Here is a 144179-nt window from a genome sequence, read left to right on the forward strand (position 1 = left end):
GGTGTGCAGTGGTACCTTTTTGTACTTTTGGTTTGCATTTCTCTAATATTAGCGATGTTGAACATCTTTTCATGTGCTTTTTGGCTGGAATCTTTGTTTTTTTGATATAGAGCTGCATGAGCTATTTGTAAATTTTGGAGATCTATCCCTGTCAGTCGCTTCATTTGCAGATATTTTCTCCCATTCTGTGTGTTATCTTCATTTTGTTTATGGTTTCCTTTGCTGTGCAAAGCTTTTAAGTTTAATTAGGTCCCATTTGTTTATTTTTGGTTTTATTTTCATTACTCTAGGGGTTGGATCCAATAAGATGCTGCAATTTAAGTCAGAGTGTTCTGCCTATATTTCCCTCTAAAAGTTTTACAGTATCCAGTCTTACATTTATGTATTTAATCCATTTTGAGTTTAGTTTTGTGTACAGTGTTAGAGAATATTCTAATTTCATTCTTTTACATTTAGCTGTCCAATTTTCCCAGGACAACTTCTTGAAGAGACTGTCTTCTCTTCATTGTATATTGCTGCCTCCTTTGTCATAGATTAATTGATCATAGTTGCCTGGGTTTATTTCTGGGCCTTCTATCATATTCCCTTGATCTCTATTTCTGTTTTTGTGCCAGTACCATACTGTTTTGATACTGTAGCTTTACAGTAAAGTCTGAAGTCAGTGAGCCTGATTGCTTCAGCTCGGATTTTCTTTCTCAACGTTGTTTTGGCTATTCAGGGTCTTTTGTGTTTCCATACACATTTTAAGATTTTTTTGTTATAGGTCTGCAAAAATACCAGTGGTAATATGATAAGGATGGCTTGAATCTGTAGACTGCCTTGGGTAGTATATTCATTTTGACCATATTGATTCTTCCAATCCAAGGACATGGTATATCTTTCCATCTGTTTGAGTCATCGTCGATTTCTTTCATCAGTAACTTATAGTTTTCAGAGTACAGGTCTTTTGCCTCCTTAGGTAGGTGTAGTCCTAGGTATTTTATTCTTTTTGATGCAATGGTAAATGGGATTGTTTCCTTAATTTTTCTTTCTGATCTTTCATTGTTAGCATATAGAAATGCAACAGATTTCTGTGTATTAATTTTGTATCCTGCAACATTACCAAATTCATTGATGAGCTGTAGTTATCATCTGGTAACATCTTTAGGATTTTCTATATATAGTATCATGTCATCTGCAAACATGGACCATTTTATTTCTTCTTTTCCAGTTTGGATTCCTTTTATTTCTTTTTCTTCTCTGATTGCCATGGCTAGGACTTCCAAAACTTCCAAAGCTAGGACTATTCAAACTATGTTGAATAAAAGTAGTGAGAGTAGACATCCTTGTCTTGTTCCTGACCTTAGAGGGAATGCTTTCAGCTTCTCACCTGAGAATGATGTTAGCTGTGGGTTTTTCATATATGGCCTTTATTATATTGAGGTATGTTCCCTCTATTCCCAGTTTCTGGAGAATTTTTATCTTAAATTGGTGTTGAATTTTGTCAAAAGCTTTTTCTGCATCTATTGAGATGATCATGTGGTTTTATTCTTCAATTTGTTAATGTGGTGTATCACACTGGTTGACTTGTGGTATTGAAAAATCCTTGCATCCCTGGAATAAATCCCACTTGATCCTGGTGTATGATCCATCTAATGTATTGTTGGATTGAGTTTGCTAATATTTTGTTGAGGATTTTTGTGTCTGTGTTCATCAGTGACATAGTCCTGTAATTTTCTTTTTTTGTGATATCTTTGTCTGATTTTGGTATCAGGGTGATGGTGGCCTCATAAAATGTGTTTGGGAGTATTCCTACCTCTACAATATTTTGGAAGAGTTTCAGAAGGATAGGTGTTAACTCTTGTCTAAATGTTTGATAGAATTTGCCTGTGAAGCCATCTGGTCCTGGACTTCTGTTTCTTGGGAATATTTTAATCATTGTTTCAATTTCAGTGCTTGTGATTGGTCTGTTCATATTTTCTATTTCTTCCTAGTTCAGTTTTGGGAGATTGCACCTTTCTAAGAATTTGTCCATTTCTTCTAGGTTGTCCATTTTATTGGCATAGAGTTGTTTGTAGTAGTCTCTTATGATCATTTGTATTTCTGTGGTGTCAGTTGTAACTTCTCCTTTTTCATTTCTAACTTTCTTGATTTGAGCCTGCTCCCTTTTGTTCTTAATTGAGTCTGGATAAGTTTTATCAATTTTGTTTATCCTTTCAAAGAACCAGCTTTTAGTTTCATTGATCTTTTCTATTGTTTTCTTCTCTATTTCATTTACTTCTGCTCTGATCTTTATGATTTCTTTCCTTCTACTAATATTGGGTTTTGTTTATTTTTCTTTCTCTAGTTGCTTTAGTTGTATGGTTAGGTTGTTTATTGAGGATTTTTCTTGTTTCTTGAGGTAAGAATGTATTGCTATAATATTCCCTAATAAAACTGCTTTTGCTGAATCGCAGAGGTTCTGGATCATCGCATTTTCACTTATCTCTAGGTATTTTTTTATTTCCTTCTTGATTGCTTCAATGATCCATTGGTTGTTTAGTAGAATATTGTTTAGCCTCCACGTGTTTCTGTGTTTTACAGGTTTTTTCTTGTAGTTGATTTCTAATGTGATAGTGTTGTGGTCAGAAAAGATACTTGATATGATTTCAGTTTTCTTAAATATACCAAGGCTTGCTTTGTGGCCCAGCTTGTGATCTATCCTGGAGAATGTTCCATGAGCACTTGAAAATAATGTATATTCTGCTGCTTTCTGATGGAATGCCCTATAAATTTCAATTAAGTCTATCTGGTCTAACATAACATTAGAGGCCTGTGTTTTCTTATTGATTTTCTATCTGCATGATCTGTCCATTGATGTAAGTGGAGTGTTAAAGTCCTCCAGTATTATTGTGCAACTGTCAATTTCTGCTTTTATGGCTATTAGCATTTGCCTTATATATCGAGATGCTCATATATTGGGTGAATATATATTTAAAATTGTTATATCTTCTTCTTGGATTGATCCTGTGATGGTTCTGCAGTGTAATTTTTTTTGTCTCTTATAACCGTCTTTATTTTAAAGTCTATTTTGTCTGATATGAGTATTGCTACCCCAAATTTCCTTTGATTTCCATGTACATGGAATAACTTTTTCCATCCCCTCACTTTCAGTCTGTTTCCCTAGATCTGAAGTGGTTCTCTTGTAGACAGCACATATATGGGTTTTCTTTTTGTATCCATTCAGGCAGTCTTCTTTTTATGGCAATTATCAGTATGTATTTATTGCCATTTTGTTGATTATTTTGGAGTTGTTTTTGTTGGTCTTTTTGCTCCCCTTCCTCTTTTGTTCTCTTCTTTAGTGATTCAGTGACTATCCTTAGTGTTGTGTTTGGATTCCTTTTTCTTTTTTGAGGGTATATCTATTGTAGATTTTTGATTTGCAATTACCATGAGGTTTTGATATAGCAGTCTATGTATATACCAGACTGTTTTAAGTTGCTAGTCTCTTAATTTCAAATGCATTTCCAATATCCTGCATTTGTACTCTCCTCTTCTCATGATTGCTCGTTTTTGTTTTTTTTTTTTTTTTTTGTGGTACGCGGCCCTCTCACTGCTGTGGCCTCTCCCGTTGCGGAGCACAGGCTCCGGACGCGCAGGCCCAGCGGCCATGGCTCACGGGCCCAGCCGCTCCGCGGCATGTGGGATCTTCCCGGACCGGGGCACGAACCCGCGTCCCCTGCATCGGCAGGCGGACTCTCAACCACTGCGCCACCAGGGAAGCCCCGATGATTGCTCGTTTTGACAGCATATTTATGTGTGAGTGATTTCCTACCTTTACTGTATGTTTACATTTACCAGTGAGCTTTCCCATTTCATGATTTTCTTGTTTCTAGTTGTGGTCTTTTCTTTTCCATCTAGAAACATTCCTTTAGTATTTGTTTCAAACCAGATGTTGTTGCATTTAATGTTTAAGAGATACCTTAAACTGTCCTCATTTCTTTTCCTTTTAAGTAATTTATTTATTTTTGGCAGTGTTGGGTCTTTTTTTTTAAGACTGCACTTTTCCCCTTTTTATTTATATAAACTTTAAAAAATTTTTTTCACATCTTTATTGGAGTATAATTGCTTTCCAATGGTGTGTTAGTTTCTGCTTTATAACAAAGTGAATCAGTTATACATATACATATGTTCCCATATCTCTTCCCTCTTGCATCTCCCTCCCTCCCACCCTCCCTATCCCACCCCACTAGGTGGTCACAAAGCACCTAGATGATCTCCCTGTACTATGCGGCTGCTTCCCACTAGCTATCTATTTTATGTTTCATAGTGTATATATGTCCATGCCACTGTCTCACTTTGTCCCAGCTTAACCATCCCCCTCCCTGTATCCTCAACTCCATTCTCCAGTAGGGCTGCATCTTTATTCCCATCTTGCCCCTAGGTTCTTCTGAGCATTTTGTTTTCTTTTTTTTTTTTTAAATTACATATATATGTGTTAGCATACGGTATTTGTTTTTCTCTTTCTGACTTACTTCACTATGTATGACAGACTCTAGGTCCATCCACCTCTCTACAAATAACTCAGTTTGGTTCCTTTTTATGGCTGAGTAATATTCCATTGTACATATGTGCCACATCTGCTTTATCCATTCATCTGTTGATGGACACTTAGGATGCTTCCATGTCCTGGCTATTGTAAATAGAGCTGCAATGAACATTTTGGTACATGACTCTTTTTGAATTATGGTTTTCCCAGGGTATATGCTCAGTAGTGGGATTGCTGGGTCATATGGTAGTTCTATTTGCAGTTTTTTAAGGAACCTCCATACTGTTCTCCATAGTGGCTGTATCTATTTACATTCCCACCAACAGTGCAAGAGGGTTCCCTTTTCTCCACACCCTCTCCAGCATTTATTGTTTGTAGGTTTTTGATGATGGCCATTCTAACTGGTGTGAGGTGATACCTCATTGTAGTTTTGATTTGCATTTCTCTAATTATTAATGATGTTGAGCATTCTTTCATGTATTTGTTGGCAATCTGTATATCTTCTTTGGAGAAATCTCTATTTAGGTCTTCTGCCAATTTTTGGATTGGGTTGTTTGTTTTTTTGATATTGAGCTTCATGAGTTGCTTGTATGTTTTGGAGATTAATCCTTTGTCAGTTGCTTCATTTGCAAATATTTTCTCCCATTCTGAGGGTTGTCTTTTGTTTGTTTGTTTTTTTGCTGTGCAAAAGCTTTTAAGTTTCATTAGATCCCATTTGTTTATTTTTGTTTTTATTTCCATTTCTCTAGGAGGTGGGTCCAAAAGGATCTTGCTGTGATTTGTGTCATAGAGTGTTCTGCCTATGTTTTCCTCTAAGAGTTTGATAGTGTCTGGCCTTAGATTTAGGTCTTTAGTCCATTTTGAGTTTGTTTTTGTGTATGATGGTAGGGAGTGTTCTAATTTCATTCTTTTACATGTAGCTGTCCACTTTTCCCAGCACCACTTATTGAAGAGGCTGTCTTTTCTCCACTGTATGTTCTTGCCTCCTTTATCAAAGGTAAGGTGACCATATGTGCATGGGTTTATCTCTGGGCTTTCTATCCTGTTCCACTGATATGTATTTCTGTTTTTGTACCATACTGTCTTGATTACTGTAGCTTTGTAATATAGTCGAAGTCAGGGAACCTGATACCTCCAGCACCGTTTTTCTTTCTCAAGGTTGCTTTGGCTATTCGGGGTCTTATGTGTTTCCATACAAATTGTGAGATTTTTTGTTCTAGTTCTGTGAAAATTGCCAGTGGTAGCTTGATAGGGATTGCATTGAATCTGTAGATTGCTTTGGGTAGTAGAGTCATTTTCCCAATGTTGATTCTTTCAATCCAAGAACATGGTATATCTCTCCATCTGTTTGTATCATCTTTAATTTCTTTCATCAGTGTCTTATAATTTTCTGCATACAGGTCTTTTGTGTCCTTAGGTAGGTTTATTCCTAGATATCTTATTCTTCTTGCAATGGTAAATGGGAGAGTTTTCTTTTTTTCCAGTACGTGGGCCTCTCACTGTTGTGGCCTCTCCTGTTGTGGAGCACAGACTCCGGACGTGCAGGCTCAGTGGCCATGGCTCACGGGCCCAGCCGCTCCATGGCATGTGGGATCTTCCCGGACCGGGGCACGAACCTGTGTCCCCTGCATCAGCAGGCGGACTGTCAACCACTGCGCCACACAGGGAAGCCCGGGAGCATTTTCTTAATTTCACTTTCAGATTTTTCATCATTAGTGTATAGGAATGAAAGTGTTTTCTGTGCATCAATTTTGTACCCTGCTACTTTACCAAATTCATTGATTAGCTCTAGTAGTTTTCTGGTAGCATCTTTAGGATTCTCTGTGTATAGTATCATGTCATCTGCAAACACTGACAGCTTTACTTCTTCTTTTCCGATTTGGATTCCTTTTATTTCTTTTTCTTCTCTGATTGCTGTGGCTAAAACTTCCAAAACTATGTTGAATAATAGTGGTGAGAGTGGGCAACCTTGTCTTGTTCCTGATCTTAGTGGAAATGGTTTCAGTTTTTCAACGTTGAGGACGATGTTGGCTGTGGGCTTGTCATATGTGGCCTTTATTATGTTGAGGAAAGTTCCCTCTATGCCTACATTCTGCAGGGTTTTTTTTATCATAAATGGGTGTTGAATTTTGTCGAAAGATTTCTCTGCATCTATTGAGATGATCATATGGTTTTTCTCCTTCAATTTGTTAATATGGTGTATCACGTTGATTGATTTGCGTATATTGAAGAATCCTTGCATTCCTGGGATAAACCCCACTTAAGCATAGCGTATGATCCTTTTAATGTGCTGTTGGATTCTGTTTGCTAGTATTTTGTTGAGGATTTTTGCATCTATGTTCATCAGTGATATTGGTCTATAAGTTTCTTTTTTTCTATATCTTTTTCTGGTTTTGGTATCAGAATGATGGTGGCCTCATATAGCGAGTTTGGGAGTGTTCCTCCCTCTGCTGTATTTTGGAAGGGTTTGAGAAGGATAGGTGTTAGCTCTTCTCTAAATGTTTGATAGAATTCACCTGTGAAGCCATCTGGTCTGGGGCTTCTGTTTGTTGGAAGATATTTAATCACACTTTCAATCTCAGTGCTTGTGATTGGTCTCATCATATTTTCTATTTTTCCTGTTTCAGTCTTGGAACGTTGTGCCTTTCTAAGAGTTTGTCCATTTCTTCCACATTGTCCATTTTATTGGCATATAGTAGCTTGTAATAATCTCTCTTGATCCTTTGTATTTCTGCAGGGTCAGTTATTACTTCTCCTTTTTCATTCCTAATTCTATTGATTTGAGCCGTATCCCTTTTTTTCTTGATGAGTCTGGTTAGTGGTTTATCAATTTTGTTTATCTTCTCAAAGAATGAGCTTTTAGTTTTACTGATCTTTGCTATTGTTTCCTTCATTTGTTTTTCATTTATTTCTAATCTGACCTTTATGATTTCTTTCCTTCCTCTAACTTTGGGTTTTCTTTGTTCTTCTTTCTCTAATTGCTTTAGGTGTAAAGTTAGGTTGTTTATTTGAGATGTTTCTTGTTTCTTAAGATAGGCTTGTATAGCTATAAACTTCCCTCTTAGAACTGCTTTTGCTGCATCTCATAGAGTTTTGGGTTGTTGTGTTTTCAGTGTCGTTTGTTTCTAGGTATTTTTTGATTTCCTCTTTGATTTCTTCAGTGATCTCTTGGTTATTAATTAATGTGTTGGTTAGCCTCCATGTGTTTGTATTTCTTACAGATTTTTTCTTGTAATTGATATCTAGCCTCAGAGCGTTGTGGTCAGAAAAGACACTTGATATGATTTCAATTTTCTTAAATTTACCAAGGTTTGATTTGTGACCCAAGATATGATCTGTCCTAGAGAATGTTCCATAAGCACTTGAGAAGAATGTGTATTCTGTTGTTTTTAGACAGAATGTCCTATAAATATCAATTAAGTCCATCTTGTTTAATGTGTCATTTAAAGCTTGTGTTTCCTTATTTATTTTCATTTTGGATGATCTGTCCGTTGGTGAAAGTGAGGTGTTAAAGTCCCCTACTATGATTGTGTTACTGTCAGTTTCCCCTTTTATGGCTGTATTTGCCTTATGTATTGAGGTGCTCCTATGTTGGGTGCATAAATGTTTACAATTGTTATATCTTCTTCTTGGATTGATCCCTTGATTATTATGTAGTGTCCTTCTTTGTCTCTTGTAATAGTCTTTGTTTTAAAGTCTATTTTGTCTGATATGAGAATTGCTACTCCAGCTTTCTTTTGATTTCCGTTTGCATGGAATAACTTTTTCCATCCCCTCACTTTCAGTCTGTATGTGTCCCTAGGTCTGAAATGGGTCTCTTGTAGACAGCATATATACAGTTCTTGTTTTTGTATCCATTCAGCCAGTCTTTTTGGCTGGAGCATTTAATCCTTTTACTTTTAAGTTAATTATCAATATGTATGTTCCTATTACCATTTTCTTAATTCTTTTGCTTTTATTATTGTAGGTCTTTTCCTTCTCTTTCCTGCCTAGAGGAGTTCCTTTAGCATTTGTTGTAAAGCTGGGTTGGTGGTGCTGAATTCTCTTAGCTTTTGCTTGTCTGTAAAGCTTGTAATTTCTCCATCAAATCTGAGTGAGATCCTTGCTGGGTAGAGTAATCTTGGTTGTAGGTTTTTCTCCTTCATCACTTTAAATATGTCCTGCCAGTCCCTTCTGGCTTGCAGAGTTTCTGCTGAATGATCAGCTGTTAACCTTATGGGGATTCCCTTGTGTGTTATTTGTTGTTTTTCCCTTGCTGCTTTTAATATTTTTTTTGTATTTAATTTTTGAAAGTTTGATTAATATGTGTCTTGGCGTGATTCTCCTTTGATTTATCCTGTATGGGACTCTCTGTGCTTCCTAGACTTGATTAACTATTTCCTTTCCCATATTAGGGAAGTTTTCAACTATAATCTTTTCAAATATTTTCTCAGTCCCTTTCTTTTTCTGTTCTTCTTCTAGGACCCCGATAATTTGAATGTTGGTACATTTCATGGTGTCCCAGAGGTCTCTGAGACTGTCCTCAATTCTTTTCATTCTTTTTTCTTTATTCTGCTCTGCAGTAGTTATTTCCACTATTTTATCTTCCAGGTCACTTATCCGTTCTTCCACCTCAGTTATTCTGCTATTGATCCCTTCTAGAGAATTTTTACTTTCATTTATTGTGTTGTTAATCTCTGTTTGTTTGCTCTTTACTTCTTCTAGGTCCTTGTTAAACATTTCTTGTGTTTTCTCCATTCTATTTCCAAGATTTTCGATCATCTTTACTATCATTATTCTTTATTCTTTTTCAGGTAGACTGCCTATTTCCTCTTCATTTGTTAACTCTGGTGGGTTTTTATCTTGCTCCTTCATCTGCTGTGTGTTTTTCTGTCTTCTCATTTTGCTTAACTTGCTGTGTTTGGGGTCTCCTTTTTGCAGGCTGTGGGTTTGTTTCCATTATTTTTGGTGTCTGTCCCCAGTGGCTAAGTTTGGTTCAGTGGGTTGTGGAGGGGACCAGTTCCTGTGTTCTGGTGGATGAGGCTGGATCTTGTCTTTCTGGTCAGCAGGTCGACGTCTGGTGGTGTGTTTTGGGCTGTCTGTGGCCTTATTATGATTTTAGGCAGCCTCTGTGCTAATGGGTGGGGCTGTATTCCTGTCTTGCTAGTTGTTTGGCATAGGGTGTCCAGCACTGTAGCTTGCTGGTTGTTGAGTGGAGCTGGGTCTTGGTGTTGAGATGGAGATCTCTGGGAGATTTTTGCTGTTTGATATTACATGGAGCTGGGAGGTCTCTTGTGGACCAGTGTCCTGCACTTGGCTCTCCCACCTCAGAGGCACAGCCCTGATGCTTGGCTGGAGCACCAAGAGCCTGTCATCCACACAGCTCAGAATAAAAGGGAGAAAAATTAAGAAAGAGAGAAAGAAAGAAAGAAAGAAAGAGAATAAAATAATGTTATTAAAATACAAAATAAATATTAAGAAAAAATGTTTTTAAGTAATAAAAAAAATAAGTAAAAGGACAGACAGAACCCTAGCACAAATGGTAAAAGCAAAGCTATACACACAAAATCACACATAGAAGCATACACACTCACAAAAAGAGAAAAAGGGAAAAAATATGTTTTGTTGCTCCCAAAGACCACATCCTCAATTTGGGTTGATTTGTTGTCTATTCAGATATTCCACAGATGCAGGGTACATCAAGTTAATTGTGGAGATTTAATCCGCTGCTCCTGAGGCTGCTGGGAGAGATTTCTCTTTCTCTTTTTTTTTGCACAGCTCCCAGAGTTCAGCTTTCTATTTGGTCCTACCTCTGCATATAGGTCACCTGAGGGCATCAGTTCTTCACTCAGAGAGGACGGGGTTAAAGGATCAGTTGGTTCAGAGGCCCTGGCTCACTCAGGCTGGGAGGAGGGAGGGGTACAGGGCGAGCCTGTGGCAGCAGAGGCTGGTGTGTCATTGCACCGGCCTGAGGCGTGCCGTGCGTTCTCCCAGAAAGTTGTCCCTGGATCCCAGGACCCTGGCAGTGGCGGGCTGCACAGGCTCCCAGGAGGGGAGGTGTGGATAGTGACCTGTGCTTGCACACAAGCTTCTTGGTGGTGGCAGCAGCCGGCTTGGCGTGTCACGTCTGTCTCTGGTGTCCGCACTGATAGCCACAGCTTGCGCCCGTCTCTGGAGCTCCTTTAAGCAGCGTTCTTAATCCCCTCTCCTTGCATACCAGGAAACAAAGAGGCAAGAAAAAGTCTCTTGCCTGTTCGGCAGCTCCAGACTTTTTCCCCGACTCCCTCCCAGCTAGCTGTGGCGCACTAGCCCCCTTCAGGCTGTGTTCATGTAGCCAACCCCAGTCCTCTCCCTGGGATCCGACCTCCTAAGCGCAAGTCTCAGCTCCCAGCCCCCTCCCGCCCCAGCGGGTGAGCAGACAAGCCTCTCAGGCTGGTGAGTGCTGGTCGCATTGATCCTCTGTGTGGGAATCTCTCCGCTTTGCCCTCTGCACCCCTGTTGCTGCGCTCTCCTCCGTGGCTCCAAAGCTCCCCCCTCTGCCACCTGCAGTCTCTGCCCACGAACGGGCTTCTAGTGTGTGGAAACCCTTCCTCCTTCACAGCTCCCTTCCACTGGTGCAGGTCCCATCCCTGCCCCAGTCTCTGTTTATTCTTTTTTCTTTTGCCCTACCCAGGTACGTGGGGAGTTTCTTGCCTTTTGGGAGGTCTCAGGTCTTCTGCCAGTGTTCAGTCTGTGTCATGTAGGAGTTGTTCCACATGTAGATGTATTTCTGTTGTATTTGTGGGGAGGAAGTTGATTTCCACGTCTTATGCTTCCGCCATCTTGAAGCTCCTCCCTGCTGTGTTGGGTCTTCGGTGCTGCAAGTGGGCTTTCTCTAGTTGCGGTGAGCAGGGACTACTCGTCGTTGCGGTGCATGGGCTGCTCATTTCAGTGTCTTCTATTGTTGTAGAGCATGGTCTCTATGTGTGCGGGCTTCAGGAGTTGTGGAACGTGGGCTCAGTAGTTGTGGCTTGCGGGCTGTAGAGTGCAGGCTCAGTAGTTGTGGCGCACGGGCTTAGTTGGTTCGCCACATGTGGGATCTTCTGGGACCAGGGCTTTAACCCGTGTCCCCTGCATTGGCAGGCAGATGCTTAACCACTGCACCACCAGGAAGTCCCTTAAACTGTCCTCATATCTTTTCATTCGTTTTTCTTTATTCTGTTCTACTGCAGTGATTTCCACTATTTTGCCTTTGAGCTCACATATCCAATCTTCTGCCTCATTCATTCTGCTATTGATTCTTTCAGGTGTATTTTTCATTTCAGTTATTGTATGTTCAACTTTGTTCTTTAGATCTTCTAGTTCTTTGTTAAGCATTTCTTGTAACTTCTCAGTCTGTTCCTCCATTTTTTTCTGAGATCTTGGATCATCTTTACTGTCATTACTCTGAAGTCTTTTTTCGGATAGATTGACTAGCTCCACTTTACTTAGTTGTTCTTCTGGGGTTTTATTTTGTTCCTTCGTCTGGAACATATTCCTCTGCCATCTTATTTTGTCTAACTTTCTGTGTTTGCAGTCCCACAAGCTGCAGGATTGTAGTTTCTCTTGCTTCTGGTGTCTGTCCCCTGGTGAGTGAGGCTGGTCTAAGAGGCTTGGGCAGGCTTCCTGGTGGGAGAGACTGGTGCCAGCCTACTGGTGGTTGGAGCTGGGTCTTGTCCCTCTGTTGGGCAGGGCCATATCAACAGGTGTGTTTAGAGGTGGCTGTGGACTGAGGAAGACTTTAAACAGCTTGTCTGCTGATGGGTGAGGCTGTGTTCCTGCCCTGTTGGTTGTTTGGCCTGAGGCGACCCAGCACTGGAACATGCAGGCTGTTGGGTGTGGCCAGTTCTTGGCATCAAAATGGAGACCTGCAGACAGCTCATACCAATAAGTGCTCCCCAGTACCTTGACACCAGTATCCTTGTCCCTGCAGTGAGACACAGTTACCCCCCTACCTCTCCAGGAGACCCTCCCAGACCAACAGGTAGGTCTGACCCAGGCTTCTATGAAGTCACTGCTTTCTCCCTGGGTCCCAGGGTGCACAAGACCTTGTGTGTGCCCTCCAAGAGTGGAGCTTATGGTTTCTCCAGTCCTATGGAGTTCCTGCGATCAAGTCCCATTGGCCTTCAAAATCAAGTGCTCTGGGGGCTGCTCCTCCTGAGGCCAAACCCCCAGACTGGGCAGCATGACATAGGCTCAGAACTCTCACTCCTGTAGGAGACCCTCTGTGATATAATTATTTTCCAGTTGTGTGTTGCCCACCTGGCAGGTATGGGATTTGATTGTATCATGAATGCACCCCTCCTACCATCTCATTGTGTCGTCTTCTTTGTCTTTGTATGTAGAATATCTCTTTTGTTAGGTTCCAGTCTTCTTTGTCGATGGTTGTTCAGGAGTTAGTTGTGATTTTGGTGTTTTCTTGAGAAGAAGTGAACTCAGGTCCTTCTACTCTGCCATCTTGTCCTCCACCCAGGCATCTATTTCACTCTTTTCTATGGCTCAGTAATATTCCATTGTATAAATACACCACATCTCCCTTATCCATAAATCTGTCAATCTGTCAGTGGATGTTTAGGTTGTTTCCATGTCTTGGTTATTGTGAATAGTGCTGCTATGAACATAGGGGTGCATGTATCTTTTTGAATTATAATTTTGCCTGGATATATGTCCAGGAGTGAGATTGCTGGGTCATATAGCAACTCTATTTTTAGTCTTTTGAGGAACCTCCATACTGTTTTCCATATTGGCTGCACCAATTGACATTCCCACCAACAGTGTAGGAGGGTTCCCTTTTCTCCACAACCCCCTCCAGCATTTGTTATTTGTAGAATTTTTAATGATGCCCATTCTGATTGGTGTGAGGTCGTACCTCGTTGTAGTTTTGATTTGATTTCTCTAATAATTAGCAATGATGAGCATCTTTTCATGTGCCTATTGACCATCTGTATGTCTTCTTTGGAGAAATGTATATTTAGGTATTTTGTCCATTTTTAAATTGTGTTGTTTGTTTGTTTTGTTGTTATTGAGTTGTATGAGCTGTTTGTATATTTTGAAAATTAAGCCCTTTATTGGTCACATCATTTGCAAATATTTTCTTGCAGTCTGTAGGTTCTCTTCATTTGGTTTATGGTTTCCTTTGCTGTCAAAAGCTGATAAGTTTGATTACGTCCCACTTGTTTATTTTTGTTTTTATTTTTATTGCCTTGGGAGACTGACCTACGAAAATGGTATGATTTATATCAGAGACTGTTTTGCCTATGTTCTTTTCTAAGAGTTTTATGATGTCATGTCTTATATTTGTCTTTAAGTCATTTTGAGTTTATTTTTGTGCATGGTGTGAAGGTATGTTCTAACTTCATTGATTTGCATGTGGCTATCCAACTCTCCCAACACCACTTACTGAAGAGACTTTCTTTTCCCCATTGTATGTTCTTTCCTTGTTTGTTGATAATTAATTGTCCATAGGTGTGTGAGTTTATTTTGGAGCTCTTCTATTCCATTGATCCATGTGTCTTTTTTCTGCCAACACCACACTGTTTTGATAACTGTAGCTTTGCAATATTGTCTGAAGTCTTGGAGGGTTATGCCTCCTACTTTGTTCTTTTTCCTGAGAATTGCTTTGGCAATTCTGGGTCTTTTTAGGTTCCATATAAATTTTAGTGTAATTTGTTCTAGTTCTGTGAAAAATGTCATGGATAATTTGATAGGGGTCACATTAAATCTATAGATTGCTTTGGATAGTGTGGCCATTTTAACACTATTAATTCTTCCAAGCCAAGAGCATGGGATATCTTTCCATTTCTTTTTATCATCTTCAGTTTCCTTTATTGATGTTTTGTAGTTCTCAGCATATAAGTATTTTCACCTTCTTGTTGAGTTTTATTCCTAAGTATTTTATTTTATTTTTTGATGCAACTTTAAAGGGTATTGTTTGTCTACACTTCCGTTCTGATATTTCATTGTTTGTATAAAGAAATGCAACGGATTTCTATATGTTAATCTTGTATCCTGCTACTTTGCTGAATTTATCAGTTCCAGTAGTTTTTGTGTGGAGTCTTTAGGGTTTTCTCTATGTAGTATTATGTCATTTGCATATAATGACAATTTTACCTCTTCCCTACCATTCTGAACACATTTTATTTCTTTTTCTTGTCTAATTGTTGTGGCTAGGACTTCCAATACTATGCTGAATAGAAGTGGTGACCATGAGCATCCTTGTCTTGTTCCAGATTTTAGCAGGAACGCTTTCAGCTTTTCACCATTGAGTATTATATTGGCTATGGGTTTGTCATAAATAGCTTTTATTATGTTGAGATATGTTCCCTCTCTATCCACTTTTGTAAGGGTTCTTATCATGAATCAATGGTGAATTTTATCAAATGCTTTTTCTGCATCTACTGAGATGATCATGTGGTGTTTGTCTTATTTTTTGATGTGGTGCATTACATTGATTGATTTACATATGTCAAACCATCATTGTGACCCTGGGATAAATCCAAGTTGGTTGTGGTGTATGATCTTTTTTATGTATTGTTCTATTTGGTTTGCTAATATTTTGTTGAGAATTTTTGCATCTATATTCATCAAAGATATTGGCTTGTAATTTTCTTTTTTGGTGGTGTCTTTATCTCGCTTTGGTATCAGGGTGATGGTGACTTCATGGATGTCTATGGGAGTGTTCCCTCCTCTTCAATCTTTTGGAAGAGTTTGAGAAGGATTGGTGTAAGTTCTTTGTATGTTTGGTAGAATTTGCCTGTGAAGCCATCTGGTCCTGGACTTTTGTTTGTAGGGAGTATTTTTATTACAACTTCTATTTCATTTCTAGTGACTGGTCTTTTCAAGTTATCTATTTCTTCTTCATTCATTTTTGGTGGACTGTATGTTTCTAGAAACTTGTCCATTTCTACTAGGTTGCCGAATTTGTTGGCATATAATTGTTCATAGTATTCTCTTATGGTTTTTTGTATCTCTGCAGTATCAGTTGTGCTTTCTCCTCTTTCCTTTCTTATTTTATTTGAGTCTTCTCTCTTTTCTTCTTGGTGAGCCTAGCCAGAGGTTTGTCAATTATGTTTACCCTTTCAAAGAACCAGCTCTTGGTTTTATTGATTTTTTTCTATTGTTCTTTTTTAAATCTCTATTTTATTTATTTCCTCGCTGATCTTTATTGCTTCCTTCTTTCTGCTGACTTTAGGTTTTGTTTATTCTTTTTTTCTTTTCTAATTCTTTTAGGTGACGGGTTAGGCTTTTTTCAACTTTTCTTGTTTTATGAGGAAGGCCTGTATCACCATGAACTTCTCTCTGAGAACTTCTTTTGATGCATCCCATAGATTTTGCATGGTTGTGTTTTCATCGTCATTTGCCTCAAGGTATTTTTGAATTTTTTCTTTGTTTTCATTGTTGGCCCATTGGCTTTTTAATAGCATGTTGTTTAGTCTTCATGTAATTGTTTTTCTTCTTTCCTCATTTCTTTTTCTGTAGTTGATTTCTAGTTTCATGCCATTGTGGTCAGAAAAGATGCTTGAAATAATTTCTATACTCTTAAATTTGTTGACTGTTTTGTGCCCTTGTATGTGGTCAATCCTAGGCAGTGTTCCATGTGCACTTGAAAAGAATGTGTATCCTACTTTTTAAAGATGTAATGTCCTGAAAATATCAATTAAGTCTAACTGTTCTATTGTATCATTTCAGAGCTCTGTTGCCTTATTGATTTTCTGTCTAAAAAATCTTTCCATTGATGTGAGTGAGGTGTTAAAAGTCTCCTACTATTCTTGTATTCCCATCAGTTTCTCTCTTTATGTCTGTTAGTATTTGTTTTATGTATTTGGGTCCTCCTATACTGGGTGCATATATGTTGACAAGTGTAATATCCTCTTATATTGATCCCTTTACCATTATACAGTGTCCTTCTTTATCTTTCTTTTTAGACTTTGTTTTAATGTCTATTTTGTCTGATATGAGTATTGTGACCCCCACTTTCTTGTCATTTCTGTTTGCGTGAAATATCTTTTTGCATTCCTTCACTTTCCACCTGTGTGTGTCCTTTGCCCGAAAGTGGGTCTCTTGTAGGCAGCATATTGTAGGCTCTTGTTTTATATCCAATCTGCTACTCTATGTCTTTTGATTGGAGCATTTTTTCCATTGACATTTGAGATAATTATTGATATTTTATTGCCATTTTAAACCTTGTTTTCCCATTGATATTGTATTTCTCTTTGTCTCTTTCTTTTTCTTTTGTTTTTCCTTTTGTGGTTTGATGATTTTCTTTTGTATTATTCTTGTGTTCTTTTTGGTTTTTGTGAATTAATTGTATGTTTTTTATTTCTAGTTACCTTGTTTTTCAAGTATATTAGCCTCTTCCTGTATCTACTGATTTTAGACTGGTAGTCATATAGTCTCAAACACATTCTGGAAAAAAAAATCTTCATTTTCATACTCTCCTCTCCCACATTTTATGATTTTGATGCCTTCTTTTACACCTTCATGTTCATCCTTTTTTCATCCTTTTGGTTATCGTTGCTTTCACAGAAATTTTTTCTTTTAATGTGTGTACTGGCTTATTTAAGTGATTTAGTTGCAAACAGATTTTCTGTTTCCTATAGATTCTTCTTTTCTATTTAGAGAAGAAGTTTTGATATCTCCTTTAGAATAGGCTTAGTATTGCTGTATTTTTTTAGTTTTTGCTTGTTTGAGAAATTCTTTATCTCTACTTCTATTCCAAATGATAAGCTTGCAGGCTAGAGTATCCTAGGTTACGTATTTTTCCCTTTCAGGACTGAATATATCTTGCCACTCCCTTCTGGTCTGCAACATTTCTGTAGAGGAAGCAGCTGATAGCCTTATGGAGGTTTGCTTGTAATTAACTCTTTGTTTTTCTCTTGCGCCTTTAGATATTTAGCAGGCCTCCTCTTTGCTCTGTGGTTGTCACTGCCCTGTCAGGGGCAGAGTCTGCTCCTGAGTTGTTGGAGTAGAATCCCTCAGAATGGTTTCTGAGCTGCAGTGTGAGGTAGACGGGAGTGGAGTGTTCCCGCTGGGAGAGGGGCCACTGAGTCTTTCTTTGCGGGAGCTATCTACCAGGGAGTGTGCTCTGTGGTGTCACCTGTGCAGGCTCGTAAAGTACACTGTGGTTGGCACTGCCCTCGGCACCACGTCCACTGTGGGAATTCAGGCAGTTCTCCCTGTTGTCCCTCAGGCACTGTGTTCACAAAGCCACCAGCACAGATCCTTAGGTGCCGATCCATTGAAGTTGGGTACCAGGACCGCAGTAGTCACACACCTGGACCTGCCATGGGAGCTATGGAAGCATCCCAGGCCCCAGCCCCGCCTCCAAGCGCATTGACCGCAAAGCCCACAGCTGCTGAGGCTGGACTTGTCTGAGCCTTGGGAGCACCCACTGTCCTGCTGCCAGAACTCGTAGAGGCAGCAGGGAGAAAGAGGCTGTTATGGCAGGCTTCACCCCTCCCTTCACACGCCCTTTAGGAATGGCACTTTGCCTCTATGGCAGGCCCAGGCTTCTTCTGTGTACACCCCAGTTGTGGCCCATACCACACTCCAGCCCCTTCAGGCTGTCTCCATGCTGCCAACCCCAGTCCTCTCCCCAGGTCTGTCCTCTGAAGCCTGAGTTTCAGCACCCAGCCCTGCACATACCAGTAGGCGTGCATCTTGGGCTGGGGATTGCCCCAAGGTAGCACCGATCCTCTGTGCCCATCTCTCTCTGTTCTGCCTGCTGCCAACCAGTTGTTGTACTCTCTTCCGAGCCTCTGAAGCTCCCTTTCTGTCCCAGCTGATCTCCCTACCAGTGAAGGTGCTTCCTAGGATGTAGGAACGTTTCCTCTTTCACAGCTCCCTCCTAGGGGCGCAGGTCCATCCCAATTTCCTTTTTTTCTTTTGCCCTATGCAGTTATGTGGAGTTCTTTCTTGCACTTCTGGGTGTCTGATATCCATTGCCCTAGTTCAGTAAGGTATTACATGAGCATTATTCTACATGTAGATGTATTTTTGATGTATTTGTGGGAGGAGGTGAGCTCCACGTCCTTCTATTCTGCCATCCTGATTCCTCCCTCCAAAGAATTTGTTTAAAAACGTTCCAAACGCTGATACCCCACTTTTGTTTTCAGTTTGACTCCGTGGCTGATGTATCTGATGTGTCAAGCAATGTTACCCTAAAAAGTTACACCATGCACTTTGAGGTACCTCTGTGTGCTGCGTGAATGCACGATCTTTGCATGGTGTGTCGGTGGCCCGGTGAAAAGCAGAACACTTCACTGATTGGTTAAATCGGCTAAATCAGAACCCTCAGATGTTTAGAGCAGCTACACTTCCTAATGGCACATTCTAGATCCTAATCATAGAGTGCCTTTGTCTTGCTGATGTCTTTGTGTGTCCCCTTTATCTTGGAGGCTGGAATCCTATAACAAGGGGAACAATGTGGAATGAGAAAAGAGGGAGGGGGAGGAGTCAGGTTCCCTACATAAATCCAGGAATTTTAAAGTGAAATACAATTGTGCTCACTGAGTGACTGACCATGAGAGAACGTTGCTAATTTTGCTCTGGGGAAGGGCTGTTCTCAAGAAGGAGGCTCTGTGCTGACACTCATGAAGAGACTACCTTGCTAACCCAACCCCTCACCCTACTGCTTTGCGATGCAGCAGCCCTAGTCCACAGGGATAATAGCCAAAGCACCAGTATGTGAACTCTTGGGGCACTAAGAATGCTGGCCATCTAACGTGGCCATCGGCTTATTATCTCACCTTTACCAAGAATCCAGGGGCCACAGGATTCCAGATGAGCTAAGTTCCATAGGAGGAGATGGGGACAGCGCTCCCTTCATTGATGACATGTGACACAAGATTTTCTATCCTACTTCAAGACTATTTTCTTTAGACCTGAGTCACCAACAGTAACCTTTTTTTCAGGGCTTAGCTGATACCAAAATCCCCCGGTCTGGGACACCTGTGAGTATTAGGAGCAACCGGAGCCTGTCTGTACTGCGCATGCCAAGTCAGAGCCAGGTCAGCCAGACCTATTCCCAAGGCTCTCTCCACCGTAGTGTCAGTCAGCTCATAGACATTCAAGACAAGAAGGTCTTGATTGACGACTCGCTGTGGGAAACCATCATGGGCCATGATAGCGGACTGGTGAGTCAATTTCCTCATCCAGAGCCTTTGCTAAACATTCCAGAAGTATATTGATAAAGAGATGGCATGGAGCTTCCTGTACCTCATTGAAGGATGGCCGCACGGCACTCGGTGCATCCCTCTGACCATTTACCCAATTATTTTGCAACAACTTGTTTACCTGCTTGATGATCAGGGTAGAAATTTTGTCTTGTTCTTCTGGCACACAATAGATGCTCAAAAAATAAACTCATGCATAAGTGAATAGACAAACAGGCTCTACTTCATTCTCTTGGGCAGAACATGACTGAAAACATTGGAACTGGCCTAAAAGAGGCACAAAGTACAAGCACCTGTTTTACTAAAGGGAAAAAAAAAAAGAAAAGGAAGTGTGTTTTCCTTCTGGTTTATGGTTAGATGAGAAAAAGAGTCTCTCAATAGGATCAATAGTTTCTTTCCAAGAAACTCAGAAAATTATGATAAATAAGGGCATTACTATTTATGAACTTTGTTTTTCATAATTTCAGTCCGGGGGTACAAAAGAGTTAACGTCGCCATTATGTAATATTTATTTTGAGCCCCTAGTGGCTGAAATGAATAAAGTCCTAGAGTTTTTAGCAACCATCACACTTCATTGTGCCAACTACCTACATGTCTGAGGGAGTACCATTCCTTTGGAATAGTTGGATAATAAATAGATGGCCAACTAAGAACTTAGCCCCTCTGCTTACTCCTCTGAGCCAGAAGTCGTCACCTCCATTTATTTCAACTGTCTGCTTCTGCATTTGGACTCTCATTCATCTCTCTCTTTCCCACTTCTCACTTTTCCTTCACTGAAAAGTTGATGACTTCCATGAAACCTTTCTTAACTAATGGCAAAGAATAAAGCAAGTTTCCTGGCTCCAGGTTCCAATCACAACAAAAACTAAAATTTACAGTCCTTCTGGTTTGCTTAGAATGATGATAAATAATAAGCATTTAAAAACCATGGGGCTGTTTGAAGTTGTTACAACTATTGAATTCCATGATTCCATTTTGGATCTAAAGTTTCTAAATATCAGGAATAATTATATTAGGTTGAAACATGAATAATTGTTAATTGATCATATTTGACATGCAAAATGGCAGTTTCATATAGTTCAACATAATACGTTGAGGGCTTAGATGAATGTGTGCCCTTACCCAAGAACACACAGCTGGTAATTTTTTTGTGGAATTGGGATCTTAGAAACATTGTCTGATTACACTGCCCCCATTCTTCACTATTATACTATATTGCCATTTTGCTTACTTTTGACCATACTGGTAATAGGCAGTATGCAAAGTGATTCAGTGAAAGCTTTTCAAGATGCCCATACTCGGCAAATTATCTGTTCATTATAACATTATAATCAATATTACTAGCCCTATTCAATAAATATAAAATACAGTAAGAGAGTGAGACACGATGGAGCATAATAGCTTGCATTCTGGCTCTTCTGTTTAATTTTGAATGAAGTCATATAAAACGTCCCCACTTTACAGATAAGGAAACTGAGGCTTGAAAGGTTAAGATATGGTACAATGTAACGCTCAAATGATATATTAATACATTTTGCGTAAGACTATTGCCAGCAACATCCTAACCAGTGATGATTGGTGTCTTTTTCAGTATGTGGATGAAGAGGACCTGATGAATGCTATCAAGGGTTTCAGCTCTATGACTAAGGAACACACCACATTCACCGACACCCACCTGTAAAGGATGGAAACCTGTAAGACATAAAGCTGGATGAGGGCTCCACACCCCATCCCTGCTGAGTTATCACACATCACAAATGCTAAAAAGCCATTGCTTGTTATCCTATAATCCTTGAAAGAAATGAGGAGTGTTTTTGAAATTGTTCCTCCCTAGTAGAGGTCTAAGAACTATTATTTCTCTGGCTGTCTGAAATGTGGGGTTTCTGAAATTTTATGTCCGTATGAAAATACTTATTTTGCTCTCCTTATTTTGTGGAAGCTAAATAAGCATATAACTTTTACTTGGCTCATCTGGCAGTGACGCCATTGCTTAAATGAATCATCAGTGGCAATTTTGAGTTGGCCCACAGTTGCTACCGGTAAATGAAGTTACGAATTTAAAAACTAAGGATTCTTCTGAGGGGATGTCATTGCTGCTTCTTTGAGCAGCACAGCACTGCTTCTGCTTTCATTCCCCTATTTCCATGAAAGTTGACATGATCCCGTGAGGACCAGTTCTAATAAGAGCTGCAAAATCAAGTCCCAATTTCAGATCAAGCTGAAACACATAAGAGAAGAACAAACTCTGCATTGAGGCTACACATTTGGCTGTAGGTTCTATTTGATTACAATGTTTAGGGATAAATATTTACCAAATCACATAAACTTGTAAATCAATGTCCGTTCTTACATTTATGAATCTTCTAAAAAACTAAGGAATATACAGCTAATTTATAGATTTCAAGGAGAAAGATGAAGGGTTTTGATAGATATTTTACATAGTTTTGAAACTCCAATCAGTACTTTATATAAAATTCTCTCAATTCACTGAATACCCAGGAATATTGATATCTTCAACTTGGCACATTTCACATGGAAACTACTGTTTTATTTGCATTTTTTAACTAGCCTACGTGAAATTAAAAAAGGAAAAATTTTGTGTTCCTTCCAGCCTTGAAATTATAAAATTAACATTTATATGTAAATGCAGGATTACATATATGAATATATATCTGTACTATATCCCTTCATTTCAGAGAACTGCTAGAATCACTAAGCACAGATGATATTTAACAGTACCAATTTCCATGGGTCAAAAGTTTTTGCTATTTACTCTATTTGGATTATAAAGCTATTGGTAAGTCCTACATCAAGAAGCATTTTTTTCCCCAAGTCAACATAAAATGAAATGTATTTAAGTTTGTGCTTTGCGGAAAACAATGGAAGAAAACCCCTTCTTCATTCCTAAAGGTCTTAATGACTCCAGGAAGTTATTTTGAATATGTATGTCTTAAACACAACTGTTGGACATATTTTGTGAATTACATTCAGAAATAGGTGGATTTCCCCAAAGCTGAGATGGCAAAAACTTGTAAAACAAGGAATAACCTTACTTACTCTGCCTGAAAATGATGAATTACCCTAAATGTCCAACAGTCAAAGATCGTGAACTTTGGGGGTACTGAGACTTTATCCAAATCTGGAGGAGAGCAGCTCCTCAGAATGACCAACTCCTGGACGAGCCTTGCCAACCTTAAGTGTCAACAGCACAGACCAGTATTAAGCAGAAGTTCTGCCCCCTTGTTAGAAATGCGACAAGCAAACGAATCTGAAATAATTGTGCACGTTTGGCAGTGGATGTTCAAATTATATTTTTTCCTCGCCAGAAGTTTTATACTTTGAAATGGAAACAGGATTGGCTAATTTCATTTACAGGTTTTAATTCCCACTTGCTGATTCAGTCTTAGCTATTTAGAGCTGGCACAGATGAGCCTTGACCAACCAAGGCCGAGTTTCTGATGCATGTGAGCTACTTAAGGTATATACAGAAAAGTGTTCCTTCCCAGTCCTGTGCTTGCATCCTTATCCTTGGTCTACTCCTCTGCAAATACAATTGGCTAGTCATGGGTGGATTCAGGGGAATGAGCACATCCTCACTGTTGAAAAATTAACTAGACGCTATTATCACATTCTAAAGCTTCAGAGGAACATAAGAAGAAAATTGCAGGGGGGGTTATCTTAAGTTTTTCTCTACTTAATCACCTGTTTAGACATCTGGTTATTACATGAATTCGTTTAGCTGAATCATTTACATTTTGATCCCATGGCTCAGAGTGGACAGAAGCCTGCACAGCTTCCACCCACAACACCACCCTTGTAACACTCTGAACTCTACTTGTATTTACTTCAGAGAAGCCCAAGATGTTGTCTTGCTGCTTTAAGTGGTAATGTGTGCCAAGCCCCTGTTCAACAGTTGGACTCACCCCTGGAGGTTCTGATTCAATTGGTCTCGGGTGGTGCTGAGGCATCAGTACCTTTAAAAGCTTCCAGATATTCCTAATGTTGAGAACCAGTTATGTAAAGAACCTGGAAAAATACATGCTGTGCACAGGGGCTCCAGTAATGGCCCACTTCTCCTTTACAGAGACTACAACAGGTGGCTCTCTCTAAATCTGACCCATGTCCCCTCACTTGAAGAGGCCACATAGCTTAAATTTTAAGAACTGCTTTGTTATGCCTGATATTAACTGTTGGATAAGAGTACACATCTATGCTTTTATAAGCTCTACCAAGAACTGTATTTATAGAGGATCTATTGCCATTTCTACTAAATGGAAAACCTAAATATGAATCTGTTATGGTACCTTACGCTGATCTAAAAACCGTGTTGGCATCAATATAATTCAATCTGAACAACCTGTAAATAAAACATAGGCCAGGTGGAATAATTCAGTGAGAAGGAATTAATTATGTCACACATGAATAGTTTATTTCCAATGCACAGATATCATGTAAATTAATCTAAAGATGGTTTGCTTAATAAATATTTAAATGTGAGCCGTTTGATTTAATGTATTTATGAAAAAATACCAACAGCTCTGAATTGTATTTACAGTTTACACATAAATGATAAAGGTGAGCCCATTTGAGAAAAAAGGATGTTCTGAATCATCTCTCAACCATTGATGAATTAGATGAACGTTAGAATCAACTGTTAACACTTTTTTTCAAAACGTGAGTCCCAACCACCAGAGATTCAAATTTAGCAGGTAATCTCAGGTGACTCTGATATAGAAGCCTGGATGAGAAAGCCAGGAAAAGACCATAGGCTACTGAAACAGATGTGGGTTCACAAGGTGGCCCAGGAGCTAAGGAGACTTATGGCGAAATTATTTATCCTCAGTGGGTCTTGGTGATCTCATTTTGAATGAGGATAACAATACTTATCCTAGTGATATGAAAATACTTGAGTGTTGTTTTGAAGTAATTTCAGAATTCCTGGAAAAACTTTTCATCATGAGAATTATAATTCTGTTGTTTTTCATCAGTCACACGAAGTATATACATATTTCATTTTTTTTCCTCAATGTATTTGTTTTTTGAAGTTTTTCCTTGTAGTTGATTTCTAATCTTATAGTGTTGTGGTCAGAAAAGATACTTATGATTTCAATTTTCTTAAATTTACCGAGACTTGCTTTGTGGCCCAGCATGTGATCTATCCTGGAGAATGTTCCATGTGCACTTGAGAAGAATGTGTACTCTGCTGTTTTTGGATGGAATGCTCTATAAATATCAATTAAGTCCATCTGGTCTAATGCATCATTTAAGGCCTGTGTCTCTTATTGCTTTTCTGTCTGGATGATTTGTCCATTTAGGTAAGTGGGGTGTTCGATTCCCCCTGTATTATTGTGTTACTGTCGATTTCTCCTTTTATGTTTGTTAACATTTGCCCCATATATTGAAGGGCTCCTGTGTTGGGTGCACATATATTTACAATTGTATCTTCTTGGAATCATCCCTTGATCATTATGTAGTGTCCTTGGTTGTCTCTTTTAACAGTCTTTATTTTAAAGTCTATTTTTCTGATATGACTATTGCTACTCCTGCTTTCTTTTGATTTCCATTTGCATGGAATACCTTTTTCCAACCCCTCACTTTCAGTCTGTGTGTTTCTAGATCTGAAGTGGGTCTCTTGTAGACAGCATATATACAAGTCTTGTGTTTGCATCCATTCAGCCAGTCTATGTCTTTTGGTTGGAGCATCTACTCCATTTATATTTAAGGTAATTTTCTATATGTATATTCTTATTGCCATTTTGTTAATTGTTTTGGACTTGTTTTTGTAGATCTTTTTTCTTCCTTTCCTCTTTCGTCTTCTTGTGATTTAATGACTGTCTTTAGTGTTGTGTTTGGATTTCTTTTTCATGTGTATATTATAGATTTTTCTTTGGTGGTTACCATGAGGTTTTGATATAGCAGTCTATATGTATGTACATGATTGTTTTAAGCTGCTTATCTCTTAATTTCAAATGCATTGCCAGTATCCTGCACTTGTACTCTCCTTCCCTCACGATTACTGGTTTTGATGTTATATCTGTGTGTGAGTGATTTCCTACCTTTACTATATTTTTGCCTTTACCGGTGAGCTTTCCCACTTCATAATTTTCTTGTTTCTAGTTGTGGCCTTTTCTTTTCCACTTACAGAAGTTCCTTTAGCATTTCTTGTAAAGCTGGTTTGGTGGTGCTGAATTCTTTTAGCTTTTGCTTGTCTGTAAAGGTGTTAATTTCTTCCTCGAATCTGAATGAGATCCTTTCTGGGTAGAGTATTCTTGGTTGTAGGTTTCCCCCTTTCATCACTTTAAATATATTGTACCTTCTGGCCTGCAGACTTTCCACTGAAAAATCAGTTGATAGTCTTATGATGATTCCCTTGTATGTTACTTGTTGCTTTTCCTTTGTTGCTTTTAATATTTTTTTTTTTTTTTTTGTCTTTCAGTTTTATCAGTTACTATGTGTCTCGGCATGTTCCTCCTTGGGTTTATCCTTTATGGCACCCTCTGTGCTGGGTGACTGTTTCCTTTCCCGTGTTAGGGAAGTTTTCAGCTATTATCTCTTCAAATATTTTCTCAGGCCCTTTCCCTCTTCTCCTTCTGGGACCCCTATAATGCAAATATTGGTGCATTTAATGTTGTCCCAGAGGTCCCTTAGACTGTCCTCTTTTCATTCTGTTATTCTGTTCCACGGCAGTGATTTCCACCATTCTGCCTTCCAGCTCACTTATCTGTTCTTCTGTCTCATTTATTCTATTGATTCCTTCTAGTCCATCTGTTTATTCTTTAGATTTTTCTAGCTCTTTGTTAAACATTTCTTGTGTCTTCTCGGTCTGTGCCTCCATTCTTTTCCTGAGTTCCTGGATCTTTACAATCATTACTCTGAACTCTTTCTCAGGTAGATTGCCTATCTCCACTCAGTTGTTCTTCAGGGGTTTTATCTTGTTCCTTCGTCTGGTACATATTCCTTTGCTGTCTCATTTTGTTTAAATTTCTATTTGTATTTTTACGTATGTACTAGCTTAGTTACGTTTCTCTATCTTGGAGAAGTGGCCCCCTGTAGGGGATGTCCTACGTGTCCCAGCAGTACACTCTCCTCTTGCCATCCAAGGGCCAGGGGCTAGCTGGTCCCAGGGTAGGTTCTCATCTGTGCTGTGGACTCAGTTCCACAGGCTGCAAGACTGTAGTTTCCTTGCTTCTGGTGTCTGCTCCCTAGTGGATGAGAATGGTAGAGAGGTTTGTGCAGGCTTCCTGGGGGGAAGGGCTGGTGCCTCCCCACTGGTGAGTGGAGCTGGGTCTTGGCCCTCTGGTGGGCTAAACCCTGTCAAGCGGTGTGTCTAGAGGTGGCTGTGAGTCCAGAAGTCTTTAGGCAACCCTGCTGATAGGTGGGGCTGTTTCCCACCCTGTTGGTTGTTTGGCCTGAGGCATCCCAGCACTGGAGCTTACAGGCTGTTGGGTGGGGCAGGGTCTTGGTGCCAAGGACTCGAAATGTCTGACTCCATCCAGAGTTTACACAGGTCCCCACATCTGCCACCAGCTTTTATGCCCCCCAAGAGCCACAGCTGCCCCTGCCTCCCCAGGAGATGCTCCAAGACTAGCAGGTAGGTCTGGCCCAGGTTCCTATGGAGTCACGGCTTTTGCCCTGGGACCTGGTGAGTGTGGGACCTTGTGTGCACCCTCCAAGAGTGGAGTGCCTATTTCCCCCCGTCCTGTGGAGCTCCTGCAATCAAGCCCCACAGGCCTTCAAAGGCAAATGCTCTAGAGGTTCCTCCTCCCAATGACTGACCCCTAGGCTGGGGAGCCTGGCGTGGGGCTCAGAGCTCTCATTCCTGCAGGAGAAGTTCTGTGATATAATTATTCTCCAGTTTGTGGGTTGTCCACCTGGGTGGTATGGGATTTGATTATACTGTGAGTGCACCCCTCCTACTGTCTCATGATTTCTTCTTTATGTCTGGATGTAGAATTTTGGGGGGGGGGGGGGTTGGGGGCAGATTCTAGTCTTTTTTACTGATGTTTTTTCAGCAATTAGTTGTGATTTTGGTGTGCCCAGGAGGTGAGGGTGAGCTAAAGGTCCTCCAACTCCACCATCTCATCTGAAATTCTCTGTTCACGGTTCTGGAGGCTGTAAGTCTGAAATCGAGGTGCTGTCAGGGTTGGTTTCTGGTGAGAGTGCGCTTGTAGGTGGCCATCTTCTGAGTCCTCACATGGCCTTTCTTCTAAAGTCTGCCTCTTCTTCCTTACAATGATGGACAGCGTTAAAGATGTTCCTGTTCTCGAAAGAAGTTCACAGCACAGATGAGGAAGAGAGGAGGTTGTGGCGTGCAGGTGGCTGTGGAGGTTTTTTTCCCCTTTCAGTCTCAAAAACTCTAATAAGGTAATTATCCCTGCTATGCCTAAGTTTTTTCATTATAATCTGCTCAAGGTTACAAGTTAAGTGCCAGAGTAGACTCAAGTTCCTGCTATAACATCAAGGTTCAAGCTCTTGTTAAGTGAATGAGAAAAGATTTGTAGTATAATGCAAATATAGTACGGAATAATGGTATAGTGAATTGCCTTTTTATAAGATTTTACTACATAATTCTTTAAAAAAAACTTCCAGTGGCCTTTTACTCTTGGAAAAGATTGGGTAAAAACACTCAATTTGTAAAATTTTCTTACTTGCCCACCTAACTTTAACACGAGTATCATAATGAGAAGGAAGGGTGTAAGAGATAATTACAATCCTTAGTAATAATAATGAAGTTATGCTTTGCCTAACTTTCCCCTCATTGGTAATACAAGTTAGTTTTCATACATATAAATTGCTCCCTCTCCCCTTCCCTTTTATTATGGGAAAAAGCAAAGACATGAACAAACTCATGGTAGGTGCACTTTAAACAGGATAACTGTTCCTTGAATAACTTGAAAACACAGTCTTAATCACTTTTATTTGACTTAATTGACAAATACAAGAGAATGGCTGTGAAACCACTGGCAATATAGGAAACTTTATTTATTTTGACTTGATCCACTTATATTTCTCAGAATGGGAATATATACATTATTCACCAATAAATGCTTAATGCTTTAAATTTACAATTACCTTATTTGCAGAAACTTGGAAATCATTCCAATTAAATGGAAAAAAATACAAAGATTTTTTTCTTATAATTCAAAATATATTTAAAATATTTCTACAGCAGCCAAAACCTTTAACCAAAAAATTCAGAACTGCAGTCTCAAGCTTAACAAAATGGCCACATTCTAATTTAATTAATTATCTTGATTATTAACACAGGAAAAAAATATCGTGGCTCCTAAAACAAGGCTGACTAGCGACTGGTACAGTTTTGGTACAGTTTTCCTTTGTGATCACTCAAAGCTGTCTTTATTATTTTTACTTCATCTGTTCAAACACAGACAACTGCTCCAACTTTAAAGAAAGTTTAAACTTTTGACCAATTTAATATTTAATATTGGTGATGCTTGCTAAGATTTAAGAACTCCAACAATGAGAATCAGAAAATGACCACAATTAAAGTAAAATTATCCTAAAGGACTTCCTACTACACAGAGTAATCTGGTATTCAATAGTGTTTTTGAGTTACATATTTTTTCACAAACATAGCACCTCATTAAATACCTGGTAAACCACTTTGCAATCACAATAAGGGTTGGGAGACTAAGCTCCAAAGAGAATTATGTAATTCACTTAATATAACATTGCAAGACAAATCTCAGGCATGATCAACATGAGGAATGCAGTCTGTTGGTTCCCACACTCTAAGGGGATGCTCATCGATATGGGCACCATCTTATTAAGACATGGTACTATGCTTCCAAAATCCACAGAGTAAACACTGAAGTAGACTCCTGCTTTACAAATGATGTTAAATGTGCCTGTAAAACTAAAAAAAATTTCCAAAAGATCTGAAGAGATGATATGGTTATTTTATCTCCTTACCCCAGGTAATTCTGTCAAAAAGATACTGAATGAAGTCCAATCTTAATTTGTAAGGTTTTGGTGTAAAAGCTAATGTGTTGAACTCCAGTAAAGTTTAACTCTCATCTGAATTAATGAAACTACTCATTTTGCTGAGTTTTCACAAGCTGTACTCTTGACCTGAAGAATCACTTTTTTTGTGCCGAGGAGATGGAGTAGTCTTCGTAGGAGATGGGGATGCAGTACCAGGTGAGTCAGTTCCTCCATCAGAGGTACTTGGTGATGATGCCAGGTGGGGGACTTTCTTTCTTCCAAGGAATCCTCCTCCATCAAATCCTCCTTTCTTCCGTAACTCCACTTTATTTTCATTTTCATCTTCTGATGACCTTTTCTTGGATTCTAGAAAACCTTCAGCTATTTTATGCACCTCCACTCCACTATCTGATTCTCTTAAACTTTTAACTTCGGTTCCAGGAGACTTTCTCTCACACACATTACATTCCCCTGTTGCCCGCTTCACTTCAGCTTGTACTGGACCCAAGTTACCATCTTCAGGGACAGCTCTTTCTACATTTCTGTTCAAGTTCACAGTCTGGAAGTCCCTGTAACTGTGAAAGCTCTCAGTCCTCCTTGCTCTTGCTAACAAGGGACTTTCTCTGTAAGGCCTCATGGAACCGTAAGTAGCTGCTTCATGGATGGTTTCATGGTGCTGGAGCTGAAGACTGAAATACAGTTAATAATTACAGCTCACATTTCTTTCTGGGATTTTTCAGGGGCACATCTCATTAATTAAACTACCAGTTAAAACATATAAATTTTATAATGAATACTATATCCTTATTTACATATATAAAAATGTATTTTAAGCATGCTATATACTGTATGTGTGTGTACAAAATTAACAAGGCAAATAATACACCATACATATATATTCGCAATGAAGCTAGATTTTTGAATAGCTGGAAAAAAGCTACGGAAAACACCTTTAAAACCAATGTGGAACCAACAGTTTCAGTATTTGGCCCTTAATTCAGATTTTGGAATTTTTAAAAAATATGGTTAACTAAAACAATATACTAAGGCATTATGCACTTCTAATACAATGACAAAGTAAGATTAGACAAGATAATGTAATCATTTTTATTAATATGTCCCTAGGCAATAGGAACACCAGTTCCACATACCATCTAAGGGGACATGTGATTTTTCTAATTTCCTTTGAATGAATTCTTGATCACATAATAATTCAAATTGGCAGCAATTCACAAAATAAGTAAAAGGGCCAAAAATGGTTTTTTTATGAAAAGAAACATGCATATAGATGAGAAATTTAGTAAAAAAAAGTATGAATTTAAAATGTACTTTGAAAAATTTGGCTTTAAAGAACTATGTGATTACAATAGCTCAGCCAATTTTCCCAAAGCAATCAATTCAGCTCTTTAACCTACCTAGAACTTGATTCACGAAGACGGCTATGCTGAACCACAGAAGTTGCTGGACTGATATTAGGAGTAGCGCAGCGAGATGTGCTCAGATCACACTGATCCAGTAATTTGAGTAGCTCCTCTTCAGTCGGACCACCTACATCTTAGGAAAACATACATCACTATAATCACTTATGTCAAAAGCCTACCCTGTGCCAAACACCTTTCCATATGGAACCTACCCTTATCCTCACTTTTGTTAACCATATCCATGGCAGTGGTCAGATCCCACATCTGAATGCTGCCATTTGTGTGGCCCGTGAACAAGTAGCGCCTTGGCCTTGAGCCCATCCTACTGGAGCCCTCACATTCTCTCACTGTAAATGAGGATATTGTAGTACAGTCAACAGCTTGGATCTCACAGATTCTGCAAAAGACATTGTACAGTTGTAAACCATGAGGAACAAATTACATTTTATAATTCAGATTTTTAAATTAATTGTCTCTTTGCAAAGTTACAGTTGACTCTTCCACACATATAAAACAGATTTAAAGGAGTCAAAGAGAGTCAACGGGAATACAATTCAAGCCTTGTATTCTCCAATATATTAATACTCAACTTTTTCAAAGCATTTTTATAGCTATCTTCATTGATTTTTTTCATAAAAGAACCTGACAAAGAGCAATTATCCACATTTGACAAATGAGGAGACCAAGCAATGATGTCAGTAAATGATGTCCCAAAGCCACAGAAGGGTTAACAGAATTGTACTTGATTGAAACATTTATCCCAGCCTACTTCAAAACAAAGTTGAGGAGGCTTATTTAAAAAAAAAAAAAAAGATTATTAACAATTAGTGCCAGGCAAATGCAAGGTCCGAAAATAAAGGAGGAAGAGGAAAAACAACTCTCATTAATGTGAAAAACATAGGAACAGAATATGAAGCTTAGCTGAGCTTCCTAGCAGGCAGGGAAAAGGATGGTGGAGGGTAAGGGGGGAGTTCATTCCTGCAATGCCCACATATAGCGAGTGACAGAGCCCATCCCAGTCTCATTCCCAATCTCAAGGCAAAAGCTAGTATTTCACCATTGAGTATGAGGTTTGCTACACTTACTTTTGCAGATGTTATTTAACAGATTAATGAATCTGCCCTTTATTAAGTGCTAGGATTCTTCTTTAAAAATCATAAATGGTTGCTGAACTGTCAAATGTTTTTTCTGTGTTTATCAAGATGATCACTTTTCTATTTTTGTTAATACAGTTAATTTTTCAATTATATCTGAATTGACAAAATATTTTTAAAAACTACAGTCAGCCCTCCATAATGTGGAACCCACAGACACAGAGGGCTGACTGTACTACACCAGTTTATATAAGGGACTTAAGTATCAGGGGATTGTGGTATCCACCTGCAGGGGGAAGTCCTGGATAAAGATGTCCCCCTGTAAATAATAATTAAGAAAACAGTTGCGACAGCCTCATGCAAATCAATGACGGTAAAACATGCCCTCACATCATACACAAAAATAAACTCAAAATGGCTTAAAGACCTTAAAAATAAGACATGATACCATCACATTCCTAGAAGAGAACACAGGCTAATAAGCATTCTCTAGCATAATTCGTACCAATGTTTTCTGAAGTCAGTCTCCCAAGGCAAATAGAAATAAAAGCAAAAATAAATGGGATCTAATCAAACTTACAAGCTTTAGTACAGTAAACCATAAACAAAATGAAAACACAACCTACAGACTGGGAGAAAACATTTGCAAATGATACGACCAACAAGGGCTTAATTTCCAAAATATACAAACAGCTCATACAACTTAATACAAAAAAAAAACCCAATCAAAAAATGGTCAGAAGACCAAAAAGGGAACCCTCCTACACTGATGGCAGGAATGTAAATTGGTACAGCCACTATGGAGAGCAGTATGGAGGTTCCTTAAACTAAAAACAGAGTTGCCATATGATCCAGCAATCCTACTCCTGGGCACATATCCAGACAAAACTCTAATTTGAAAAGATACAAAAACCTCTATTTCACAGCATCACTATTCACAATAGCCAAGACATGGAAACAACCTAAATGTCCATCGACAGTTGAATGGATAAAGAAGATACCTGTATACAATGGAATACTACTCAGCCAAAAAAAAAAAGAATGAAATAATGCCATTTGTACCAACATGGATGGACACAGAGATTATCATACTAAGTGAAGTCAAAGACAAATCCCATGTATCACTTTTATGTGGAATCTAAAATATGACACAAATGAACTTATTTATGAACTAGAAACAGGCACAGAGAACAGACTTGTGGTTGCCAAGGGAGAGGAGGGATGGATTGGGAGTTTGGGATTAGCAGATGCAAACTATTATATATAGGGTGGATAAACAAGGTCCCACTGTATAGCACAGGGAACTATATTCAGTATCCTGTGACAAACCATAGTGGAAAAGAATATGAAAAAGAATATAAGGGGATGGATTTTAAATGAGAGAAAAAAACATTTCCAACCTGGCTCCTTGGCTTATAATATCTTTACAACTATAGCTTTTCCTCTGGAATCATAAACTTAAAAACTATATAAAACTTGTTTTATCATGCATAAATTATAGTTGATTACAACACTCTGCTATTGTTGGAAGTGACAGAACAATACTTAGGGACAGAACAACACTGGACAGGACATGAGCACTGAAGAAGAATATGAAAGACTACATTGTTAGAGAACGCTGTTGTAACAGCAGCTTCAAACCATTTGGCAGCTTCTTCACCAACACTAAAGCGCAGGGACGCATTTCTCCAGATAAAAATTTGGCCTGTAACTACACTGTAGGTTCCTAATAACATTTTCTTTAAAAAAAAAAAAAGTTTAGAACGCAAAAATCATTTTCTGGAATCAATTCATTTAACAATCACTGATGACTACATGCAATGAACTTTGATGGAAAGAAAATTTATCATCTCAAAGACTTTATCATTAAAATATTAAGAAATCAGCGATCACATGCTGAAGATAAGAGAAATTATTTAAAATGTCACTAGCATTAGTAACAATATAAAAATTTGTAACCTACTTAGTAACTACTAATAGGAATTTTACTTTTTTCACTTCCTTGACATGCAAAAAATTTTGTTCTTAAAGAGGAGAAATGTTACAGCACAATATGTTTGAGGCTGTAAATAATAATTGTAAGTGAAGTAAGATTTTAGTCAAATGAAAAAGAGGAAACTAACTCCTATTGAGCATCAATTATAGCCAGGGACTATGCAAGGTATTTTGCATGTTTTTCACTCAGTGAAATCTTGGCAAGGTCGTTAAACTTTAAAAGAAACTGAGGCTCACAGAAACAAAGTAAGTTAAGTTGAATTTACATAGCTAGTAAGAGGAAGTGCCGGAATTAGAATTTCACTTGTCTACCATCCAATTCACTGCGTATCTGTTCTACTATCGTATCACTAGTCCTTCCTAAAAGTCCACAGCAGTGAAAATCATAAGTAGATTGTAGAGAATAAGCACTAAGTATACTGTATTAACTTTAAGTTAAAATGACCACAAGATAAAGAATAGACATCTCTCTCAAAGATCTGTTTCTGATACCACTATTTATCAGTGTCAAATGACTTAACGTGTTTTGCAAGACAAATGTGACTTCTGAATATAATATCTTTACAGTAAAGTGTTACCTCTTCCCAGTAGATGAGAGTCTTACAAACAGTTTGTTAGTGATGGGAACAACTTTCTGGATAAACACCTGTTGATCATCTCGCTCTCCAAATGGCCCTTGGGTCAGAAAACAAAATGGCAAAAATTAATTAAAATTTAACAGGTTTCATTTAAAAAAAAGGAACATTAATTTTGAAAAAAAAAAAGAATTCTTCATGCCTGTCATTGTGGCATTGCATTCCATGTCAAAATCAGACACAAAATACAACACTACAAGTAGTTCATCTTGCATCAGAAATTTTTAAAAAAAATAACTCAAAATGGATTAGAGACCTAAATGTAAGACCAGACACTATAAAACTCTTACAGGAAAACACAGGAAGAACACTCTTTGACATAAATCACAGCAAGATCTTTTTTGATCCACCTCCTAGAGTGATGGAAATAAAAAATAAATAAATAAACAAGTGGGATCTAATGAAACAAAAGCTTTTGCACAGCAAAGGAAACTACAAACAGACGAAAAGACAATCCTCAGAATGGGAGAAAACATTTGCAAACAAATCAACGGACAAAGGATTAATCTCCATAATATATAAACAGCTCATGCAGTTCAATATTTAAAAAAAAAACCCAATCCAAAAGTTGGCTGAACACCTAAACAGACATTTCTCCAAAGAAGACATACAGATGGCCAAAAAGCACATGAAAAGCTGCTCAACATCACTAATTATTAGAGAAATGCAAATCAAAACTACAATGAGGTATCACCTCACACCAGTAAGAATGTTATCATCAGAAAATCTACAAACAACAAATGCTGGAGAGGGTGTGCATAAAAGGGAACCCTCGGGCTTCCCTGGTGGCACAGTGGTTGAGAGTCCGCCTGCCGATGCAGAGGACATGGGATCGTGCCCCGGTCTGGGAAGATCCCACATGCCGCGGAGCGGCTGGGCCCGTGAGCCGTGGCCGCTGAGCCTGCGCATCCAGAGCCTGTGCTCCGCAACGGGAGAGGCCACAACAGTGAGAGGCCCGCGTAACGCAAAAAAAAAAAAAAAAAGGAACCCTCTTGCACTGTTGGTGGGAATGTAAACTGATACAGCCACTATGGAGAACAGTATGGAGGTTCCTTAAACTACGAATAGAATTACCACATGACCCAGCAATCCCACTACTGGGCATATACCCAGAAAAAACCATAATTCAAAAAGACACATGCACCCCATTGTTCATTGCAGCACTATTTACAATAGCCAGGTCATGGAAGAAACCTAAATGTCCATCGACAGACGAACGGATAAAGAAGATGCAGTACATATATACAATGGCATATTACTCAGCCATTAAAAGGAAGGAAATTGGGTCATTTGTAGAGATGTGAATGGACCCAGAGACTGTCATAGAGTGAAGTAAGTCAGAAAAAACAAATATCATATATTAATGCATTTATGTGGAGCCTAGAAAAATGGTACAGATGAACCTGTTTGCAGGGCAGACATTGACAGATGTGGAAAACAAACATATGGACACCAAGGGGGGAAAGAGGCAAGGGGGTGCTGGTGTGATGAATTGAGAGATTGGGATTGACATATATACACTAATAAGTATAAAATGGATAATAACCTGCTGGAGGGGTCATTCAAGGTGACAGAGGAGTAAGACGTGGAGATCACCCTCCTCCCCGCAAATACATGAGGAATACATCTACATGTGGAACAACCCCTACAGAACACCTACTGAACGCTAGCAGAAGACCTCAGACTTCCCAAAAGGCAAGAAACTCCCCACGTACCTGGGTATGGCAAAAGAAAAAAGAAAAAACGGACAAAAGAATAGGGACAGGACCTGCACCAGTGGGAGGGAGCTGTGAAGGAGGAAAGGTTTCCACACACTAGAAGCCCCTTCACGGGCGGAGACTGCACATGGCAGAGGGGGGAAGCTTCGGAGCCACAGAGGAGAGCACAGCAACAGGGGTGCGGAGGGCAAAGTGGAGAGATTCCCGCACAGAGGATCGGTGCCGACCAGCACTCACCAGCCCGAGAGGCTTGTCTGCTCACCCGCCGGGGCGGGCAGGGGCTGGAAGCTGAGGCTCGGGCTTCAGTCAGATCCCAGGGAGAGTAATGGGGTTGACGACGTGAACACAGCCTGCAGGGGGTTAGTGCACCACGGCTAGCCAGGAGGGAGTCCGGGAAAAAGTCTGGAGCTGCCAAAGAGGCAAGAGGCTTTTTCTTGCCTCTTTGTTTACTGGTGCGCAAGGAGAGGGGATTAACAGCGCTGCCTAAATGAGCTCCAGAAACGGGTGTGAGCCGTGGCTATCAGCGTGGAAACCAGAGACAGGCATGAAATGCTAAGGCTGCTGCTGCAGCCACCAAGAAGCCTGTGTGCAAGCACAGGTCACTATACAAGCCTCCCCTAACAGGAGCATGCGCAGCCCGCCACTGCCAGCGTCCCATGCTGCAGGGACAACTTCCCCGGGATAACACACGGCACACCTCAGGCTGGTGCAACGTCACGCCAGCCTCTGCTGCCGCAGGCTTGCCCCACACTCCATACCCCTCCCTCCCCACGGCCTGAGTGAGCCAGAGCCTCCGAATCAGCTGCTCCTTTAACCCCATCCTGTCTGAGCGAAGAACAGACGCCCTCAGGCGACCTACATGCAGAGGCAGGTCCAAATCCAAAGCCGAGCCCCTGGGAGCTGTGAGAACAAAGAAAAAGGGAAATCTCTCCCAGCAGCCTTGGGAGGAGCGGACTAAAGCTCCACAATCAACGTGATGTACCCTGCATCTGTGGAATACCTGAATAGACAACGAATCATCACAAAATGAGGGGGTGGACTTTGGGAGCAACGATATGTATTTTTTCCCTTTTTCTCTTTTTCTGAGTGTGTATGTGTATGCTTCTGTGTGTGATTTTGTCTGTATAGCTTTGCTTTTACCATTTGTGCTAGGGTTCTGTCTGTCCTTTTACTTATTTTTTTAGTATAGTTTTTAGCGCTTCTTATCATTGGTGGATTTCTGTTTTGGTTTGGCTGCTCTCTCCTTTCTGTTTTTTTAAATTTTTTAAATTTTTAATCATTTTTTTAAATAACTTTATTTTATTTTGTTTATTTATTTATTTTCTTTCTTTTTTTTCTCCCTTTTATTCTGAGCCATGTAGATGACAGGGTCTTGGTGCTCTGGTCAGATGTCAGGCCTGTGCCTATGAGATGGGAGAGCCGAGTTCCAGACACTGGTCCACCAGAGACCTCCCGGCTCCATGTACTATCTAATGGCGAACATCTCCCATAGATCTCTGTCTCAACACCAAGACCCAGCTCCACTCAACGACCTACAAGCTACAGTGCAGGACACGCTATGCCAAACAACCAGCAAGACAGGAACACAACCCCACCCAGTAGCAGAAAGGCTGCCTAAAATCAAAATAAGGTCACAGACACCACAAAACACACCATCGGATGCGGACCTGCCCACCAGAAAGACAAGATCCAGCCTCACCCACCAGAACACAGGCACTAGTCCCCTCCACCAGGTAGCCTACACAACCCACTGAAACAACCTTTGCCACTGGGGACAGACACCAAAAACAGGAACTACGAACCTACAGCCTGCGAAAAGGAGACCCGAAACACAGTGAGTTAAGCAAAATGAGAAGACAGAGAAACACACAGCAGATGAAGAAGGTAAAAACCCACCAGACCAAACAAATGAAGAGGAAATAGGCAGTCTACCTGAAGAAGAATTCAGAATAATGATTGTAAAGATGATCCAAAATCTTGTAAACAGAAGAACTAAAGAGCAAACAATGATGAACAACACAATAAATGAAATTAAAAATTCTCTAGAAGGAAACAATAGCAGAATAACTGAGGTAGATATTCCAGATAAGTTACCTGCAAGATAAAATTGTGGGAATAACTACTGCAGAGCAGAATAAAGAAAAAAGAATGAAAAGAATTGAGGGCAGTCTCACAGACCTCTGGGACAACATTAAATGCACCAACATTCAAATTATAGAGGTCCTAGAAGAATAAGAGAAAAAGAAAGGGACTGAGAAAATATTTGAAGAGATTATAGTTGAAAACTTCCCTAATATGGGAAAGGAAATAGTTAATCAAGTCCAGGAAGCACACAGTCCCATACAGGATAAATCCAAGGAGAAACATACAAAGACACATATTAATCAAACTATCAAAAATTAAATACAAAGAAAAAATATTAAAAGCAGCAAGGGGAAAACAACAAATAATATACAAGGCAATCCCCATAAGGTTAACAGCTGATCTTTCAGCAGAAACTCTACAAGCCAGAGGGGACTGGCAGGACATATTTAAAGTGATGAAAGGGAAAAACCTACAATGAAGATCACTCTACCCAGCAAGGATCTCATTCAGATTCAATGGAAAATTAAAACCTTTACAGACAAGCAAAAGCTAAGAGAATTCAGCACCACCAAACCAGCTTTTCAACAAATGCTAAAGGAACTTCTCTAGGCAGGAAACAGAAGAGAAGGAAAAGATCTACAATAACACACCCAAAACAATTAAGAAAATGGTGATAGGAACATACATATCGATAATTAACTTAAACGTAAATGGATTAAATGCGCCAACCAAAAGACTTAGACTGGCTGAATGGATACAAAAACAAGACCCGTATATGTGCTGTCTACAAAAGACCCACTACAGACCTAAGGACGCATACAGACTGAAAGTGAGGGTTTGGAAAAAGACATTCCACGCAAATGGAAATCAAAAGAAAGCTGGAGTAGCAATTCTCGTATCAGACAAAATAGACTTTAAAACAAAGACTATTACAAGAGACAAAGAAGGACACTACATAATGATAAAGGGATCAATCCAAGAAGAAGATATAACAATGGTGAATATTTATGCACCCAACATAGGAGCACCTCAATACATAAGGCAAATACTAACAGCCATAAGAGGGGAAATTGACAGTAACACAATCATAGTAGGGGACTTTAGCACCCCACTTTCACCAATGGACAGATCAAAATGAAAATAAATAAGGAAACACAAGCTTTAAGTGATACATGAAATAAGATGGACTTAACTGATATTTATAGGACATTCCATCCAAAAACAACAGAATACACTTTCTTCTCAAGTGGTCATGGAACATTCTCAAGGATAGATCATACCTTGGCTCACAAATCAAGTCTTGGTAAATTTAAGAAAATTGAAATTGTATCAAGTATCTTTTCCAACCACAACACTATGAGACTAGATATCAATTACAGGAAAAAATCTGAAAGAAATACAAACACATGGAGGCTAAATAACACACTACTTAATAACCAAGAGATCACTGAAGAAATCAAAGAGGATATCAGAAACTACCAGGAAACAAATGACAATGAAAACACGGTGACCCAAAACTTACTGGATGCAGCAAAAGCAGTTCTAAGAGGAAAGTTGATAGCAATACAATCCTACCTTAAGAAACAAGAAACATCTCAAATAAACAACCTAACCTTACACCTAAAACAATTATAGAAAGAACAAAAGAACCCCTAAGTTATTAGCAGAAGGAAAGAAATCATAAATATCAGATCAGAAATAAGTGAAAAAGAAATGAAGGAAACAATAGCAAATATCAAAAAAACTAAAACCTGGTTCTTTGAGAAGATGAACAAAACTGATAAACCATCAGCCAGACTCATGAAGCAAAAGAGGGAGAAGCCTCAAATCAGTACAATTAGAAAGGAAAAAGAAGTAACAACTGACACTGCAGAAATACAAAGGATCATGAGAGATTACTACAAGCAACTATATGCCAATAAAATGAACAACCTGGAAGAATTGGACAAATTCTTAGAAAAGCACAACCAGGAAGAAACAGAAAATATAAACAGACGAATCACAAGCACTGAAATTGAAACTGTGATTAAAAACTATCCAACAAACAAAAGCCCAGGACCAGATGGCTTCACAGGCAAATTCTATCAAACATTTAGAGACAAGCTAACATCTACCCTTCTCAAACTCTTCCAAAATAAAGCAGAGGGAGGAACACTTCCAAACTCATTCTACAAGGCCACCATCAACCAGATACCAAAAACAAAGATGTCACAAAGAAAACTACAGGCCAATATCACGGATGAACATAGATACAGAAATCCTCAACAAAATACTAGCAAACAGAATCCAACAGCACATTAAAAGGATCATACACCATGATCAAGTGGAGTTTATCACAGGAATGCAAGGATTCTTCAATATACACAAACCAATTAATGTGATACACCACATTAACAAACTGAAGAATAAAAACCACATGGTATCTCAATAGATGCAGAGAAAGCTTTCGACAAAATTCAACACCCATTTATGATAAAAACCCTCCAGAAAGTAGGCATAGAGGGAACTTACCTCAATATAATAAAAGCCGTATATGACAAACCCATAGCTAACATCGTCCTCAATGGTGAAAAACAGAAACCATTTCCACTAAGATCAGGAACAAGACAAGGTTGCGCACTCTCACCACTATTATTCAACATTGTTTGGGAAGTTTTAGCCACAGCAATCAGAGAATAAAAAGAAATAAAAGGGTTCCAAATCGGAAAAGAAGAAGTAAAGCTGTCACTTTTTACAGATGACATGATACTATACATAGAGAATCCTAAAGATGCTACCAGAAAACGACTAGAGCTAATCAATGAATTTGGTAAAGTAGCAGGATACAAAATGCACAGAAATCTCTTGCATTCCTGTACACTAATGATGAAAAATCTGAAAGTGAAATTAAGAAAACACTCCCATTTACCACTGCAACAAAAAGAATAAATTATCTAGGAAGAAACCTACCTAAGGAGACAAAAGACCTGTATGCAGAAAACTATAAGACTGATGAAAGAAATTAAAGATGATATAAACAGGTGGAGAGATATACCATGTTCTTGGATTGGAAGAATCAACATTGTGAAAATGACTCTACTACCCAAAGCAATCTACAAATTCAGTGTAATCCCTATCAAACTACCACTGCTATTTTTCACAGAAGTAGAACAAAAAACTTCACAATTTATATGAAAACACAGAAGACCACGAATAGCCAAAGCAATCTTGAGAAAGAAAAACGGAGCTGGAGGAATCAGGCTCCCTGACTTCAGGCTATACTACAAAGCTACAGTAATGAAGACAATATGGTACTGGCACAAAAAAAGAAATATAAATCAATGGAACAGGATAGAAAGCCCAGAGATAAACCCACGCACATATGGTCACCTTATCTTTGATAAAGGAGGCAAGGCTATACAATGGAGAAAAGACAGCCTTTTCAATAAGTGGTGCTGGGAAAACTGGACAGCTACATGTAAAAGAATGAAACTAGAACACTCCCTAACACCATACACAAAGATAAACTCAAAATGGATTAAAAACCTAAGTGTAAGGCCAGACACTATAAAAGTCGTGGAGGAAAACATAGGCAGAACACTCCATGACATAAATCACAGCAAGATCCTTTTGGACTCACCTCCTCGAGAAATGGAAATAAAAACAAAAATAAACAAATGGGACCTAATGAAACTTCAAAGCTTTTGCACAGCAAAGGAAACCATAAACAAGACAAAAAGACAACCCTCAGGGCTTCCCTGGTGGCGTGGTGGTTGAGAGTCCGCCTGCCAATGCAGGGGACATGGGTTCATGCCCTGATCTGGGAAGATCCCACATGCCGTGGAGCAGGTAGGCCCGTGAGCCATGGCCGCTGAGTCTGCGCGTCCGGAGCCTGTGCTCCGCAACGGGAGAGGCCACAACAATGAGAGGCCTGCGTACCACCAAAAAAAAAAAAAAAAAAAAAAAAGACAACCCTCAGAATGGGAGAAAATATTTGCAAATGAAGCAACTGACAAAGGATTAATCTCCAAAATTTATAAGCAGCTCATGCAGCTCAATATCAAAAAAAACAAACAACCCAATCCAAAAATGGGCAGAAGACGTAAATAGACATTTCTCCAAAGACGATATACAGATTGCCAACAAACACATGAAAGAACGGTCAACGTCATTAATCATCAGAGAAATGCAAATCAAAACCACAATGAGTTATCACCTCACACCAGTCAGAATGGCCATCATGAAAAAATCTACAAATAAATGCTGGAGAGGGTGTGGAGAAAAGGGAACCCTCTTGCACTGTTGGTGGGAATGTAAATTGGTACAGCCACTATGGAAAACAGCATGGAGGTTCCTTTAAAAACCAAAAACAGAACTACCATATGACCCAGCAATCCCACTGCTGGGCATATACCCTGAGAAAACCATAATTCAAAAAGAGTCATGTACCACAATGTTCATTGCAGCTCTATTTACAATAACCAGGACATGGAAGGAACCTAAGTGTCCATCAACAGATGAATGGATAAAGAAGATGTGGCACATATACACAACGGAATATTACTCAGCCATAAAAAGAAACTAAATTGAGTTATTTGTAGAGAGGTGGATGGACCTAGAGTGTGTCATACAGAGTGAAGTCAGAAAGAGAAAAACAAATACCGTATGCTAACACATATATATGGAAACTAAAAAACAAACAAACAAAACTGGTTATGAAGAACCTAGGGGAAGGACAGGAATAAAGACGCAGACCTACTACAGAATGTACTTAAGGATATGGGGAGGGAGAAGGGTAAGCTGGGACAAAGTGAGAGAGTGGCATGGACATATATACACTACCAAATGTAAAATGGATAGCTAGTGGGAAGCAGCAGAATAGCATAGGGAGATCAGTTTGGTGCATTTTGACCACCTAGAGGGTTGGGATAGGGAAGATGGGAGGGAGGGAGACCCAAGAGGGAAGAGATTTGGAGATATATGTATATGTATAGCTGATTCACTTTGTTATAAAGCAAAAACTAACATCCCTGTAAAGCAATTATACTCCAATAAAGATGTTAAAAAAAACCTGCTGTATAAAAAAATAGTTCAAAAATTCATAAAAATTTTTATATAACTTTTCAAAATTATATTTTATGCACTAAGACTGTAAAAACTGAAGGCAATAATTTGCTTAAGACTATACATTAAGAATACTAGAAGGAGACCTGTTAAAATAGAAGCTCTACATTTACTATCTTTCAGAATGTGCTCAGTTTCTTATCACTTCAAGAAAGGGATGTATAAATGAAGTTACTTTATGTATTGATGTTACTTTTTTTGAAACCTTAACATGCAAAATCTTAAAAAATAAAGTACAACTTCATTAAGTAGAATTTCATTTATCAGAGCCTGTTGTACCCTTCAAGGATTTCAATCTAAAAGGTAAATTCAATTATTTTTACTTTTTTGTACTTGGCAAGGTAGGAAAGTGGCTCATATGTTTTAGAAAGAATGTGAACAATATAAAGTGTTTTTATGCAAAACTTACACATAAAATGTTAATAATTCTTTCCCAATACTCATTAGCTAAATATCAACTCATCATTCACAAAAAGTATGCGATGTACAACACTGTTTTTAAAGATAGTATATCCCAAGTTATCTTATGTGAATCATACCTGATTAATAAACAGAATAACACTCTTATTAGTTAGCGAATGCTTATGCTTACTATGTACCACACTACATGCTTTACAAATCACTCATTTGAATCATCGTAACCACCACATAAAGGATGCACTATTATCATCTCCATTTCACAAAGGAGAAAAGTAAGGCACCGACAGGTTAGTTAACCAAAGATCTCTCAAGTTCTACCTGATGGAACTGGAATCCAAACCCAAGCTGTCTGGCTTTTCACTAAGCTATGCAGTTGCCCAATTCCTGCACAACTCTCTGAAGTCTAATTCTATTGAAATGAAAAGACAGTCCTCACTCAATAACCCAGAAACAAAGTCAAAATACTGACGACGGGTGAAATAACTAAGAAAGAGGGTTACGGGACTATATCTTCCCTCCCCCTCAAACTTTATTACTGATGTGAGATTCTCACATAACTTCATACCTTAAGTAATTATCCATACCTCCCCTCTTATAGTTTCCCCAACACTTTTGCCCAAATTAGCACCTTTCCTTCAGAGAACACAAAAGAATATCCTTCCATCTCTGTTATCTTCAACGGGGGAGAAAGGAAGAGGACTCAAAAATATGACCTATGAATGTACTCACCTTCTAACTAGCTCCATTTCTTTCTGGCACAGCTGTTTCCAGTATCTGTTACTCCATTCCCCTTTACCATCTACACTCCACCCCTACCACCCCCACTGACACTGGACTTTCTATTCTGTTCCACTAGTCTACATGTCTACCTCTTAGGATATTTTTTTTAAACAAAACTATGAACAGAAAAGAAAAAACATCTCCCTGGCCCTTTTAAACATTTTACATATGACTGTCTTAAGTAATTTACAGGGCTGCTTCTAAATATCTTTTATTCACATTACACCATGTGCTCCCTGATCTGACGCCTGCCTACCTACCTAGTCTCAGGTCCTAGTATTCTCAGCTACATACCAACAATTAATGACGTTCTTGACATCTGCCAAACCTGCCAGGTTCTATTGGCCTCTATCCTTTTAACATGCTGTTTTCCCTTCCAGGAATGTCCCTGTCCTAGAACTTACACCTTCACATCTCAGTTCAAACTCCTAGCATCACCCCCTGTCGCCTCTCTCAGTTCCAACATTAAGACCTCTGTGAAGTGCTCTGCCTGAACACTGCTTTCTGTCAAAGTTAAGTGGGGATAAGATCTACCTCATAAAATTGTCAAAAAGATTACATGTGGGTGTATGTTACACCTAGCACACAGACTAGCACTCTCTTCTGGGGGCTTTCCGTCCATGCACTTGAGCAGTGTGCAAAATACAATCGTTTGCTAGTAAGTTGATGTTCACTGCAATTTTTTAGATCTCTAATGCCTGGAGCAAAAGTACTCAGTATCTGTTGATGCTACACCTTTAACTTACATATGTCAATTATATCTCAATAAAGCTGGAAAAAAAACTTGTCAAAATAAAACTTTCAATGCCTATCATCACACTGGGAACTGGGATCACACAGCAACTGATAAAAGTGACAACACTGAGTAGTTCTCTTTCTAAAAATACTAAGACTGTGGTACTACAGTTCTCTTCAGAAGCTTACATTTCTCAAAGCTAACTATTTTTGAAATCTTTACTGTGGGAGCAAATATCCCGATGGACATACATTTAATAGTTTCATGCATAACAATTCTGATCCACTCCTCGTTTTCCATCAGTGCTATAATTTCTGCTTATACAAGATGATCTACAAGGTGCATTAGTTCTTTCAAACAGATCCCTGAGGAAAATGATCTACCTCCATGAAGACTGTTTGTGTGTATGTATGGTGTAGGGAGAGACTGATTTGTTGTAACTAACTTTATATACCCTTTGCTGAAATCAGTAGAGACACCCTACACTGTTTACTAATGGATGCCATCAAAACCACTCTCAGTATGTAAGAACACCAGCCCTTTTCCAGCTTCAAAGCTATTTTCAGGTTAATTATTAGCAACAAAGGAAAAAAAGTATTTCAAGTTTCAAATGTGTACAGCCATCATGGCTTTTAATTATAAACAAAAGTGGTTAGCATTTGGAGATAATATCACTTAAATTAGGAAATGCTAGTAAGATAAAAAATGTGCTCTCAACTTTTATTTATTTTGGGCTGCATTGGTCTTCATTGTTGCGTGTGGGCTTCCTCTAGTTGCGGCGAGCGGGGGCTACTCTTCGTTGCGGTGCACAGGCTTCTCACTGCGGTGGCTTCTGTTGTGGTAGAGCACAGGCTCTAGGCCTGTGGGCTTCAGTAGTTGTGGTGCACGGGCTTAGTGGCTCCGCGGCATGTGGGATCTTCCCAGACCAGGGCTCGAACCCATGTCCCCTGCATTGGCAGGCAGATTCTTAACCACTGCGCTACCACGGAAGTCCTCAACTTTTTAAACAATGGAAAATGATGCTATAATACAGATTTTCCTCAACTTATGATGGGGTTATGTCCCGATAAATTACTCCTAAATTGAAAATATCCTAAGTCAAAAATGCATTTAGGGGGGCTTCCCTGGTGGTGCAGTGGTTGAGAGTCCGCCTGCCGATGCAGGGGACACGGGTTCGTGTCCCGGTCTGGGAAGATCCCACATGCCGCGGAGTGGCTGGGCCCGTGAGCCATGGCCACTGAGCCTGCGCATCTGGAGCCTGTGCTCCACAACGGGAGAGGCCGCAACAGTGAGAGGCCCGCGTACCAAAAAAAAAAAAAAAAAAAAAAAAAAATGCATTTAGTACATCTAAGCTACCAAACATCATAGCTTACCCTAGCCTACCTTAAGTGTGCTCAGAACACTCACATTAGCCTACAGCTGGGCAAAATCATCTAATACGGAGTCCATTTTATAGTAAAGTATTGAATATCTCACGCAATGTATTGAATACTGAAAGTGAAAAAGAGAATGGCTATGTGGGTACAGACTGATTCTAAGCACATCACTTGTTTACCTTTGTGGTCACGTGGCTGCCTGGGAACTTTGGCCTGCTGCTGCCGCCTGACACCACGAGAGAATATGGTACCACATATCCCTAGCCTGGGAAAAGTTCAAAATTCAAAGTACTGTTTCTATTAAATGTGTATCACTTTTGTACCTTCATAAAGTCAAAAAAAAGTATATTTTGTGACTTTATAGAACTTAATCAGAAAAAGATTAAACTTCTGTTTTAAATGAGCTTCAAAGTGAAAATGAAAAACTTATATTTAAAACTCCTTTTTAGGTTTCTACTACAGATAATACTTCTTCAGCATTGCCTACACAGTACTTGAAAATGTCCCCCCGAAAGATCTAGCTCACCTATGTCGTTTCCAGAGGAATAGCTTCCATGGCTTTCTGTCTCCTCCAGGGACAGTATCTTGAACGATGCTAGAGGAGTAGAGCCGGGCTGAGTAGAGATCATTCCTCTGAATCGTGTTACCGTCCATGTCCGGACATGATTATTATCTGCACAGACTAGGAGAGAAAGAGAGCACACAACAGTTGTTAAATATAGATTATGAGAGCACCAACAAAATCACTTTTATAAACATATTTTAACTTTTTTCACTATAATTTACAGAAAACAGATCGTAGCACATTTTGGGTGGCAAACAGCTTACTTATCTTAAAATTACACTTAATTTGTACCTAGCCAACAAAAATGAGATAATTGAATATGGTTTACCTTGCTGCAAATATAAGGTATATAAGTAAAATCTATGGATCCTTATAAAAGTAGCCTGTAGGGTATGAATTTAGAGAAGGTTAAAAAAAAAATGTGTATGTAAGAGAGAGATGCTGAATATTTTCCTGTTCTGTGGCTAAACTCCATTGTAAACAAGTTGCCTAGTTTATTTTTTCCAACCATATAAATTGTTTCTGCTTATGTGACTCCAATATTAAACAACCAAGATCAGGAGCTACTGAGAATTTATTGGCACAAATAACATTTGTCAAAAAGCTTATAGGAACCAGTTACTTACTGCTCATTCACGGTTGCATCAAGAAAAATTAAGATTTCAATACTAAAGCTGAGAATTATTTTTGTATGAGAGTCTGTGTTTAAGAAACATATTCCAATTAGCTTTATTTTTTCACGGTAATATTAAGTGGGTATATATTGAGATATCTCCTAACAAGTAATCTATTTCTGCTGTTTTTTCTGTCTGAATAGATACTCTGCTAAAAACTATAAACCAAAAAAATGATATCATTAATGTAAGAACTGTACTTTTGTGGCGTGCCTTAATAAAAAATGTATTAATTTGCCATTTATTATGAACTCATCAGTATCTACTAGGAAAGTATCCAAAATTTCTTATATGCACCAACATTTCCTACTGGATAAAATGTCACAGTTGCATATTTTAAACAAAACTTCAGAAATTTAATTTTGGCAAACAGCAATAAGAATAAAAAGTGTACATATGTTACTCATACAACAAAATTCTCAGTTCTCAGGATGCCAGTTTTCTGGTGAAAAAGAAGACATTTACTTCTAGGCTACTGAATCAGCTTCATGGGAAATAATTTCCTAATTTCATTATTAAGCTTACTAGGATTCAGAAAAATAACAAATACTTCTAGCTGACTCAAAAATGCAACTATGGGATTGCCATATATACACTAATATGTATAAAGTAGATAATAAGAACCTGCTGTATAAAAAATAAAATTCAAAAAATAATGCAATTATGCAATTTTGTTAGTATTAATCATTATCTAACATTTCAAACCTACATGAAATACTTGTTGTTAAAATGCAAATTTAACTATGTAGCTCTTTGACATCACATCCAACAATGACATCATTACCATCAAAATAATATCAACTGCTACTGAGTATGGCATTGTCATTTAAACATCAAAACAATCTTGCAAAGAAATAGTCTATTTTCTCACAGGACCAAATTACCTCATTTTTATACAACATTTATTCGTAAGGACTATGCTAAGTGCTGAGAATAGGGTGGAGAACAAAAGCTTCTGCTGCTGTAGAAACCTACTATATTCTAGAAGAGGGAAAGAGATGATAAATAAGAAACAAAGTGATGAGTCTGTGAAGAAAACAAATCAAGATACTGATAGCAGAAAGTGCCTGTTAGAGAGAGGGCTGGCTAGTTTAGACAGGGTGGCCAAGGAGGCCTCACTGAGGAGGTATTTAAAATGGGACCTGAATGTCAAGGAGAGACAGCGGAACAAACATCTAAGAAAGAAGATGTCAAATGAAAAGAACAAGTGCAAAGTTTCTAAGGCGATTTTAAGAAACAGAAAAGCCAATGAGTTAGGTATCACAAGCAGTAAGAAAAGTGACATGCGAGGCGTGGAGAAGTGATGTGCAAGGTGAGCAGGATCCGGAACAGGAAGAGCCGTAGTAATCTGTTCATTCTGTATACAGAAAGAAGCCATCAGAAATCAGATCTGCTTTGCATTTCTTTCTTTTTCTTTTATTTAAAATAAATTTTATTTATTTATTTTTGGCTGTGTTGGGTCTTCGTTGCTCTGTGTGGACTTTCTCTAGTTGCAGTGAGCAGGGGCTACTCTTCGTTGCGGTGCACGGGCTTCTCATTGCGGTGGCGTCTCTTGTCGCAGCGCACGGGCTCTAGGTACACAGGCTCAGTAGTTGTGGCTCACGGGCTCTAGAGCACAGGCTCAGTAGCTGTGGCACACACGGGCTTAGCTGCTCCACGGCATGTGGGATTTTTCTGGACCAGGGCTCGAACCCGTGTCCCCTGCACTGGCAGGCGGATTCTTAACCACTGCGCCACCAGGGAAGTCCTGCTTTGCACTTCTAAAGATATTTCTGGCTGCTGTGCGGAACATATACCATAGAGAGCCAAGACAGAAACAGGGAAAGAATGGAGTAACCTAGGGGAGAAATGCTGATTTGAGCTAAGGGGCTGGCAGCAATGGACACAAAGTGAAGTCATCAGACTTGTGATGTATGTTGAAGCAGAGAAACGGGACCTACTGATGTGTTACATGTATGTGGAGGGCGGGGGGAGGCGGGTGCAGTGAGAAAAAGGGAAGAATCAAGTGTGATTCCTAGATTTTCAGCTTGGGTAAATGAGTAGTGACATTGTATACTAAGATGGCTTTTGAGACAGAAATCAGAAGTACTATTTTATCTAGGTTAATTTAGAGATGCCTATTAAACATACAGCCAAATACTAAGCACAAGCACTGGATATACAAGTTTGGAACTCTGTGGATGGTCACAGGTGAAGGGGAAGTCTGGGAGTCACTGGCATGTAGATAATAATATTCAAATCACCAGGGAAAGTACAGACAAAGAATGGAGAATCTAGAAAGAGATCTGAGGCAATCCAACACTTAGTAACTGGGCAGAAGAGGAGGAACCAGCCATACAGAGTGAGAAAAACTCCTCAGCGAGGCAGATATTAGATGAGTACTGCTCTATGAAAGATTAAAAAAGAGACTTTCAGAAAGGCATAATTACATCCAAAACAATGAGACATTCAATAAAAGCATATTCATCCATCCATCCATCCATTCATATATGGACAAGGTATTTCAGCTCCATTTGGTGTTTAATTAGTGAAAGATGCATCACCTTTTTATATTAGGTAGTCTTCATATAAACAAAGCTGATGCATGAAAAGGATGTTTATAAAAATTTAAGTTAGGCAGGAACTGATCTACAAAAGATTTAATGCAAGATTGTTTTAAAAAAGCAAACTACCGATACACCTGACTCAATTCAATTTTCAACGCTTTCAGAAATCATCTATCATAGACATTGAATCTCATGATGGAATTTTACTTTGTGATCATTTTATTTTGTGTCAGGCTAATTTTGCTTGAAAATCTGTAACTAATTTTTTAAGTATCAAATTGGTATCTAAATGTTAGAAACATATATGACTATGAAGAACAACAAACCCACAAATGTTATTTTCTTCACATCTCTTTACACATTTCACTGATTTTTAACAGTAGTTGATGTTAGACTACTAACATTCTACTAACTTTAGCATTAAACCTTAAGACAACACAACCAAATTTATATTATATTCATACTTGAAAAATTTCTCTAATAAAACATTCTTCAACAGGATTATGATAAATATTCTGAAGTAAAATATGCCATAAGAACCAAATATTAAAATAGAGAGTAAATAAAAGATATGATGCCTTCTAAATTTATGTATACTACAACCAGACAATATCAAAGAAACCGTAGAAGACAATCATAGTATTTCTTCAGTTATTAAACTTTTCTACCACTTTTTCTGGTGTGTTTTTCTTATATAAAACACTGCTTTTATATTCTTTTAATTTGTAGGAGTCTAAAAAATAACACCCAAGGCAAGGTTTTACATGACATGAGGTAGACCTCCTTACCAGTACTAATAAAATCACTTTACCTGATACAAGATGCTTCTCTGAGAGCATGATTTTTGTGACAGGACTTCGGTGAACTGTGAAGGTCTGAAAAAGCTGAGGGCCTGACCCAACCGTCTCTGGGTGCTGCACAATTACTCGTACTGCTCCAGAGCTCGTACCATAGGCAATCTCAATCCAGTTACCACTGACACCTAACCAAAATCAAAAATTGAAAGGTGATATAATAGAAGACAATAAAAAGAAAGCTGCCCTTGCAAAGTGTCCCCTGTGATAGAAGAGGCAGAGCTGGATTCAGCACTTGTTATCAGCCCCAAATCCAGCTCAGCAAAGAAATCTTAAGACTTCTCTGACCATCTTAAATTCATTATTTCCTTTACAAATCTTTTCCTAACACTCACTCCAATATAGAATTGTTCACTCTCTCCCTTGTACTATGTATTAGGTTCTATCAGAGCAACTGTAACACCCCAATTCTCTATTTCCATGTCTATCTACCTCTACTCTTTATTGATAAGAGACTGAATCATAATCATTTTTTAATCTATATCACCTTACAGAGTGCCTGAGACATAGTAGGTACTCATTAAATGTTTAAGGAAGAAATCTGACACGCTAAGAACACCACTGACACAACATAGTATTCCTAAAGCAATACTCCATATTATTTCTAGCCTCGAATGACCATCTGTTTTACTTCTGCCACAATATTGAATCTTCTCTTTGAATAATCAAGTAATCCATGTACTATTCAACAGTTTCAAAACTGTTATAACTATGGGAAAATATACCCATTACATTGCTTACATCACATTTACCTATGTTGTTCTCTTCTAATTATATACAACCAGCTCAAGACGTCAGGTTCATCTGTGGCTTTTTTTTCAAACAAGTGCCCAGATTCCATCATATATTTAAGACAGAATGGAGTTCAGTGACCTACGTTCCTTAAAAGCGTCACAGAGAACCTCTTAGCTTTGATAGCTGTTCTTTCTGATTCACCTGAAAATACTGGAATCGAAGGAAAAGGGCATGCTATGGAAAACACTTCTCAAAACTTAAAAGGCAACTCCATTCTTGTGTCTTAAAAGAAGACACTGCCACCACAGAAGAAGTTTTATTCTCCCTTTTTAATTAGATTGGGGGCGGGGAGGGGAGCATATCTCATTCTAGAGCAGGGGTCAGCAAACTTTCTATAAAAAGCAAATAGCTTAAACTTTGCATGCCACACTGTCTCTGTACAGCCACTCAACTCTGTCACAGTTGCAGAAAAGCAGCCAAAGACAATACATAAAACTATTAATAAAAAGAGCATGGTTTGCTGACCTCTGTTCTGGAGCAACATAGTTTAAATCCTACAATTCAATCAAAATCATCTGTGCACACCAGAATCTTTCTTTCTTTCATACCGAAGATAATGATTTATTACAATGCATTCAATGAAACGATTATACAAGTAACGTATTCAAACTATTAATATTACTAGCCACATGTAAGTATTTCCTAGAATTCCTTTCATTACAGATAAATTTTGAATTTCCCATTTACGTTTATCTTTCACTCTAGAATATAAAAATTCTTAATAATTTACAGAGCTAGTTTGTTAATTTCATTGCAATGGCCTTTGAAAAAGCAATAAGTTATGGACACTGAGGTTTTCCAAAACTTAAATTTAAAATTTCCCAGAGAAATAAGCTCATTTTTCAATAGAGATTAAAAGTCTAAAAGCTTTCGTTGTTGTTACTGTTATAAAAATAAAAATAAAGCTCTTAATTCCAAAATGAAATCAGCTGTCATAGGAAGGTAAATGTGCAGATAAGTTTAACAAATAATGTTAGTTATTATTATAATAGTAGGGCTTAACAATACAATTCAGAAGAGGAAAAGTTCTAACTTCCCACCTCAGATTATGTTTACTGGTCATGTGTGACTTCAGTATAAAACCAAACATAAACTTTAGACTCTAAGAGATGAAATCCTCAGCACTGCAGTTCACCAAAACAAAGGGCCAGATCAGTGTTACAATAAACCAACGAATAAACATACATTATCAAAAGAACTTCCACAATTTATGATAATTTTGTTATGCACTAACTTGTTTTGGGTGTGAGGTAAACACTCAGAGCAGTAATAGCATCATTTGAAGGATCATGATAAAGTTCAGTTACAAGAAGATCGTTATCCTTCATTCGCAAAGGGAACTTCTGCATATCTAAAAAATAAAAAAAATTAAATAGCATTAAAATAAATAGTGAATCTACTTAAAACTAAAAAAGGTAATATTTTCTTGTTCTCATTTTAAAAATCATACTAAATAGGACCATACTAAGTGTCTGACCACTTACCTATATAATATATTGATCCATTGTTACATCCCAGTAGAAGGAACGACCCAGCAGTGTCATAACTAGTTATAGGAACAACGTCTTGAACCTAATGTAGTGAGAATACTGTTAGATGTCAGTTATTAATTACAATCTATATTTTCTGCTCAATTTCCTCAAAATTTTTGAGTCTTTTAATAAAAAGGATACTAATATCCGATTTAAGTAGGGCTTAGAAAATACTTTCTTTACACACACACACACACACACACACACACACCCCTCCAAGGGGAACTCTGACCTTTTAAAGCTTTTCTAAAAACTTTTTTATTTCCAACAGCAGCACTTTCCTTTCAGAATTTACTCATTTCCTTTTTCTGCACATGACTGTGAGGTCACAGCACACTTTAGGACTGGAAAACCAAGTCTGACCAGGCCCCTTTCTCCCTTGTCTCTCTCATAGAAGAGATGAAATGACCTGCCCAGAATCAGAACTAGAAAACAGATCAACCGATTTCCAGATAGTACTCGCTCCCTTGGTAGTTCATTACCATTTCTTTGAAAAGACAGTCTTCTCTACTTTCATATTCCCCACTAAATACTTCACCTCTATTTCCTAGGAAATGGCCAAACAAGTTCTCAAACGCTTTTATTTTTTCAAGTACTAGAATACAAAACAGTTTTCCAAGCAAATCAGTCTAGTTACAAATTAATGAATGCCTATGTGTGTGCCAAGAGAAAAGCAAAGGGCATGATTTTTACAAACAAAACGAAAAACAAACAAAAAGTGTTATTGTACTGGCGATGAGATCAAACTGAATCATCCCTATGTACAGCCAGGCCAGACATGCATGTGAAAGTTTACACACAACATTTAAATGAAACACGTTTTATGTACCAGATATTATCCAGGTGAACAAGTACTGGAATGGATAAGGGATGTGAAATATCACTTTTGCTCTGTAGAAGCTTAGAAACTTGTGGGCAAGAAAGAAAAATAAAGACAATTATAACGTGATAGGCACATTAATGCCTATCACAGTATACATTATACATTATTTAATGTATAAACACAGTGTGTGCAATACAATCACAGAAGAGGGAGAAAGGACTCCCATCTCAACCCCAGTCCAGGGAGAAGCACAAAGATCAAGGGAAAGTTCAAAAAGAAAGTAAAGCTTGAAAACTAAAAAACTAACTAGGAGTTAGGTAGAGAAAGGGAAAAGCACACTTCTGACAGAACAGCAAATACAGCAAAAGAGTCTAACTAAAAACACAAATTTAAAAACAGCTAAAACTTGGAAATAATGATTCCTAGAAGCCGTTCATGTCCATGACCCTAATTTCTGTGTGTGCCTTCTGGTGTCCTGCATGATTATAAGTTACACTAGAAATATCTCTGCAAAGACTCAATGATCACCCCCAACCTCAGGTCAGGTTTCTGTCTCATGAGAGCCAACACGTTTCGTAGCAGGTAAACACCGACAACTTCTCAGTGATATGAGTAAAGATGTCTGAAAAATGGAGGGAAGCTGCTTCACTGACCAATTTTCTTACACCAAGTGCATCGTTTTAGCTCCAGCACTCCAAGAAGAGCTTCAATTCTACCCAGAATCTTCACAGTCAGAGGCTGGGGATAGGTAAGGCCATGAGATTCCTCTCCCTCTGGACCCATTTTTCAGTGAAAGAGCAGCAGCGGCCTGGAGCTTTCCCAGGCACGTCCAAGACAAGTATCTGACCTTTCAGTTCTCTGGGAGGATGGGCTCCAGGACTAGAGCCTTCCTACCTCTTTTCCTGCAACCCCTGAGCATGTCCTGCTTTTCCCCTCACGTCTACCCCTCAGTACAAGGAGAACAGGGAAAGCAGAGGATAAGTAAAGTTAGGTTACAGAGGAGTTGGTACTAAGTTCTTCTCTCCCAGCATAAGCAAGGAGCCAGCCTTTCATGGCCTCCTCTTCTTTACCCCAACAGCTTCATGTCAGGAACCTGAGACACCATACTGATTAGTATATTTGGTTCAGTCACGGTGGCCACAAACCTAAGGTGGAAGTGGGTTTCCTCTCCTAACGTTGCATGCAGTGATTATCATTAACTCCTATGTAAAAATTTAAATGATTTACAGTTTGAAAACCACTCTATCTTCCCAAGCAGTACAAGGCCCCTAGAATCCTTTAACCACAATCTCTACCTGCATCATGATCACTGTTTTTAACATCAGTATGTTTTAACTCTCACCCATTACTTTTTAGACTTATTTAGAGTCACCAACACATCTACAAATTCTTTGGCTAGTCATGTTTATTGTATTCCACTACTTCCTCTTCTAAGTATAAATAACCTTATCAAAGGGCATTTCTATAGAGGTCCTTCCACTGAAGGTTATAAGTGACAAACTTTGTCTGTATTATCTGAAAACATCTCTCATTCATGTTTGAATGATAGTTTTGCTGGATATGAAATCCTAAGTTGAAAGTTATTTCCCCAACTAACTTGAGAATAGCCTATTGTCTTCTGGACTCTACTGCTGGTGATGAACAGTCTGTTTTAAGTCTAACTACAGTGTACCTCTCACTACTCTGTGGACACCTTTATGATACTTTTATCTTCTATTATTGGTTGGCCAAAAGGTTCGTTCAGGTTTTCCCGTAAGATCCTATGGAAAAACCCTAATGAACTTTTTTGCCAACCCAACACATCACCATGTGTGTAAGTGTGAATCTCATTTTATTTAGCCTTGATGTATTTCTTTAATCAGTAGAGTCATGTCTTTCTTCAACTCTCCAAAATTGTTAGCAATTATCTTTTCTAAATTGCCCCATCTCCACTGTTCCTTTCTGATTTTTTTTTCTTTTCATATTTTCTCTCTCACTCTTTCTGCTTCAGCGTGAATGATTTTTTTCAAATGTGTCTGTCGATTCATTGTCCTTCTATTCAACACATTAAGTCAGAGTTTTGGTTTGTTTTTAATTTTCAATGACCTTTAAATTTCTACTCTTTCATTTTGCTTCTTTTCTGACTGGTCCTATTCCTTCATTATAGTCTAGTCCTTCTTCTATCTCATTAAATAACTTCAGAAATTTATTCTACATTAGTTGTCTAATTGTTCAATTATTTTCAACTTTGGGGTACATCTGTACTCTAACTGCTAACATTTGATGACTTTCCCTCATTTGCTTTCACGTTTCATGTGTAGTTTACAAATTTGGGGAGGTTATGGGCTCACTTTCAGCAGAAAATATTTCTTCTGCAGAGTCCTGTGTGCCATATCTTGTGAAAGTTCAGTTTCATGTCCACATCTGGAAATGCAAATGGCCCCAGACCAGCTTTTTACATTAATTTCTCAAATTGGAGTTCCCATACTTACCTTTGTGTTTTCAATTCACACATTTGTACTCCTAATTTGATTATTTTGGTCTCAATTTCTCATTGATGGTTTTCCCCTGCACCACCTCTCCCCAATCCAAGACACTAAACACAGGTCAAGCTTTCTTGTTCCAAAACTGTTGAGCAGAATTTTCCTATTCTTCTTCTCAGGGACTGAGGCAGACCTTTAAAGCGTCAGCTTTTTGCAGGAGGCTGGTTTACACTGTCCCATGAAGCCATGCCTCCTATTCCTGGTAGAACCCCAGACCCCAGAGCTTTTACTCTGATACGTGACATGCAAATATGTATAAACAAACAAACAAATAAATGTAATTCAATACTTGACATAGATACAATATATGCTGCTTTAATACTTTTACCCAGTATTTCTATATGTCAGCTGATTTAGCTATGTTACTGTAAATCCTAAGTAAGCAAATATAACATACTCAGGGTAGTGGTCAGTACATAATAGACACCAAAATGTCAAGTCTTCTTACCAATAATTGATCTAATTCAGCTACATTACTGTAAATCCCAAGTAAGAAATACAACGTACTTGGGATAGTGTTCAGGACATAGTAAGACACCCAAATGTCAGTCCTCTCCAATGAATTCTGGGCCTAAGATTCCAATGCCCACCTTATTCTTGTTTCTAACTTGCAGGGGTTCATAAACCTATTACAAAAACAAAAAAGTAAATCCCACCAAACCCTACTTGTGACATCAGTGCTACAGGTGCATCAGAGCACAAAAGAAGAGAAGCTACATCAAATAAGCCTCCCTAGTTCTTGTCCGGCACAGCCCATAAGAGCACAGAAATTCACTTTGACTCCTTGTTCCCACAGCCAGTATTTCTTCCTCAAGCTCGTCCTCCACTGTTCATTTAGAGGCCAGGCTGTGACTCAGATGGTGACTCTGGCTGAAGATCTCTCGTCTTTCAGAATGAACACAGACAGAGCTCTCTGATCCTTTAGCAATCACAATACACAATGACTTTCCAGGACTAACTTCCAACACTGTCTCTCTGCTTTGATATGAGAATGAAACATGTATAATCTATGTTTCCAATATACATCTAAATTTAAACTTGAACAACTTGGGAAATAATGCCTAAAGTTACTATTCTGCCACGTAACTCAGCCTAGGCCATGTATTTGAAACACTAATTCCTTATTACTAATCTTCTGAAGTCTAATGAAGAGGAATTAAACAAAAAAAAGAAGAAAACACTGAAACTTTCCTTCTCAAAAATAATTTTCTTTTTTCTTACCCAAATCAGATACAACACTCCTATAAAATTTTCATTAACATTTTACTGAAGCTGTCCTAATAAGAAACTGCTACACCAAAATATCACAACGGCTTTCAGGCTCAAAAACGCTTGCTCTCTCGCTCTCAGGCTCATTTGTCTGACTCAAATACCTCAAATCAATCTCGACTGTACAGCGAGAGTCACAAACTACACTAGTTGTCCTGTGTACCTTCTGTGTCACTCATGGGCAGAACTGTTGCTAAAGGCCAGATCAGAACCCGCTCATCCAGTGCCACAGCAGCCAGCCTCAGGTCAGAACTGTCCGTTGAGGTTTGCAGATCAGACACTGAGATTTCATTACATCCTAGCTCTGCACTGCACTACCAAGAAAATAAATCATCTATCTGGGCTAAAAGTTATGAGGCTTGTTTGCTGCATGAATGCTCGACTTACCCCAGGTCTTCCTGAAATGTAATTACAAACCTACTTTGTCAGCTATGGTTTTCAACTCATGCATATACCAAACAAGAAACAACAGGTTATACATAAAGGACTAAACGCTTAAGGTGAAGTATCCACTTTGAGGATGCTAGTATAGTTTTGGGGATCTCAAAATATGAAAACTTTTATATGCAGTTGTGACATTAGTAAAAAACAAAGAAGGTAATAAAGAAACATGTTCCTGGGCTTCCCTGGTGGCACAGTGGTTGAGAGTCCGCCTGCTGATGCAGAGGACACAGGTTCATGCCTCGGTCCGGGAAGATCCCACATGCCGCGAAGCGGCTGGGCCCGTGAGCCTGCGCGTCCGGAGCCTGTGCTCCGCAATGGGAGAGGCCGCAACAGTGAGAGGCCCGCATACCGCAAAAAAAAAAGAAAAAAAAAAGAAAACATGTTTCTTTAGAAACCTAAATGCACCTTCAGAGTTTTATGGCACAGATAGCACAGCTTCTCAGAGCCACTAAAAGCTCACTTGACATAAGTAGCCAAGTAACTTACCTGAGAGCAGGTCTTCCGTAAATCATTAAAATCCACATTCCTCTTTACAGAGATATCACCAGCTGAAGAATCCCTCGGATCGACTTCCCTCCACCTCAACTTTAGATCAACCTAGATCAGTCCTTCCCCACATTCCTTGGCCCATCACTTTCATGGTAACAACCTTTATAATGCCTTTTCTGTGCCTATATGGAAGGTCCACTCTTGGCTAATATATTTTTTCTACAAACATGACTTCCATGTCTCCATCTAGAATGAAATTTAACTTTCTCCGATTGCAATCTCTCTCATCGTAAGTCATTCATTCTCTCACCATTTCCCCAGCATCTCAGGCGTGGCCGTACGACCTTAAGAATGTCCCTCCACAAGCTCAGCCCAATCACGACATTCAATTACCCTACCTCTGCCCAGACTGCAGCTTCCAGATCAACATACCACTTCTACTGAGGAGCTGGGCACCTGGATCAGTTAGCTTTTTGTCCCATTCTCCATTACTGTTCTGGCACCTAAATGTTCACCCTGATGACCCTTACAGTTCTCTGGCCACTATTTCAACTACTTTCATCTTTAAGTCAGTTCAACACATGATTTAAAGGGCTACGTCAATGAGAACTGCTCCAACTCCAAAACCTTAACTCCAGTCTTTGACCACAACAATTCCCACTCCTTGTAAGTCACCAACCTGCTTTCACGTCCCTCTAGTCCCTTGAATCCCTGCATCCCCCTCTGCTGACCTGGCACTCCTTCACTTCTTGATCTTACAGTTTCAATTACTTTGCCACTTCATGTTTTCTCATCCCTTTGTGTGTCATACCCATTTTATCACATCTCCAATCCTGAATCAGGCCGACACTGTTTTCTTTTCTCTTGCTTCTGTTCCCAGTACTGAGGATTAAGGAAGAAACTCACATAGCTGTACCAGCCAGGTCCATTATAAAGATTTATAATCTCTGCAATCCTTGAAACACACTTCCAATGTCTTTCTCCTCCACAGTACGCCTTCCTCACTCTTCCATCGCAGAGAAAGAAGTCTCTCTACTCTGTTGGGGCAACCCCTCCAGCTGTGTTCTAGACCCCATTTGCTTCTATGGCACTAGCAACCATCTCCATTCTTTCAACCTTCAAATGCTTTCTCTGTCAACTCCCCTCTCTGACTAACAAGCATGCTCAAACTTCTCCTGTCCTAGAGAAAAAGTAAAATAAAGCACTGAATATCTTTTCCTCCATCTAGCCTTGATCCTTAAACTATCACTTTGCTTCTCTGCTCTCCTTCACCACCAAACTTCTTGAAAGACACTCTGAATTTGCTAACTCTAATCTCTGATCTTTTAATTCCTTAGTTCCTGCAATCTGCCCCCCCAATCAAAACCTAATTAACTTATTACTACATCTGCAAATGATATCCTACTGACAAAACCAATGTCATTTCTCAATCGTATCATATGTGTCACTTTGGCTCTTGGTTTCCTATCTTGTTCCCTTAAGAGCTAATGTTCCTCAGGATTTTAACTTTGGCTTTTCTTTCGCTGCAGATATCCTCTCAATGGAAAATCTTACCAATTCCCATGTTTCAATTACCAAGTATTATGGTTTCCAAATACTTTTTTCTAGCCCTTTTCTTCTTCCCTAAATTCCAGAGGGGTGCTTCCAACTATATATTGAGCTCCTGTATGTGGATACCCACGGGAATCTCAAAGTAAACAGATTTAGTCATTCTACTTATTCCTCACGCTATCTACCAGCATATATGATTCTCCTCCTCTGTTCCCTATCAATGTAAAATATTACCAGCCACTCAACTGTCAGAACTAGAAATCCACCTCTCTCTCCTTTAATTTTTCTCCATCTAATCAGATACCAATCCTTTTAGGAAGGCTTATGAAATGTTTTTCAGCTAGTCTCATCTTTGCCGTCTACTCATTTTAGTTGAAGCTCTGCCTCTTTTGCTGCATTACTTCCCTGATCCAGTCTACTGTTCATATTAGCTAGCACTGTTCTCTTTCTAAAACATGGCTCTGGCCAAGTCACTCTCTGCTTAAAGCCCTTTCATTTTTCCCCTCTCCTTCAGAATCAGGCAATAAGCTTTTTTTTAGTCTTATCTCCTTCCTGTTCCTCTCAAGTACTTGAAACCATTTAGCTCGCTATCTTTTCCTTGAACAGGCTATGTATTTTCACACAGAACTGTGCTCCCACTCAGGAGATGAAGTTTGCCTGGACTACTATTCCCAAGGCATGAAACTTGAAACATTTCAAGGAAATAAAGAAATGTCAAACCAGTTTACAAACTGACTCATCTTCCAAAGTGACTTAAAATTCTTGAAAATGTAGTCAAACTTGTATCCAGAAGCAAACTTAGCAGTAAATATATTCAATATTCTATACAGTAAGTCCCCTACATATGAACCTTCAACTTGCAAACTTTCAAGGAAGCAAACGTGCGTTCGCATGTCCAATCACGTAAGTTAGTTCACATGTCTGGCGTGCACTGTCACGTGCGTGCATCCTCTACAAGTGGTTGTGCTTTTGTGTACTTTACTGTACAGTCCTGTACAGAGTACAGTAGTACAGTGTCTTTATTTCGAGCCCAGGATATCTGGAAGCAAGCGTAAAGGCAGCGGTGATGTAGCTGGTACTGCTAAGAAGAGATTCACAACACAGGAAATGGCAAGGGGATTCTCTTTATCTGAGGAGGCACTGTTAGTTTCTGAGGCACAGGACCCGAAAGGAGAACAGTACACCAAAGTTGCAGCAGACGTTCAGAATGCATCCAGTGCTACCGTGTCATCTATGAGGAGAAAAAAAGAGCTACTACCCAGACATCACCGGATCGTTTTTTCAAGAGGGTAGACAGAATTGAATCCAGCAAGGAACCAGAACCTGTGCCATCCACGTCAGGCGTGAGTGAAATGGCAGCTTGCCCTCCGTCGCCTACTGCTGAGTATCCTTCAGCGCTACTATCTCCCACCTCCTCTCCCTCCTCCAGTCAGTAACTCTTCCTGCCTGTTCACTCGATGGCAGCCCCCGGATGCCAGCTGTTGTACGGTACTTCTGTACTTTTCAAGGTACTGTACTGTAAGATTAAAAATGTTTTATTTTTTGTTTGCTTTTATGTATTATTTGTGTGAAAAGTATTATAAACCTATTACAGTACCGTATTATATAGCAGATTGTGTTAGTTGGGTACCTAGGCTAACTTTATTGGACTTACAAATTGGACTTACAAACACACTCTTGGAACTGAACCTGTTCGTATGTAGGGGACTTGCTGTATAATCAAAACAGAAACAATATGAATTCCACAATAAAGCAGATGCATAACCAGCGTGAGTTTCAGAAATAATTTCATTTCTGCAATAATATGCAATAGTTAAAACCAACCTGCCAGTGCTGGGTGACAGCATTCCACACTCCCACTTTCCCTGTATGACTCGTGGCCACCAACTGGTTACCGATGAAGAAGAGAGCGTCTACAGGAACACCAAGGCTGAACACTCCTTAAATGATAATAAAAAATAGAGGTTAATCAGTCGCCATCTTTCGAATTAATCAAAACCCAGATTAAAAACATCTTTTAAAGGCATCTCATTTCTACAAATTATGTTCCAGACACTCTGGGAACCAGAAATAAGAAACCTGTAAGCTCTTAAGTGGCAGATAGAAGTCTACCCCAAGTAATCCCACTCTGACTGAACAGCTTGTTACCTGAAACTGTGGCTCCCAAACCTAGCTGATCGTCAAAACAACTGCGTAGATTTAAAGTGAACAAAATAAAACAGAAAGAATCCTGGGATTCCTGGATTCATGCCAGACTCGCTAAATCAGAAAACCCACTGCATTTCTATAAAATCCACAGGAGATTTAGCTGCAGCCTGCTCATGGACCGACACAGACTTGGCAACCTCAACTATCCAGAATGTATCTAGAAATCTGGAAATAGGCAAAAAAGAGAAAAGAACAAAACAAAACAGCAAGAAGTCACACTATATTCAAAACAAACATTCAGGCCTTTATCAGAGCTTATTTTAAACCTCTTGTTTCCCAACACTGCAGATCTCAATTTAACTCCAAAGACACTAACTATACTAGGCCATGGGATTAAAAAATATGAGAAGATAAACAACAGGGATTTAGTGTATAGCACGGAGAATTGTATTCAATATCTTGTAACCACCTATAATGGAAAAGAATTAAAAACAAGTATATATACATATATATATATATCCGAATCACTCTGCTGTATGCCTGAAACTAACACAATACTGTAAATCAACTAAACTTCAATAAAAAAAAACAAACGTAAGAAGACTGGATATTACTAGGAACTTAAGATTTAAAGGAAAAAATACAAACAACCAATTTTAATGCAATAATAACAGAAGGATGCACAGAGTACAGTAATAACCAGAGGAGTAAAAGAGGGCAGGAAAAGGAGCTTGAGAATATTTCTAAGAAGCCATCTGAGTTGGGTTTTTTAAAAAGGTGAAAAGGAATTCATCAAATTGGGGGATCAGGAATGGGTAAGCCTAGGGAACCTGAGAAAAAAGGGAAGAGGGGTTGCAGGTGAGGGACCTTGTAAGGATAGCCCACATTAATAGCAGAAGAGCCAAGAATGTCTCGGCTCACCTTGGTATAGCATGTATGGCCCAACACAGTTGTCTCTCTTTAGCTGAGTACTACACCAGCAGGGAGGAGATTCTGGGTCAGAACCTGGCTCTGACAGTACCTTTCTTTGCCACCTTCAGGTTCCTACTTCGCCATCTTCAGGTTCTTACTTACCTGATCTGTAAAATTGGGTCCAAGCTAAATGTCTCAAGGCTCACTTTCACCTTAAAAATGTTATAATGCAATTTTGACATTTAAATAGTATTCTATTACTTGAAAAGCACCTTATGAGAAATACCTTTCTACCTAATTATTCTAGAAAATAAGCCTCACTATAAAATATTGTTTTATGTGTATCTTTAGCTGTTTCAAGTATGTTTTATTTTTTAAAAAGTACCCCAAAAAAATAAAAGTACCTAATGTGTGACAACACGAACAATTTTCTCAGCATCTAACTGAGAAAAACAAGGATTCACAAGGCTCTGAAGAACTCACGGGGAGAAACAAACCAATTAAATGCGACTGTAATATGTTAAAAAGCATAAGCCAGAAAAGATAACTGATTTCTTTTGAATCTTACATGAATGAGGGATATTTCTTTATGTTCAGAAGTGTACTATATACAAGACCAGTGGCAATAAACAACACCTTGAAAATTCTTAACCAATCTTGAAAAAGCCAGGCATCTAGCAAAAAGAAAAATGATATACACTGGACAAAAATGAAAAACAAACAAATCTGGAAAGTATTGCTAAGAATGTCTTCCATATGTACATATTAACTTTTATGTACTCATAAATACATATTTATACACATGAATAGATCATCTCAGCCCAACCTGTCAACCAAAAAAACCAGAGTAAAATAAAACACATACAAAAGCTAATAAGCTCTCTGATCAGAACTGGCTGAGAAATTAACTTGCCACTTCAAAGCAGAGAGTAATCATTTCACACGCAACTTCAGGGACTCTCATGTATTAGTACTTTAATCTTGATGCTAGACAATTTTTCAGAACATGTTAAGATAACTATATTCAGTACTATGGGCTATGTGAAAGGTAGAAATAAAAACAGGAAAACCAACAAACACTGATTACTCGAGAGAAGAATGAGATTCTGGGAAATCAAGGAAGACATTCTGAATGATCTCAAGAAATTTCAAGTGTCACCCCTGCTTAGACTCAACAATGCTGACCCCTATCCACAGGGAGGACACCAGTGTAAGTAATGACAAGCTCCTGTCTTAAGGGGCCCTGCTTATGGCAGCAATCCAGCAGCAACGTCTTATGTAAGTTATAACAAAGGCGCTCAGCCTCTGGGGAAGCTCTATCATGGATACACCAGTCCTAACAATTTTGTTCGGATGGTGCCGTCAGGTCCTAAAGAATATTTGTAACAACAAATAATCTCTTTTACATGAACAAATTACCATCTACCATCTCATAAGGTAGCTACTGACCACACCCTTTGTTTTTGGGGGGGAAAGAAAGCAAGGCATAAAATCTCCTTCACTAATTGGTATGTTACAAGTGGCAATTTGAAAAAAACAAACAAAAAAAAACCCACAACTGATTTCTTTTCTGTATACTTACCAGTATATTATAATTTCAAATTTTTTAAAGTATTTTTTTTTTCCCTAAAGTTTTAGAGGGGACTTTCACTGCCAGTCATGATGGAATAAATGGCATCAGACTATTCCTCACCATAAAAAAAACCTGGCCAAAATACATGAGGCAACTGTTTTTAGGCACCGGACAACGGGAGCAGAAGACCTGAAACAGTAAATACATAAGATCAGCCCCACGGCCACACTGGCTTTCTGTATAAGCTCTCCCGACCACAGCGAGGTGAAACCCAAGGGAAAATCAAGTGAGGGTTTCTCTCAACTGAGAAAGCTGAGATCAGAGTCTAGAGCTGTTGAGGCAGCTAGAATTTATGAACAAGGTATAAGAAAGAAAGAAGGGAAATGCACCAGCGTGGGAGTGGAGATGGCGCAGAATTTGTATAGGGGTTTTCCTATGCCTTGGCTGAGACCAGGGTGCACCTGGGCTGGGTGAGAATCCCCGAGGAATAAAAGAGAGAGGCTGCTGTAGGCCTGGGAGCTAAGTGGAAATAGCAGAGGTCATTTGTGGGTGGATTCAATAGTTCCAGCACAGTAAGACTCACTCTTCAGGCATTCAGTTAAGACTCCAAAAAGATAACACCACACCCTGAGTAGGAGTCATGCCCTAAAATAAAAAACAAAGGTGAAAAAGGCTACCTATCCTTAACAACGCAAAAAAAACAAGCCTAGCAGGATAAAGAGCCTCTGGTAATTTAACTGCCTGCCAGAATAAAACTCACATCTTTTAAGAGAAGACAGCATTGTTACTCCCTACATAATAATAATAATAATTCATACTCCCTACATAATGTATCATGCACAAGCCCAACATATAATTACAACTTCCCAGACATGTGAAGAAGCAGGAAAATGTAACTCAAAATAAATGAGATGGTGCAGACAGTGGAATTAGCAGACAAAAACTAATAAAACAGCTATAATGAATATGTTGCATTTAGCAAAAAATAAGGCATAATGAGTGAATAGACAAGAAATCTCAGCTGAGAAACAAACTAAAACAGAATCAAAAAAGGTAATTTTAGAGTTGAAAAGTCCAGCATCTCAAATAAAAAACTTACTAGATGGGCTTAACTGCAGATTAAATGAATACCGCAGCAAAAGGGCAAAAGACAGTAAAGATATTGATCTAAACTGAAGAAGGGGGAGAAAAGAAATTGGAAAAAAAAAATAGCGCTTCAGTGCCATCTAAGGCCAATATGAAGTAGCCTAAAATGTAACTGAATTTGAAAAAGAGGAAGAGAGAAGAGGGAATGAGGGAGGGATGTTAGGGAGAGGGAAAGGGAGTGAGGTGGGGGGAGTTGGAGAGAAAGAGAGAAGAGTCCTCCCTCAATGGTGTCAACCAAAAATGTCTCCAGACATTTCCACAGGTCCCCTGGAGGACAACATTATCCCTTGTTGCAAACCACTAATCTATGTACAGACCTATTACAAATCAATAATAGGATGACAATCTCATAAAAAGAGGGCAATGATTTTAAGACACTTCTCAAAAACACAGTACAAATGGTCAATAAGGACATGAAAAGATGCTCAATATCATTAGTAGTTAGGGAAATGCAATTAAAACCAACATTAAAATCACTGCACATCCACTAGAATGGCTCAAATTAAGACCGACAATAAAAAAGTGTTGGTAAGGGTGCAGAGCAACCAGAACTCTCACACATTGCTGGCAGAAATGTAAAATGGTAATAACCACTTGGAAGACAGTGGTGCATTTTCTCATAACATAAACCATACACTTTTCACAGGTCCCAGAAATTCCACTCCTAGATATTTAATTTAAAAAACGTCCAAAGACGCAGATGTAGAGAATGGACTTGAGGACACGGGGAGGGGGAAGGGTAAGCTGGGATGAAGTGAGAGAGTGGCATGGACTTATATATACTACCAAATGTAAAAGAGATAGGTAGTGGGAAGTAGCCGCATAGCACAGGGAGATCAGCTCGGTGCTTTGTGACCACCTAGGAGGGTGGGATAGGGAGGGTGGGAGGGAGACGCAAGAGGGAGGAGATATGGAGATACATGTATATGTATAGCTGATTCACTTTGTTATAAAGCAGAAACTAACACATCATTGTAAAGCAATTATACTCCAATAAAGATGTTTAAAAAAAAAATGTCCAAAGACAGATTGCTACCTTCATAGCAGCTTTATTCCTAATATCTCCAATCTGGAAATAAACCAAATGTCTACCAACAGATGAATGGAGAAACAAATTCTGGAATATTACTTCAATGGAATACCACTCAACAATAAAAAGGGATGAACCACTGATACACTCAACAACATGGATGAATCTCAAAAGCATTCTGTAGAATGAAAGAAGCCAGAGACAGAAGAACACAAACTACATAACTCCACTCATGAAATTCTAGACAAAAGAAATCTAATCTATGCTGACAAAAAGTCTAAACTGCTGTGTAAACAATGTCGTCTATGCTGAACATCTGCTTCCTTTTGGGAATCTGGAATCTTGGTACAGGCTAGGCAGAGGGTACTTAAGTGACTAGCCTCTAGTAATAACCTTGGGTACCAAGTCTCTAGTGAGCTTCTTCCCTGGTAGACATCTCACAAGTTTGTCACAATTCACTGCTGGAAGATTAAGCATGTCCTATGAGATACCACTGGAAGGGAACTCCTGAAAGCTTGTACCTGGTTTCCACTGAACTTCACCCCATGTGTCTTTTCCCTTGTCAATTTTGCTTTGCATGCTTTCACTGTAATAAACCATAGCTCTAAGTACCTCTACGTGCTGAGTCCTCTAAGTCCTCCTAGCAAATCACTGAACCTGGGAATGATCTTGAGGACCAGACACAGATATAGAGGAATGAAGTCCAAGGACTGAGCCCTGGGGCATGCCAAGATTTTGAAATTAGGCAAATAAGGAAGAACTATCAAAAGGAACTGAGAAGAAACAAAGAGCTATAATAAAAATCAAGACAATAAGGTGTCCTAGAAGCCAAAGAAAGAAAGTCTTCAAAAGGAAAAGAGTAATCAACTATATCAAATATTATCAAATGACAGTTCTAACCAGATGAAGACTATAAATTGATCCTAGGATATAGCAGAGTGCAGATCATGGGTCACACTAACAGGAATAGTTTTATAGAGTGGTTGGGGGCATAATTAGAGCAACTTCTAAAGAGAAGAGGAGGATACAGAAACAAGATCAGATAACTACTCTCTCTTGCTTTAAGAGGAACAGAAAAATGAAGTAAAAACTGGGAGAGAACATAGGGTAGTTTTTTCTGTTGATTTTAAGGCAGAATTAAAGCACAGCTGTATGATGATGGAAATGATCCAACAGAGTGGAATAACTTCTAGAGCAATGTCTCCAGTAGGTAGAAGGAAATAGGATATAGTACACAGCTGGATATAAGGAGCTGGCCTTAGATAAGATCAGAGACAATTTAATCACAGTAATAAATGTGATAATAGATTATATGAGCACAGATACACGTAGATGGGCAGATATGACTAAAGGAATTTAGGAAAAGTCTCTCCTTGTTTTCTCTGTTCTCTCAATGAGAATGACAGAAGATGTTGGAAGTTTAAGGAAAAAGAAAAAGGTATGAAACAGTCATCTAGGAGAGTGGCAGAACTGACAAGGGTAATGTAGTAGGATTTCTGGGTAGCCTTTAAAGGCCCACTTGAGAGTAGAGGCCACGGACTGAGACTATTGTTTTGTGTGCATATGCATTTCTTTTTCCCTCACCGCCTTTAATATTCAGGGGGAAAGGTCGATTTGGCCAGGGATGTGGTTTCTCCAGGTAGGTAAGGCAAAGGGAAAGATACAAGAAAACTGAGGCTCTATGCTAGAGTGATTATAATGATGGAATCCAAGCCTATAAAAAGGGAAGTAATGAGTGAAGATCCCAGTGGAGTTAAAGAATTTTTGAGTTGGAAAATCAGTTAGTAATTTCAAAGGCATGAAGGATAGTAACCTAGAGGGCAGCTGAGGACTACATCAAGCGTAAATGCAGATGGTATGAGATTTGAAATGTGGGCAGGCGTGGGGACTGGGGGAGTAGCTGGGAGAGAAGGGAAGGAAAATGGCCTAGAACAATGATTGTCTTTAAGTATAGTCTAGGAATCCTTGGTCTCTGAGAACCCTCTGGAACTCTGAAGTCAAGACTATTTTCATGGTGATATTAAAGCACTACTAGCTTTTTTTTTTTTTTTTTTTTAACAAATTCTCATTATCTCAAGAATGTACAGAGGAGTTTTCCAGAGGCTACATGACATGTGATGAGGTCACATTTAGACAACAGCATCTGCATATTGTGTTCTTATATTCTCTAGAATGGTTTATGATGGTAGGCGTGGGGTATAACTAAGTTTCCCAAGACTAACTTAGTTTGGTCTAAATACTTCCACTATGCTTTTATTAGTTGTCTTCAGTTACAACTGCTATAATTATTTTAAAACACAATTTTCCTTGTGCCTACAAAGAAAACCAAGAAATACACTTAGTTGTTTTTGCATATTAGTTTTTAAAATGTTCTGAAAACCTTTAATTTTACCTAAAACTGTTTAAAATATTTTTATTCTAAAATAAATTATTTTTAATGTATTTTTTCTTATACTTAACTTGCCTTTCAATCCATCGCGGCACCATCTAAATCTAACAGTGCTGCAAAGATTACATAGGACATAGTAGAGTTCTTTGATTCAAGGAAGGGAGACTCTAAAACAAACTGAGCAAAACTGTATATAAAAATTTTAATAACAAAAGTAATCTTTCCTTCAACTATATAGATATTAATAACTTGACCTTATTGACCTATGCAACAGAACAATTTTGAACAGTATTATAAAGCCAGCTGTGGGTTCCTTGAGACCAAATACTCAGAGTTTAAAGAAATATTTTTAAATGAAGATGGAAAAAGTGTTTTAAGAGCCACAAATTGTTACAGATTTTCAAACTAGATATGAAAAAGCCACTGAATCATCCTACAGGGTAAGTTATGGCATTGCACTGGCTAGAGGGCACACAATCACTGGGAGACTGAGAAAGCTTAGGACAGATGGCGATGGTGAAAGCCCTGCCAGATGAAATGTCAGTAAAAGAAACCACAACACTGGCACTTTTCAATGACACAGTAAGTCCTCGAATTAAAGACTGGTGCAGACAGTAGGTTGTCTGCAAAACTGCATTTTTGTCTTACAAAAACGAATACACAGATGTGGCTGGACCTGGTGTTTTGTTTCTGTGCATCCAGTATCAGTACCAGCCAGTCATCAGAGATCTTTTACCTGAGTATCAGCCACAAACACACATGGTGTTGAAATATTCAAAGTGTTGAAAATGTATGAATATCACACTTTATCCTAGAACATTCCTGTTGATCTCTGCACTAATGGTGCAAAGCAATGTTGGGTAAAAAGAGCGAGCACCTTAGCATGAATCAAAGCAGTGGCAGTAAACCGTACTGGTAGTGATTAAATTCTTCTCTGCCACACACCTTCAATGGAAGAAAAAAAGGCTGGCTGAACTTAAGAATTTCCTGGATGAAGCAATCTGTGTTAAGAGTATGTACTGACTAAGTCTCAATTTTGAGTGTATGTCTTCTGAATATTCTGTGTGACTAAGTACCATGACTGTGTCGAGGAGAAGCATCTTCCCAATTGCTGGAGCTGAGAGGAAACCAGCAGCTCTTCTCTTAGCGTACCATTTTCATGTGAAAGCTAGCGACTAACAAACTATGGTAATTCAGATTTGGGTTATTTGGTAGACTTTCCTAAAAAGCAAGAAAAGTGGACCTGTTTACTTTAATAATACAAACTCAGTGTTTCAAGTGAATATCAAGATTCTGGAAAGCGTTATCTGCCACAGCGAGCATGACAACTTCCTAACACAACAGAGTTCAGAGGTGTGATCAGTGGTTATAGTAAAAAAAATTGTGATTTTTTTTTACTCTGCTTGTACAATGAAAGGTATCAACACTTGGAAGATCTACATGACTCAGAATAAACCAACACTTTCCAATGACCAATGCATCCATGTTATAAAATTATGTAAGGACAAAAGATCCATTCAAAGTACAAAACAGATTGATGAATTTTAATTTAAAAGAGTATGATCTGTATGAACAGAGTTCATCGATATCATTTCAAAATTTTGGGACAGAAGCAAACACTATCCACAATTATCTAAAAAGACTATATAAAAATATGGTTTTTTTTCAACTATGTATCTGTGTGAAGCCAAATTCTCTTCATGTAGTTCAACCAGAGTAACAAAACGTAGCAGACTGAAAGCAGAAATAAGTATCAGAATTCAATAAAACATTAAAGAGGTTTACAAAATTGTAAACCATTGCCACTCTTCCACAAAAATTTTTGGAAAATATAGTTATTCTTCATTAAAAATGTTATTTGGGGGCTTCCGTGGTGGTGCAGTGGTTGAGAGTCTGCCTGCCGATGCAGGGGACACGGGTTTGTGCCCCAGTCCGGGAAGATACCACATGCCGCAAAGCGGCTGGGCCTGTGAGCCATGGCCACTGAGCCTGCGTGTCTGGAGCCTGTGCTCCGCAACGGGAGAGGCCACAACAGTGAGAGGCCCGTGTACCGCCAAAAAAAAAAAAAAGTGTCATTCATGTTACCATGCAATGGGCTTATTTATGTTATTTTTTAAATTAATAAGCAGTTACTAAAATTTCAGTTTGAATTCCTATTATTAAATATCATTAGATAAAACCTATACAAAGAAAAACTCTTAATGGTCCTGAACTAGAATGTCAGGTGAAATTTAGAAGAGATTTAAAAGCTTGAGATTTTCTGGCCTAGAAGCAACAAATGAGGAGGAACAAGAAAGTTATTCACCCAATCTTCAGGCCCAGTGGTATGAAACAGGTGGAGAGAAAGCAGCCACCACTAAACAGGATTCAGGAAAAGCACATTCTTATAGAGCAGTCAGGTTTCAGTTTTCCTCCCTCCTTACCAGATCATTCCTCTCACATTGAGCAGTCCTGTATATCACTGGACCCTGAAAATAAGATGCAGCAGCTCTAGCCAACTAATAACTAGTCCAATAACTAGTTTTGCTATTTATGGGCAATCCCTCTTAAACTTCAGAATATTATGTGGAACAGCGTACACAAGATTTTTCCTACCAATTTCACTTCCACTTCCTCCATCTTGGACACTCCATAAGATGATGCTACTCTCTGAGGCAACGGCGACCATTTTGTCTTTGTCTCCATGTGGACCTCCAACCACTTTTGCATTTAGAGCTACTCGTTCAATAGTCCAATCCAAATACGGGCTTGTAAACACTTGTTGCCATCCTGAAGATTCTTTGATTCTGTTAAACAAGAACAGACACATAAGTGAGACTCAGCAGCACTTAAGCAAAAAAACACACACAAATGAATATTCCAAAATAAACTGAATCACAGCTATTTATCTACCTTTATATTTATTAAAAATTTTGTTGATCTATATCCTCTACAAAGCCACATTACTCCTGAGGTACCGTATATTTACATACATAAAACATATAAACCACTTAAAAGGAGCCTAGAGTTCTATACTTCTCCAAAGAATAATTCAGCCAAGTCCTTCAAACTGTAAAAACTTTAGTAACTTAAAAAAAAAAAAAAAAAAAAAAAGTAGTACCTTTCACTTTTCTACACAAAAATTTGGTACTGTGATTATCTATGGATAGAAATAGTCAACAAAAATCAGACTTTCAGGCTAATTATTCTTCCTTTCAGTTACTGATCAGTTATTGTTACTCTTATTAACTGAAACTCAACCAATCGTTTTTTTTTTGAAACTTCAGATGATAGTCTATTCATGGAAACTAAGATAATGGAGTGATCTGGTATATGATGTATACTCCAACACCTTGGCACAATCAAGTGAATAAAATGTGGGGCTTTGGAATCCATTCTCTGAGGACTGGATTTTAAAGGCTTTATTCTAAATGAAAGAAGTCTCATGAGCCTATTCATTCCCCATACGTAAAGACTTATTATCATGACTCAGATTTGCAGTTGGCTGAATAAAAATGCTTTAACTTCTGATAAACACACCTGTAAATTTTTAATAATTTTTTCTGTTCTAACTGAATTTAAGGCTTTCAGACATGTATTCTCTGTGATTACACAGTAAGTCTTCAGACACTTAAAACCTACAGTTAAGCAATCATGACAATAAATGACCTGAACTTTAACTATGGAGTATCTATTTTTTTAAGTTATACCAAACAAGTGATACAAACAAAATTGTAAAGATTCTCTTTGCCTTACCTAAAGAGAACAAATAAATGTGAAGAAAATAAGTGCTCCTTTATATACTACATGACATATTCCCCACAAAAATCAAACTTTAGTATTCATAAATGATGATCACCTAACCTAAATAAAATCACTTTAGCTTCATTTTTGTTTAAAAATGTACAATAAAGTAATACAACTATAATTCACAAAAATATGCAATTCAACCTTCTTATTAATTTCAAGAACTAATGATTTGCTTAAACTTAAAAGCAATACACAGAAATATGTATTATTTTTTCCTAGGCAATGGATGGTCTGTAATTACCTACTTCAGCCACCAGATGGGATTCATGTGTTGAAACACACAAATGGAAATAATTATCTAACAAACTCTAAATACTGACAAACATTGAGAAATGAAATAGAGATGGCTCTTAGGAACTGTCAGACTGAACACAAAGCAAGAATTGTCAGCACTTCAAGAATAATGATAATATGCTGCTATGTGGATGCAGACATACACTAGTTCAAGAAAGAGATGCTGTTCAAGAAAGAGATGCTGTATCTATTTAATGAGGTGAATGATGTAATCTTGTGATCATTAATTGAGGAATATAAATAATAAAGCTAAATACGATCTAATCTTTTTAAAAATAATAAAACTAAATTCGATCTAATCTTTTTAAAAATACTATCTAATCTTTTACAAAGAGTGTACTTCTAAATAATTTTTCTCTAGAAAAATTAGGGGATTATAAAATAAAGAGATGCCAAAAAAGAGTAAAACAATCAGGACAGCATATTTGAGAGGGATTATAACAATTACATAATTTAACTCAGTAAGATATGCGAATTTGCTTCTATTTTTAAGTTAAAATTAAGTACAAAGAAAAAGCAATATTTGCTCTACAATTTTCCATACATGTAATACAAAATTTCACATAAGTAAAACAAGACAGAACAAGCTCAACTGATATTATAGCACTCCATCTCCTTACTGCTGCCTAGTAAACCAATGCTCTGAAGTCGGAAAAGCTATGCCAAGAATATGGTTATCTTCCACATTAAGATCTCAAAGAAAGAGAGTGGAGGGGACATGCCTTACAAGATTTTGAAACTTACTATAAGCATGCTGAACCGCAAATTGTATAACAACAGATACATATGTCAAAGAACCTAAGTGTCTAAAATGGCAATAAGAACATACATACCAACAATTACCTTAGATGTAAATGGATTAAATGCTCCAAACAAAAACACAGACAGGCTGAATGGATACAAAACAAGACCCATATATATCCTGTCAACAAGAGACCCACTTCAGATCTAGGAACACATTCAGACTGAAACTGAGGGGATAGAAAAAGGTATTCCATGCAAACGGACATCAAAAGGAAGCTGGAGTAGTAATACTAGTATCACACAAAATAGACTTTAAAATGAAAACTGTTACAAGAGTTAAAGAAGGACACTACAAAATAATCAAGGGATCAATCCAAGAAGATATAACAATTGTAAATACATATGCACCCAACATAGGAGTACCTCAATATATAAGGCAGATGTTAACACCATGAAAGGAGAAATCGACAGTAACATAATAATAGTGGGGACTTTAACACCCCACTTACATCAACGGACAGATCATCCGGACAGAAAATCAATAAGAAAACACAGGCCTTAAATGACACATTAGAACACATGGACTTAATTGATATTTATGGAACACGCCATCCGAAAGCAGCAGAATACACATTCTTCTCAAGTACACATGGAACATTCTCCAGGACAGATCACATGCTTGGTGACAAAGCAAGCCTCAGTAAATTTAAGAAAACTGAAATCATATCAAGCACCTTTTTCTGACCACACTATAAGGTTAGAAATCAATTATAAGAACAAAACTGTAAAAAAAACCCTCAAACATGTGGAGGCTAAACAATATGCTACTAAGCAACCAATGGATCACTGAAGAAATCAAGGAGGAAATCAAAATAATACCTAGAGACAAATGACAATGAAAACATGACAATCCAAAACCTATGGGACACAGCAAAAGCAGTTCTAAGAGGGAAGTTTATAGCAATACATCTTACCTCAGGAAACAAGAAAAATCCCCAATAAACAACTTAACCTTACACCTAAAGTAGTACGAGAAAGAAGAACAAACAAAACCCAAAGTTAGTAGAAGGAAAGAAATCATAAAGATCAGAGCAGAAATAAATGAAATAGAGACAAAGAAAACAACAGCAAAGATCAATAAAACTAAAAGCTAGTTCTTTGAAAAGATAAACAAAACTGATAAACCTTTAGCCAGACTCAAGAAAAAAAAGAGGGCTCAAATCAATAAAATTAGAAATGAAAAAGAAGTTACAACTTACACCACAGAAATATAAAGGATCACAAGAGACTACTACAAGCAACTATACGCCAATAAAATGGACAACCTAGAAGAAATGGACAAATTCTTAGAAAGGTACAATGTACAACCTTCCAAGACTGAGCCAGGAAGAAACAAAAAATAAGAATAGACCAATCACAAATACTGAAATTGGAACTGTGATTAAAAAACTTCCAACGAAAATCCAGAACCAGATGGCTTCACAGGCGAATTCTATCAAGATTTAGAGAAGAGTTAACACCTAGCCTTCTGAAACTATTCCCAAAAATTGCAGAGGAAGGAACACTCCCAAACTCGTTCTACTAGGCCACCATCACCTTGATACCAAAACCAGACAAAGATACAACAAATAAAGAACATTACAGGCCAGTATCACTGATGAACATAGACACAAAAATCCTCAACACAGGGGCTTCCCTGGTGGCGCAGCGGCTGAGAGTCTGCCTGCCAGTGCAGGGGACACGGGCTCGAGCCCTGATCTGGGAGGATCCCACATGCCGCGGAGCAACTGGGCCCGTGAGCCACAACTACTGAGCCTGCGCGTCTGGAGCTTGTGCTCCACAGCAAGAGAGGCCGCGATAGTGAGAGGCCCGTGCACCGCGATGAAGAGTGGCCCCCGCTCACCGCAACTAGAGAAAGCCCACGCACAGAAACAAAGACCCAACACAGCCAAAAATAAATAAATAAAATTAAAAAAAAAAAAAAAATCCTCAACACAATACTAGCAAACCAAATCCAGCAATACATTAAAAGGATCATACACCATAAGTTAAGTGGGATTTATCACAGGGATGCAAGGATTCTTCAATATCTGCAAATCAATCAGTGTAATATACCACATTTACAAACTGAAGACTAAAAACCATATGATCACCTCAACAGATGCAGAAAAAGCTTTTGACAAAATTCAACACCCATTTATGATAAAAACTCTCCAGAAAGTGGGCACAGAGTGAACATACCTCAACATGATAAAGGCCCTATATGACAAACCCACAGTTAACATCAGTCTCAACAGTGAGAAGCTGAAAGCATTCCCTCTAAGATCAGGAACAAGACAAGGTTGTCCACTTTCACCACTTTTATTCAACACAGTTTTGGAAGTCCTAGCCACCACAATCAGAGAAGAAAAAGAAATAAAAGGAACACAAATTGGAAAAAAAGTAAAACTATCACTGTTTGCAGATGACACGATACTATACATAGAAAATCCTAAAAATGCTACCAGAAAACTACTAGAGCTCATCAATGAATTCAGTAAATTAGCAGGATACAAAATTAGTGCACAGAAATCTCATGCATTACTACATACTAACAACAAAAGGTCAGAAAGAGAAATTAAGGAAACAATCTCATTTACCATTGCAACAAAAAGAAACAATCCCATTTGTCATTGCAACAAAAGGAATAAACCTACCTAAGCAGGCAAAAGACCAATACTCAGAAAATTATAAAACACTGATGAAAGAAATCAAAGACAATACAAACAGATGGAGAGATATACCATGTTCTTGGATTGGAAGAATCAATATTGTGAAAATGACTATACTACCCAAAGCAATCTACAGATTCAATGCAATCCCTATCAAATTACCACTGATATTTTTCACAGAATTAGAATAAAAATTTTACAATTTGTATGGAAACATGAAAGATCCCAAAAAGCCAAAGCAACCGTGAGAAAGAAAAAGCAGAGCTGGAGGAATCAGACTTCCTGACTTCAGACTATACTACAAAGCTGCAGTAATCAAAACCTTATGGTACTGGCACAAAAACAGAAATACAAATCAATGGAACAGGATAGAAAGTCCAGAGATAAACCCATACACCTATGGTCACCTAATCTATGACAAAGGAGGCAAGAATACACAATGGAGAAAAGACAGTCTCTTCAATAAGTGGTGCTGGGAAAACTGGATAGTTACATGTAAAAGAATGAAATTAGAACATTCTCTGACACCATACACAAAAACAAAATCAAAATGGATTAAAGACCTAAATGTAAGGCCAGATATTATAAAAGTCTTAGAAGAAAACATAGGCACAACACTCTAGATAAATCATAGCAGTATCTTTTTGGATCCATCTCCTAGAGTAATGGAAACAAAAATAAACAAATGGGACCTAATTAAACTTAAAAGCTTTTGAACAGCAAAGGAAACGATAATCAAAATGAAAAGACAACCCACAGAATGGGAGAAAATATTTGCAAACAAAGTGACCGACAAGGGATTAATCTCCACAATTTACAAACAAAGCATGCAGTTCTATATAAAAACAACAAACAACCCAATCAAAAAATCGGCAGAAGATCTAAACAGACATTTCTCCAAAGATACAGATGGCCAAAAAGCACATGAAAAGATGTTCAACATCACTAATTATCAGAGAAATGCAAATCAAAACTACAGTGAGTTATCCCCTCACACCAATTAGAATGGTCATCATCAATAAATGCTGGAGAGGGTGTGGAGAAAAGGGAACCCTCCTACACCCCTGGTGGGAATGTAAATTGGTACAGCCACTATGGAGAACAGTATGGAGGTTCCTTAAAAAACTGAAAATAGAACTACCATATGATTCAGCAATCCCACTCTTGGGCATATATCTGGAGAAAACCATAATTTGAAAAGATACATGCACCACAGTGTTCACTGCAGCACTATTTACAATAGCCAAGACATGGAAGCAACCTAAATGTCCACTGACAGAGGAATGGGTAAAGATGTGATACTTATATACAAGGGAATATTACTCAGCCATAAAAAAGAATGAAATAATGTCATTTGTAGCAATATGGATATACCTACAAATTATCATCCTAAGTGAAGTCAAAGAAACTATCATATGACATCACCTACGTGTGGAATCTAAAAAAAAAAAATAGTAATAATACAAATGAACTTATTTACAAAACAGAAAGAGACTCACAGACTTTGAAAACAAACATGGTTACCAAAGTGGAAACGCAGCAGGGGAGGGATAAATTAGGAGTTTAGGATTAACATATACACAATACTACATATAAAATAGATAATCAACAAGGACCTACTGTAAAGCATAGGGAACTCTACTCAGTATTCTGTGATGACCTAAATGGGAAAAGAATCTGAAAAAGAATGGATATATGTATGTGTATAACTGAATCAACTCTGCTATATACCTGAAACTAAGAGAACATTGTAAATCAACTATACTCCAAAATAAAAAAAAAAAAGACCTGTCTCAGTAGGTGTCTTGTACAAGCTAATTAAAATCCAAACTAGAAAAGTAATATTCACCTCCAAGTTGATGTCTGTCCTATCCATCTGAACTATGGCACTCCTCACCAAATGTGGTAAGCAGAATAATGGCTCCCCAAACATGTCCTCATCCAAACTGCTGAAGCCGGTGAATATGTTACCTTATATGGCAAAGGGGCTTCGCAGTTGTGATTAAATTAAAGAGATGGACGGATTATCCAGGTGCAACCAATGTAATCATAAAGGTCCTTATAAGCAGAGGTAGGAGAGTGGGAGTTAGGGAAGAGATCTGAAGATGCCATGCTGCTGGTTTTAAAGACAGAAAAAGGAACTGTGATCCAAGGAACACAGACGGCCTCTAGAAGCCAGAAAGGGCAAAGAAACAGATTCTCTGCTGGAGCCTCCAAAAGGAACCCAGCCCTGCCAATACCTTGATTTTAGCCCAGCAAGATCTAGTTTGAACTCTTCTGAACTCCAGAACTGAGTGATGATAACTGTGTTGTTTAAGAAACTAAATGTGTGGTAATTTGTTAGAACAGCAGTAAGAAACTAATACAAGTCAGCTATGTTATTTTCTTCTCATAAGTCTCTGCACCTGAAACTTTGTTGTTCAGTTGATTTGTTTGTTAGATGTTTCCACCCCAGTCCACTCCCTTAGGAATAGAAACCATAAGGTGAGGAAGGGCAGCCCTCAGACTGAGCCCACTGCCTGTCCCACTGAGTCAAAGAATTACTAATAATGTTGTCCAAATTGTTTGACATTACTAACACCAGAGACCAGGAACACAGCATTTTTTCTGATGCATTCTTAGGTATCTTCTGTGTGCCAGAGACATGGGAAGCATTGGGATGGAGAGAGGTATTAACAGCTCCTGACACCCAGATCTCAATACAATCACATGGAGCAACAAGGTAATACTGATTGTAAGATGTTTTTGAGCAATTAAAACGCAAATGGAATAGCAATGTTTGGAAGGCTGTAATTTAAAAGAAAGGCATGGTGGGCACAGTGGTGAAGAGCAGTGGCTTTAGACTCAGGATTTAGTTGAGAATCCTGTCACTTCTTTCCTCAGGATGACCTGGGGTACTTTTTTCTCCAAACTGATTTCCTCACTAGTAAAATGGGGACGATGAGATCCATGCCACAGGTTGTTGGAATAATTAAATGAGAAAATGTATACAAGAGCCTTTAGTGTAATGCCTGGCATAAAATAATACCCCAATAAATCATAACTTAAAAGTCCAATTCATTTCTCAATATTTAGAAGCAATTTTTATGGAACTAGATGGTTTCCCAACCTTTTCTCATCAGGAGCCTCTAGAGCTGAGTTATTATTTGTTTTTTAATTGGAGTAAAATTGCTTTACAATGTTGTGTTAGTTTCTGCTGTACAATGAAGTGAATCAGCTATATGTGTACATATATACCCTCCCTTTTGGACCTCCCTCCCATGCCCTCCCACCCCACCCATCTAGGTCATCACAGAGCACCAAGCTGAGCACCCTGTGCTATATACAGCAGGTTCCCACTAGCTATCTATTTTACACATGGTAGTGTATTTATGTAAAACCAAATCTCCCAATTCATCCCACTCTCCCCTTCCCCCTGCGTACACATGTCCGTTCTCTACGTCTATGTCTCTATTCCTGCCCTACAAATAGGTTCATCTGTACCATTTTTCTAGATTCCACATATATGCATTAATATACAATATTTGTTGTTCTCTTTCTGGCTTACTTCACTCTGTGTGACAGACTCTAGGTCAATCCACATCTCTACAAATGACCTAATTTCGTTCCTTTTTATGGCCGAGTAATATTCCATTGTGTATATGTACTGCATCTTCTTTATCCATTCATCTGTCGTTGGACATTTAGGTTGTTTCCATGTCCTGGCTATTGTAAATAGTGCTGCAATGAACATTGGGGAACATGTGTCCTTTTGAATTATGGTTTTCTCAGGGTATATGCCTAGTGTTGGGATTACTGGGTCATACGGTAGTTCTATTTTTAGTTTCTTAGGAAACCTCCATACTGTTCTCCATAGTGGCTGCATCAATTTACATTCACACCAACAGTGCAAGAGGGTTCCCTTTTCTCCACACCCTCTCCAGCATTTACAGTTTGTAGATTTTTTGATGATGGGCATTCTGATCAGTGTGAGGGGATACCTCATAACTCTAGAGCTGAGTTATCTTATTTTGAAGAGCTCTCCCTCCTTCCCACATCTCCCCACTCCTTTCCCCACTCCCAAATCCATAATTTCTGCTCAGTGCTGAAATGATTTGTCACACCAGATTCTGTCAATTAGGGTTTCCCTTTGCCTATTTTCCTTCAAGAGGTGGACCCCAGCCAGATAGAGGGATTTGGAGGTTAGTCAGGAGACTCTCCAACTAAAAACACAACTGTGGTTTGGAGAGGGTACCATACGAAGGCAGAAATATAAGGACACAATGATTCTTTCTTTGTGGTCAAGATGGATGAGCTACATTTATTAGAGCAATTTTGTTTGCCTATGTTGTTGTTCTTTTTTTTTGTTTGTAAAAAACACACTGTATATCAGCATAAAAGCCCTCATTGTTTATTTTCTACTGGACCTTTCTCAATATAACTTTCACTGTTTTCCTTCCAACACCTCACTGCCAAGTTGATTAGAAAGGCAGTTGATTCCACCTCTCAAAGGTTAAACTGTGAAGTTAAACATATGTCCAAGTCTTTCTCTTTAACACATAAAAATGCTTTATCTTGTTTCTCTTCCATCTAACCCAACGCACAAAAATACTCAATCTCCTATTCTGAATTCTCAGCAGATAATGAAGGGAATAATTAAGATGATCAACAAACAGGCCTATGAAACAGAATCAAGAGCCCAGAAATAAACCCAAGCATATGTAGTCATCTAGTATTTGACAAGGGAGCCAAGAATACTGTATGGAGAAAAGACATTTTCTCTTCAATTAATGGTGTGAGGAAAATTGGATATTCACATGTAAAAGAATGAAATTTGACCTGTACCTTACAACACTCACAAAAATAAACTCAAAATGGATTAAAGACTTAAATGTAAGACCTAAAACCATGAAACTCCTAGAAGAAAACATAGGAAAAATGCTCCTTGACATGTGTCTTGGTAATAATTTTTTTTTTTGAAAATGACACCTAAAGCACAAGCAACAAAATAAAAAATAAACAAGTAGGACTACATCAAACGAAAAAAGCATCTGCACAGAAAAAGAAACTATCAACAAAGTGAAAAAATAACCTATGGAATAGGAAAAAATATTTACAAACCATATATCTGATAAGGGGGTCAATATCCAAAAAATATAAAGAACTCATACAACTCAATAGCAAAAAACCAAATAATCCAATTAGAAAATGGTACAAAGGACTTGAATAGACATTTTTCCAAATATATACAAACGGCCAACAGGTACATGAAAAGATGCTCAGCATCACTTGTCATCAGGGAGATGCAAATTAAAACCACAGTAAGATATCACTTCACACTTGTCAGAATGGCCATCATCAAAAAGACACGAGATAACAAATGCTGGTGTGGATGTGGAGAAAAGGGAACCCTTGTGCACTGTTGGTGGGATTGTAAACTGGTACAGCCACTATGGAAAACAGTGTAGAGTTTCCCCAAAAATATTAAGTATAGCTCTACCCTATGATCCAGCAATTCCAGTTCTGGGAATATATTCAAAGGAAATGAAAACACTAGTTTGAAAAGATATCTGCACCCCCGTGTTCATAGCAGCATTGTTTACAATGACCAAGACAGGGAAACAATCTAAATGTCCATCAATGGAAAAAAAAAAGTCTAAAATTATATTCAAGTATACAAATATAAAGCAAGATAAAGGGGGCTTTCATATTCAATGAGAAAGGATGATTTATGTAATAATCAGAACGTAATTAGCCACCCACTTGGAAGAAAATAAAACAGATTCCTAAATCTAACACCATATACAAAAAGTAAATTCCACATGGATTAAAGATCTAAAGTGTAATATAAGCTCCAAAAGGGAAACAATCTACACAAATACTCTTCATTAATATAAGTGACAGGTTGTAAGCTGAGCAAGAAAAAAGAAATACAGAAGTAAAACCTAACGAGGTAGAAAATTAATGAATATAGGTGAAAAATATTTCACTGTGCTACTCTTTCCTTTTTCAAGGTTTTAAATTTATTGATATAAAAAGCTGTGGAAAAACAATTTATTAAAATGATTACACTTAAAATAACTGGAATAGTTTCTTTTCTTCTGAAATCTTTTTATTGGCATTGTGTTGAATGATTTAACTGTACATGAGAAGATCTAACATGTCCTTAATTCTTTCCCTTTGTCACTTTGCATGGGCATGTTGCTCTGAAATCAACACTCAGTGAAAGCAAAGAAAAGTCATGGTCAAAAGCAAAAACAAAGAATGGAATATGTAACAGCATCATCTTTCCTACATTAGTCACTCAGTGAGTGAAATTTTGTGCAATACCATGTGTCCCTGTCTGGCAAGTCACAATCTTTAGCACTGCTGTGCAGTAACGTAAATTATGCTGTTACACCTGGATAACTTGGTATAATCGTTATACAACTAACTCCTTTGGAATCCCCTATCAAAAAAATGTACATAATATTTAAACAAACAAAGCAAAATCTAAAACCATTTCTCAATTTAGGTCCATAAGCTGGTAAGTTCAAAACAACACTCTTAAAAAAAAAAAAAAAATTCGGGCTTTCCCTGGTGGCGCAGTGGTTGAGAGTCCGCCTGCCGATGCAGGGGACATGGGATCGTGAGCCGGTGAGGGAAGATCCCACGTGCCGCAGAGTGGGCTGAGCCCATGAGCCATGGCCGCTGAACCTGCGCGTCCGGAGCCTGTGCTCCGCAACGGGAGAGGCCACAACAGTGAGAGGCCTGCGTACCGCAAAAAAAAAAAAAAAAAAAAAAACAGAAAATCCCTTTTTCAGATCAGTCTTGCTTCATAAAAAATCATCCCTGAAAGAAATCATCCAAAAAAATTTTTCATACTACTCAATAAATAATATTAAAAATACATATCAATGGAACACTCTCAAAATGAAAAGTGTGCACCAAATCTCTATTGCAATGAAAATATAAAGTGCAGATTACTGATATGAGGGTTTTTTTTCTTTAACACATATGGCAAATCTCTCATAAACTGAGGGGGTTTTTTCTTTTATTCAATACATCTGGGATCCTTTAAATGTATCTGTAAACTTTAGAAGACATTTTAAATATTTTTAATCTATTGTGGCTACTTTTTCTTAACTAAATTCAATAGTGACAAATATTTATATGTTTTTTGATATTTTGGCAATTAAATTCAATAGGATCATAGTCTAAGTTAGTATATCCTAACCATTTTTGTTCTTCTACGCCATTTCCTGTCATCAACATTTCTCACTGCATACAGTGATTTTGAACTAATAATCCTACCTTTTTTCCAATTGAAAAAGAGAAATCACTGGTGTACACTTTTCCTTGTTCCCTGTTAGTTACTGAGAATGCAAGAATTAGTAAAACCAAACTACCTCTGTGTAAAGCTCACACATTATAGATGTTAAACTACATCACTTCTGCCTACAACTGTCCTGCTTCAGCTCACTCCCAACCATGTGGCAGTCACGACCAATGTAGGGTCCTATTCTCCCCTACCATAGAGTACAAAAGACTCAATCATTATAGACAAAAAACACAGGGCTCACATTAACAATCCTCCCTCACCATTTAAAACAATAGTTAAATGATTCAGAAGCTGGATATACTAAGCAAGAAGATGTAACTTCAAGATATCTCAGTTATATCACAGTTCACACTGTATATACAATATTTAAGACATACTAAGGCTATCAATAATATTTACCAAATTAGTTGTGAGAATAAAAGCAAACTAAATCTAATCAGGAGATACAGAAGTGGGCAAAATATGAAGGAAAAAAATTTGATGACTAAAATAAATAGCTCTTAAATCTATAAAAATAAAATCACAATATTAAAAAATACCCCCCAAAATAAAAAGCAAACCATTATTAATTATACAATACCTGTAACACACAGCAAAATGGGCATATGCAGCTACAATCCAGTTGTGATGGCCAGCTACTATTAGTACCTTTCGTGGATCCACAGGAAATCCTGTTGATATTAGCAAAAGAAATCTTTTATGTTCTAAAGAAGGAGTTGGCAAAACTATGACTAACAGGCCAATTCCAGTCCTCTACCTCTTTTGATAAAGAAAGCTTTGTTGGAACACAGCCATTCACATCTGTGCATACATCGTCATCGCTGCTTTCGTGCCACAATGAAAGTTGAGCAGTTCCAACAGAGACCCTTCGGCTCATGAAGCCCAACATGTTCACTGTCTGGCCCTTGCCAGAAAAAGTCTGCCAACCTCTGTTCTAAAGATTTAGAGCTAACAGAAGATCATGAACTTTCTAAATAAAAATTATGTTAAGTGAGATTCTTCAAGATATAAATGGTAGATCTAGATTAAAAAGAGATAAAGCAAAAATCACATCTTTAAAAATAATTACTCAATATCATCTAGAACTAAAAACATACGTACTTTTAAAATTTATGTACTCTTTGCTTACCTAACCTAACAGTCTCTTCCCCAGTTCCAGAGAGAACAGGCTGTGTACCATTTCCTCGAGCTTCACCTTCTGTAAAATTTAGTCCATTTCTAGAATCAGCAGAGGATCTAGTAGTGTTGTTTATTTTACGACTAGGAATACCTATAAAAGGAAAGGAAAAGATAAGTTTATTTCTAAGTTCACTTACCAAAAATTTTAAATTTCACATTATGGCTAAGAAACAAACAAATGTGAATTTCATTATAGCCAAAATTTATCTTCCAATATACCAACTTACTGCAAATAATTAACTACCATAGAAAACAAGACGAGATTTTTTAAAAATAAAATTCATTCAACAGATTTGATACTTATGTTATATATATAAAAGGTAAGACTAAGACTTATCATATTATACTCTGTATTTACCTAGCTCTAGGTTACCAAATCAATCAATCACTAACTCATTCATTCTGTCACTAGTCTTCACATTTATGGAACAGTTACTATGCGTTAGGTACTATTTACTAATTTAAACCACTCTACAGCTGAATTGCCTTATACTTTCAAACATCTCTTATTTGGCAGGAGAGCCTTTTTCAAAATGAAATCTTGTTCAAAAGCCTGCTACAACACAGGTGAAGACCGAACTCCTCTAACTCACTGAAGAGGGGCAGAGATGACATGCACCTCACACTCGTCTGCCCTGTACACTGCTAAATCTCTAAAAAGCTCCTGGGGTTCCACAAAGGAGATCGACAACCAGTTCTCAAACACGGGAGTCAGCAAATCTGGCCATGGCCAAGTCCAGCCTGATGGCTCTTTACGTAAATAAAGCTGTTATTAAACACAGTCTCACCCATGCATTTCTGTAGCGTTTATGGCAGAGCTGAAGAGTTGCCACAGAGATCTTTTAGCTCACAAACCCATCTGGCCCTTTACAGAAAAAGTTTGGCAAATCCCTACTGTAATACACAGTATGACTTAACTTCTGTTAATATTAAAGTTCTCACTTTTTCTAGATTTACAAAGGAAACTCAATAATCAAGAAACAGATTTTCCTACTCACACATCTGTAATTACTTAATGATAAAAAGACTTAAAAAAAAAGAACTAAATAAAGCAGAAGTACCTGGTGGAGGCAAGTAACCATGAAAAAGGACACTGCCACAAGATGAACGCTCCAGTTCTTCACATAAGAGAAGCCTTCTTACTAAAAACATTTCAAAGCAAACTTGTCAAGAGTACATGCAAACACAAAAATAGGACTCCACTTTTATTTTCTCTAGTTAAAGAGGATAAGGAAAGAAAAGGAAAATGTTTAAGTTAAATCAGCTGACAACGCCTTTTTACTATGAAAATCCACAAAAAGCAAGCACTGACTAGTCCATCAAAAGTTAGAACCTGATATAAAACAGATTTCATTTGGGCAAGTTTAGTGCTCAAAGGGTGAAATCATAAATATAAAATACTAGAATACATACCTAATGGAGTGATTCCATAAAATTCTGCTTCATGCCTGAGAACATTAATACTCACTCCCCTACAAAGAAACCAATGAATGATGTAAGTCCTCTAACACTGGCAACTCGGATTATCATCTGAAGCAAAAAGAAAAAGTACTAGGTTCTTAATGAACAAAGTCATAGGGCTTTAAAACTTACTTTTTTCCTAAGATCCTTAATTATTTGAAGAAGTATAGATAAAAAAACTGCACACCACCAAGAACGTTTTCTTACTAAAAAAACCATTTATATATAGATGAATTGGATGACTAAATGAGAGGTTAGGGCTTTACAGGGTTAATACAAGTAATTATCAGAAGTATCTAATAAGGCAAACAAGAGTGGAAATCATTCCTATGGTATTAATTGCTTTTAACCATCATTTCCATACATATTTTAACCTCCCCAATTATCCTATAAGCTCCCTGCAAGCATGTTCTCCTCTGATCCATGTTTGTATGCCTCATGCAGGGCCTACCACAGTGCTTGTATGTAATTGTTATGCAATCCATATTTATTGAACAAATAAATTCAGATAAATGACTCTTCTCAACAGAAACCAAAAGCAAAACAGAAGGCGGAGGAAAACAAAGATCAGCCTTAAGAAGGGCTGTTACCCAGACAAAGACGTTACAAGAAAGTAATATGAAAATAAGAAGTAAAAAAAAAAAAAAAAATAGAAGCTTAAGAGTTTAAAGTGATTCATTTTAGGTTTCAGTTATAATCTGTCCTTTCTTTAAAAATATTGCCTGGGCAGAAAAGAGAGGGGACATCACTACAAATTCCATGAAAATTAAAAGAATAAAGGAATACTATGAAAAACTCTATGCCTACAAACTTGATAGCCTAGGTGAAATGGACAATTCCCTGAAAGACACCATCTGCCAGAGCTCACACGAGAAAGACGATCCATCTCAATCGGTCTACATGTATTAAAGAAACTGAATCAACAATAACCTTCCAACACAGAAAGCACCGTGCCCAGGATTCACTGGTGAATGCCACCAGACACTGAAGGAAGAAATTAGACCAATCCTCTACACTCTCTTTCAGAGAAAGAAGCAGAGAGAACACTTCCTAACTCATTGTATAAGGCCCTCACTACCTTAATACCAAAACCAGACAAAGACATTACAAGAAAACTACAGACCAATATCTCTCATGAACACAGATGCAAAAATTCTCAACAAAGTATTAGCAAACCGAATCCAACAATGTCTAAAAAGAAATATACACTACAACCAAGTGGGTTTTATCTCAGGTACGCAAGGCTGGTTCAATATTCTAAAATCAATTAATGTAATCTATCACATCAACAGACTCACATGATCATATCAATAGGTGCAAAAAAAGCATGTGACAAAATCCAACACCCATTCATAATAAAAAGTCTCAGTAAACTAGGAATAGAGGGGAACTTTCTCAACTTGATAAGACTATTTTTAAAAAAATCCTATAGCTAGCATCATATTTAATGGTAAGAAATTTGAAACTTCCCACTAACATCTGGTTACAAGACAAGGATATTCCCTCTCACCACTCCTTTTCAACTTCATACTGGAAATCCTTATTTACACAAGTCAAGAGAAGAAAAGAAAAGGCATACAGATTGGGAAGAAATATATAAAACTGATGATCACAGATGACATGATTGTCTATATAGAAAATCCAAAGGAATGGACAAAAAACTCCTGGAACTAATAAGCAATTATAGCAAGGTTGCAGAATACAAGGTTAATGTACAAAAGTCGATTGCTTTTCAATGTACCAACGGTGAACAAGAGAAACTTGAAATTAAAAGCACAATACCATTTACATTAATACCCCCCAAAAAGAAATACTTAGGTATAAATCTAACAAAATATATACAAAATCTGTATGAAGAAAACTACAAAACTCTGACGACTGAAATCAAAGAACTGAAAAAATGGACAGATATTCCTAGTTCATGGATAGGAAGACGTGGTATTGTTAAGACATTAGTTCTTCCCAATTTGATCTGATTCAATGTAATCCTATTCAAAAGTCTAGCTAGTTATTTTATGGATATCAACAAATTGATTATGAAGTTTACATGGAAAGGCAAAAGATCCAGAATAGCCAACACAATACTGAAGGAGAAGAACAAAGTTAGAGCACTACCACTACCCAACTTCAAGCCTTATTATAAAGCTAGAAAAATCAAGATAGCGTAGTACTGGTGAAAAGAATCAACAACAGATCAACGGAATAGAACAGAAAGCCCAGAAATAGATCCCATACACATAGTCAACTGATCTATGACAAAGGAGCAAAGGCAAAACAATGGAGTAACAAATGGTGCTGAAACAACTGGACATCTGCATGCAAAAAAAAGAGACAGAAATTAGTCTAAACACAGACCTTACACCCTTCACAAAAATTAACTCAAAATGATTCACAGACCTAAAGGTAAAATGCAAAACTAAAAAGCTCAAAGAAGATAACATTTAGGAGAAAACCTCAGTGACAGTGGGTATGGTGATACCTTTTTAGATAAAACCAAAAGACATAATCCATGAGAGGAATAAGGATAAGCTAGATTTCATGAAAATTAAAAACTTTTGCTCTACGAAAGACAATGTCAAGGAAATAAGACAAGCCACAGAATGAGAGAAAATATTTGCAGAAGACAAATTTGATAAGGGACTGTTATCCAAAATATACAAAGAACTCTTAAAACTCAACAATAAGGAAACAAATTCAATTAAAAAATGGGCCAAAGACCTTAACCAAGGAAGATACAGAGGTAGCAAATAAGCCTATGAAAAGATGCTCCACATCATATGTCATTAAGCAAATGCAAATTAAAACAATGAGTTTCTACTACACATTAGTTAACATGGCCAAAGTCCAGAATCCTAACACCAAATGCTGGCAAGATGTGAAGCAGTAAGAACTGTCATACATTGCTGGTGGGAAAGCAAAATGCTACAGCCACTCTGAAAGACAGTCTGAGGTTCCTATAAAACTCTTACCATACGATCCAGCAACTGCACTCCTTGGTATTTACCCAAAGGAGTTGAAATCTTACGACCACACGAAAACCTGCACATGGATGGTTTTATAGCAGCTTTATTCCTAACAGCCAAAACTTGGAAGCAACCAAATTGTCCTCTTTAGTAGGTGAGTGGAAAAATAAACTGGTATATTCAGCTAATGAAATATTATCAGCATTAAAAAGAAATAACATGAATAGACATGGAGGAAACTTAACTGCATAATATTAAGTGAAAGAAGCCAATCAGGAAAGGCTACATACTGTGTGATTCCAACTATGACATTCTGGAGAAGGCCAAATTATGGAAATAATACTTTGTACAGTATTATAAAGATGAACACGTGTCATTATACATTTGTGCTAACTCATAAAATGTACAACACCAAGTGAACCAAAGGTAAACTATGGACTTTGGGTGACTATGATGTCAATGTAGGTTCACATCAATTGTAAAAAAAAAAAAAAAAATGTATCATTCTGGTAAATGATGTTAACAGTGGAGGAGGTTGATCATGAAGGCAGGGGGCACATGGGAAATCTCTGTACCTCCCTCTCAATTTTGTTGTAAACCTGAAACTGCTATTAAAAAAAGAAGTCTTAAAAAACAACAGACAAAAAAAATTCCGTAGGCCTAATGAACACATGTAATTGCGATATTAAATTGCTTTTATTTGTGAAATTGGTTGTAACTAGTTTAATAAGAACAGTTAAAACTTTCTTATTCTATTTCAAAACTACTTGTGTTAACAGTACAGTAGCACTGGCTAATTATTTGTCTGGGGAAGACAGACAAATATTATAATGATAATACAGTGTGATAAGTGCAATACAAGAATTTTATGCAAAAAACAGAAGTAGAACATAGTATTCTTTTTTCAATTCCTTCCCACCTCCTTTTAGAAGGTACTACTCAGAGAACTTAAGTTTGCTAGGCTTCCCTAAATGAAATAAGCAAGTTGAAAGAAAAGCAGTGAATGCAAATATTTAAACTATTATATTTCTGCCTTTCATGGGTGATTTAGTCGTGGATTAGTCACAAGGACACTGACTAGAAGTAAATTTAGGCTTTAATCAAATGCTAAAAATAATTTTACCCCAGAAGTAAGTAGTTAGTAATATACTTCCCACTTCCACCCCAGGCCAAGAAACAGACAAACAAAAAGCCCCAACGAACTCTTTTATTCATTCAATAAATGTCTATTGAGCAGCTACTATACATGCCATTTTAACAACACTGGGAATACAGCAGGGAACAAACCAAACAAAAAAATCTTTGCTTTCAAGGAGCGCATATTCTAGTAAATATAAGCCAAAAATTATATAATATTATAAAGAAGCAGCTTAAAGAAACAATTAGAATTCTAAAAGGTGTTATCTAAAAAAGTATTAATAGGTCCTTAAGTGAAAGTTCATTAGGAATATATGAAATAAAAGAACAATAAAATACAAATTAGATAGTAGCTTCCATTGTAGACTGTAGACTATGGCAAAGTTAAAGAAATAGTTTAAATGGTCATTCATTTACCCACCAAAGAAAATATCGCTATGCGTCAAGCACAATGCTCGATCCTACAGGTATACAGTAAACAAGTTGTCCTTTTAGAATTTAAAGTCTAATGGAAGATAGACTACTGGGATAGTGGCAGTACAGGAAACTCTGAACACCTGTATCAGGCAGACACAGCAGGGATCACTGAAGTGATCAGAATCAAGCTGAGAGCAGAAAGAGTTGAAAGTGTTGAAGCAACAGAAATCAAGCAGGAGCTAGATTAGAGAGAGCCTTAAGAAACAACAGGAAGTCCAAAATCCTTAGCCATTAATCCAGTAACACGTAAGAGTTTTAAGCAGAGGAATAACCAGATTAGATTTATATTTTCAGAAGTTAATTTTGGCTACAGTGCGAAAAATGAATTGAAGGGATATAAGAATGAAGACAGGCAAATTGGTAAGAAAGCTATTAGAGTAACCCAGAGGAAGGGATGATGGTGGCCTGTATCTATGACAGTTTAATTCTGATGAAACTTTTTTTTTTTTTTCTTCTGTGGTACGTGGGCCTCTCACTGTTGTGGCCTCTCCCGTTGCGGAGCACAGGCTCCGGACGTGCAGGCTCAGCGGCCATGGCTCACGGGCCCAGCCGCTCCACGGCATGTGGGATCTTCCCGGACCGGGGCATGAACCCGTGTCCCCTGATCGGCAGGCGGACTCTCAACCACTGCGCCACCAGGGAAGCCCTGATGAAACTTTTAAACAAAAATAATCTTGGGGCAGGGAAAAAAAACTTTTCTTCATAAAATATACCCAAAACCATAAAAATTTACTTTAAAAAGATACATTTCTTACCTTAAGTCTAGTTCTTTTGTCCGAAGAAAATTTAAAATGGGTGCAAACGCTGCTGGATCTCTATCAATAAATATCTGTAAATAAAGAATTACAAATTTTACTTTCAAATTATAAATTAAACTTCTAACTTTAATATCTGTAACACTAACTTAGGGAAAAACTGAATTATTTAAATACTGTATTTCCTTGATTCCACTCTTATTAAATTTTAATGTTTCTAAAATTGAAATGTAGTTATAACCGTGTGCATTTATGTGGTAGTAGTGGTGTCTTTTCTCCACCTGAAAAGCTGTTGTTAGATTGATTATATTTTAAGGTGCAGGAAAAATGGTATCAAGTAAATCCACTTTCTCATTTCTATTTAATTGATATATTTGGTGAAAGGGACACCAAAGGGAAAATTTTTATCTGAAATATTCTAGAATTCAATAAATACTTCAAAAACATTATGCATGAATAATACTTTCTTACATCATCTGATCACTAATTATTGGTGACAGTGATTGTGATTTACATAATTTGTGATTCATAAGTGAATAATTAAAACAACAATGTACTTTTATAATACACACCAGGCAATCAAGAAAAGTAAAACTGCACACTGCTGTCCAAACTGGAAAACAGTAACACTTATACATACGACTATCTCAATTTCCTCAAGGGCTGGGTGTAGGGTGAAGGGGAGGGTGACAACAACAACAAAATTTTTTAAAATAACAAACACAGCACCACAGAATACATATGGGGAAAATAAAATGCTTAAAAAATATGAAATACATAACTGATAACTTTTTACAGGAATGTATGCCAACACTATTCTGAACCAATTACAAAAGCTCTAACCATAAAATTGAACACCTTTTAAAGCTTATGTAAGTCAATTACACAGCAGAATGGTAGCAAATAATAAACCTTCTTATATTATAATCAGTTACTATATACAATGAATGAAGTTCTTCTGGCTTCATAAATTCTTGCTTTTGTTTTTATTAGAATCAATCAGAAGTTGAAGAAAACACCACAGATTTGTAGAGATCTAATTACTGATATCCTTTTTATAATCTCACATGGACATATCTACTTGTGCTGCTTTATTCCATCTGCAAATCTCATCACAGCAAATAAACACCTCTGGTCACTTTGTTGCCTCCCAAATGAAAGTCTTACTTGCTTTTGTGAGCCCTAGACATTTACTTTACATGCTATTGTTCATATTACAACTGCTTTTTAAATTTATAAACCAATTTTTTTTAACTGAAATTTAATAGTTCTTTACTACCCTCACTCCACCACTGCTGCACAAGTTCATAAGGTTATTCGCCAAAATAAAAAATTGTAGAACTTTTTGCAACATCTTACCAATATTGAAATATTTTAGTATTTACATTCATCTATTTACTGTTCGAGTTTCAATTACTGATTAAAAGAAATATTTCCTCTCTTGACAATGTAAGCTCAGATCCTACAATCTCTCTAATCATGATTACTTAAATTGCTATATGCAGTATTCCCAGTTTCAAGTTCTCTTCTATAATTACAGAAACACTATTCATGAAAAGAAATCAAAATCTTTAAGTACATATACTTTCATTGAGTAGTTATTAAAAGAGTAGTTTCCCTGTCTTCTTAGAGTATAAGGATCAAACATTATAAGCATTTTTTGATCTAATTTAGAACATACATCAACATTGTTATACTCACAGCACCAGTTTCATCTCGAAGTGTTGAAATTCTTCCACTCAGCAAACTAGAAGTCATTAACATTAAGACTGAGTTAGTTTTTAAAATCTGAGTATGAATAAAATGCTCTAAGTCTTTCAAACATCAAAGACCAACACAAATGAATCATTCTATCTCCAAGGTAAAATAACAATTTAAAAATTATATTTTAAGAGTTAAGCTTTTTTATTCGATACATAAAAATATTTATTTTTTATTGTTTTAATAAATAATCAACTGTATTTAAAAAAGGTACTAAAGAATTATATGAAATACCTGGAAAAAAAAGAATCTGGAATCCACATAAGTGTTTGTCTTGAGGTACTAAACCTGCAATTAAAAAGTAGCTGGTATTATAAGAGAGGACATGCTTTGAAATTTCCATGTTAGTTAACTTGCTTTAATACACTGGCTAATGATTTACAAGTTGTTGCATAGCTACAGCTGTATCAATTATATTCATTACTTTTAATATCTTTAAATTTGCTACTTTCAATTCAGAGTTAAGTTTATTCCAAGAGCTGTCAACAAAATCAAATAATTAATTTGCTTACATATAAAGCTTCCTAAAACACTACTTTCTAGCATGCCAATCTACTGAAGAATCAATAATTAGCGCACTACACCAAGTCTAAAATTCTCAACATAACATACTATCTCCAGGTCACGTTTCATCTCTCCAACACAAACTGTTTTCCCCTCTAATAAGACAGTACTTCTTAATATCCCCAAATAATCCATGCTTACACTACTTCAGAATCTCCATCCCAGCTGCATCAACCTCATGTTCAATTATCTAAGTTCCACCCATCTTTTTTTCATAAATTTATGTTTTTATTTTTTAATTTATTTTTGGCTGCGTTGGGTCTTCGTTGCTGCGCGTGGCCTCTCTCTAGTTGCAAAGAACGGAGGCTACTCTTCGTTGTGGTGCACGGGCTTCTCATTGCGGTGGCTTCTCTTGTTGGGGAGCATGGCCTCTAGGCGCGCGTGCTCGGTAGTTGTGGCTCGTAGGCTTCAGAGCGCACGCTCAGTAGTTGCGGCTCACGGGCTTAGCTGCTTCGCGGCATGTGGGATCTTCCCGGACCAGGGCTCAAACTCGTGTCACCTGCACTGCCAGCTGGATTCTTAACCACTGCGCCACCAGGGAAGCCCCGTCCATCTTTCTTGATACCATCCAGGTTCTACCTTCTCTTTAATGGTTTTCCAAATATACTACCCTATATTATCTTTCTGAGCTCATATTAATCCCACTGCACACAATGCATTTAACATTTCCTTTATAGTCTTGGGCTATTCACAACTGTTGCATTCACTCATTCAAAAATCACTCAGTAAACACTGTTTTGAGGTTAACTGCCATTTGATCAAGTCTGCTTATTACCACCAATTAGAGGGGAACTTTATCAAAGCCTCCTGCAACAGACCGAGGCAAAACAATCAGTAACAGACATAAACTGGCATGACAAAGAATTCGATATAGGGCTCATCCAGTCCAGCACTTGATGTCTGAATATTTTCATTTTGAGACTCATCACACTGCCCTATGTATTTCTGACTCGCTGCCCCATCACCACGTGTCCTCACACAGAAGAGAGCCCAACAGACCTTTACTTTCCCTCCACATTCATTTTCTAGCATTACGTGACTGTTTTAAAGTAGCTCCTGTGCCCATTAATCAGGCTAAGAAAGGAGCCAGTTTACTCAAGAAAATATGGCAAATTTTCCCAAGCATATTTCTTACCAGAATCTTAAGAAAAAAATGAGAAGTAGATTACAACTAGTTAGAGGAAACTGACTTGGTCAAATCAATAGAAGCAAACCCAGTAAATATGGTAAACTGAAATATCTAAGGATCCACTGCAAAAATGAGTCACTGTGTTTTGGAGGCAATCAAATTAATTCCAAATAAGGATCACTTCTAACTTGTGACCTTTCACGTTCACTGCTTATTCAGCAAATTGTTTGCCAAATAACTCACATTTTGTGTTACTTAGAAAATTACCCAGGTCTGCTTAAAGTCATATTAGCAATTTCAATTAAAATCAGCAGTTTGGGGTGGGTTTAGTAATCTGGAATTTCTGGGCAAAGGGATTAGACTGTCATCCCCACCAATTTTTTTTTTCTCCAAACAAGTGGAAGATAGGGGGAGAAAATCCCAGAGCTCTAAAACTGGTTCCAAATATGACTTCATGAAAACTACAACATTTAAAATTACATGACAAGCATAATTCTCTGAAATGTATATATATGAAAAGTCTTTTCTATGTTTTTATCTCATACCTACAGTATGCCAAGAAAAAGATCACGTGCAATCTGGCCTCGGCAAAACATATCCACATTTATACTCCATGCTACTTGCCTCCTAAATTTACCTGGAAACAATCTCGTTAAAATTATTTATTCTGCAGTTACTGTTGATAGATAATGCCACTAACCCTTGTATTTCCCATTTATTGCTTCAAATTTTTTTATCAATCCTGGAAAGTTGTACTATTATTGTCATTACACATTTTAGGAAACTAAGCACTAAAAAATAATTTGCCTAAGGTTGCTGAGCTTGTCTCCCACTGGCTGGTCCCAGACTTCTCTCCTGAGGCCTCAAATCATTCTCATTCATAACAGAATTAATCACAAATGGAGCCACATTGGTTTTCTTTCACTTCATTAGGGTTTTTCTGGTAAATAATAATAACATTAACAATTCTAAATGAAACCTCATCTTCTCTACTTTCTGAGTCATCCATTAAGTGTTAAATAAATGATAAAAATTGGTCATTTTTTTGATTAGACCCTACCTATACCATGTGCTTCTCTGCTCTTAAGAAACTCTCCTTTGAGTGTCACTCTATCACTTCACAGCTGAGTTCAATTCTATGCCACAGGTGGTTCTCCCAGTGGCAATTACTCAACTTCAAGGAAATTAGAAACTAGGGCAGGGATTTTAAATGACTATAGTGCTACTCTTCTGAAGGCCAGCTCTTGCAGGGTATTCCAGTTTTGCATTCATAAGTTACCAAAGCGGCAAAATTTTCACGTAATTTTAGGAAAATATCCATGTCTTGCATTAGGAGACACCAATCTTCCCCTCCATAAAACCGTAATCTATATAGCAGCAATAACGTTGTAAACTAATGAACAGTTTTGCTTGAGGGATGAGAGGGAAAAAAAGTGAGCGGAGAAAGCATTACTGTTTCCTGTGTTGAATTCTCCAGCACACTTAGAAAACGATTCAAGCACTATACGTTTTTACCACTACGGTTCACAGTGCTGCCGTTTTGCATTTTTAAAAATACTAGTTAAAAAGTCCTAGGTGTTGAGCAGAGTAAAATACACTACCTCCCAGGGCGCTTCATCGTTTATCTCCCACCTAGCCTAAAACTCAACTACCCCTTCCTTGAAACAGCTGGCAAACTCCCATTTCCGAGAGGAGTGACTCATAAACCATAGCAAATCCACAGAAGTATGATTCTTCCCCCCCAACAAGCTTATTAAAAGACATAGTAAGGGAGTGGAAGGCCTGAGAGAGATCAGAGAAGAGCTTTCGGTCTGTTTACTAGGAGAGCGCAACAGGGTGCCACTACCCAAAGCTTCCCAGAACCAGCTCTTCAAACTGCAGTTTCTGGACTCGCTGCCCTACAAGTTGAACAGATCCTTCAGAGCCACGCACCAAGAAACTCTGAAAATAAATAACAACGTACCGCGCATCTACGGCACTCCCTCCACCGAAATTCTTGGAGATTTCAAACTCAATGCCTTTACTGAGGCATTATCGCCCGAGCAAATCGATTTACCTTGTTGACCAAAGAGAAAGGGAGGCAGGTGCACCTGCAACAGTCAAACCACAAGGCCCGGCTTCTACAAAATAAATTCCTCAAGTACGCGCCAGGGTTAGGTAAGGAAGGCTACAGAATGTTGCTCTCGGCCTGATCCCCTAGAAAGGGGGAGGGACGTAGCTGATATTCTAGGAAGGCGGCAGCGCGGCCAGATGAACCCTGGTCTCGGTGATTCCCAAGGCCGCCTGCCCCTCGAGATCCGCGGACCTGCACCCGCCCGGAGGGCCCTGCGCTCCCCGCCGACTCGGCGCCCATGCTCGCCCGCTATCCCGCCCCGCCCCGTGGCCCGGCCTCCCCCGGAGGTCGCCCGCCCGCTATCCCCCCACCCCGAGCCCCTTCCCCCCGACTCACCTGGTTCCCCCCACGTTCAGCTGCACGATCTCGCCGCTGCCGGCCGCCGCCGCGGCGAAGCTGCCGCAGTGCCCTCCCGACATGTCTGGCGGCTCCGGCGGCACCCGCCGCCCTCCCTCCCCGGCCGGGGCCGTCGAGCCCGCGGCGGGAGCCCGAGGCGGAGGCAGCGGCGGCGGCGGCGGCGGCTGCGGAGGCTGCAGGGCCAGCAGGGCGGCGGGCGCCGGGGGGCGGGCGGCGCGCGGAGCCTCCCCCACGTTCTCGGCGACCGGGCGGGGCTGGCGGGCGTCCGCCTCTTCCCCTCCGCTCCCGTGCCGCGGGATGGCGGCCGGGCCTCCACCCCCCGTGGCCTCCAGGCCGCCCAGCCGTGGCCTGCCGTCAGCTCTCCGCTGCCTCCCTCGCAGCCGCTGCGGCCGCAGCGCCGGCGGGAGGAGGGGTCGCCGCGTGGGACAAAATACCGCAGCGTTCTGCCCTTCGCCCGCCACGGCCACCGAGCTTGAAGCGGAGGAAGGAAACAGGGAGGAGGAGCTTCCCAGCCCAGCGGCCGGCGCGGAGTGGCGTGGGGGGGGGAATGCGCTCCTGGACCAAAGCCGGGTCCCGTGGGATCCTGTTTCTTCCCTCCTACCCACGCAATCCCAGCACGTTTCTCTTTTACATTTCAGATTTTCCAGACCCGGGACTCAGATTTCCCAGGTTGAGGGCAAGTCTGGGCAAGTTGTCCTAAGCATCCTTATTGTCTCCCTTCTCCACGTGGATTTGGGAGATGAAAGGAAAATTTCTTAGAGGAAGTTATGCTTAAATGTTTACGTTGCTATTTATGGTGGAAATGCGGTGAAAATTGGGGGATTTTAAAACTTTATAGCGCTTATCTCAGCAAACTTGTTACCTTACCCTCTTCCATCTCATCCCTACTCTCCCAAGCAGTTTGATTTTGTTAAGAAGGGGAGAAAACAAAAGACAAAAACAAGGAAAAAAAAAAATACCCCTAGGCAGTGTAGGGCCACACGTTTCCGGACTATAGAAAGTACTCAGCTAATGTTACACACACACAAATACAATTTTTTAAAGTTTATTTATTTTTGCTTTAAACAGTATATATTGGAACTGGAAACCTTAATGGCTACTAAAATATATTTTTAAAATGGTAATACTATAATACCTGGTGAAGTAAAATTCATATTTTATGGCAACAGGGGAAATATTTAAACATAAAATTTTTCTTGGCTTCCTTCGTCCCTTTGGGGCGGAATGAGCATCTGCATTCCCCGGACCTCCTTAGGATGTAACGTTCCTTCTTAATCTCATCAAGGGTCACAATTCTTTAGGAGATAATCTTCCTTCTTAATCTTGGGGCCGCTCACTTTGTACTCGTAGATCTGGATTGTGTAACTGTCAATAATACAGCATTTAATGTACAACCCTCTGTCTCAAAAACTTGTATAGCTATGCTTTGACCTCATAGGCAGAACAGACCTCGAAGCTTTCCGAAAGGCTGTTCCTGGGTTATAATTTTCAATTTGGCTCAGATAAAATTTTTCATTTCTTTCTTTTTTATCTTTGGAGATTTTCTAAATTCTTTTTTTTTTTTTTTTTGTGGTACGTGGGCCTCTCACTGCTGTGGCCTCTCCCGTTGTGGAGCACAGGCTCCGGACGCGCAGGCTCAGCGGCCATGGCTCACGGGCCCAGCCGCTCCGCAGCATGTGGGATCTTCCCGGACCGGGGCACGAACCCGTGTCCCCTGCATCGGCAGGCGGACTCTCAACCGCTGCACCACCAGGGAAGCCCCTAAATCCTTTTTTATTTAATGTTTTTACTGTAGTATAGTTGATGTATCCATTTCTTTCTTTTATCGACTAATTTCTTTTGTTAACCTGTAGGCTCCACGAGCTAATAAAGACAGTATATTATGTTTCAGAAGTCGTTTGTGGTACTAAAGCGTTAGCATGAATCCTGTTTTGCTATAATTTTACCATAAAAATTCAAAATGAAGATCTACATGATAGTATATTTTTAATTTTCATTGTCATATAATTTTTTAATCCTCTGCTGGCAAATATGCCAGTGATATGATATCCAAATTTGACTTAAAAGAGGATAGCAGTATTTACAGATATAAGATAAATATTATTTACCCCAGTTAATGATGATGATAATAATAATAGCTAATCTGTATTTATTAAGGATTTATCATATCTAGGTGGTTTAGATATTTTCTGTCATTTTTTTCTTCACAACTATTGTTTCACTATTTTAAAAATAGAAACGTGGGACTTAAAATGATCAGAAAACTTGCTCAAAATTATGTAGGTGGCATATAGCATAGCAAGAATTTGAAGACAAGCAGTTTGAAATCAGTGCACTATAACTCACTATATCTCATATATTCACTTGATACTAAGAAGATCAGATTAAGGGAGAAGCGAACTGATAATTTTTCACACTTTAAACAGTATTAGCTGTCTTTGTTCTAACCCTTAATATCTATTTCTATAAGGATTGGAATTTTTGCTTTCAAATTTGCAGGATAGAATTAGATGATAAAAAAGGCCATTTAATTATTCCTGGGCGTTTAATTTTCCATTGGAAGAATGTAAAAGAGCACTTATTAACAGATTTTTGCCTTTAATGAATTCAAAACGCAGCGTAGAGTTATTTGTGACAAGGCTTCTTATCCTTCCTGAAATAAATAAATGAAACCACATTCGTCTCAATGCATAGTAATTATTAACTATCAGCAAGACATCTCATCAGGAGAGGGGAGAGGACTCACTATTTTATAAACCAAAATGGTCAGAGCTTCTTGATGTATCCAGATCAATGTGAGTCTGAAGGGATTTGTTTCTCATAAAACTTAAAGTCAGGATATTATTTACTTCTTAAGAATAAATTGAAACATTATTAACAAAGACAGCAGAAAGGGAAAAAATATTTACAATATCTATCAGACAAATGATTAAAAATCCACAGCACTTGGTTGTATGTGTATCACTTTACAAATCAACTGAGGAGACAAAAAGGGAAAAATATGGAAAGTATATCAACAGGCAAGTGATGGGATGATAAATAACGAAAACACTGAAATTCTTGCTAAAACAACAGAAAAGGATGTAATTTTCACTCACAAGGTTGGAAAAAATTAAGAGATTTGGTAAAAATCCAGCGTTGAAATGGTCACACTCATGCATTGTTGATTGGAATTTAAAGGGTATGGAGTTTTTGAAGACAGCCTGAGAGTATCAACTTTTGAAATGTATATACCCTTGACTCAGCTCTTGTCTTCTAGGAATAGATCCTACAGACACATCGTAGAGATGCACAGTGTGCAAATCAAGAAGTGCACATTCACTGTAGCAGTGTTTAGAACCAACTAGACGGTTCACCAATAGGGGGATGATTTTTAGAAGTGTTGCATATTATGATTATCATGGGGCAAATCTATACGAACTGACCAGAAAAGGTCTCCAAGTATATTAGTGGGAAAAAAATCAGGTCACAGAATAATGCATTATGAGTGCAACCTCATTTATTAAAAAAAAAAAAAGCAAAACTAAAATTGTCTGTGTCTACTAATTTCTATCTAAAAGCACATGTATTAAACTGGGAAGAAAGTTAACTCTAGAACAGTCATTAGAATCAGAAAGGGGAAGTCAGTAGTGATAAACAGAGGTAGAACCTTTCAACTCTGTGGACTTTCACATTGTTTAAAGTGTTTACAGTGGGTTTTCATTCATGTATTACTTGTATGTATGTATATGTGTATGTATGTATGTGTAAATAGAGTAGATTCAAGGTTGTCTGCATGACAGTTTTTTAAATTTATTTATATTATTTAAAGACTTATGCATGTAAAAATATAAATTAAATGTTCTTTAAATACCATTACTTTTTTTAGTAGATATGTTGAATTTGAGATGTCTACTAAACTAGTACTTCTCAAACTGTCTTAGGTGAAGGACAAGTTTACTTCATTTCCAATTCATTGGAGATCAATGTTTGTTCCTACTGCACATGATTGGAACTCACCTCACACCACATGCAACTTATCAAGCAAATTTGACAACATATGAACTGGTCTACACCCTGTGCAATGAGATAAGACCACTGCTGGCATCAAATTGCTATAAATGTTGTTAAACTCTTTCTCTCATTTTTATACTTAGTTTGTTGCAGACTGATGACAAATGATTTGTGGATGGACCACACTTAAGGCGGCACTGTATTCAATATTGAAGCGAGATATTGAGTAGGCAGTTATATATAGGAGTCAGAAGTTTGGGAGGGAGACCCAAACTGAAACTACTGTTATCTTTACTAAAATAAAATTTTGGAAATTAGCAATATATAGATGGTTTTTAGAGCCATGAGGCTACCTGAGATCGTAAGGGGGTGAGTGTAGTATAAAGAGACAAGAATAGGAATTAGGAGGGAGCCCTTGACTATACGATGTTAGGATATTGGGAGGAGAAGGAGATACAGCCAAGGAGACAGAAAGGAGTACCAACAAGAGGAGGAAAGCCAAAGGAGTATGGGGTCCTGTGAGATAAGAAGTCTAGTAAAATAAAGACTGAGATTTGACAATTGGTTTTAGCAACATGAAGGACATTGGTGACCTTGTAAGTAAGGGTAATTCTAGTGCAGTGATGGGAGAAACAGCATGATTGGTGGGATTTTGCTGTAAAGAACAGTAAGGAGATGGATGGTAGCAAACCGATGAAAGTAAGGTCAAGAGAAGGCTTCGTAAGATGATAAAAAAATAATAGTAATAACCACAAGCCAATGGAAACCATTCAATAGAGAGCAAAAAAAACAGGTAATTCAAGAGAGGCAGAAGATAATTTTTGGACTTATGTCTTTGAGTAGATGAAAGGAGACAACTTCTAGCTAAAAAAATAAAGAAACTGAGCCAGAAGGAGAATGGGTAATTTGCCCAGTGTTTGCAGTTGCCATTATTATTATTATCTTCTAACCCACTCTAAGTGTAGACACACCCCTTATTTGGGGTATGACCCTAATGATATACTCTATATATCAGATTTAAAAACAACAGCTTTTAGATTACAAACAACGATAGGGAAAACTTCCTCAAACAGATCTGTCAATATCCAAAAAACATGCCTTAAGAAAAGGGTAAAGGACTTGAAGTTTCACTGGGTCTCATCGATCAAAGCTAGAAAAATACACATTTCTAGCCTGATGGTATACTCATCAAAGATGTTAATTTAAGGGAAATGAAGGACAATAATTTGGAGGCAGTAGTGAAGGGCCAGGATAACATCTACCCTCCAGCTCCATGGTATGAGGATTACAGGGAAGAAACTAGCCTACATTTGAGAGAACAGCAAGGGAATCAGCGTCCCCAAGGAAACCCCCTTTCAGTCTGTAAAGAAAAATTTTTTTCCTTGTGATGAGAACTTTTAGGATTTACTCTCAACAATTTTCATGCATAATATACATGATTTCATATATAGTCAATAATCTACATGATTTGTTTGTTTTTGAAATATAGTTGACCTACAACACTACGTTAGTTCCACATGCACAACATAGTGATTTGATATTTCTATACATTACAAAATGATCACCACTGAATAGCTCTACATCTATACATTACAAAATGATCACCACTGAATAGCTCTATTTCTGTAAGAGTTTGAATTTGTAGTTTCAGATCTTCCCACAAAGAAAACTCCAGGCACAGTTGGCTTCACTGGTGAATTCTTCTAATATTTAAGAAATTAATAATATTAATTCTATATAACTCATCTACAAATCATCTACTCATCTAATCATCTACTCATCTATAAGGATAGAGAATTTCCAACTTATTCACTGAGGCCAGAATTACCCTGATACCAGAATCAAAAAAAAGACATTACAAGTAAACTACAGACCAATATTCTTCTGTACATAGATGCATAAATGTTTAAAAAAATATTAGCACACCGAATCCAACAAAATGCAAAAAAGAATAATATTTTCTATGATGAACTGGGAGGGCAAGGTTAGCTTAACATTTGAAAATCAGTCAATGTAATTCACCATGTTAAGAAATTAAAAATTAAAACCACTGTTTATGGGACGTCCCTGGTAACGCAGTGGTTAGGAATCCGCCTGGGAGGGCAAGGTTAGCTTAACATTTGAAAATCAGTCAATGTAATTCACCATGTTAAGAAATTAAAAATTAAAACCACTGTTTATGGGACTTCCCTGGTAGCGCAGTGGTTAGGAATCCGCCTGCCAATGCAGGGGACATGGGTTCAATTCCTGGTCCAGGAAGATCCCACATGCCGCGGAGCAACAAAGCCTGTGCACTACCGCTACTGAGCCTGCGCTCTAGAGCCTACGAGCCACAACTACTGAAGCCCACGCGCCTAGAGCCCGTGCTCAGCAACAAGAGAAGCCACTGCAATGAAAAGCCTGTACACCGCAACAAAGAGTAGTCCCTGTTCACTGCAACTAGAGAACGCAAAGCAATGAAGACCCAACACAGCCAAAAAATTAATTAATTAAAAAAACAAACAAACACTGTTTATGACACAGAAAAAAAACATTTGGAAAAAATCCAATATCGATTCCTGACTTTAAAAAAACACCTCTCAGCAAACTATTAATAGAATGATACACCCTTGAAGGACATCTGTGAAAACCCAGCTATTATCATACTAGTGGTTAAAGAGTGACTGAATGCTTTTCTCCTAAGACCAGGGACAAGATGAGTATTATCTTTCCACACCAACTGTACTCAACATTGAACTAGAGATTTTAGTCAGTGCAATAATGTAAGAAAAATACACAAAAGACTCCAGATTGGAGAGAAAGAAACAAATTATCCTTTCTTAAAAATGACACAATCATCTATAAAGAAAATCCAAAGGAATCTATTTTTTTTTAAGCTACTAGAAAGTGCAAGTGAGTATAACAGGTTGGAAGGATACAAGATCAGTATACAAAATTCAATGAATTTTTTATATACTAATAATAGGAAAAAATTTTAAGGCACTACTATTTTCTTTTTCTTTTCTTTTTTTTTTTTTTGCGATACGCGGGCCTCTCACTGCTGTGGCCTCTCCCGTTGCAGAGCACAGGCTCCAGATGCGCAGGCTCAGCGGCCATGGCTCACGGGCCCAGCCGCTCTGCAGCATGTGGGTTACTCCCGAACCGGGGCACAAACCCGTGCCCTCCGCATCGGCAGGCGGACTTTCAACCACTGGGCCACCAGGGAAGCCCAAGCCACTACTATTTTCAATAGCATGAAACAATACTTAGAAATACATTTGGAAAAAGATGTCAAAGACTTGTACACTGGCCATCACAAAACACTGTTGAAAGAAATTGAAGAGGACCAAAAAAATGGACAGATGTACTAATCTGTCTCAATCTATCAATTATCCAGAAATTCATCAATAGATTCAATGCATCAAAATTCCAGCGCACTTTTTAAGTAAAAATTGACAAGTTGATTCTAAAATTCATATTGATATACAAAGCCCTAGAATAGCTAAAATTACTTTAAAAAAGTAGAACAGAGTTCTACTACCTGACTTTATGACTGATTTAAAAACTATAGAAATCAAGATCATGTGGTATTGGTGTAAAGATAGACAATTGATTCAAAGGAACAGAATAGAGTCCAAAAATAGAACCACAGATTTCAATAATGGTGCAAGGGTAATTCAGTTTAAAAAAAATCAGTTTTTCAATAAATTGTACTAAGCAATTTGATACTTTAAAAAGATGTTTGATCCAGAATTCACAGTTCATACAAAAAAATAACTGAAAATTCACTACACCTAAATATAACTAAAAATATAAAACTTTTAGAAGAAAACATAGGAGAAAAATTTGTGACCTCCATTTAGGCAAAGATTCCTAAATACGACACCAAAAGCACTATCCATACGGTACAAGTTGATAAACTTCATCTAAATTAAAAACTTCTGAAATTCGAAATATACTTTTAAGACAATGAAAAGACAAACTATAGATTGGGAGAACCCATTGCAAGTCATAGAGCTGATAAAGGACTTTTAATCAGAATATATAAAGAACCCCAAAGTCAATAATAAGAAAACAAATAATCAATAAAATATGTGCAAAAAATTTAATAACATACTTTAATGAAGAAAATATACAGTAGGCAAAATAAGCAAAGGAAAAGATGCTTCGCAACATTAATCATTAAAAAATGGAAATTAAAACCTCAATTAGTTTTCTCTATACCCATAATAGACTGGCTGAAATTTTAAAAACTGACCATATTACCTGTCGGCAAAGATGTGGAACAGCTAGGACTCTCACACAATGCTGATGAAAGTGTAAAATGGTACCACTTTGTAAAAAACAGTTGGGCAATTGCTTGGATAGTTAAGCATACACCTACCATATGATCCATTCATTTCACTCTTAGGTATTTACCCCAAAGTAATGAAAGCATATTATATTAACCTTCTATATATAGAAGGCTGCTATAACAAACTACCACAAGAGTGGTGACTTCACAGAAATTTATTTTTACAGTTTGGAGACTAGTAGTCCAAGATCAAGGTGTCAACAACATTGCTTCTGAGGGCTGTAAGACAAAATCTGTTCCATACCTCTCTCCTAGCAGCTGATGGCTGCAATAATTCTTGGCATTCCCTGGCTTGTAGATGCATTACTTCAATCTTGGACTCTGCCTTCACATGGTCTTTGCTTCTGTGTCTTTGTGTGTCAAAGACGCTCCTTCCTCTTATAAAAACATCAGTCATTGGATTTATGTCCCATAAATCCTAAATACAAGATGATCTCATCTCAAAATCCTTAATTACATCTCCAAAAAATTCTATATCCAAACAAGATCACATTCACAGGTTTCAGGGATTAGGTCTTGCACATATCTTTTGGTGACCACCATTCAACTCACTCTTCATATATCCCTACAAAAACTTTCACACAAATATTCAGAGCAGGATTATTTGTAATAGCCAAAACCCAGAAACAATCCAACTATTCATCATCAGGTGAATGGATAAACAATTCCACCCCTTATAAAGGAAAACTTCTCAGCGATAAAAATGAATGAACTATTTCTATACACAAGAACCTGCATGAGTGTCAAAATAATTACACTCAGTATAAAAAGCCAAATGAATAAGAGTATGTACTATGTGATTCCATTTATATAAAATTCTAGAAAATGTAAACCAGTCTTTAGTCTTAGAAAGCAGATAGATCAGTGGTTTTCTCGGGGAGAGAGATGGAAGGAGAAGGAGATTACAAAAGCGCACAAGGATAATGAATATGTTCGGTATCTTGATGGTGGTGTTGGTTTTCTGAATGTACATGTGTGCTAAAACTTACCAAAGCATACACTTTAAGCACAGCTTATTGCATTTTAATTATACCTCAATAAACTGTTAAAAATAATGCTTCCTTTTTATCTTGCAGTGCTCTAGTCATCTGTGGTGATTCCTGGAAATAATACTGAGCTACTTTCATACTCTTCAACTTACTTTCTGCCTTTTCTTTCTTCCTGTGTGCCATGGGAAACTGATCTTAGGGACTGCATCACCTGGGTTCCCTGGCCCTTCGCTTCCGATTGGTGTCAGCCAATGGGAGGAACCAGCGAGAGATCCAGGTCACAGAGAGACAGCAGTCAGGGCATTTCCTGTTCCCTGTTTCTCCCTAATTCTGGAAGTGCCTGTGTTTTTCAATGGTCACACACCATGTAAGGTACCCCTCTTTCAGAGTTCTAGGTCCGATTAGGCTCCTGCAGACCAGGTCTTCCCCTAGTAAAGGGAAAATGGCTTTGTCATTCCTAGTCCATGTATATACATTAACATCTCCTTATAATCCCTCAAATCTGCCCACACGTCTCTCAATTGTGCCTTTATTCAACCCCCTTACTTGGTATCTTTACCCCACCTCCACGTTTCTCTCTCTCTCTCTCTCTCTCTCTCTGACACACACACAAACACACACACACAGACTCCTCCTAAGGTAAAACAAAAAATTCTCAGTGATAATACTCATAATAATGACACTATAATCTCCTAAAAGTTCCTGGATCCACGGTGGAGATAAACTTTACATGGAGGAACTGTTTCAATTCTCCTTTCTTTACCTTCTTATTTTTTAGACCAGTCATTGGTAAGCTATGGCCCACAGGCCAAATCTGACCCGCCACCCGTCTTTGTAAATAAAGTTTACGGGCACATAAAGTTTTATTGGGACACAGCCACACCTATTTGTTTCTGGCTGCTTTTGCACTACAATGGCAGGGATAAGTAGTCACGACAGAGACCATACAGCTTGAGAAACTTAAATTACTTGCTATCTAGCCTCTTATAGGAAAAGTTTGTCAACTAGGCCATGGCCAGTGCCTACCAATGCTTAAGAGATCAGTCCTATTTTTGTAACTTTCCAAGGGATAGTTATATCATCACCCCTAGACAAACAATTGGATGAAGTTTTGAAATAAAATTTTTTTTAGCTTCAATCAAATTCTTAGGCAGGACTTTTCTTCCCACATTGTCACCATAGGTAGAAAGGAAGCAATATGATTTCACATTGTCCAGAGGAAATTCCCATGGTTGGGGTTGTTCTTCCCATTTACCCCTGATGTTGTGCAACATATTTAATTTAAATTTCTGATTTACAGAAATGTGGGTTAGTTATTGAAATAGGACACAGTAGATTGGGATATCCCATAAGGTTTGAAATCTTAAATACAACCAGATATAAATACATGGTTCCTTTTTATACAAAACTGAATACCAATAGTGCCTTTAAATGTAGCAAGAACTAAAACTTAGACTACATTGGTGATAATAATATGTCTATTTTGGAGCAATGTCTCTGATGATGCTATTGATTAATATATTCAGTCGAGTACTTTTAAAAAATCTTATTAATGAGTAAAAGTCTCTTAATAACCATTAGTCAATATATATTGAATTTTCACTAAAGGTTAATAAATCATTATATAAAAGTGTTTGAAAATTATAAATCCAAATCCCATTCCATTATCACAAGGTTTGGGGAAAAAAGGGAAGGAACAAAAACAATTCTTCAAGTGTTCAAATTGTAACATTATGCCCCATGATCTGGTTTGTCCCTATAAAAGCACAAAATATAGAAGCATTACCCCTATAATTGATACTATTTTCTTTATGTCATTTAAGAGAGCATTAGTTCTGCCTCACGTTCTTGGAAGAAATATTCATGAATTTCGTTATTTCAGAGGTACCACATTTTCTTCATAGCTTTGCTAAAAGTCCAAGAATCTAAGTGTAGTGGACATCTTAATAAAAAGAATATAGAATAACTTGGGGGACTTCATTTCGGTAAGATTTTTAACTAAAATTGGTTTCTGTGATGAGAATTACTTTAAAAAAAGTACCACCATCTTATACTTAATTTAGTAGAAAATATGTGGACAAAGAAATCTGTACCATTATACATGAAATTTTGAGAAAGCACTTCTTAACTCTATGTTTTAAAGGAGAAATAATATCACTGTAGTTTGAAACTGTGATCTCCTTTATCTAAATCAGAAATAGTCTTTCTTCAAGTCTCAGATTGAGTTCACATGATGAAGAGAAAACGTTAGTAAAAGAAGATTTTGTTAACATATCAGCCAAAGTATTACACTACTTAAATGAATAAATATATCAATGCTAAATATAATTTGAATATTAAACATTCCCAAAGAATCTGAAAGGTTGGTCTAGGAAAAATTTCATACTATTTTATAACCATTATTTTGAGAACAATTAGGTAGAGAGAAGAGTATTACTCCAAATCTTTCTCCATTCAGCACATCCTAATTATTCTTTTCTGGTTGACCAATAGGTCAGGCTTAATATCATTGTATAATAAGTTATTATAATTTTGTGGTTTCTAAAAGCCATTAAAGAGCCATTTTGCAGAGAACATGTAAAGAAACTTTTCTCAAATTTTTCTATAAGTGTTAGTAAGTGGTAGATTTTAATCTGAATAATATATTTATTCTTTTCATGGTGGTCACTGTTCACATAAGTCTGATACTCATTTAATTCTACCAATGAAATAAAAGTTCTTTGTCCACCATACAGCTGTGGCAGAGATTAAAATAATAAATGATACATCAAGCATATCATAGTTTAAATTACACTATGAGTCTCCATTCCTTCTCAACAGAAAAGATCTTTTTCATATACCACACATCCTCATTGACTGGGTTGTAACTAGAGACAGCCATGGTTCAGTGAATTCTGTATCACATCCGGTTTGTGGACAGACCATATTCCAGATATTGGAGTAAAGGTTTTACACACATCACATTCCAGGTTTAATTATATAATACTATCTATCTACTTCCATAGGGGTGTTGTATTGTTTCTTTATCTGTCCAATTCTAATACCTTGCACCTCCCTTGCACAAGGGACGATAATCCTCTTGTTATCTATTATAGTTGGCTCATTAGGGAATATTACTGAAGGCCTCACCATCCAGTCATATGTCCTGCTACATTTAGTGTTCATCATAGTTTACACACAAACTCATTTATTTACCTTGATTTCTACCAAACCTAGTAACTGACCTTTAAAGACAGAAGATCCACTAGTGACTAGAATGTCCAATAGTCTTTCCTGGGTGAGGGGGTAATAAGCTCATTGTCAGCATTATTGAAGGGGACAGTGCTCCATTAGAGTTATTATTCAGTTAACTATTCAATTAGAGATTTTCTGTCTTCCCAAGCTGATTTCCAGACACATACAACCTCTGGGCAGAAGCTGGCCACTTTCTACGGTCACAATCTGCTTTCCATCATAGCCAGATAGCTGTTTTAGCAATATATCATCTTGACTTATGGTCACAGAGTGCAAACCTCTGCTGTTCAGCACCCACAACTTCTGTCCAACTCTGCTACAAATCTAAGGTTTCCATAACCCCATCCTCGGGTTTGATTAATTTGCTAGATTGGCTCACAGAACTCAGGGAAACACTTACTTGTACTTACCAGTTTATTACAGGATGTGGTAAAGGACACAGATAAACAGCCAGATGAAGAGAAACATAGGGTGAGGGCCGGGAGGTTCCCGAGACAGGAACATCTGTCCCTGTCAAGTTGGGGTGCACACCTTCCAGGTACATGAATGTGTTCACCTACCTGCAAGCTGTCAGAACCCCATACTATTGAGATTTTTATGGAGGCTTCATCACGGAGGCATGGTCAACCAATTCCATTTCCGACCCTTCTCCCTTTTTGAGAAAATGGGGGGCAGGGCTGAAAATGTCAAGCTTCTAATCATAGCTTGGTCTTCCTGAGTGACCACCCCTCATGCAGGAGCCATTCAAGGGCCCATGAAAGTCACCTCATTAGAACAAAAGACACTCCTATTACTCAGGAAATTACAAGGGTTTCAGGAGTTCTATGCCAGGAACTGGGAGCAGAGACTAATATGTATATATTTTCTATTATTACACACATGGTGATTGTCTTGGGTTGGGTGGCACCGGGGGTAAGGACTAAGGGAATAGATGGGTATGGTAAAAAGGAAAAATAGAGAAATAGGATGCACATTATAAAGGGCCTTGTATGCCATGCTGGAGAGTTGTGACTTAGTGTTATATTTTATAGGGAAGAAAAGGAATTTGTTCCAAATTAGAACTGCTAAGAGCTTAGTGGCTACCACATTTTCAGACTAAACTTTTTGAATTTTCTTTGCTCTTAGAAAACTTTCTTAGTTTAGAGAATAAAAATTCAAAATGGATTTTAAAAGCAGTTTGAAATTGGAACAGCTTTTACTAAATGATGTTTTGATGAATTAAGATTAAGCAAATCAGAAATATATGTCTTAAATTTTCCTTGGAATGTACATAAGTACCACAACAGCACAGTTTATTATAAATCTGGAAATTTTTTGACTTAAACACTATAAGCGGCTAATCACAATAAGCAACGTATCTTCATGCACACGTCACACGCAAATTCACACACGCAGTTACACATGCACACACATGCATCCACACACACATATCTACACACAGCAACCATCTCTTAGTTCTATAACGCAATATTGTATCAATACCACCTTCAGCTAAAATATATTTGTAAGAAACCCCCTCTGATACTAGGATTGTGTCACCATATTGAATGAACACCTTGAAAAATTAATGAATTGAGCATTTTGAGAAGCTTCAATAATAAAAAATAGGATATTGGATTTTATAAACTTGTTATTCTGCAAGATATATGTACAGACTTCAGAAACTGTGCCCTTGTACCAGTGTCTGTCTTTTTAAAATACAGTTATTTATTTATTTATTATTGAATTTTGGCTGCGTTGGGTCTTCGCTGCTGCGTGTGGGCTTTCTCTAGTTGCAGTGAGAGGGGGCTACTCTTCGTTGCAGTGCATGGGCTTCTTATTGCGGCGGCTTCTCTTTTTGCTGAGCACAGGCTCCAGGCACATGTGCTTCAGTAGTTGTGGCACTAAGGCTCAGTAGTTGTGGCTCACAGGCTCCAGAGCTCAGGCTCAGTAGCTGTGGCCCATGGGCTTAGTTGCTCTGTGGCATGTGGGATCTTCCTGGACCAGGGCTCAAACCCGTGTCCGCTGCATTGACAGGTGGATTCTTAACCACTGCGCCACCAGGGAAGTCCCTATCAGTGTCTGTCTTGAAACTACATACCATGAATTTGTTCACATCAGCTCTGTCAGCAATGTATAGTGACTGAATAAAAGAGTAAGGGTAACTTTTTATGTTCTCACATATGTTCAAACAATACCTTTCTTTAAAGAAATATATTGCTTTGCCAGTACTACTTCATTAAAATTAGAATCATCACTACAGGAAAATAATTCACATTGTCCCACCAAAGAAAAAGGACTAAAGTTCACCAAACAAGTTTCCTGGGACTTACTGTGACTTCTGATTTTGACGCTGCTGTTTTATTAACTCTGTAACTTCGTGCACGTTTCTTTCACTTTCTGAGTCTCAGCTTTTTTTTTTTTCTTTGCGGTACGCGGGCCTCTCAAAGAGAAGTATAAGATGCTCTATTATCAATATTACTCTGAATTTTCATTCCACTGATCAATTTTTCCACTGTTGTTTTCCATCAAAATCCTTGTCACATTGCTTCCTGTGCCTGCATTCCATTGAAAACAAACAGGTTAATCCTGTAACTTTTTCATACAGCACTCTCTCTATCAACTTGCTCTAACTGAAGCCTGGCTCTGCCCTCTCCACTCACCCCACCCACGTTATACCACTTGTCTTATAGTTCGCATGAGTAGAGGCTACGCTATTGGGTCAGAAGGCATTTTTCTTACTCACCCTCACCCCCCAGGCTGGCCCAACCATGTTCTGCTTCTACTCCAAAGCTTTTCCAACTTCAATCTATAATTCTACCTTTAGAACTTACATTAAGTGTTTGGAAAAAGCATTGTATAATCAGGGAACTGAGAGAAAGCCAACGTGGCTGGAGTACTGAGTGAGGGAAGCTGCTTTTATGAAATGAGGCTGCGGAGACAGGCAGACCTCGGACCATGTGGGCCCTGTGGGCCATGCTGGGGTGTTAACCTTTAACATACGAAAACCAGGTGTGTAGAGTTCAGCTGAGTTGGAGAGAGCTGAGCTGTCAGGTGTCCTCCAACTCCAAAAATGAGCCAAAATGAAAGCAGCAGCCAAGCTTTTAATCACTGACTCTGATAGTATAAGCAAAAGGCTAAAGCAGAGAAAAAAACTGACTCCCAGTTTCCATTACCCCCACTGAAATGGAGCCTGCTCAAGGTGACTGGATTAGCACGGCTGTGTAGGGGTGGTCTCACTTCTGAGGGAGCCACCAACAAAAGTCTCCTGCGGTTTTATGAAACCTGGGGCAAGAGGAGGGGAGCCATCACCCTGGAGACACATAACTTGGGAACTCTGAAACCTTGCATGGTGGAACCAAAGCATCCTGGATGAGAGACACCTTGAAACCTGTTCTTGGAGAGGCCTGGGACTCATCAAGCAGCAAAATCCAATGGGATTGACTGTCACCACCTCTGCAGCCAAAGCTTCATATAATATGGCCAGGGTGGCCCCCTCCAGCCAGGAAGATATCCACACAGGGGGGCCTGGCCATGGTCCCACAGGACTGTGTGTGTGGGAGGCCCAGCTGCCCAAGGCCTGGAGAGAGTGTCATACTCTGCACGCTAGTGAAGCCAGGGTTCTGGGACGGGTCACCAGTCAGGAGAGGCCAGGGCAACTGAGGAGGGTATTGGGGAACAAGGCATCTGCCTGATGCAAAGTCCTAAGCTGCTCCAGTGCTGGCAGGAACTAGCCTACCTTGCCAGAGTGGGTCGGGCTCAGGCTGGCTGGGGTATCTCAAACTTAACCGCAAGGACTAAGCTACCACATAAAGAATATTCCTCCTGAAGGTGAAACAAAAGGGCACTAATATGCCTTGCCAGGATGGGGCTTAGCGGGCTGGTCAATATTTTCTCCAATAAGAGACACTCGGAGCCCTCTTTGTTGGAAAGCCTGGGACCCTATCAGGCAGCAAACGGAAACGGGCACTGACGGTTGCCAATTTGCACCTGCCCCCTCAAGACTGATTCTGCAGGGTGGGTGCGCTCCAGAGTCGATGCTCTACGGGTGTTTGGGGCCTGGAAAGCTACAACGGCCGGGAGAGGAGGTCCCGACAGCCCAAGGAGTGCTGAAAGGATGCGTAATGCGCATGCGCCTGCAGCACAGTGGTGGATAGCCAGGGCCCTGCAATTGGGCAGAAGTCGGCAGAAGCCCGGTCACGGTAGCCGGCGTGAGGTAAGCCTAATCGTAGGCCTAAACTAACCAATGGGGAATATTCCCCCTAAAGGTAAAACGCAAGGTTACTTGATGGTCTTGGCTGACTAGAATATTCTTCAATAAGAAACACCTGGGAGCCTTATTTACTAGAGAAGCTCGGGATCCGATCCGAAGCAAGTCCAGATGGGGGCTCGGGGTAATCTGCCACTGCCATCTCAGAGTGATATTCGAGGGGGTGGGCTCGCTCATCCTGGAGGTTATGCAGCTGTTTGGAGCTTGGAGTTCGCTCCAAAGGCTTGGGGCGCGGGTCACCAAAAAGGCAGGCAGAAGTGGAGCGTACTGCGCAAGCGCGTCCAGCGCGGTTCAGCCTCGACAGGGAACTGGAGACGTCAGGTCACAGGGCCCGGCTCTTCAAGCACAAGGAGCATGTGTAATCGCAAACCCAGACCTCTCAACCCATTCCCCCTGAAGGCAAAATGCAACGGGAAGCCCAGGACCACATCAGGCGGCAAGTCCAAATGGGGACTGACCGTGGCCAGTTTGCCACTGCCGCGTCAGAGTGATTTTGCGTGGTGGGTGCCCTCCACTTGGTAGCTATGCAGGAGGTTGGGGGCTGGGCTCTGGCTCTACGGTCCCGGAGGACCACAGCTGCCAAGGCCGGCTCAAAAGGCGCACGCTGCCCATCCCAGGGTAGCCGGGGACCTGGAACAGGGCCGGGGACTGGAGAGGCCGGCGCACAGGAGCGGAGTATTGAGGGAAACAAGGCTTCTGCCTAATTCCAAACCCTCATCTACACAAGTGCGCGTGATCATCCTTAAGGCAGAGCAGGTGGGCACTGTACTGCCTTGACGGAAAACACCTGGCCAGGTATCCAAGCGACTGCGGGGAGGGAGCCCTGGATGCTGGGAAGCCCAGAACCCAATCAGGCGGGGAGTTCAAAGGGGAACTGAAGGTCGCCAATTTGCATCTGACGCTTCACAGTGATTTTTCACTTACCCACTGGAGAGTATTTCCCTTCCGGCAAAACGCGAGCGAACTCGACTTCCGTTTCAGGGAGGGGCCGCGCAGGCTCGCCAGCGTTTGCTCCATAAGAGACTCCTTGGAGCTGTGATTTCGCGAGAAGCTCCAGCCCTGAGCCGGCAGCAGGTCTAAATGAGGCCTGTTGGTTGTCAGTTTGCAGCTGCAGCCTCAGAATGACTTTCGGCGTGTTGGCGGCCTCCATCGTGGAGGCTCTGCCGGTGTTTGGAGCCTGAACCTGGCTCCACAGGCCTGGAGGGCCCCGCTGCCCGAGGACCGCTAACCAGGTAAGTCCTGCGGATGCGCGTGCAGGACAGGGTAGCTAGGGACCTTTTAGAAGGTCAAAGTCAAGGGAAAAGGGGTCACAGGAACAGGCTCTTGGGGGACGAGAGGAGAGATGGTCGCCATTTTTTCTCTGCCGCTTCAGAGTGATTTTCCTTGAGTGGACTCCCTCCACTCTGGAGTCTGTGCTGGAGTTTGGGCCGCGACCTGACTTCAGAAGCTGGAGGGCCCGGGGTGCCCTTGGCCTGCCGAAGGGGTGCTGCTGCCCCTGAGCGTGCAGAGCAGGTTAGGGCGCCAGAACCTGGAACAGGGCAAGCGTAGGGAGACGCTGGCTCCCAAGAGCGGGCTCTCGGGAATAGGGTGCACGTGTAGCCACAAGCGCTAACGTACCCAGTGGGGCCTATTCCTATTAAAGGCAAAACGCAAGGAACTCGACTTCTTTGCCAGGGCAGAGTCGGCCTTCGCTCCACCTGCTTGAAGGGCCCGGGTGCCAAAGGCCTCCAGGAGGGTGCGTACGCAATTTACTTGTGCTTCCGAGTGATTTTCGCGGTCTGGGCTCTCTTACCCTAGAGGGTGTGTAGATTTGGGGGGCCGGGCCCTCTTTCTACAGGCCTGGAGGGCCCCGGCTGCCTAAAAGCTGCTGAAGGGCGTGCGTACAGCATATGCGCGTGCAGCGCAGTTCCGGGCGGCCAGCGACCTGGAACAGGTCTCCAGTTTGCAGCTGCCGACTCAAAGTGATTTTTGTAGGGTGGGTGCCCTCCATCTTGGATGCTCTGCAGGTGTTTGGAGCCTGGACTTAGCTGCCTAGGGCCCTCAGTTCGCATGAGTGGCGGTCAGGGAAGCCAGGCATCTAGAACAAGGCGAGGACTGGCTGTAGCCCGTTTGCGGATGCCGCTTTGCAACCATTGGAGGGAGTTGGCTCCCTTCTCTCTTGAGGCCGTGCAAGAGGTTGGGGCCTGGTTGCCCAGTGTGTGCTGTGTCTGCCTGTGCCAGACAGTTCAGGGCAGCCAGGGACCTGGAACAGGGCAAAGGTCAGGAGTGCTCAGGTCAGAGGAGCACGATCTGGGGGAACAAGGTGGCTCTCTAATTCTGAGCCCTAACCTATGCAAATGGGCATGTTGACCTCGAAGGCAGAGCTTAGGGATTCTGTACTGCCTTGCCAGGTTTCGTGGGGCAGATTGGGTTGGTTATTTCCCGTAAGAGAAATGTGGGAGTCCTGGTTGCTGGACAGTCCGGTTGCCTGCACCTTGATGTTGGAGGTCTAACTGCTCTGGTGGGCTAGTGAAGCTCTCCATGTAAGGGTAAGAGGATCTGACCCTGATACCTATACAGGGCCAGGGCCCATTCAGGTGTGGTGAGTTTTTTTTAACTTGTTCATTTCCTGTGAGATATGCTGTTTGTGTTTTCCAGTATCCATTTCGTCATGTTTAAGTAGCAAGAACCCAACTTCCAAACATATCTCACACATATACCCCAAATTGCCCTGACAGCCTTTAGATGCTGTATGTTGTCAGCTTCCGTGTCAATAGGTCATTACTGGAAATAGCACATGTGCTACTCTGCAGTTTTAAATTTCTCACAAAATTCAACACAATCAGAGCCTAATTCTTAAAAATGAGTTATTGGCAACACAGTGTATGTTATCTTTGTGTGAATTATAGCAGCTTTTGTTAATTGCCTAAAATCTGCAAACCTGTGGGAAACATTTTCAATAAACTGATTTTTCCAGATGTTACCTCAGTAATAAGGTAGTCGGTGGTGATTAACAAGTGCCCCTTCTTTTGATTTTGTTCCCTTGTATTAAAAAACCCGAAGACAATCGAGAAATCTCAAAACTACGTCTATCAAAATATCACAGTAAGAATACCAACCAGTGCTGAGGTCTGAACTTGTTCTTACCTTAACTTCCACTGTTGAGACTCTTTCATTTGCAAATGACAGGAACAGAATTTATATAAAGTAAGCAAATAAATCTTAGGGCTGTGCAACTGGGATTTTTAAAGGAGATTTTGTTTAATTGGAGTATAGTTGGTTTACAGTGTTAATTCCTGCTATACAACAAAGTGATTCATTTATATATATTCTTTTTATATTCTTTTCCATTATGGTTTATTACAGGATATTGAATATAGTTCCCTGTGCTATACAATAGGACCTTGTTTATCCATTCTATATATAATAGTTGGCATCTGCTAACCCCAAACTCCCACTCCATCCCTCCCCACCTCCCCTCCCCCTTGGCAACCACCCACAAGTCTGTTCTCTGTGTCTGAGTCTGTTTCGTAGTTTCATTTGTGTCATATTTTAGATTCCACATATGAGTGATATCATATGGTATTGGTTTTTCTCTTTCTGGCTTCATTTAATATGATAATGTCTAGTTCCATCTATGTTGCTGCAAATGGCATTATTTCATTCTTTTTTATGGCTGAGTAGTATTCCATTGTATATATGTACTACATCTTCTTTATCCATTCATCTGTTGATGGATATTTAGGTTGTTTCCATGTCTTGACTATTGTGAACAGCACTACTATGAACATAGGGGTGCATGTATCCTTTTGAATTAGTTTTCTCTGGATATATGCCCAGGAGTGGGATTGCTGGATCATATGGTAATTCTGTTTTTAGCAAATGGGAATTAATACAGTTTCAGGTTTGGTTGGATCAGAGATGTGAAGGAAGTCAGAATATGTCACCCCAAAGTATTCCTCTTTGACATAAAACTATTTTGAACAGCAAACCCAGGAAAAGCTCCCCCTTTTCTGCAGGAAATAAATTCTCCTTTTACTGGGGACACATTTATCAGCCCAGAGACCTTCCAGAGGAATCCGCAAACAAACCTTCCTTTAGTAGTTGCTCCCATGTATTTATCTCCCTTCAGTATGCCACCCTTGGAAGCCTGAAACTGCTGTGCTTTGTCCTGTCATTTCTCTATAAAGTACTGTTCTGTGTTAAGGATGTTATGTAAGCTGGAATCTAAGCAGCACTTTGGGTTACTTTTCCTTTAGTTTTCTTCCACGTGATAGGCACAGCTGCGTGTTGATAAACTGCTTGCTCTTCTCTTGTTAATGTCTTTTTGTTAACAAGTTCCAGCTGAACACTGAAGCAGGGTAAAATTTTGTCTCCCCTGCATACCTTTCTCCCCCTTGGTCTCTTGGTTCTTATCTTTCCTTGGAATCTTTCTCATGTTTTCCTTTTAGTTGGCAAAGAGCTAGCCTCAGACTAACCCTGCCCACATCATTCCTATAACTCGTGGACCTAGACAAGGAACGATTATCTTTCTCCTAGATTCCACATATCAACTTTCAGGGCTGAACCCTGTAGTCCAAGTTGTATATGCCCACTTAGGATGTGGGCCAAGGTGGGGTTAGTGTTCTGAGCATCTGAGATATGCCAGGTATTGTCCCAGGTACTGGCAATGTGATGTGAACAAGAGAAATGCAGCCCCTGCTCTCCTGAGGTTTACATCCTGGTGGGGGTGATGGGACATAAACTAAACAACCAGCCAACCAATTTCCAACAACAGTAATAATTTTATATCATAAATGTGCTTTGAAGGAAATTAAAGCAGGTAAAAGGGATGAAAGATCATGTGGTATTTCGGTGGTGGTATCGGTGGCTAATTTTAGATCGTGGGGTCAGGAGAGAACTTGAAGAGGTGACATCTGAGTGGCAACAGAGCACGGCTTCACATACTGTGGTGTGACTTTTTGTGTACTCTGGGTGAAAAGCCAGGAGGGAGACATTTGTCCCCTGGGTTCCCGAGAATATACATGGTAAGAAATCTCCCAGACACGTAGGGTTGGGTGTATAAAAAGACAGAGGAACTTCCCTGGACTTCCCAGTGGTTAAGAATCCTCCTGCCAGCGCAGGGGACACGGGTTCGAGCCCTGGTCCGGGAAGATCCTACGTGCCTCAGAGCAACTAAGCCCGTGCGCCACAACTACTGAAGCCAGCGTGCCACACCTACTGAGGCTGTGCTCTAGAGCCCGTGCTCGGCAACAAGAGAAGCTACTGCAACAAGCAGCCCGCGCACCACAAGGAAGAGTAGCCCACCACTTGCCACAACTAGAGAAAGCCCTCATGCAGCAATGAAGACCCAACACAGCCAAAAATAAATAAAATATAAATAAATTTATAAAGACAGAATCTTTATAAACTCTGTTTAAAAAAAAGACAGAGTCAGATGTAGGAAGGACTATTTCTTCTTCCTGGAGATGTAGCACCTTACTCAAGACACATGGCTTCTCTAGATGGAAGTGTGTATGATTCCCAAGGTCTCTTTCAGCTCTAAATTCAGTGATTCTGAAGTCATTTTACAAGTAATTCATTTTCATATTTTCCTTTAACATTCAATAATGTCGGAGTGAATGATGCAAGCAGGACAAAATTGAATTGTAGAATCATCATTTAAATTCGCCAGTTTCTAGAAGGACATTATAAATAACCTTACCTAAAAAAGATAAAAGTTCTATTCTTTAATGACTCTATGTCAATATTTGTATATTCTATTAAATAACTTTAAAAATGCCTAGTGACAGTCATTACTTTCTAGCTTCCAAGCAACTGTGATTAGCTTAACATCTTTTTTTTTTTTTTTTTGCGGTACGCGGGCCTCTCATTGCTGTGGCCTCTCCCACTGCGGAGCACAGGCTCCAGACGCGCAGGCTCAGCGGCCATGGCTCACGGGCCCAGCTGCTCTGCGGCATGTGGAATCTTCCCAGACCGGGGCATGAACCGGTGTCCCCTGCATCGGCAGGCGGACTCTCAACCACTGCGCCACCAGGGAAGCCCCTTAACATCTTTTTGATCAGTAAACAGCCTCTAAGTATAGTTGATACAACCTTGGCAGCCAGTAGAACAAATATGTAAAGAAAAACAGTCGTAAGTATTATATTTTGTGCCTATACCTACTAGTACTACATGATTTAATGAGACTAAAAGAACTCCCCAGAGAAATGTTACCTATAAGAAGTGCTTCCTTTTTTACTTTTTAATATTTTATTGATTTACAGTGTTTCACATTTACAGCAAAGTGATTCAGTTACATATATATGTGTGTGTATATACATATGTTTTTTCAGATTCTTTTCCATTATAGGTTATTACAAGACATTGAATATAGTTCCCTGTGCTCTACACTAGGTCCTTGTTTATTTTATATGTAGTAGTATGCATCTGTTAATCCCCAATTCCCAATTTATCCCTGCCCCCCTTTCCCTTTTGGTAACCATAAGTTTGTTTTCTTTGTCTGTGAATCTATTTCTTTTGTACATAAGTCCATTTGTATCATATTTTAGATTGTACCTGTGATATGCTATGATGTTTGTCTTTCTCTGACTTACCTCACTTAGTATGATAATCTCTAGGTCCATCCATGTTGCTGCAAATGGCATTATTTCATTCTTTCTTATGGCTGAGTAATATTCCATCGTATATATTGTACCGTATCTTTATCCACTCATCTGTCGATGGACATCTAGGTTGCTTCCATGTCTTGGCTCTTGTAAATAGTGCTGCAGTGAACATTGGGGTGCGTGAGAAGCTCTTTTATTGACCAATCATGCTTACAAAATAATGATAATCTCTAAATAATTATTGTGTTAAGTAATAACAATAGTAGTAGCTAACACTTATCAAGCATTTACTGTATGTCAGGCACTTTTCTAGAAGCTTTACATGTTTAGTTTAATCTCAGCAACCCTATGAAATGCTGCTATTGTTAGCCTCCTTTTCAGATGAGGGGATTGAAAGGTGGAGAGGCACTTGCCCTAGTTCACAGCTGGTTGATAGCAGAGCAGGGTTTCAAATCCAGGTGTTCTGGACCCTCATTTAAGTTCTTAACCACATGTGATACTTTAGATACGTTTTAAATCTGAATGGGAAATGTTATTTTGTCTGGGGTGGCAAATTATATTCAGAGGCTGAGATTGTCTTTGCCATAGGTTGTCTGTGCCGTAGGTTGACATAGCATAGGCTCGGTCATTCCTGGTAGAATTAGGAATTCTACCAATTTCACAAGCCAGTAGCATGCAGGATAATATCTCTTACTAAACCAATAAAGAAATAACATACTCTTATACTAATCAAACAGGGAAATGATGGTTCTAGGACACTGTGAATGTTTTAAAGTAACAATGTAAACGTAACACAAGTAACAAATATGGAGACACGGGGGCAGGTGGAAAGGGTGCGACACATTAGGGGTGAATGTTTTCGTGCTTCATAGAGGGGCCTTCAATACAAGATTGAAATTTTTAGGCTTCATGTTAAAATGGTATCTTTGGAATGATCCTATTTTTATAAAACTTTTTAATCCTTCTATCTGTGTTTATATTCTGCATGTATGCTTAGAAGTATATTTGGAATGGTATTAACCCAATGTTCATGAGGGTTATTTCTGGGTGTTAGGATTTCAGCTGATTTGTTTTCATACTTGATTTTTGCCCTATTTTCATTATCTGACATACAAATATACATACACACATACATGAATATGTGTGTGTGCATTATAAAAACAATGCCATACTTTAAAAAAAAGACTGAAAGTAAATATGGAACGTTGTCTTAAAAAAAAAAAAAAGGTACTCCACACCAATACTAGATTAATCACACTATTGTTCCAGGTCAGGGGAAGAGGAAAAGAATTAAAGTCCAGATTTAATTGAGATGTATCTTTGGCGAGCTGATGTCCAGCTGCTAGCACAAAAGTGCAAGTCCTTTGTTGCTAGGGCACGTTGCTAGGGAATGAAGATGCCAGTGTTGGCAGGCAAGATGCTCTTCTTGGGCTGCTGCATGGCTTTTACCACTACCTGGCAAAGAGTCGTCTTGCCCAGGCAGGAGCTAATGCCCCAAGGTCTTTGGATCAGCAAACCCGGATGGAACACTTTTGGGTTGCTCGTGAAACCTCTTGGCATTTGGAGCTTAATGTCCCCCAGCCATAGTTGCACCCCTACATGTTCTTGTCCATACGTGCCCATCAGTGCTGACCTGCTCAGTACTTGACCACAGGTGTAGGCGGTAACATCCTGACACAGCTTCCTCAATATAAACAACTTCACTCAGAACAAAATGACTTCATAGATTAAAAAAAAATCAACCCCCAAAACAAGTAGATTTGAAATAATATAAACCAATATTCAACAGTGTTTAAATCTAGTTTAGGAAAAATTGGGCCATAAGTGACATTTACATACTGCCATTTTCTCTTTTCATCTCTACTCAGTTGCCCACAGCCCATTTCCCTCCTGTGACTCCCAGGGCTCTTTTGCCGTATTCTGTCACCCTTAAAATGTGTGAACCCACAAAGAAGCTAGTATTAGTTGATTGTAATTTAGTATCACTTTAAGTAAATGGATTGCATCTTTCAGGGGGACTTAAAATTTATACTATATCTTATGTAAGAACAAAAGGCTTTTCTTCTGCTAAAGGGATTTCAAATTGAAGCCAGGGCATGGGAGAAAGATTTGGAGGGTCAGATTGCTTCTGCAGTATGGTTTCAGAGCTTGGAAATCCATCTTCTACCCTACCTACGTAAATTGTTTCCCAGTATTTGACGCTGTAGGAAAGGGTATTTAAACTAATTATATTAAATATGCAAAAGTATGGACGGGCAAAGGATGGCACCATTACTTCGACATCGTTCCCCAGGACGATTTTAGACTGCAATGCATATCGAAAGGTCTTTGAAAAGAATTGGAAGAAAATGAAATAAAATTCTAATAGTTCAGTGGCCTTCTATTGTGATGAGACATAAAACCTTTTGCTCACGAAACAAGAGGGCTAAACACCTCGCCTCCTAGATAAGTGTTTCTGGTTAAATTGATTGTTGGTCAGTCAAATTTCCTTTCCCTGAGCAATTGTGTAGGTGCCTCGGATCTCCCTAGCTCCTATCCCACCTGGAGGGCAGGAGGGGCGATGTTGAGTTAGACCACCCCTCAGACAGTTGAGAACCCCTCAGTCATTGCTTTTTTTTTTTTGCTGTGCGCGGGCCTCTCACAGCTGTGGCCTCTCCCGCTGCGGAGCACAGGTTCCGGACGCGCAGCCTCAGCGGCCATGGCTCACGGGCCCAGCCGCTCCGCAGCACGTGGGATCTTCCCGGACCGGGGCTCGAACCCGCGTCCCCTGCAAAGGCAGGCGGACTCTCAACCACTGCGCCACCAGGGAAGCCCAGTCATTGCATTTTTACACCTTGGTTTGTGGGGTCTCTGCCTGTGTATTTTCATATTTTTTTATTTTTATTTATTTTTTTGTGGTACGCGGGCCTCTCACTGTTCTGGCCCCTCCCCCTGTGGAGCACAGGCTCCGGACGCGCAGGCTCAGCGGCCATGGCTTACGGGCCCAGCCGCTCCGCGGCATGTGGGATCTTCCCGGACCGGGGCACGAACCCGCGTCCCCTGCATCGGCAGTCGGACTCTCAACCACTGCGCCACCAGGGAAGCCCTGCCTGTGTATTTTCTATGTATTTTGCTTCCTTTATCTTCTGAATGCCGTGTGCCTATCCAGGTGACCGTGTTTTCTCGTGGGGAACCGTTGCCTCAGATGCTGAACTTTGGGGGGAAATCAGAGGCAAGCAGAATTGGCAAAGCTTCCACCCTCTCTCTTTTCCCAGTCCCTTTTTTCCTTTTATGATTCTTCTTTCAGTCCTTCTTTCCCTTATTCCTTCCCTTTGACCTCCCTCTCTTCCTAACTAGTGCTCTGGAGCCCAGCTGCCTCCCTTTGAATTCTGGCTCTTACGCCTTCTTGTTGGGTGCCCTCGGGCAAGTTCCTGAACTTTCTCAGTATTTTACCTCACAGGGTAGGTGAAAATATTAAAAGAATTTAAGAAGCGTAAAGCGCTTCAGATAATGCCTGACACATAGTAAGTAGTCGTGTTAATCATTCTCATCAACATCACGATTACTGTTCCCTTCCATAAACATTTACTGAGTCTTACCTATGTTTTAAATGCTGTGCTCAATGAGCAAATGAACAAAATATTTCAGTTGAGAACTCTTGGACTCAATGCTGAGTCCCCCAAGTCACACTGCCTATTTCCTTAGAGCATCTTTACTCTTTTCCATGTCAGATCATACCTGTTCTCTCATTCCTTAGAGAATCTCATTGCCAAGTGGCAGTAGGTGGTAAAAATGTTAGTTTGAATCCAGTAAATATGGGTATGTTTCCAGAAGGCTTTCAGAGAACCAACCTTGGGCTTCCCTGGTGGCGCAGTGGTTGAGAGTCTGCCTGCCGATGCGGGGGACACGGGTTCGTGCCGTGGTCTGGGAGGATCCCACATGCCGCGGAGCGGCTGGGCCCGTGAGCCATGGCCGCTGAGCCTGCGCGTCCGGAGCCTGTGCTCCGCAGTGGGAGAGGCCACAATGGTGAGAGGCCCGCGTACGCAAAAACAAAAACAACCAACCTTGTGGTCGTAGTTTCAGATGTCACAGCTAATGTACTTTTAGGACTTAATTTTGTTCATGTTGGCCACTCAGGGACACTCAAGTCACATCCTAGTCTATTAATTATTTTGCTTGCACATTTGGACAGCTCTTGCTGCTAACTTACTTTTTCTTTGGCCGTGCTCTGCGGCATGCGGGATCTTAGTTCCCTGACCAGGGATCAAACCTGTAGCCCCTGCAGTGGAAGCACAGAGTCTTAACAACTGGATCGCCAGGGAAGTCCCCCTGCTAACTTTCTTTTGTAATTGACATAAAGCAGATAATATTGAGGAAGAAGATGTTCTCTACTTGCTTTTCATGGTCTTTTTAACTCTTGGAGGTTCCCAACATTCTTTTTGATAAATTTTTTTGTTTAGAATTTGAGGGTTCATTTTAATTCCTACTAAATAATAGTTCTTGCCACCATGCTTCAAACCTTTTTTATCAGATTAATGGAAAAGAAAGTTTGTAATCCCAGGGCCATTTTCTGTGTCCTTTGTTAGGTTATTTATAATTCCCATGGTAAACATGATCAGAATTACTGGTCTTCAGAAAACTATGTATATTTATACTTTACTAGTTCACCTTGGTTGAAGCACTCCCTAAAGGGAAAGTACATATTTTCAATTTTTTCTATTAGTGATTGGTTCATGGATATGCAGTGAGGGTCTGAATGTCCAGTCCACGTTGCAAGATACACTCATTGGGTTCATCCCTAGTGATGGCATTTATGCTGGAGGGTTTTCCCCTAACTCTCCTTTTCTTGTCAAACCACAGAATATCCAATTCTGGTCCCTGTTTTACTCAACTCACTAGAAGCAGCATTTAGGGAAGATGACTAATCTGGAAGCCAAAAGAAGCTTGTTCTACTAAACAGAAGCAGCCTCTGACAGAAAGTGTAGGGCGAAGTAAGAGGAAGATGACAAAGCCTGCTCTACACTCGTACTCTTGGTTTGAAGGCTGACACTTAGGTGATCTTCCTGCCTTTGGGGCTCCTGCCTGTAAAAATTTTAAACAATTAAAAAAAATACATTACCCTGAAAGTGGGTTATGCAGGCAAGTGGATCTACGTAACACACACACTCTCAGCTGCTCAGTTTAGACGGTGATTTCAGATGCTTCCTGAAATTGTATTACATCCCGTTTCACTGATTTTTTTTTCCTTCGATTAACAATTCAGTTTTGTGTAACCTGCCAATGAGTCAGAAGTTTCAGCAAGAGAAGGGGCCTGCCAAGATGATGACAAATTACGAGCTATATGCCGATAGGGTCATTGTGGGGATTAAAATGCATAATCCGTAAAAACATTTACAACTGTGTTTGGCATAATTTTAAGCGCTCTCTGCTTGTTAGCTCCTAATAGTATTACTACTATTAGGAATTTCTCTGGGCTCATTTTACCCTGTGGCACTGCCTTGCAATTAAAGGGACAAAAACCAATACAAACACAAAGTAAGAGCCTGATTAAAAAATGATGATTTTAATATGGACTCACATTGCTCCCTGGGATATTTAGCGAGTTCTATCAATAGCATTAGAAAAGTCAATTTTAAATCATTTTGAATTCAGTTATTACCAGTTTATTATGGTGACTGTGTGGCAATCAGGTACGCGTTCTACCTATAACTATAATTAACCCCTTTTATAGCTGAGACAACCAAAGCTTGATCAAAGAGCCTTTAACTAAACTTCCCAAGTCACACAGCTAGAGAGTGGGTATTACATTACCATCCTGGTTTACAAAATGTTTTGAAATTAACTCTATTGTATTTTGAGTTTCACATTGTCTATTAATTTCCCTCTAGCTGCTTCTGTGTGTGGTTTTAACTATTGATGATTTCCTTTAAGTACGTCGCGAATTCACATTGTTTCCCAGGAGTCCAGATTGCCTGTTACTCTTGCTGTTGCATATTGACATAGTTACCTCAGCGGGAGGGGTAACAGTGGTCCCTCACAGGTGTCCACATCTAATCCCTGGAACCTGTAAGCATGTTACCTTCCAACGCAAAAGAGATTTTACAGATGTGAAAATTGAAAGAGGGAGGCAGGAGAATCAGATATGAGGACGGATGCAGAGGTCAGAGTGCTGCAGTTGATAGCTTTGAAGAACCGTGAGTCAAGGAATGGAAACCACCTTTAGAAGCTGCAAAAGGCAAGGAAACCAGTTCTCTCCTAGGGCTTCAAGAAAAAACACAGCCCTGCGGACACCTTTTAGCCCTGTGAGACCCATTCTAGACTTATGATCTCCAGATCAAGCTTATGTTATTTGTAGCCACTCCATTTATTACAGTGGCAATAGGAACCTCATGTACTCTCTTTGCAGTGTTTACCAAGTGTCCCACCTTTTATTTCAATGCTTCTATAAGTTAGGGCAGTTAGCTTTTTATTATTTAGATCAGGTTTCTGATCAAGTTGTTTGCAGTGATACACCTGTATCAACCCTTTTTTATCATTTTTTTTTTTAATCGGTAAAGACCTTTGGGGTGGGTTGATGCAGTATGTGAGTCTGGGAGAAGGAAGGAAGGGAGATGGCAGCTTGACACACTAGAGATTGTAGGGGATCTTGAAGGGAGGAAATGGCTTCAATTTGAGAGTTTCTCAGGAAATCCTGATTAGGCCTGATGAGGGCCTTGTCTCACCCAGTTGAAAATCATTGACCCAATGGGACTAGAGACAGTTGAGCAATTCCGTGCTAATTGCAGTTCTAAGAGCTTCATATATTGACTTATTTTTTCCTTATACTGTAACAGCCCTGTGAGGTAGATACTATTGATAATATCTCCTTTTACAAATAAGGAAAGTGACATAAGTTTTACTTAGACATTTTGCTTATAATAGAATTAATACTGAACTGGTTGCCAAATTGTAAAATACAAAAAAAAATAATCACAGAATTATGTTCACATTTTAAGCCTTTAAGCATTTTTTCCCTACTGCTTTGTAATTAACTGTTGGGTTACTGGTTTGCCATTTAGCAAATAACTGTTAAAGGTAGGTTTAAAATCAGCTGTTTTAAGCATCTTGTCCATCAAGGCATTAAGCAAGAAGCTGCCTTTGCATAAAATGTCCACTGGGTGGCAGTTTTTCATAAAAAGTACACGGCCTTAGATTTCACATCATAGTTTCCCCAGATTTATAAACACCAAATGAATCATTTATTTTGGGTTGTTAAATCGCTAATTTTGGGGCTTCTTAAAGGGGGGGGGTGCCCTTGTACTGTATTTAATACCCTTTCAAAATAGAAACAGAGCCTTAGCAGCTCCACACATTTGAGATATATATCCCTTTAAGTAAGAACTTACTTTGAAATGCATTTTACACACAAACTAATTATAACATCCTCAGATAGCACTTGAGCCCACGGGCAAACTTATAAAACTGTTCTTGATTTTTTTTTAAAAATGAAACTATAATGATAAAAAGCCTATATATGGTCTTACATCTAGTAACTTTATACTAGAAAACATTATAATTTTTTAGGAAAGAGTAGCAAAAGATTATACGCTATGAGCTTATTTACATTTAACTGCATGAATTTCTTTCTTGCATACTTAAAGTTTTCACATTAAGGACAAATTTTCTCCCACTAAGAATTTTCAGGGTTACAATTTGAGGCCAGATCAAAAGTTATTAGCTTGTTTAGTGTTGTTATTAAGGAAAAAAAGGTACTTTGAAAGCTACGTAGTGTACCTTTAAATACTATTTCTATAAACGTGTGCTTGGTGCCATTGTCAGCAGACGCCCCTTGCCTGCCCCCATCCGCCACTGTAGGTAAGAAGGTGGCCACCAGGGGGCGCTGTACCTGACACCAAGGAGTGCCCACTTCCACATTCACCTACGCACAGCTTATTAACAAGTAGCTTTATCCTCCTCCTCTCCTGCTGCTGCTGCTTTAATCGATTTTCTTTTGGACTGTGTATCAGGTTGCTAGCACGGTAGTCTAGGTGTTTCCAAGACATCACAGACTCTTCTGTCTTTGGTAGATGCTATAAGCTCTGGCTCACTAGCTTTTAACATGTAAATATGCCAATTTGTGAATTTTAAACTCCTTTACAGTGATCAGTTCAGTAGTTTGCCCTAATCATGAAAAAGAAAAAAATTCTGCGACTATGCCCTAATTTAAATGTCAGTGACTACACATTTAATGGCTCTTATCTATTGAACTGAATTTGTGAACGTAATTTTTGAGGTACAAATATTCAAATACAGTTGAACTTTGAGCCTATCATAGCACATGTGACACCCAACACAAGTAACATGAAGCCAACCAGAGTATTCTCTACATCAGTTAGCTGTGCCACATAGCTGAAAGGTGAATTCCCCTGTGGCAATTTACTCATATCGGTTTGGACAGTTCTCAAATCTGAAGCTTAAATGTAAACATCAGCACTTTATCTTACTTTATATTGATACTAAATTTAAGCAGTGTTTTAAGTTGAAATGTCATGATTTCCTTATCAGAAAAAATCAATTACTGATGCCAGTTGACAGAAAACATCATAATCAATTAGGGGGATATTGAGTATCCATTCAATGTGGAAAATACAGAAGATACTCACCTAATACTCCTCTGCTGGTTGATTGATGGTGCTTCTGTCCACTAGCCTGAGGCATTTGTGTTTTTTTTTAAAAAAAAAAGTCACTGCAGGGAAAATGTAAGCAAACAGCGGTAATCGACTCTTCTTTTTAAACTTTTAATTTTATATTGGTGTATAGTTAACAATGTTGTGTTAGTTTCAGGTGTACAGCAAAGTGATTCAGTTATACATATACATGTATCTATTTTTCAAATTCTTTTCCCAATTAGGTTGTTACAGAATACTGAGCAGAGTTCTCTGTGCTATACAGTAGGTCCTTGTTGGTTATCTATCTAATATATAGTAGTGTGTATATTTTAATCCCAAACTCCTAATTTACCCTTGTTGTTTATCTATTTTATATATAGTAGTTTGTATCTCCTAATCCCAAACTCCTAATTTATACCCCCCCCCCCCGCCCTCCTTTCCCCTTTGGTAACTACACATTTGTTTTCTATGTCTGTGAGTCTATTTCTGTTTTGTATATAGATTGATTTGTATCATTTTTTTAAGATTCCACATTAAGCGATATCAGACAATATTTGTCTTTCTCTGTCTGACTCACTTCACTCAGTATGACAATCTCTAGGTACTTCCATGTTGCTGCAAATGACATTATTTCACTCTTTTTAATGGCTGAGTAATATTCCATTGTATACATGCACCACATCTTTATCCATTCATCTGTCAATGGACACTTAGGTTGCTTCTATGTCCTGGCTATTGTAAACAGTGCTGCAATGAACATTGGGGTCCATATATCCTTTCAGACCATGTTTTTCTCTGGATATATGCCCAGGAGTGGGATTGCAGGATCATATGGTAGCTCTGTGTTTCCTCAAATTGGCTATCATCAAAAAATCCACAAACAATAAATGCTGGAGAGGGTGTGGAAAAAGGGGAACCCTCCTACACTGTTGGTGGGAAGTACATTGGTACAGCTGCTGTGGAGAACAGTATGGTGGTTCCTTAAAAAAACTAAAAACAGAGTAATCGACTCTTTTGTTTTTAGCCAACTGTGTTGACTCATTGCCTGGAATCCTAGAAAATATAGGTTAGCGTTAACTTTAAACACAACTGTAGGAAAACATTTAGTAGAGTCCTTTATGCGTTGGGCAGTTGTTGAGTTTTTTGTTGTGCTAAGTCTGAGTTGTGCTTTTGCTTTTTTTTTTTAAGTTACATGGCTCATTGACTACCATCAAATAACTCACAATTTTTGGCAAAACAAGACATACACGAACTGGACATCTGGCTAATGAAAGAGGACGAAGTATAACTGTTAAAATGTATAATGTCCTAAAACTCACAGCAACAAGCATCACTATGCAAAGCAAATATCCAGGTAGACCACTTTGCTCTACAGAATATCTAGGTCTAATTTTCTTTAAATAAAACACTTATGTGTTGTCACTTTTTTAAACTCTAAATGAATGCAAGTTCTAAATGTAATTTTAATGCCTAAGTCTTTTCTACTTATGATTTTGAAGTACAGAATAATTAGCATTTTTCATTTTTTATAGCTCCTTGGAGAAGTTACCACATCATATAATACATGGAAAATACATTTCAGAGAAATCCTCATCAAACTTACTAATACTTAGACTTAATTTTACCCTGCAGACTGGTTATAATAATAATAAAAGTCAGCACCTAAGGCCATATTTTATTTGGTCTAGTTATTTTTTTTGCGTTCTGTAACTCTCCTCCCTAGTTTTATTTGGTGCTTTGAGCTTTTCTTACCCGTTTGGTGGCTGCGTTGTAGGCCGAGGACTGGGGACTCCTGGCAGGAGGCAGAGATGGGCTGTCCTTACCCATCTCCTCGGGCAGTGCTTGCTCCCACTCTCCAGACGTGGCAGGAACATTACACAGAAACGACTGTCAGAGGCAGGATTCTGTTTCTTCCCTCAGGATTTGATGGAGAAGATTAGTACGTATTCTGTAGTTCCACAGCTCCAGGATGGAAAGCAAGTGACAGAACCCCCAGCATTGTCTGTTGGTCCACTCTGATGTTCCAGCGCGTGACCAAAAGCATGAAATCAGATGTTCCCGCCAAGTAATGAAGAATTAACGAAACTTCCTACATTTGAATTATTTTTATTTATTTATGTACTTTTTGCGGTATGCGGGCCTCTCACTGTTGTGGCCTCTCCCGTTGCGGAGCACAGGCTCCGGACGCGCAGGCTCAGCGGCCATGGCTCACGGGCCCAGCCGCTCCGCAGCACGTGGGATCCTCCCGGACCGGGGCACGAACCCGTGTCCCCTGCATCGGCAGGCGGACCCTCAACCACTGCGCCACCAGGGAAGCCCCCCATTTGAATTTTTTTAACTTGTGTTTAGAATCACCATGCAGTGTGACTGTTGCTCCAAACCCACAACATTTTATCTTCAAATGTGTGTATAAAATGCCACATAACACTAGAAAATAACTGATTATTCCATTTTCGTAAGAGCTCAGTTGAGGGCCAGTCCTCCTGAGGCAAAATCAATATGCAAAGCACAAACTTGGTTCACACATTTTTTTTTTTTTTTTTTTGCGGTACGCGGGCCTCTCACTGTTGTGGCCTCTCCCGTTGCGGAGCACAGGCTCCGGACGCGCAGGCTCAGCAGCCGTGGCTCACGGGCCCAGCCGCTCCGCGGCATGTGGGATCTTCCCGGACCGGGGCACGAACCCGTGTCCCCTGCATCGGCAGGCGGACTCTCAACCACTGCGCCACCAGGGAAGCCCGGTTCACACATTTTATTTATACAGTCTTTGTTAACTTCATTCTCATTTATGCATCTAGCTGTCTGGATACTACAGAGGTAGAATATCTTTGGATGTTATACTGGAAGAAAGCAGAAGTGTTGGAGAAAGGCCAACCGTGGTTAAATCCTGCCTCTTTCACCTGTTTAACTATGTGATCTTGGGCAAGTTGCTTGAATTCTTTTAACTTTTTTCCTAATCTGTAAAATGGGATCAACAAAACCTACCTTATGAAATTGTTGTGAGAATTAAGTAAGAGTAGATATTAAGTTCCTATATGGTATATACTCAGCAAGGTAGTTTTTTCTTTTATATAGTTAACTCCGCTCATTAAAAATAGTGATACACATAGAATTATACATTAAGCAGAGAATCTCAGAATGGAAGTAAGCCTTTAATATTTTCTAATCAACTTCCATCTCAGTTTTCTCTGTAACATTATTGGAAATTTGTGTGCAGACATCGGGGGGTCCCTGGATAGCATATTGTCAATGGTATTTTCATCTGGAAGACTCAAACTGGTTTAAACAAAAAGAAATAGCACATTATGAGAAGTTCATTGGTCAGGCAGTTTGGTTAATTTAACAGCTAAGGACCCAGACTTTTCCCCATCTCCGCTTTGACTTCCTTGGCCTGTGGATTTTACTCTGACCCACGATCTCAAGATGCTTCAGCTGTGCTCAGCATCACAGGCAGACAGTGACTACAGCCGGAAGAAAAAGACCTTTTCTCAATGTCTGTTAACTTCTTAATTTAAGAATGAGGAATTCATTTCTGGAAACCCCCCTCCTCCAGATTCCCTCTCATTTTGACTGGCTGAAATATCCATTTCCAAATCAATTACTTGCAAAACAAACAAACAAAAAATCAAATGAGTTTACTGTGACTATTGAGAATAATCATGTGGAGAGAAAGACTGATGATGAGTCAAACTTATTATTTTGCTGCTTTTCAAAGCAGCTCCCTGTCAAAGAGTTTGCTAGTTGTCACCAGGCCTCCTTTGTTCCGGTTAAGACAAGCAAAAGGTCCTTTAGAAAGGCAAGGTCAGCTTTGAATGATTGTTGTATAGATTCTGTAATGAAGCAGCACACAGATGTCATGGCGCGCAGTCCAGACGTCCCAATGAAGGGTGGTTCGCGTCGGTGCCGAACTTGTGATTTACTCTTAATTTCTTAAGTTTCATCAGTGAGCTCCCTCAGCTTTAATTCAGAGAAAAATTCAGAAAGTTGCTAGAGTGAATTTTGAGTCTTATCTTTCCGTTGAACCTTGACACATTATCTTCAAAATTATCTTTGGATCTTCTAATCATTTTTTGCAATGCGTAGGGGAAAGGGTAGTAAGTGTGAACTTAGGTATCAAAGAGGCAGCTTTATTTTTCGGGTAGACAGTGGCGGGCAGCAGGGTGTGCTTACTGTTCCTTTTCTGCTGGGGTGTGGTACAGCCCAATCCTGTTCTGTTTCCTGGCAAAGGCAGCCCTTAACCGAAAAGAGAGAGCATCACTTACACTTTCTTTTTAAAATTGAAGTTTAGTTGATTTACAGTGGTGTTAATTACTGCTGTACAGCAAGATGACTCATTTATACATATATATATATAATAATATATAATAATATTCTTTTTCATATTCTTTTCCATTATGGTTTATCACAGGATATTGACTATAGTTCCCTGTGCCATACAGTAGGACCTTGTTGTTTATCCGTTCTACATATACCAGTTTGCATCTGCTCATCCCAAACTCCCACTCCATCCCTCCCCCACCCCCTCCCCCTTGGCAACCACCAATCTATTCTCTATGTCTGTGAGTCTGTTTCTGTCTCATAGGTAGGTTCATTTGTGTCATATTTTAGATTCCACATATAAGTGATATCATATGGTATTTCCCTTTCTTTTTCTGACTTCACTTAGTATGATCTCTAGGTCCATCCATGTTGCTGCAAATGGCATTGTTTCATTCTTTTTTATGGCTGAGTAATATTCCATTGTATATATGTACCACATCTTCTTTATCCATTCATGTGTTGATGGACATTTCGGTTGTTCCTATGTCTTGGCTGTTGCAGCTGCTACGAACATAGGGGTGCATGTATCTTTTTGAATTAGAGTTTTGTGTGGATATATGCCCAAGAGTGGGATTGCAGGATCATATGGTAGCTCTATTTTTAGTTTTCTGAGGAAGCTCCATACTGTTTTCCACAGTGGCTGCACCAACTTACATTCCCACCAACAGTGCAGGGGGGTTCCCTTTTCTCTATGCCCTCTCCAGCTTTTGTTATTTGTAGACTTTTTAATGATGGCCATTCTCACAGGCAGTGTGGCATCGCTTACGCTTGAATGAAAGAATTACTGCACTCTGATGTGAGTCTCTACTCTGGGCTGTGAAACAGATGGAGGAATGAAGAGGGGGACTCTGCTGTTTGCTGTTTTTAAACAGAAAAAAAAAAAAAACAGGAAGAAAATATTACTTGAAGGAGAATTATATGTGGACTGTTTTCCCTTTAAATTTATTTTAAAATGGTAGTGATAATACTGGTTATTATAATATCAGGGAATAGAAGGCTTCCATTCATAATTGCATAAATTCCTGAAAGAAGGGCCCACTTAAAATATTCACCTATATTTATATATTGTTTCCAAATAATAGTGTCCTGATTGTCTTTTAAGCAAAAGGTATGCTAAACACTGTATTTCGTTCATCACAATGGCCCATTGACGGCAGATCTGCATATTTTGCTCAATTAGTCAGTGGAGTGCGTGCTGGTGGGGTTTTCATCCCCCAGTTTTCTTGCTTTACAACAATATGAAGTGACCCAGATTCCTGGTTAAATCAAGTGCCTGAACTTTCTCTCCAAGGTTTTTCTACCCACATTGTTGATTGAGTGAAGGAAAGACCTAACGAGGAGATAAGAGAGGTTAAGGCAGTGCTCATTAGACAAATACATGGCAGTAGCATTTATTCAACAAATGCTTCCCCGACAATATAAAGTTTGCACACAAAGTGAGACCATGGATATCTTCACTAATTACATGCCACTATTAAAAAAAACCGCATAATTTAAAATGATGTGAAATAAGACCTTCTGTGTTAAGTGCCTACATTCATGCTGGGTGTCAAGAATTGCGAAGGGGTTGAAATGTCACCCTCCTTACAGTAAACAAGTAGCCTACCACTGTTTCCTAGGCGTGGGATGAATACACAAGACTGCTGGGGGAGAGACGAAGGATGTTATTACTCAGGGCACAGCGGATCACCTTATCCTTGGGTTCCCCCGACCTCCGATTCCATGCGGTGGTGATGGTGATACTTGGCAGACTCAGGGGGATGCTGTGCTGTCCGTCTGTGCCACCCTGAAGAGAACCAAGCTTAGGAAATTCCCAGCGTCGTAAGGGGCCACTGACCAACCCACCGATCCTTTGCCCAGAAGGGAGGCTACATTTTTACTCTGGTCATCAGGAGACACGTGTCCTCCATCCCAGAGGGAAATACTCTATTTTTCAAGGCTGTTTGCTCTACAGACATTCTTCAAAAGATAGTCTGGAATAAAAGCTGTCACAGGGTGTGTGAAAATGGACAGACCCGTGGAGAATTGTCACCTAACACTGTATTACATGTCTGTATGTGGCATGTATGGTGTGTGTGTGTTTGTGTGTGTCATATATATGTATATCATTTAAGTCTCTCAAGAATTCTGTAAAGACAGCTCGTAATTCTTGTTTTAGATGGAAAGAGGCACTCTCAGCTGAGCACCTTGCCTGACGTCACAGAGATTGTAAGGGACAGATTTGGGTATTCCATCCTTTGTTCTGCTCGACAGCCCATCATCTTTCTGATCAACCAATACACCAACTGCCGTGAAAAACACAGACATACATATGTCTTCTGTGACACCGAGTTCTAGAAAGAAGTCCCTTTGGCTTTTTATATTCTAGTAGAATTAAAGAAATACCCATGGTGCTGCTGTCCTCATAGTTGGACTTATTAGAAATTGTATCCTGTGCAGTACTATTCAAACAAGGATGTAAAATGGTGGTCAGTGAAGCAGTATGTTTTTTCCCCCCTTCAATCCAACCAGTTGCTCAATGTAATTATTATCTTGGAAGATATAGTTAAAAAGATGTTGAATTAAATTGAGCTTTTGAAAATTGCTCACCTCCTGATTCCTTCTGATTACATTGTGGCATAATTCCACCAAATTTCCATATGTAATTTAGGGATAATGTATAATTGGTACTGGAATCATTGCAGCTTCTCCACATTTAAATGAGAGGCCACTTTTATTAGTAATAACTATAATAACTCTGCTAAATAGGTTCTGTGACTTAGTCACTCATTAGGAAATTATTTCTCAGCAGGAACGTATTACCTTTATATATTTAAGACATGTTAAGTAGGAAATTTATTAGCAATGCAAGCGTTTGCAGGGAGATAGGTTTTACAAATACTATATTTGGGTGCTAATCAATTATGTCCTGTGGTGTTAAACTCAAGAGTTTATGTTTCATTAAGTTTTATTTTTTAAAAAACTTTATATTCACTTGAGACATTTAAAAAATAAGCAATGATGTGTAGATCCCTGCTATCAAAATGCCAGAGGTGACAAGACGCCCTCCAATTTCATCACACAGTGTTTGGTTGATACCTTTTATTGGGGAAAAACATTTTTGTATTAAAAAAAATTACAGGGACTTCCCTGGTGGTCCAGTGGTTAAGACTTCCCACTGCAGGGGGTATGAGTTTGATCCCTGGTTGGGGAACTAAGATCCCACATGCCACATGGTGTGGCCAAGAAAAATTTTAAAAATTTTAACAAAAATTACTACTAATATGTAGCTAGACACCGGAATCCATCATATACTAAGCTAAATGATGAGTACTCTAAAAGGAGTCTCTCCAGTGAAATAAATTTGGAGAAAAGCTGGTTAAGTTTTTACAGGAATTATACTGCATATTAAACAATGGCGCTGAGAGGTCCTGCTCAGAAATTTGTTTTCCCATCATCTTTGAAATGTGTTTCATCACGGAGCCCTTTTACTTTGTACGCCTCCTGACATTTGACGAAGTCCTGAACACTCTTTAATGATCTTTTAATCCCACTAGAATGACAGGGATCATAACCTTAGTTGTTTTGGGGTTCTCAGGTTATTGGATAAAACTGTTTCTTCAGTCAAAAAAATTCAGTGAGTTTCTGTCTGTTCCCAGGCCTCATGTGGACTTGAAGAGAGATGTGAAAAGATCATTATAGCAGGTGGAAGAGGTGACCTAGGACCCTGAGAGATTCAGAAAGTGCTAGATTGATGCACTCAATGGGGATTTATTGGTCATTGCCTCTAAGCCGTGTCTTGATTTCCTTATCCTTAAAATAAGAATAATGCCTTCTTGGTGTGTTTACTATAGATATTTGTAAAAGCATCTACTTTGGAATATTCAATAAATGGCAGCTATTATAATTACTCATTTCAGCTCTTAAAAAGTGACTCTGGAAGTTGCATAACATGGAAACATGGAGTAATTTTTTCCCCTAAAAGTTACCTTCTTCTTAGGATTTCGTAATACTTGTATGAAGCAGTGTACATAACTCATCTAGCACTGTATCTAGCATGCAGTACGATACACGTGTACTTGAATTTCTTTGGAAAGTAGCACTGAATTGCGTTACATTTTGCTAAGTAAATTCAGCAATATTTTTGAGCTACCATGGGGCAGACACTTCTCTAGTCACTACAGATACATCAGTAAGTGGAAAGCAACAAAAAGTCCTTACTTTCATACAGCTTATGTTTTCAATTGTAACCTAGTTTTAACACTTGTAGTAAAAGCAAAGAAAATTACAGAAAATTAGAAAAGCATCTTGACAATAGCATGTGAGAAAGGCTTACATTCAATTGCCCTAGGAATAAGCAAGACTTCCTGTTAAAAGCAGCTTGCTTGATTTCTTGACAGAGACAGTGTGCTTGGGTGTGGCAGATTATCCGCGAGAATGGTCTCACGGCTCTGAGCTGCTGACTTTAAGATGGAATGTTTTTATATTTGTAAATTACTAGCTACTTATTTTTCCACCTAACTTTGCAGACATATTTTTATTTGATCTTTAAATCTCTTCTTAGATGATAGACTATGTAAGGCTCATTCCGTTTTGCAGATTTGAACCGCTCGGCTTAGAGAGGGGCTCCCTGAGTTCACCGAGACAAGCAGCTCTGTAGAGCAGAGGGAGAACAGAAACCAGATCTGACTCCTGATGGAAGGGAAAGTGATAATCTTGCCCTTTACAGACAGTTACAGCAGAGGATGACTGAGGCTGACTTTCAGCATGCATACAGTCTAAACATTCTTCAGAAATCATTTTTCCCTGGAAAGAGATAATTACATGTAAAGTGAAACCTTGAGGATGAGAGACAGGTTAAGGTTGTATCGCCTTTGGTTTTATGTTACTAATTATTCTAAATATAATTTGCAACTTTACATGTTTTGAGTGAACTCTAACAATTTGTTAGTTTTTTCCTATACCGTGAAGGAGGGCTACTAGATCCATCACAAATATGGGTAAGCCCTGGGTTTGGAATGGCATTCACACAGGAAAGGAATTACTCAGCTGCAATGCTGGTTAGGAAAATCAACTTGGTAGCGTTTCTCATTTGTGTAATGTGACCCCTCTTTGTAAAATATAGTGGTTACAGTGCCTGCGGGTGGGCTCAGGACTGGGCTCAAGTCCTGCCTCTACTAATGGACTTTATTTCACATCCTTAAGCCTCATTCTTCTCAGTGTATAGTAGACATACAGTGATGTCTACTTCATGGCATAATTTTAAGGTTTAAATGAGATAATGTATTTACCTGATAATTAGTGGTCACTCAGTCAAATATTAACTATTAATATACCGCTTTGAGGTTAATTGTTCAACTTACGTTCAACAAAATTACCAGTCTGTTAGACATCCCATTCTAAGTTACTCTGCTCAGAAATTTACCTTGAAGGTGTTTAGTGCTTATGGAAATCTCAAATACTGATAATTTTAAGAAACTAAAAAGGAATTGTGTAAGACAGATAAAGAGGTGACACGCAGCCAGGAAAGGATAAGTCCATTGTGAACATGACTTCTTATATTTGTCTCATATTTATAAGTTTGATTTTATACTCATGAGTAAGTTCTCGAAGTTTGTTTTTTATAGGTCCTCTTAAGAAGAATTTATGCCATCAATGAGAGTGACAGTTAAACATAACATTCCTTTTCCGATTTGTCTTAACATAACAGTCTTAATTTAATTCCTAAGGAGGTAGAAGTAGGAAGAAAAGAGACTCTGTAGAATGCTCCATGACTGTTTTTAGGCCTGAGCATGAAGGAAAGAAAAGTGTTATCCTGAGGATGCTACAGTGGCAAAGTATGGGATCCTAGTTGACAGCTTTGGTGAGGAAATTACCCCGATGGCTCCTTGTCAAAAGATAAGGCATTGACCCAGCAATCCCACTACTGGGCATATACCCTGAGAAAACTATAATTCAAAAAGACACATGCACCCCACTGTTCACTGCAGCTCTATTTACAGTGGCCAGGACGTGGAAGCAACCAATGAACGGATAAAGAAGATGTGGCACATATATACGATGGAATATTACTCAGCCATAAAAAGAAACGAAGTTGAGTTATTTGTAGTGAGGTGGATGGACCTAGAGTCTGTCATACAGAGTGAAGTAAGTCAGAAAGAGGAAACCAAATACTGTATGCTAACACATATACGTGGAATCTAAAAAAAAAAAAAAATGGTTCTGACGAACCTAGGGGCAGGACAGGAATAAAGATGCAGATGTAGAGAATGGACTTGAGGACACGGGGAGGGGGAAGGGTAAGCTGGGACGAAGTGAGAGAGTGGCGTGGACATATGTACACTATCTAATGTAAAATAGCTAGCTAGTGGGAAGCAGCCGCATAGCCCAGGGAGATCAGCTCGGTGCCCTGTGACCACCTAGAGGGGTGGGATAGGGAGGGTGGGAGGGAGGGAGACGCAAGAGGGAAGAGATGGGGACATATGTATATGTATAACTGATTTACTTTGTTATAAAGCAGAAACTAACACACCATTGTAAAGCAATTATACTCCAATAAAAACGTTAAAAAAAAAAGTTCAGGTGGGACACTCCTCCCTGACAAACTAGCAAATTGAAATTCAAAGAAATCCAGTGACTTGCTCAAGTTACATAGTTATTAAATGAGAGGGTTGATTTTCTAATGAAATGTCCAGTCGCTTAGATTTTCTCCTTTAACATCCTCTTCATCAGGTCATGCCTGCACCGTCATCACAAGTGATGATTTTACCACCGGGTAGATACTTGACAGAGTTAACAGATGAATGACATAAACAGCAAAAGCTGTGGTTTCACGGGAAGGTTGGGTAGAATAGCTAGACTGGAGAGCTGTGGAAAGACATCAGGGAATGAACTGCTAGAATTGGGTCTTGATAAAATCTTGGAAGGCATGAGAAACGCCCTGCAACATGGCTGGTACATGAATGCAGGCTGAAAATAAAGTATCAGCTAAAATCGTAAAATATTGTAACATGTAATTAAAAAAATAATAAATGCTACAGTATATTATATAATGATTAGTTTCCCCATATCCAGAAACATCTAATTCTCTATTTTGTTCTTAGCTTTGTAAGTTTGAGAAGGAATCAGCCTTTATTCTAATATGTAAGTTGCCCCATCACTCAGTATAAATTGCATGCCTTCAACCATTATGGAAGATATTAGGCACAGCAAGACAGGGAGAAAGTGAAGTCAGTTCCGCAAAAGGAAATATTGCCTTTTCAGTAGCTTTTTACTAATATCACTTTGAAAAATCTTGAATATCTGTTTTCCTGTTCAATTATTAAAAACAATATGCTCGTGAGACTTCATCCATTAGTCTCGAATTTTGTTTCATGCTGTTTTGTATAGTGAGACGCTACTCTAATTATCCTGGGCAAAAACTTAGCCCTTCAATATTTTTCTTTTGACTTGTTACATGCTGCCAATGATTTATAAATATTCAAGTATAATTACTGAAATCTTTTTTATTTTTGGTATGTTTAAGAATAGTTGAAAAGGGTGAAGCAATATCTGGAAAATCTGTGGTTTAAACATAAAAGCTTTGTGTCCCAATTAAAATTTCTGCATATACCTAAAACTACAGGCATACAAACCTCTGGAAAACGAGATGCAGTTTTTAAACAAAGAATAAAATACTTGGCAACATGCCATTTTGGAAATATTAAAATGGATCTAATAAAATAAAATTTACTGAAATTTTGGTCCAATTAAATTTTACTTAGTGATAATATTATTATTATGCAAGCAGTGTTACTTAAAATTCATTTTTTAACGTAACACTTCTAAGAAAACATAAAAGTCAAAGCCTTTTCTTTTTTATCTCTAAAATAAAATTAGCATCTCAGAAAAAAGTTGTGATACTCTCATTACATACTATATTTTTGCCACCAGGTATCGGCTACCACAATGTCAGATGTAACATCTCAGGAAGATAAATTCCATGTTAAAGAGAATCATTTCTAAGTATATTTAGATTATAAATCCTTTTGAGACCCTGATGGGAGCTACGGCACCTCTTTCCAAACAAATGCACATAATGCACTGTGCGTTTTAGGTTTACAGGTGAAATAACTTTTGCCAAAGGAAATTTGCCTTGTGATTTAACTGATTTGAGTCAATATATATTTTTAGTGTACTGGGTCTGGAAAATATGGAAGAGAGAAGGTCTACAGCTTTTGTTGGCTAGTGTGGCAGGACAGATAATAGCCTCTGAGGTCATGGAAAAGAATTAAAAGAAGGGAATATTTAGAGATATAGGGAGGGTTTAAGAAACTAATAAAGAAAGGATGGTGGAGTTTCTTTATTTTCTTAAAGAAAAAGTCCTGTAATTTGTCTTGGTATCTATTTGGTAAGAGAAGATATTGCATCCATTAAGTAGGACCTGGATGCCATCCAAATGAACAGTCAGATTAAGAGAGAGTTCTTCCAAATTAAACTGCTAGTTAATATTTTTAAAACCATGAATAAAACTGAGCAAGAAAAAACTGAGTAAATCTTCTCAAATTAGAAAAACCTACAAAAAAGAAAGACAATTAAGAAAACATTAAAGGACCAATCTAAGAGATGTACTATCGAAGGCTCAAGACAGTGGGAAATACTGTCAGAATGCCAGGAGCAAGTAATATACAATCTATAATTGCATACCAGGCAAAGTAGACACCAGGTATGGGGGTGGCATAAGATTATTTTTATTATGCAAAGCTTAAACTTTTCTTCCACGTAGTATACCCTTTTTTAAGGAAGTTACTGGAGAATGTGAGCCATCAAATGAAGAAAACAGCAAAGACTTGGAGTTAAAAAGAAAAAAAAAAAAAAGAATGACCATGGGTAAAGGTGAAGGTTTTGTCCA

At 38.8% G+C, this 144179-nt stretch overlaps 2 protein-coding genes and 1 long non-coding RNA gene across 5 annotated transcripts in view; 1 reads left to right on the forward strand and 2 right to left on the reverse strand.

Moving 5' to 3' along the window:
- Window positions 1–21358, forward strand: part of USH2A (usherin) — an 815986-nt gene extending 794628 nt beyond the window's left edge. Inside the window, 2 exon segments of the mRNA XM_032639255.1 lie at window positions 19417–19638; window positions 21269–21358. Of these exon segments, the coding sequence (XP_032495146.1) occupies window positions 19417–19638; window positions 21269–21358 (312 nt within the window).
- Window positions 21359–28623: 7265 nt separating this feature from the next.
- Window positions 28624–99383, reverse strand: KCTD3 (potassium channel tetramerization domain containing 3). Of its 3 annotated transcripts, none has more exons than XM_032647305.1 (18): window positions 98961–99383; window positions 95053–95106; window positions 94759–94804; window positions 93058–93131; window positions 87678–87736; window positions 87326–87406; window positions 86215–86355; window positions 85666–85756; window positions 72843–73033; window positions 62874–62989; window positions 53904–53991; window positions 53654–53770; window positions 51582–51752; window positions 47512–47667; window positions 34711–34807; window positions 31268–31440; window positions 31038–31176; window positions 28624–30311 (listed from the first exon to the last, which is right to left on the reverse strand). In XM_032647305.1, exons 1-18 carry the CDS (start codon window positions 99041–99043, stop codon window positions 29750–29752), a joined length of 2439 nt encoding a protein of 812 aa, XP_032503196.1. In that variant the 5' UTR covers window positions 99044–99383; the 3' UTR covers window positions 28624–29749. The 3 variants fall into 3 exon arrangements, with proteins under 3 accessions (XP_032503196.1, XP_032503186.1, XP_032503184.1); XM_032647295.1 differs by having other exon boundaries at window positions 31038–31170; window positions 31256–31440; window positions 98961–99382; XM_032647293.1 differs by having other exon boundaries at window positions 31256–31440; window positions 98961–99380.
- Window positions 99384–115826: 16443 nt separating this feature from the next.
- LOC116750809 lies at window positions 115827–120959 on the reverse strand. Its single transcript, XR_004349104.1, has 3 exons — window positions 120830–120959; window positions 117443–117444; window positions 115827–115837 (listed from the first exon to the last, which is right to left on the reverse strand). It is a non-coding gene; the product is annotated as an uncharacterized LOC116750809 (long non-coding RNA).
- Between the last annotated feature and the right edge of the window lie 23220 nt (window positions 120960–144179).

This window comes from Phocoena sinus, chromosome 1, assembly GCF_008692025.1.
Source record: "Phocoena sinus isolate mPhoSin1 chromosome 1, mPhoSin1.pri, whole genome shotgun sequence".
Lineage (NCBI taxonomy): Eukaryota > Metazoa > Chordata > Mammalia > Artiodactyla > Phocoenidae > Phocoena > Phocoena sinus.

Coding starts and splice junctions, on each gene's coding strand:
- KCTD3 (XM_032647293.1), bottom strand. CDS start 99,043: ATGTCGGGAGGGCACTGCGGCAGCTTCGCCGCGGCGGCGGCCGGCAGC. Junction 47,668..51,581: donor AGAGAAGCATCTTGTATCAG/GTAAAGTGATTT, acceptor TTTCTCTCCTAG/TCTGTGCAGATAATAATCAT. Junction 31,177..31,255: donor TAACAAAAGTGAGGATAAGG/GTAGGTTCCATA, acceptor TGTTTTCCTAAG/ATGTAGGTGGTCCGACTGAA.